A 122,022-nucleotide genomic window follows, 5' to 3' on the forward strand; every position below is an offset into this window, starting at 1 on the left:
AGTGATTAGACATGTATATAACTTACAAAGTGATCACCATGATAAGTGTAGTAACCATCTGACACCATACATAGTTTTACATTATTGACTATATTTCCTATGCTGCCCCGTGACTTACTTTATAACTGCTTTTGTCCATTTTTAAACTGGGTTATTTATTTATTTATTTTTTTAATGAGTGTAAGAGTTCTTTATATAGTCTAGATAGACGTCCCTTGTCAGATATGTTACTTTAAAAACTTTTCTCCCATTCTGAGGGTTGTCTTTTCACTTTCTTAATGATGTTCTTTAAATCATAAAAGTTTTACATTTTGATGAAGTCTTATTTATCTATATTTCTTTTGTTGCTTGCGCTTTTGATGTCATATCTAAGAAACCATTACCTAATCCAAGGTCATGAAGAATTAAACCTATATTTTCTTCTAAGAGTTTAATAGTTTTAGCTCTTACATTTAGAACTTTAATTTCTTTTGAGTTAAATTTTGCATATGGTGTGACATGGGGGTCCAAATTAATTTTTTGTATGTGGCTAGCTGGTTGTCTATCATTTGTTGAAAAAACTATTCTTTTATCATTGAATTTTCTTGGCACTCTGAAAATTGATTGACTGTAATGTGAGAGTTTATTTCTAGGCTCTCAAGTCTGTTCCATTGGTCTGTAATTCCTTTTGCCATTACCACGCTGTATTGATTCCTATAGCTTTATAGTAAGTTTTGAAATCTGGAAGTATGAAATCTCTAACTTTATTCTTTTTCAAGATTGTTTTGTCTATTCTGAGTTCTTTGCATTGCTATATGAATTCTGAGATCAATTTGTCAATTTCTGCAAAAAAGCCCGCTGAGATTTTCATAGAGATTGCATTGAATCTGTAGATCAATTTGGGAAGCATTGACCATCGTAACAATATTAACTTTAACCTGTGAACATGGGCTGTCTTTCTATTTATTTAGGTATTCTCTAATTTCTTGTAACAATATTTTATAATTTTTCTGCCACGTTGCTGAACTCATTAGTTCTCATAGTTCTTTGGTGGATTCCTTAGGGTTTTTTATGTATAAGATCATGTCATCTGCAAGTAGAGAGAATTTTACTTCTTTCCTTCCAATCTAGATACCTCTATTTTCATTTTTATTATCTACTCTGAAAAGAATTTCAGTGTATGTCAGAAAATAAGTTTCTTTATTTTCCTTTAACCACTTAATTATAGAAATGTAATGTCTGTAACAACCTATTTTTTACTACTGATCGGAAATACTTCTTTATCACATGCTAAAAACTTTTATACTTGGGGATGTTAGTGGGCTCTGTTTTATTCCTCTTACTATGTTTATTCCAATACTACACTGAGTTAAGATTGTAGCTTTATAAATCATTCTGCTTCCTTGGAGTATGAGTTCCCCCAACAAGTATAAATGAAATCCACACCAGACAAGATAAGGTAGTTAGCAGAGTGCCTGGCACATAGGTGGCATTCTCTAGAGGGAAATACCACATCCTGTGGTTATCCTTTGTGTCCCACCACCTAGAGTAATTTGGGATTATGGATAGTTAATAATTATTTTTACTGTGTATTGAGCACCCAACACACACAAGAAAGGATTAATTATTTTTCTAAACCAAGCATCCAAAGATAACCAGGGTAAACAAAGTACTAAGAAGATTATGTAACTAAATCTGTACTGATGGACAATCGTGATGTTCCATTTTTTTCCCGTTATAAACAACGTCTGAAGAATCAATACTATAGCCTTAGTTCCAGCAAAGAATAAATGTTTAATAAACACTCGCTATGGAATTTCTAAAACATAAAACGTTTTACAAGATTATATTTTAGTACTTTATAAATTATCTCCGTGGGTAAATATTAGAATTGGAATTATTGAGCCAAAATATCAAATATTTTTTCTTTTTAAACAATATATAAAGCTGTCCTTCGGAAAATTTTTACCAATACACTCAACAAGAGCAGAGAAGAGTGCATGTGTTCCCCAATCCTTCAATCAATCTGATACACAGTTTCATGTAATCAAATGTATCACTGTTTCCCTTAAGTGTTCATCTCTTTGTTATATTTTTAAAAAGCGTTCCACACAAAAAGCTTACGTGGAAACAGAGGCTACTTATTCAGAGTTTGTTATAACAAGAGAGTCGGCCACCATCACTTGTATGGGCAGAGACTTAAAGGCAGGCAGGGGAATGGGAAAGCTTAACAGTGGAAAAAAGGAAGACTTCAGGTATGCTTTAACTGAGGTTGTTAGCATGGGGAACCTGGAGGCAGGCTAACTAGAAGCAAAGCATTTTATATGATTGGGTTGGCTGCAGTCATTGATCAAGTCCTCAAGTTTGAAGCAGAGGCTGTATCTTGGCTTCCTGGGCCGCTTGTTGCAGAGGTTGTGGGTCACAGTTGTATTGTCACATATGGTCTAGTCACTGTGGTATATTCAGTCTCTCGCTTAAAAAAAAATCATTCTTTTATTCTGCTTCAAATATAATTTCATTTAAATATTTAATTCATTATAAAATTTATGTTTCTGCATGTCAAAGAAGAGGGGATATTACATTTCGAGAATATTTTTTTTTCTAAATGCAACATTCTTTCCTTCGTACAGTATTAAAGTTCACATTCATATCATTTCATTGGGTAGGTCTACGTTCTTTCAATGGAATTTAAGAGCAACGTTGTCAAGACTCCTCCCCCGGACCGCCCAACCCATTGAAGAAAAAAAGTCTCGGTGGTTTTTATTAAAATCCTTTCTTTGACCCACTTCTCAAGAAGACGTGAAGGACAAAAGGACCCAGAGAGGTGGAGGGGGGACCTGCCGGAGAAAGGCGGCGTGTGGCAGGCAGACGCCGGCTAGTGGGCGGGGCGGGGCGCTGGTGACGTCGCTCACGTGACCGCCGGGGCGCAGATGTGGGCACCAGTCCGGGTACCCGCCCTCCTTCGCTGCTGTCGGACCCTGCGCGGTGTCGGATCCCCTAATTGTTGCTCCAGGTCCTTTCAGGTCAGTGCGAGGGGCTTTGTCGCTGCCCGTGGAACACTGGGATGGGCGAGGAGGAACGGGCGCGGGAAGGAAAAGGGCTGGGAATGCGGTCGGGTCGAGGGAAGCCGGCCCGAGTGTATATAGAGATGGCGGTGGGAAAATGGCTAAGGGGGAGCGAGCGGCCGATGGGCGGAAGGTAGGGAAGGCGGACACCCCAAAGTACCCATGCCCCTCTTTCTCCGCACCTCCTCCTCGCTGCCCTCCGTCCATTTTGGAGCCGGAGATGGAGAGCTGGGGGGCGCCCCATTAGTGAAACAGTGGAGATAAACCCCCCTGCCACTCCGTGCATAGAGAAAAAAGTTGACCTCGAGGGTGGAGAGGCGAGTTGCCTCCGGGAGGGAAGGACGCAGAGATCCAATATTAGTGTGGAAAACATCCTGATCTGGCGCGCCCGAGGCGTGAAAAGAAATGGCGTCTGGGGTTTGGGGGGGGGCGGGGGCCGGAGGAGGCGGGGGAGGGAAACGTTGGGTGAGGAGGGCCGGGATTCAGGAAAGGGACCAGAGTCCCTGTGCATCCACCTAATGCCCAGCTCCTGTCTCCTGTCTGCAGGTCTGTGTGTCTGTTGTTCTCAGCTCTCGGCTAGGCTAGAAAAGGAGGAGGAACCTGTCCAGAATTCCAGCAGGTCAGTGAGGGAGGGGTGCACGGGACAGAGGGACCCAGAGCGGTGGCGAGTGTTGGGGGCATGGCCCAGGTAGAATATGGGGCCCCACTACCCACCTCCTAACACATTATATGCACTCCCGCCACACCGTGCAAATATAGAGAAAATGGCAGGACCCGCCAGAGAAATGGTTGGCTCACGTGTGTGGGAGGAATGGTGGGGGAAAGGGTGGCAGAAGGAGGGCTGGGGCAGTCAGGGGAACCCTGACAAGGGGCGAGATGCCAGTACTGTCCCGACCTACATTCCACCCCCAAGCCCTCAGTCTCCCTGTCTCTTCTCTGTCTCCTCTTCCTTCCCACCCCACCCCACCCCACCCCACCCCCAGGACAGGAAAAAGAGGGGACATCTCAACATGGAAAAACTCTGCAACGAAAATGAAGGAATGCCTGAGAACCAAGGAAAGATGGAAAACCAAGAACAGCCACAGGATGTGGGAAAGCCAGAAATAGCTTGTACTCTGGAAGACAAGGAAAAGTTAGAAAATGAGGGAAAGATAGAAAAGAAGGAAAAGACAGAAGATGAGGAAATCCTTAAAGATAAGGAAAAGCCAGAGAAGGAGGGAAAGCCAAAAGAAGAGGGAAAGCTAGTCAATGAGGGAAAGCCAGAGAGCGAGGGAAAACCAAAAGAAGAAGGAAAACAGGAGAATGAGGGAAAGCCAAAAGACGGAAAACCAGTGAGTGAGGGAAAGCCAAAAGAAGAAGGAAAACCAGCCAGTGAACCAAGGGCTGCAGGGAAGCGCCCAGCTGGGGATGATGTACCCAGGAAAGCCAAAAGAAAAACCAACAAGGGGCTGGCTCAGTGCCTCAAGGAATATAAGGAGGCCATACATGATATGCATTTGAGCAATGAGGAGATGATAAGAGAATTTGATGAGATGGCTAGGGTAGAGGATGAGGTGAAGAAAACCAGACAGAAATTGGGGGGGTTTATGTGGATGCAAAAAAGTTTACAGGACCCCTTCCATCCGAGGGGCCCAAGGGAACTCAGGGGTGGCTGCAGGGCCCCACAAAGGGGCTTTGAAGACATTCCTTTTGTGTAGTGCCCGGCCAGGCATTTGCCAGGCCCTGGGCTTTAACTTTATTGCTAATACTTTGCTTTAAGTGTCACTCTCGTTATTCAACTGCAGCCCTCTGTGTTTCAGTAGCAGATTATTATCCATTGCATGGAAAAATGTTTATGGTGCATTGTAAAATTAAAAAGAAAACAGTTTGCAGAACCATATATATGGCATCGGTCCATTTTTGTAAAACTGCAAAGATATTTACATAGTGATCTGTGTACAGAAGAAACTGAAAGCTGTGTCTACTAAAAGCTTAACAGTAGTTATCTGTGGGTGATTTTTTTGTTCAGATTACTTTTATCATAAAAATAATGAAAGAAAAAAACAGTTCAGTGAGTTTATGAAGTCCATGGGAACGCTAAAATTCCCATTGTCAGGACGTGAAATGAGAAGTAAAACTACTTGTGGAGGAAACAACCTGGCAATTGTCACATACATTTTTGCAAGGGACAGTCTTGTTATCTGTGAATTGGATAAAACTTGCCTTTTGGACTGGAGAAAGTCAGATGAGACACTGTTGGGCTGGCTCCTTCCTCTCCCCTGCACCAGCAGAACTCAGGACCCCTGACTTTTTCCTGTTTTTTGATGTTTGGGAGAGGGCTGAGAGAGCTCCCACTTGTGTCCAGGAAAAAGTCCATACAGCTGAGAGGTAGGTGCTCCTCTCTCCTGAATAATGCCATGTCTCTTGGACACTGTGCCCCTTCTCATGGATCCTGTACCCTTGTAAGACCCCCATTGCTGCTGGGCTGGAGACCATGACGGGCTAAAGCAACAGTGTCTCAACAGAAGGGTGGAGAATTCTCTACCAACGATAGAGTTACCCTAACTCAGGTGGGTAATACCCAATTATCACTTGGGCCTTGATATTTTATAAAGTTCTTGCAGAACATTCCAAGTTTTTTGTTGGTTTGTGTTTTTGCATACAGTCATCTCCACTGAGTTTAGATACTGGAGATTGAGCCAGGAGAAAGATCTGAGTGACAAGATGCTGTAATAGTCTCACCTGTTAATCTCTTATCTGCTGATTCTTTTTTCTTAGAAGGGGTTGTCTCCCGGGAAATTCTTGTTAAGCCTTGCTTTACCATTTTAACAGATCCATCTACCTATGTGATTTCCCCCTGGCTCTTCATTAGCCTTTTATTTGCTTATATTGTTTTTTAAATAAACTTAAACAGTTGTAGATTTACAGAATTATTGCAAAGATGGTACAGAGTTTCTGTGTACCCCATACCCAGTATCCCCTATCGTTAACATCTTAGGTTACTGTGGTGCATTTGTCACAATGAACCAATATTGATGCATTGTTATCTACCAACGGACATACTTTATTCAGATGTCCTCAGTTTTTCCCTAATGTCGTCCTTTTTTTGTTCCAGGATCCCATCTAGGTTACCACCTTACATTTAGTCATCATGTCTCCTTAGGCTCCTCCTGATGGTGACAGTTTCTCAGACTTTTCCTGTTTTTGATGCCCTTGAACCCTTGAGAAGTACTGGTCAGGTATTTTGCAAAATATCCCACAATTTCAGTTTGCTTAATTTTTTTTCTTGTGGTTACACAGGTGTTAAGTGCTTTTGGGAAGTGGACCACAGGTAAAGTGCCATTCTCATATAAAGGGTATATACTATCAATATTACTCATCACTGTTGATGTTAGCATTGGTCACCTGGCTGAGACAGTGTTGGTCAGGATTCTCCGTGGTTAAGTTACTCTTATTGCTCCCTTTCTGTACTGTACTTTTTGCAAGACACCGTGCACAGTCCACACTTAAGGAGTGGTGTATTCCACCTCTCTGAGGGTGGAGTAGCTACAAAATTTATTTGGAATTCTGCACAGGATATTTGATTTCTCCCCCTTTTATTAATGTATTCAATTTATTTATATCAGCATGGACTCAATATTTTATACTTTATAATCTAATACTATTTTATATGTTTTCATTGCTCAAGTTGTTCCAACTTTGGCCATTGGGAGCTCTTTCTGTTGGCTTTTACATCTATTTGACATACCCCCATTGCGCATGCGCGTGTGTGCGTGCATGCGCGTTTTAACATTTTCTGGCACTAAAAGATGTTCTAGTCTTACCTTGCATATTTCCTGCTCAAGTTCTAGAATCAGCCATTTCTCCAAGGGGCCCTGGTACCTTTGGTTGGAGAATGGTACTAAAAACTAGGATCTGAGTGTTAGGTGTACTCATTATTATGGAGATATCATTGCTTCTAGGCCCTCTCAGTTGACAGAGCAAGGAGATATATTGGCATATAATAACCTGTGTGTATATATGTATCTAATTGAGCTGTATCTAATTGGCTGTTAAAGCCATGCATTGAGTTTCTAATTTCAGCTGTTATTTTTTTAGTTTCAGAATTTCCATTTTTTTCTCACCTTTTCTGGTTTCTAGTTCCCTGTTGAAATTTTCAAGATTGGATTTTATTTATCTGACTACACTAAGCACTGTGGTTTAATAGTCTGTATCTGATAATTCAAATCATTCAAAGCTAATGGATTTATTTGTGTTGTCTCTATTTTGTCTCTATTGCTTCTTTTTTCTTCGTATTTCTGGTTATCTTTGTGTGTCAGCATTATACCTGAACAGTTATTTATTGAAATAATTTGAGGAATAGGAACATTACTCCAGAGAAGATTATGTTTGCCTGTAAGGATGCTTCCTGTCTGGAACCACCATAATCTCTGCTCAAATTTTCAAGTTTTCTAGCCCACCTAGATGTTGCAAAGCCAGGCTAAAAGACTTTGCGAGGGCTAGTTTATTTCCGGTTAACAATTATCCTTAAAACATTTGAGATTCCTCACATCATATGAGTGATGGTTTGTTAGGAAACCCCTCTCCTTATAATGACCCTTGAGTGTTGATTTTTGCTACTCTAGCGCCTTGAGTCTGTTCTAGGTTAAACTCAGTTTAGCACTGGTTTATTCCTTAACCTTTATTCCTTAAGCACAGATGCCCTCAAGACAAATACAGTTAACCATAAGAGTTAACTGAAAGAAAACATGGGTAAATTCCTCTTTGACTTCATTTGGGAAAAGTGTTTTTAACTATGGATCAAAATATAGATGCAATAAAGGAAAATTATGATAAACTTGACTATTTTTAAAAAACTAACAAACTGGAAATAAATATTTGCAACATATATAACATATAAAGGCCTAATATAGTTAATGTATTAACAAAAAAAAAAACACTGGAAAAATGAGGGGGAGAAGGACTAACAACCCAATAGAAAAATGTGGAAAAAACATGGACAATTCACAATGATACTAAAATTGTCATTAAACAGAGAAATGCAAGATAAAACTTCACTGAGGTACTACTCACCTATCATATTAGTGAAAATTAAGTATGTCACATAATGTTGGCAAGGGTGCCGGGGAAACATGCACTCTATTGATAGGAAAGCAAAAAAAGGCCAGGATCAGGGGAGGGGGAAAACCTAGAGATGTAGATTTGGGAATCATATGTGCTTAGAGAGAAGTGAACGGAGATTGCCCATGTGGACTGAGAAGAGATGAAGCCCAGGAATGCCATACTTAAGGTGGCAGCACAGCTTCCTGGCAGGCGCCACCAGAGTTGGTCTTGAAAGCGAGCTGTGGGGCTCCGTTGCTAAGAGCTCTTGGTGAAATTGGGTTCCCCCCCCCCCGCCCCGTGATCAGCTGTCACACCTGGTGAGACTGGGCATATCACAGGGATGCTGAGCGAGGACCTGAGATACGCCAGGTAAATAAAGCACTTGTAGTCTGGAAGCCTCCCATTTCTGCCCTCTGGATTGACTCCCCCCCATGCCCCCCCCCCGTCACACTGTCCGCAGCTGCCAGGCCCCTTGGGGTGGGGAGTGAGGGGGTAGGAGGGGTTGCCTGAGATCGGGTGACGTGGAGCTCACATGACCAGCCTGGCGCCGGCCCTGCGGTCCAGTCCTGGTGCTGCCAGGTCATTTGCTCCCGTGGCTGGTGTGAAATCAGCTCCCCTGAGCTTCCTGGGCAGCGGGCAACGGGTGAATGGGCTTCTGTGAACTTGAGGTGCTGGCCTGCCCAGGGCCGCAGGTCAGTGTGCAGGTGGGTGCTGCCCACGGCCCGGGTGGGGTAGCAGTAGACGCGGGCAGGATCCACGAGCAGCAGCGGGGCAGAGGGCGGAGGAGAGGAGAAGGGGCACGCGACTCAGGCCTGGGCAGGTGGGGAAAGAGGATCCCGCTGCCTCCTTGATGCCCCGACTCTGAGCCCTCCATCCATTTTCGATCCTGAAATGGGGGGAGGTGGCGCCCCAGCTGTGCGACAGTGAAACAGGCATGTTCTGGAAATAACTTTCCTTTTCACACGCTGCGCCTGTGAAGAAATACTGACTTTTGCAAAAAGGGCTTGGGGGTGGGGCAAATTGCCTGCAGGGGAGGGAGACACAGAGGCCCAAACAGTTTGGAAATCATCCTGGTCTGGTACCTGAGGCCTGAAAACAGATATGGCGACTGTGGTGACGGGGGAGGTAGGGGAGTGAAATGTTGGATGTGGGGCATGTGGATTCAGGAAAGGGTCCTCAGTCCCCTGGGTGTGCAGCCAATGCCCGTCTCCTGTCTCTGCAGGTCTGCGTGTCTGTTCCCAGCATTTACAAGACTAGAAAAGGAGAATGAACCTGTCCAGAATCCCTGCAGGTCAGTGAAAGCGGGGTGAGACTTTAGACAGGGACTGGGGGTGAAGTGTGCAGTGGACAGCTTGGGCAGTGCCCGTCCCACCTCCACATATAGTGTATACCCCACTACCCTGAAGGATGGTGCAGAGGGTGGTAGGGCCTGCTAGGGAAAAGGTTGGCTCACGTGTGTAGAAGGAATGGTGAGGGAAAGGGTGGCAGAAGGCCAGGTCAGGGAACTCTGACAGTGAGCGAGATGCTAGTACTACCCAGACCCGCGTTCCATATCCCAGCCTTCAGTATTCCTTGTCTCTTTGTCTTTTCTCCACCCCACCCCACCCCACCCCACTCCCCAGGACGGGGAAAGGATGGGGACATCTCAACATGGAAAAACTGTTCAATGAAAATGAAGGAAAGCTGGAAAATGAGGGAAAGCCAGAAGATGAAGTAGATACAGAAGATGAAGGAAAGTCAGCTGAGGAAGAAGAAAAGCCAAAAGTGAAGAGGAAGCCAGAACACAAGGGAAAGCTCCAGGATGAGGGACAAATGATGAAAGGACACAAGAAAAGCAGGGCGAGTCTGAAGATGAGGGAAAAGCACGCGGTGGGGGAAAGCCAGAACCCCAGGCAAAGCCAGAGAGCAAGCCGCGGGCTGCTGAAAAGTGCCAAGCTGAAGATTATGTGCCCCAGAAAGCAAAGCAAAAAACAGACAGGGGGACAGATGATTTCCCCAAGGACTATCAGGAGGACTTACAGGAAAGGCATTGGGGTAGTGAGGAGATGATGAGAGAGTGTGGAAATGTGTCGAGGGCTCAGGAAGAGCTAAGGAAAAAACAGAAAATAGGTGGTTTTCATTGGATGCAGAGAGGTACAGGATCCATTTGCCCCAAAGGGCCAATAGGGTATCAGGGGAGTAAAGGGCAGAGGTAGGGCCAAAGGGGCTTACATGATATCCCCTATCTTTAATGCCCTTGGACATCAATTCTAATGTCTCTAATGAGAATATTGTGGACCCTGCTTTCCCTGTTAGGCGTTTGCCAGGCCATGTGCTTTAACCTTAAGTTGATAACTTTGCTTTAGATGTCTCCTTACCAGCAGCCTTTGATCCAACTACAGTGGTCTCTGTTTCAGTAGGGGATTTTCACCCACGTGCATGGAAGAGATGTTCATGGTACTTTGTAATACAATGAAACAGTTTTCAGGACTGCATATACAGTATCAGCCCATTTATGCAAAAATATTAATGTGTGCATAACACATTTATGTGTAGAAAAAACTCTGAAAGTATGTACAGTAAAAAAGTAGAAGTGATGGTTTTTCCTGCATGGTAACCAAAAGTAGATCTTGCCTGTAATCAAAAATGAGTCCAATCACCTGATGTGAGGTACCCCCATGCCATTCCTTTGCAGGCATGCCCATCCCCAGGTCATCCCTTAATTGTAACTATGGCAGTGGGCACCAATGTCCCTTCTGGGTCCTGTGCCATTCTGTGGATCCATGTGTGATTCTTTTTCAACTTTGCTCACTAATCTCCACTTTTTCCTAAAGGATATAGATTGTTATAATAAAAAAGAAATCCAGAAATCAGTACATGGTAAACGACTGAAATGTTCTGCGAGCTTACGATGGCAATGAAGACACTTAAAATTCTTGTCAGAATGTAAAATGGTAAGTAAAACACGTTACCTCCTGGGCTCATAGCTAGAGGAATCAACCTGGTGGTTTTAACCACAGATCCAATGCTGTTTCAGTCTTGTCATCTGTGAAATGGGAATAAAACTTGGCTCACAGACTGCTGAGTGGATCAGGTGAGGTATTGAGTATGTGAGCTGTGTCGGGCTGGCTCCTGTGCAATAGTAGGGTCCTGGACCTTATCAGACACTCAGGGGAGGGCTGTGCTCAGAAATGAGTCCAAACAGCTGAGAAGAGGGTGCCACCTTTCTCTGGATACTACTATATCTGCTGGACACTGTATCCTCTACTGACAGCCGTTGATATGATGGAGAGAGTCCTTCCTCTTGGTGACACAGCCCCTCTGATCCCCTCTATTCCCCAAAGGGCTAAAGCCCCTGTTTGACTCCTATAGGAATGTGGATAAAGTCCATCTCTGAACTTCAGAGTTTGTACCTACCCAGATGGTAATGCCCCAGAGCTGCTTGAGCCCCACTGTATTACATAGTTTTTAACAAAGCAGTCATTAACATTTTTAGTTCATTTTATATTTGTTTATAGTTTCTTTTCTCTTCATAAGACTCATATTTTGGGTCCACTGGGGGCTGTCTTGAGACTAATCTATGGACCAGACAATGGATGGTGATTTGAACTGAACACCATACCACAGTACCCCAGGGAAGCCATATCTAAATTTACATGCTTTTCTTAGTGTGAGTTTACTCTCTAAAAAGTCTCCTGGCTGGCTTGCTAAACAAAATCAAGGGATTTGCCCACACCTAATTACAGAGAGATAAACAACTGAGTTTCAAGCTGAAAATATCCCTTTCTATTCCAAACCAATTATAACAGAGAAGTGTTCTTAAAAATATTACAAACTCTCAATGTAAGGCATTTTTTATTTAACTAACCAGTATGTTCCATTCTCTAAACAAAAGCTTTTTCTTATTCATCCTGATATCCCTTTACACTGTACTTGATACATATACTTAATCTCTTACACCATTTATAGATTAGAAGTTTCAATCGTGTTAATATGACAATTCTCTCCAAAACTGACATAAATTCAATGCTGTCCCAATAGAAATCCCGGCACACTAGGATTCTAAAGGTTATATGGAAAAAGCAAAGGACCCAGGATAACCAAAATATTTTGAAAATGAAGAACAAGGTGCCTGATTTCAAGACTATAAAGCTATAGTAATCAAGACTGTATAGTATTGGTATATAGAACAATGGAATAAAACAGTCTAGAAACAGGTCCACATGTACATATTCAAGTCATTTTTTTTTAAAAGGTCACAAAGTAATTCAATGGAGAAAGATAGACTTTTCACCAAATGATGCTGGAACAATTGGATGTTGTCTTGGTCAGTTTGGGCTTCTATAACAAAAATACCACAGACTGGGTGGCTTAAGCAACAAACCTTTATTTCTCACAGTTATGGAATCTGGGAAATCCAAGATCAAGGTGCTGGAAGATTTAGTGTCTGGTGAGGACCCAATTCCTGGTTATAAACAGATATCTTCACATGGCAGAAGGGGAAAGGGAGCTCTCTGGAGTCTCTTATAATGGAACTAATCTCATTCATTCATTGAATAGCAAGCCACATTACTTTCTAAATAGCCCATACCTATTCAGACAGTGAGTGTACCCACTGGGGGCATCCATTGTAGAGGAAACTCTCAATAATTGGGAGAAAAAAATTACAATCTCTGTAGATACCAGCTTTTCCTCCAAGTAACCCCAGTGTTTGCTCAATGAGTCCATGTACAAAGTGGCCATGGAAGGAGGAATAGAGGTATGCAAGAGCCCAACGATATTGTCTTCTCTTACCAACCTGATCTGACTACTGTCACAGCTGAGTATGGAACCTGCCAACATCAGAGGCCAATGTTGGGTCCCTAACATGACACCATTTCCAGGGGGTACCAGCCATTCGCTTGGAGAAGGTTGATTACAGTGGACCTCTTCCACTACAGAGAGATAGTGCTTCGTCTTTAAATGGAAATAATTAAACTTTTTTTAACTTGGAGTTTTAATTATGTGCATAAATAGCAACATGAAAATGAGGAGTTCTAAGGCTTGAACATTATCTTTAGGTGAAAGAATTTCAGATTAGTCCCCTTGTAGTATGGCATCACCCAAGATAACAAAGAGGCCTTTAGTATAGTTTTTCCTGAAGAAGAAAGCCAGTTTATTACATTTAGTACTGACTTCTTTGCTATTTTTCTATAGAAATACTGGTTTACTGTAAGAAGTTTGCAATGTTTACCTATAACTGATTAAAACAGGCAGAGCATGGAGTATTCTACTTATTTCTCAGTGAATTCTTCACATTTCCTGGCTTTTGAAAGTTCTTCCACAAATCTTCTATGACTATGTATCCTCATAAACCCCAATCGTATAATTTCTCCGCACTGACCTGGAGAAATATGATGGCTTATTGTGGATAATAAAGAGAGGCAGCTAATCCCATAAAGCCAGGTGGACACACCAACTTCTTTATTTTTGAACCTCTAGCCAAAAGGAGTCAAACAATTCCAACAAAATCAATCATACCAAGTCTTGGAAAAAATCCAGGAGGTGCATTTTGGAGATATTCATAGCTGTCCAGCCCCCACTGAACCAAACTTTGCATCCTGGGTTCAGTTTGGGAGTATATTTCCTGATACCAACTTGTATATAGCTTGTAATAATGTTGGAGATGTGAAATGCTTTCTTCATGTTGGGTTCTTGGCTCCTCCACATGTTTAGACCCTCGAGAATGGAGTAGAGTGAAAGCTGATCAACCCTCATGGAAGTTTTGTGAGGTTCTTTCTTTTTCTGTGATGCATAGACTTTGAAGGTGAGCAGACTCAGGCTGGTCGGCCCCATGAACCTCTGAATTACCTTGAACATGTCACTGGCAGTGGCGGCTCTGGTGAGATCCCATAACCACACTTTTTAAGAGAGCAGTTTTATTGAGCTATAATTTGGATACCAAGAAATTTGGCCCTTGAAAGGAGTCCCCAATCCCTGGGCCACGGACCAGTTAGGAACTGGGCCACACATGTGATCGGCCAGCAAGCGAGTGAAGTTTCATATGTATTTTCAGCTGCTCCCTAGCACTAGCATCACTGCTTCAGCTCCATCTCAGATCATCAGGCATTAGATTCTCATAGGAGTACCAGTCCCTGTTGCCAAAAAGGTTGGGGACCACTGCTTTAAACTGTACAATTCAATTGTACTTAGCATATTCGCAGAGTTGTGCAACCATCGCCACTATCTAATTTTCGAATATCCTCATCATCCCAAAAGAAACCTTGTACGTTAGCAAACGCTATATATTCCCCTCCACCACTATCCTCCCCATACCCAGTTACTGGCAACCACTAATTTACCTTCCATTTCTATGGCTTTAGCTATTGTAGATATTGCATATAAATGGAATCATATAATATGTAATCTTCTGTGATTAGCTTCTTTCACTCAACAATGTTTTCAAGGTTCATCCATGTTGCAGCATGGATTAGTGCTCCATTCCTTTTTACTGCCTAATATTATTCCATTAAATGGTATACTACATTTATTTATCCATTCGTCAGTTGATAAACATTTGGGTTTTTATTTTTGGCTATTATGAATAATGCTGGTATGAATGTCTATGTAAAAGTTACTGTTAGAACATGTTTCAATGATTTGGAGTATATATACCTATGAGTAGAAATGCTGTGCCATGGTGCTAACTCTCTGTTTAACATTTTGAGGAACTGCCAAATGTTTTTAAAAGTGGCTGCAGCATTTTACGTCTCTGCCAACAATGTATGAGGCTCGAATTTCTTCATATTCTCACCAAGACTTGTTCTTGCCTGTCTTTTTAAAAATCTATCCTAGTGAATGTGAAGTGCTATCTCACTGAGGTGTGATCTGCATTTCCATAATGAGTAATGATATTGAATATCTTTTCATGGGTATAGAGACCATTCGTATATCTTCTTTAGAGAAATGTCTATTCAAAACATTTGCCCATTTTAGAATTAGGTTATCTTTTTACTGTTGACTCGTAAGAGACCATGATATATTCTGAGTATATGTCCCTTATTGGATATATGATTTGCAAATATTTTCTCCCATTCTGTGGGTTGTTTTTTAACTTCCTGGATGGTATCCTTTGAAGCACAGTTTTTAATTTTGATTAAGTTCAATTCATCTGTTTTTTCATTGACTATGTTTTTGGTGTCATCTCTAAGAAACCATTTCCTAACTTATGGTAACAAATATTTACTACTATTTTTATTTCTAAGAGTTTTATAGGATTAGCTCTTACACTTAGAACCGATTCATTTTGAGTTTTTATATCATGTGAAGTAAGGGTTCAAATTAATTCTTTTGAATGTAGACATCCAGTCGACCCAGCACCATTTCTTGAAAAACTATTCTTTGGTCAAAAATGCATTAACCATAAATGTGAAGGTTTAGTTTTAGACCCTCAATTATGTTTTATTGATCTATATGTCTATCCTTATGCAAGTATCACACTGTCTTGATTACTGTAGCTTTGTAATAAATTTGGAAATAGAGAACTGTGAGGCCTCCAACTTTCTACTTCTTTTTCAAGATTATTTTGGCTATTCTGGGTACTTTGTATGTATGTCCATAAGGATTTTGGGATCGGCTTGTCAAGTTCTGAAAAGATATTAGCTGAAATTTTGATAGGCATTGCAATGAATCTTCAGGTCAGTTTGGGAGGTATTACCAAATTAACAATATCAAGTCTTCCAATTCATGAACACAGGATATCTTTACATTTATTTAGGTCTTCTTTAATTTCTTTAAACAATGTTCATTATTTTTCAGTGTACAATTTTTGCACTTCTTTAGTTAAATTTATTCTCAAGTATTTTATTCTTTTTGATGTTCTGTAGTAAGTGGAATTGTTTGTTTTCTTAATTTTCATTTTCAGATAGTTCATTGCCAGTGTATAGAAATGCAACTCATTTTATATATTAATATTGCATTCTGTAACCTTTCTGAATACATTTATTAGTTCTAAAAGCTTTTTTTTTTTGGTGTGGATACCTTAGGAATATTAAATAAAAGCTCATGTCGTCTATAAACGAAGATAGAATTACTTCTTCCTTCCAATCTGGATGCTTTTTATTTCATTTTTTCCCTAATTGCCCTAGCTAGACCTCCAGTACAATATTGAATAAAAGCATGGGGATCAGACATTCTTGTCTTGTTCCTGATCTTAAGGGAAAAGCATTAAATCTTTAACTATGAATTTTAATGTAAACTATAGTTACATTTGGGTATATCCTTGCCAGGCTGAAGAAGTTCTTATTTTGTCAAGTGGTTTTTCTGTGTCTAGTGAGATGATCATGTGTTTTTTTTTTTTTCTTTAAAATTTGGTAGAATAAACCAGTAAAGCTGTCTGGGCCTGGGCTTTTCTTTGTGAGGTTTCTTGATTACTAATTCAATCTCTTTACTTGATATAGGTCTATTCTGACTTTCTAATTCTTTATGAATCGGTTTAAGTACGGTATATCTTTTTAGAAAATGTCCACCTCTTCTAGGTTATCTAATTTTTTAACATGTAGTTGTTCATAGTATTCCCTTATAATCCTCTTTCAGTCCCTCCTTCCCTCCCCTACCCTATTTGAGGGGAAGGGAGAGGGGCTGGAGATTGAATTAATTACCAGTGGCCAAAGATTTAATCAATCATGCATGTAATGAAGCTTCCATACAATATCAATATAAAAAATCAATTTTTTACACTAGAAATTATGGTCTGAAAATTAACTTCAGAAAATGATACCATATGCATGACATCAAAAAGAAAAACATTTTTAGGAATATATTTAACAAAAGAAATGCTAGACTTATAAATTGAAAACACAAAATGTTGTTGAAAAATTTTAAAGAAGATCTAAATAAATGGAAATCCCATGTTCATGGATTGAAGGAAAATATTATTCAGATGACAATATTCCCCAATTGATCTACAGATCAGTGCACTACCTATCAAAAGCCTACCTGGCTTCTACATAGAAAATGACAACATGGTTCCAAATTCAAGGGATCCAGAATAGACAAAACAATCTCTGAAAGAATAATATTGTATATTTTGTACTTCCCAATTTCAAAACTTACTATAAAGTGACAGTAATCAAGACAGTGTGGTACTGCCATAAAGAAAGATATATAGATCAATGGAAAAGAATTGAAGAGTCCAGAAGTAAATCCTCACATTTAGGGTTAATGGATTTTTGACAAATGTGCCAAGTCAATTCAAAGGGGAAATAATAGTTTGAAAAATAATAGTGATGGGACAATTGGATATCCACGTGCCAAAGATTGAATTTACACCACTATATCATACTGTGCAACAAAATTAACCCAACATGGGTCATAAGTGTTAATGTAAGAGCTAAAATTATAGAATTCTTAAAAGAAAACATCGGAGTAAATCTTCATGGCTTTGTGTTTCACAATGTTTTCTCATATACGACAACAAAAGCATATGTGACAAAGGGTAAGATATGTTAGACACCATCAAAATGAAAACTTTTCGTACTTCAAATGATACCATTAAAAAGTGAAAAGGCAACCCACAGAATGGAAGAAAATACTTGTAAATCATATATTTGATAAGGAACTAATTTCCAGAATATATAAGGAACTTGGAAATTCAACAATAAAAAACTACCCAGTTAAAAAACAAGTGACCAGCATCCATCTATGATAAAAATTCAGCAAAGTGGGCATAGAGGAAACATACCTCAATATAATAAAGGCCATATATGACAAACCTACAGCTAATATCATACTCAATGGGGAAAGGCTAAAAGCATGTTTCCTTAAGATCAGGAACAAGACAAGGATGCTCACTTTCACCATTCCTCTTCGACACTGTATTGGAAGTTTTAGCTACAGCAATAAGACAAGAAAGAGAAATGAAAGGCATCCGAATTGGAAAGGAATAAGTAACACTCTTGTTATTTGCCGATGATATGATACTACATATAGAGAACCCTAAAGATTCCACCAAAAAACTGTTAGAGCTGATCAATGAATTCAGTAAAGTAGCAGGTTATAAAATAAATATTCAGAAGTCAGTGGCATTTTTATATACCAAAAAAGAACTTTCAGAAAGAGAAATTAAGAAAATCCCATTTATAATTGCATTGAAAACTATAAAATAACTGGGAATCAAATTAACCAAGAAGGTAAAAGACCTGTTTTCAGAAAATTATTGTCATTGAAAAAAGAAATTGAAGAAGATACAAATAAATGGAAGCATATACCATGCTCATGAGTAGGAAGAATCAACATCTACCATCTACCCAAAGCAATCTATAGATTCAATGCAATCCCTATCAAAATGCCAATGGCATTTTTTCAGGGAGCTAGAAAAAATAATCCTAAAATTTATATGGAACTATAAAAGACCCCAAAGAGCCACGGCAGTCTTGAGAAAGAACAAAGTTGGAAGTATCACACTGCCTGTTATCAAACTATACTACAAGGCTACAGTAATCAAAACAGCATGGTACTGGCATAAAAACAGATACATCGATCAATGGAACAGAATAGAGAGCCCAGAAATAAATCCATGCCTATACACTCATGAAATATGTGACAAGGGAGGTAAGAATATACAATGGGGTAAAGACAGTCTCTTCAATAAATGGTGTTGGGAAAAGTGGACAGATACATGCAAAAAAAAAAAAAGAAGAAGAAGCTGGACCACCTTTTTACACTGTATACAAGAATAGATTCAAAATGGATTAAAGGCTTAAATGTAAGACCTGAAACCATAAAACTTCTAGAAGAAAACAGGCAGTAAACTCTGATATTATTAACAGGAATTTCTTTTCAGATATATCTCCTCAGGCAAAGGAAACAAAAGAAAAAATAAACAAATGGGACTACATCAAACTAAAAAGTTTTTGTACAGCAAAGGAAGCCATCAACAAAACAAAAAGACAACCGACTGATGGGGGAAGATATTTGCTAATGATACCTGATAAGGGGTTAATATCTAAAATATATAAAGAACTTATACAACTCATCAACAAAAAAACAATCCAATTAAAAACTGAGTAGAAGACCTGAACAGACACTTCTCCAAAGAGGAAATATGGATGGGTAATAGACATATGAAAAGATGCTCAAGGTCGTTAACCATCAGGGAAATGCAAATTAAAGCCATAATGAGATACCACTTCACATCTGTCAGAATGGCTATCATCAATAAATCAAACAAGTTTTGGCAAGTATGAGGAGAAAAGGGAACCCTCATACATTGTTGGTGGGATTGTGAATTGGTCCAGTTGCTATGGAAAACAGTATAGAGGTTTCTCAAAAAATTAAAAATAGATAAACTTTTTGACCCAGCAATTGCACTTCTGGGTATTTATCCAAAGAAAACCAAAATAATAATTCTTAAAGATCTATGCACTCCAATATTCATGGCAGCACAATTTACCATAGCCAAGATTGGAAGCAACCTAAATGCCCATCAACAGATGATTGGATAAAGAAATTATGGTTCATATATACAATGGGATATTACTCAGCCATTAAAAAAGGAAATCCTACCATTTGCGACAACATGGATGGACCTAGAGGTTATTATGCTGAGTGAAATAAGTTAGAGAAAGATAAATACTATGTGATTTCACTTATATGTGGAATCTAAGGAACAAAAAAAACAAACTAATCAAAAACAGACTCACAAATATAGTGGACAATTTGGTGATGGACAGAGGGGAGTGGGGATTGGAGGGTTGGGAGAATGAGGTGAAGGGTTAAAGAAGTACAACTTAGTAGTTGATAGTTGTTCATGGGGATGGGGAGCATGGCATAGGGAATGCAGTTAGCATTAATACGATGGCTAGGTGGAAGGCCAGGGGAGGGAGGAAGGGAGCAACTGGGGGGATCGTTTTATGAACTATATAGATGTCTAACCAATGTACTGTATACTTGAAACTAAATAAATAAATTTAAAAAATAACAACAACAACAAAACAGGTGAATGACTTCAACATTCATTTCTCCAAAGACAAAGAGAAAACCAAGACACACATAAAAAGAAGCTCAACATCATTAGTCATTAGGGAAATGCAAATCAGAACCAAAAAGTGATAACATTTCACATACAATATGATGGCTAAAATGAAGAGGATGGAAAATAACAAATTTAGGCTAGGATGATGAAACTGGAGCCCACCAACTTTGCTAATGGGAATGTAAAATGCTGCACCTCGTTTGGAAAATAGATTGGCAGTACTTCAAAATGTTAAACATAGATTTTTCATATGCCCCAGCAATTCCATTCCTTGGCATGTACCCAAGAGAAATGAAAAAATATGGCCACACAAAACTTAAACACCGATGTTCATAGCAGCATTGTTTATAATAAGCAATGGGAAAAGTGGAAAAAAAAAAACCCAAATGTCCATCAATTGATGAATAAACAATATGTAGTATATATCATACAATAAAATATATTTGGCAATAAAAAGGAAGTGTTGCGAGATTCTCGAACAGAGAGACGGGACACCGAGGCTATAACCAGGAAGCAGTGTTTATTGATGCCGGAACCGGCTCAGCGGATTCTTATCCAAAGGCTGAGCCCCGATTGTAACATGGTGGGCAGTTTTATACCATCTTGTACTTCCGCATTCTTACACAGCTATAGATATTCCACATAAGGAAAGAGAACACTGATTGGCTACCAAACTATAAGGAAACTGACTTAATCGTTTCAGCGGGGTTTTCAGACTGCCACGTCAAGCCAGAGAGACCTGGGAAGGGGGCTGTAGTCAGGAACTAACTCATTTGAGCAGAAAATGGTCAGGCAGGGTCAGAAGAAGTACTCAAACATGCTACAACATGGATGAAACTTTAAAACAACATGCTAAGTGAAAGAAGTCAGTCACAAAAGATCTCACATTTTATTATTCAATTTATAAGAAAATGCCATATCAGCAAATGTATAAAGACAAAAAATAGATTAGTGGTTGCTTGGGGCTGACAGCAGGGTAGGGATAGGAAGTTATTGGTAATTGATATCAGGTTTCTTTTTTGGATAATGAAAATATTCTAAAATTAGACTGAGTAATGATTGTACAAAAACATTGATTTGTACTCTTTACATGGGTAAATTATATGGCATATAAATTATATCTCAATAACACTGTTAAAGAGAAAAATTATACAATAAAAGTAATAACAATGTATTATGGGATTATAAAACATGAAGAAGTAAAATGTAAAACAACAATTAAAATGAGAAGAGGAATCCATAGTTATAAAGTTCTTCCATTATACATGGAGTCATATTACTTGAAGGTATACTGTGATGATATAAAATAAATACTGTAAACTCTAGAGCCATGGCTCAGATATTTTACCTGGGGAGAGAAGCAGGCTATAAAACAGAGAGCTCTCAATCTCTTCCCAAAGGAAATGATTTAATATATACGGAGTGTGGAGAAGATCGAGCTGCTCTTGAAAACAGTGGAGGTTATGGTGTATGGTATAATAAAACATATATTTGGTCTTTGTCTCCAGTTCCTAGCACAGAGCTCCCACAACCTTGAAGTTTCCTAAATTGCAGGAGTGTCTTTTGTTATTCATAATGAGCCTCTTTTGACCATATCTGAGTTTATGCTAATGAGGTGACTCAGGGTGGGGTTCCCTAGCTTCAGAAAGATCAAACGAATGATTAGACAGTTGGAATTTTTCAGTCTCACCCCTCCCACCTCCGGGGAGGGAAGAAGGGATGAAGATGTGAGTTTAATCACCAATGACCAATGATTTAATCAAGCATGGCTATGTGATAAAACCCTGCACCACTCTCTCTCTTCCCAATACCTTGCCTCATGCTTCTCTTCCATTTAGCTGTTTCCTGAGTTGTATCCTTTAAAATAAACCGGTACTGGTCCCTCTCACTCTCTGCCTCTGATAAGAGACCACACTCTGTCTGTGGAGCATTATCCCTTTTCTAAGAGACTTTACTTTTGACCCTAAAAAAAAAAAAATAAACCAGCACTAGTAATTAAAGTACTTTCTTAAGTCCTGTGACTTAGTCTAGTAAATTATCAAAATTTACTAGGGGTGTCATGGAACCCCCAAATTTGCAGTTGGCTGGGCAAAAGCGTGAGTAGCCTGGGCATCCTATTTGTGGCTGGTGTCTGAAATCAGGACATTCTTGTAAGACTCAGCCCTTAACCTATGGGGTCTGCATTAATTCTGATGAGTTAGTATCAGAACTGAATTGAATTGTAGGATATCCAGTTGGTGTTGAAAAACACAATACCTTTGGTGTTAGAAGTGGTGTCAGCTAACACCACACATGGTGAAAAGCAATTGAGAGGACAATGGTAGATTCATTGGAGATATAGACTAAACCCTAGTTCTGCTCATTTACCCAAGAAAACCTGGGAGAGAGAGAGCTAGGAGGAAACCTGGAAGCAGAACTAATCTCAGTCCCTTGAACAAATTATGCCTCAGGGAATTATTGAAAACAATAACGCAATCAACAGACAATTAGTGGCATTTAAAAGCTCTGTGTGGTCAGGGAAATAGACAGTCAAAAAGAGCCCTGGCAAAACCACTGTCTTCCAAGGGTGGCTGTGGGCACATTTAAAGTTGTGCCCACTGAGGAGCAAAATAAGAGGTTTCATACTATGTGTGGGCACAGATATTATTGGTTTAGAGATTAGCTAGATTACCTAAAATGATCTAAATTATCTAAAATAATCCATCTAGTCACTAAAAAATAAACATGAAAATAACAATAACAAGCCCCAGATGGGGAGAGGGAGCCAGTACCCAGAGTTGCTGCAATACATTATCTAAAATGTCCAGTTTCCGATTTTAAACAAAAGGCAGGCAACAGAAACTACCTGTGAGAGTGACCAGATGTCAGATTTAACAAAGACTTCAAAGTAGCCACTATAAATGTGATCACAGAACTAAAGGAAACCATGATTAAAGAAGTAAAGGTAGCTATGATGACAATGTGAAATCAAATACAGAATATCAATAAAGAGAAATTATTTTTAAAAAATAATAAGTGGAAATTCAGGAGTTGAGAAGTACAGTAACTGAAATAAAAAATTCAACAGTAGATTTGAACTAGAAGACTGAGTAAACTTTTGAAGATAGACTGATAAAGATTAAGCAATCTAAAAAACAGAGAGAAAAAAGGCTGAGGAAAAATGTACCGAGCCTCAGAGAACTGTGGAACACTATTAAGTGCTACAATGGCCAAGGAAATGACTCCCAATGGTGACTTGAATCCAAAGGAACCAAGTGAAGAAATACAGAAATATGTAAGAAGGTTATTATAACAAATGCTATGGACATATACCCACTTCCCTTTCTTCTGAGTTTTTAAAATATATTAAGTTACATAAAGTAATAATTATAACAGTGTATTGTTGGGTTTGTAAGATATATAGGTGTAATATATACATATATAACAAGAAAATCACAAAAAAGGGGAGAAGAGAATAAAGTTATATAGGAGTAATATTTCTGTATCTCACTAGAATTAAGTTAGTATAAGTTAGTATAAATCTGAAGCTGATTCTGATAAGTTAATATGTATTTAGTAAGCACTAGCACAAACACTAAGGATATAACTAAAAAATATAACAAAAAATCATTAATGAAATTAAAATGCATCATTAGAAAATATTCACTTAATGCAAGAGGAGCAGGAGAGCAAAGAAGATATGAGACATAGAAAACAGAAAGTAAAATGGCAGATGTAAATCCAACTATAACAGTAATAACATAAAGTGTGAATGAATTAAACTATACAAAGGCAGAGTTTTCAGACTGGATATAAAAAAAACAAAAATCTAATGATATGCTACCTACAGGAGACACATTTTAAATTCGAAGATACAAACAGATTGAAAGTAAAATGATAAAAAAGATATATCATAGAAACAACAACCACAGTAAAGCTGGAGTGGCTATAGTAATAGAAGAAAAATTAGACTTTAAAACAAAAATGTTAGTAGAGCTTATGAGAGACGTTTTATAAAAGAATTGATCCATCAGGAAGATAACAGTTATAAACATGTATGTACCTAATAAGAGGGCATCAAAACGAAGAAAAAAAAAGACAAAAATAAAGTGAGAAATAGACAATTCAACAATAATAGTTAAAGATGTTCAACTTTTAACAATGGATAGAAAAACTAGGTGGAAGATCAACAAGAAATGGAAGACTTGAACAATACTATAAACCAATAGACCTAATAGACATAGAATATTCTATAGAATATTCCACCCAACAAGATATACATTATTTTCAAGTGCACATGTAACGTACTCCAGAAGAGACTATATGCTAGGCAATAAAACAAACCACAATAAATTTGAAAGATTATAAATAATACTAAATAGGTTTTCTATAAACATGGACTGAAAGTAGAGAATAAAAACAAAAAGAAATTTGGAGAAATCACAAATATGTGGAAATTAGACAACACACTCCTAAATGACCAATGGATTAAAGAAGAAATCAAAAGGGAAATTAGAAAATATATTGAGATGAATGAAAATGAAGACACAACATATTGAAACTTATGGGATGAAGCTAAAGAAATGCTTAGAGGGACATTTATTGCTGTAAATGCTTATGTTAAAAAAGAAGGATCTCAAATCAATAACCTAAACTTCTACCATAAAACCCTGAAAAAATAGACCAACCTAAACTTAAAGCAAACAGAAGGAAGAGAGTAATAAAGACTAGAGAGTAACTAATGAAACAGAATTTTAAAAAAGAGAGAATCCAGCAAAAAAAAAAAAAAAAAAAAAAAAAAATTATACACCATGACCAAGTGGGATTTATTCCAGAAATGTGAGATTAGTTTAACATCCAAAAATCAATCGATGTAAAACACCATATCAATGGAATAAAAAACAAAAACCATGTGACAATCTCAAAAGGTGAAGCAAAGGCATTTTAAAAAATACAATACTTTTTCATGATAAAAACACACAACAAACTAGAAACAGAAAAGAACTTCCTCAACTTGACAAAGGTCATCTATGAAAAATGCACAGCTAACAACTTAATGGCGAAAGATTGGATGTTTTCCCCTTAAGATCAGGAACAAAACAAGGATGTCTGATCTTTCCGCTAGAGGTTCTAGCCATGGAAGTTAGGCAAGAAAAATAAATAAAAGGCATTTAGACTGGAAAAGGTAGAAGTAAAACTATCTCTATTCACAGGTGACATGAAATCCTAAGGAATCCACTAAGAAAACTATTAGAACAAAATTTCAATATACCAAAATTGATTGTATTTCCATATACTTGCAATGAACAATCCAAAAATGAAATTAAGAAAGCAATTTCATTTACAATAGCACCAAAGAGAATAAAATACTTAAGGGTAAATTTAACAAAAGAAGTATGAGAACTGTACATTAAAAACTAAAAAAAAAAAAAAAAAATCCTTTAAAAAAGATCTAAAAATGGAAAAGTAACTAATGTTTATGGAATGGTAGATTAATATTGTTAAAATGACAATAATCCCCAAACTGATTACAGATTAATGCAATCCTTATCAGAATCCCTGTGAGTGTTTATAGCAGTGTTATTTATAATAGCCGAAAGGTAAAAACAATCCAAATGTCCATCAAGTGATGAATGGGTAAAAAAATGTGGAATGGAGTATTATTTGGCTATAAAAAAATTTTAAAAAGTACTAATACATGATACAACATTGATAGACCTTGAAAACATCTTACAAAGTGAAAGAAGCCAGTCACAAAAAACATATATTACATGATTCCATTTATACAAAAGTTCTAGAAAAGGCAAATCCATAGACATAGGAAGTAGATTAGTGGTTGCCTAGGGTTGGGGAAGATGTAGGGATGAGAGGCCTTTAGAGTAAGGCCTTTCTTTTTTAAAATAAAAACATTATTACAGCAGTTAGTGTCAACTAGTAATACCAATAAGGGTAATCAAAATAATATGATTAAATAGTTAAGAACTATACTCCAAATAAAGGATACCTAAAAAACACAAATCATATTGCCTTCTCAATGATTTCTCACTTTATTAGTCATTTCTAGTTGGAGACATTTTGGAGCAGAGTAACATTATCTCCTTTTGGCCTGGTCCAACCCAGTTGTTTTCTTGACTTCATTTTAGAATGAATCTCTTCTGCATCATCTAATATGAGGTTCATATGCTCATCAAAACCAATGATACAGCCCTCTATCTGCATGTTCACTTGCTCATAAAGCCACACTTGAATCTGAGATCTATTTTGAAAGAATTTAAAGAAGATGAAGTTGATGGGCTATACCATCGCCTTCTGCACTTTTTGGCTCTGGCTATGGTATACCATGGTGGAAGATGACAAAGACCACACTAATCTATGCCTGGGCTTTCTTTTGGAGGTGATGAAAATGTTCTAATATTGACTGTGTTTGCATATGTCTGTGAATTTACTAAAAACCACTGAATTATATACTTTCAATGGGTAAATTGTATGGTATGTGAATGATATTACAATAAAGCTGTTAAAAATGAAAAAAAAAAAAAAAAGAAAGAAAAAGGGCCATCTTTACAGATCTTCCAAACATTAAAGTATAGGAAAATTACAAACACCTTTATGCCAATAAACTCAATAACATAGATAAAACTGTCAAATTCCTTGAAAGACACAAATTATCAAACTCATTCAAAAAATAAATAGAAAACTTGAACAGAAGAATGGTATTTAACCACTAGGTCTCCAGAAGAAAATAAAGACCCTGATTCATAAACATATCTAATTTCTGTGGTATAAACCATGGCCATCAATGTGACATCAATGTGACATCAATGAATGAAGATTTGTTAAGAGATGGTAATAATCAGCTCTTATTAGCTGGCATAAGCCAGTTCCAGCATGCATGCCACTGCCTATACCTATGAAAGAAAATTAATTTGTTATTAAAAACCTTTCAAGAAAACTTTAGGCCCAGACGTCTTCACTAGTGAATTCCATCAAACATTTAAGGATAAATAACACCAATTTTAACCAAACCCTTTCAAAAAGTAGAGGAAGCCCTCCCTGAAACTAAAACAAAAACATTACAAGAAAACTAAGACCAATATACCTCATGAACATAAATGTAAAAATCCTTTTTAAATATTTGGGAAATTGAATCCAGCTATACATCATTACCAAGTGAGGTTTATCCCAGGAATGCAGGTTGTTAAGTATTCAAAAGTCAATATAATTCAACAAATTAACATAATAAAGGAGAATAATTATGACCATCTCAATAGATACAGAAAGGGAATTTGATTAAAGATAATAAGTATTTATGATAAAAATCTCTCAGGAAACTATAAATAAAAAGGAAATTCATAGCTTGAAATAAGGCATCTATGAAAAAACTATAGCTGACATCATACTTAATAATGAAAGACTGAATGGTTTCCTCCTATAATAGGAAACCATACAAGGATGTCTGCTCTCATCAGTGCTAAGTCAACAGTGTACTGGAAATCTGAGTTAGTGCAATAAGGCAAGGAAAAGAGGACTGTAGATGGGAAAAGAATTTGTATAGCTGTTTTTATTCGCAGGAATATCATAGAATGCCCTAAGAATCTATAAAAACATAGTGGACAATTTGGTGATGGACAGAAGGGAGGGGAGGTTTTAGGGGCTGAGACAATGGGGTGAAAGGTTAAAGAAATACAAATTAGTAGTTGATAGGTGGTCACAGGGATGGGAAGCACGACATAGGGAATGCAGCTAGCATTAATGTAAAGGCTAGGTGGAAAACCAGAGGAGAGAAGGAGCAATTAGGGGGATTGTTTTATAAACTATACAAATGTCTAAAATTTTTTTTAATTAAAAAAAGTTATTAGATCTAATAAGTGAATTTAGTATGGTCTCAGGATAAAAAGTAATTATACAAAAAATCAAATATACATCTTATATACTAGAAATAATTAGAAAATAAAAAAATTAAATACCATTTTCAATGGCATCAAAAGCATGAAATAATTTGGGATAAATTTTATGCAATACATGAAGACTATGATATATTGCTGAGAGTAATTATAGAAGACCTAAAAAAATGACAAAGTATACCATGTTCGCATATCAGAAGACACAATCTCATCACAGTGACAATTCTCCCCAGATTGATCTGGATATTTAGTATAATTCTAAGTATGATCCCAGCTGACTTTTTTGTGTGAAAATCAACAAGTTTATTCTAAAGCTTGTTAGAAAATGTACAGGATCTGTAGCAGTTAAGACAAATTTGAAAAAGAACAATATCAGAAGACTGACAATACCTGACTTTGAGCCTTCTATAAAGTTGCACTAATCAAGACAGCATGGTGGAGACCAGCCAAGATGGCATTGAAGCTAGGTGCTGTGCATGCTTCCTCTCATGACCACACTAAAATTACAGTGAAACTACAGAGCAACCATAAGTGGGAGTCGCCTGAGGTCTGGCTGAACAGAAGTCCTACAACTGGGGACATACGTAAGACAACGGTGGTAGGAGGGGCGGAGACATGAAACAGCCAGTCCCACAACAGTGTGCGGTGGTGGAGAATCAGGAGGGTTATCTTGGCTGCAGAACCCCCTCCCCCTGTGAGGAGAGGGGTCCTGGCTCCACACTGGGCTCCTCAGCCCAGGGGTCCAGTGCCAGGAGGAGAAGTCCCCACAACCTCTGGCTCTGAAAACTAGTGGAAACTGTGGCTGAGTGAGATGGAGGCCTGGGGGAAGCGGAGACCTTCCTCTTAAAGGGCCTGTGCCCAGGCTTGCTTGCTGATGGACTCCTTCACTCTAAGCTCCTCAAGGGGCACCAGGGATATATGGGGAGACACTGAGTTGTCGGGCTTTAGGGTGAGGGCTGGAGGGGCAGCTTTCTCCTGGACAGATGTGCTGCCAGTATTCATTGTTCCTTGGTTGAGCCCTCCCCTCTCCCAGTGTTCTGACATAGGTGGCTGCCATACCTGAGTCTCCATCAACCTGGATAACACAGGTCATTTCACCCAGGTGATTCCCTGAGACTCCATCTCTTCCAACTTGTGGAGCCACCCAAGCTGCCTCCAGTGGTTCATTCTATACAAATGACCTGTCTCGGCTCCTGCGCACTTTCCTAAAATCTCTCAAAGGTTCACAAAACCTAAAGCAGCAGCATCTGGCCTCGGCATACCCTGTACCTCTTGCTGAGCAGCACCAAGCCCCATACTAGTGGCAGGGTTTCTGGCTTGGCCTCTCGAGGCACCTCTAAGCCCAACAGAGGTGGCAGCCATCAGCAGATTGCTTAGTGACTCTTACCAGGTGGCCCCGGAAAGTGCAAAGGCTGTGGCTGAACTTGGCCTGTAGCTGGGCCCCTCCCAGGAGGCCCTTGGGCAGGCACACCCAGTGGCCTGCTTCTATTGGCCACAGAGCTGGAGTACCACCCAAGGCTGCATCTGAGGAGGACACACCTGAAGGGCTGACTCGGCAGGCACCAAAGCCCTGCTAAACTGAATCCTGTTCCATAGGGTCAGCCCCTCAGAGGCCAATCCCCACAGAAGATCAGCCCAAGGGCCAATCTCTCCCATCGAAATGCAAACAGCAACCAAGGCTCAATTACATAAGGAAGGCACACATAACTCACACAAGGAATACCCCTGAGCACCTTGCTCATATAACCAGGGAAGACTGTGCCACTGGGCCCCACAGGACACCTACTATATAAAGCCACTCTACTAAGACCAGGAGACTTAGAAGCCCTACGTAATACATAGAAACAAACACAGGGAGGCAGCCAAAATGGGGAGACAAACATGTCCCACATGAAAGAACGAAACAAAGCTCCAGAAAAAGAACTCAACAATCTACCAGACGAAGAGTTCAAAGCACTGGTTAAAAGAATGCTCAGGGAACTTAGGAGACAAGTAGATCAACTCAGTGATAACTTCAACAATGAGATTGAAAACATGAAAATGGAGATGGAAAATATAAAAGTGAACCAGTCAGAAATGAAGAATATGTCTAAGATGAAGAATACATTAGAAGGAATCAACAGATTGGATGAACTGGAGGATCGAATCATCAGTTTAGAGGATGGGGTAGTGGAGGAAACCAAATCAGAACAGCAACAAGAAAAAAAGAATCCAAAAAACAGAGGATAGTTTAAGGGGCCTCTGTGACAATATGAGGTATAACAGCATTCGCTCATAGGGGTGCCAGAAGGGGAAGAGAGAAAGAGCAAGGAATTGAAAACTTATTTTGAGAAATAACGGAAAACTTCCCTAACCTCATGAAAGAAACAGACATACAAGCCCAGGAAGTGCGGAGTCCCAAATAAGATGAACCCAAAGAGGCCCACACCAAGACACATCATAATTAAAATGCCAAAGGTTAAATACAAAGAGAGAATCTTAAGAGCAGCAAGAAAAATGCAGTTAGTTACCTACAAGGGACCTCCCCTAACACTGTCAGCCAATTTTCAACAGAAACTTTGCAGGCTAGAAGAGCCTGCCACCAAATTTTCAAAGTGATGAAAAGTCAAGACCCACAACCAAGATTACTTTACCCAGCAAAGCTATCATTTAGAATTGAAGGACAGATAAAGAGCTCCCAGACACGAAAGAGCTAAAGGAGTTCATCACCACCAACCAGTATTACAGGAAATGTTGGAGGGACTTCTTAAAAAAGAAGAAAAAATATATATCAAAAATAAGAATAAAGAATGTCAATAACTACATAGCTATCAATGCGTACTTCGAATGAAAAAGAATTAAATACTCCAATCAAAAGATAGGCCCTTACATATGCTGCCTATAAAAGATTCACTTCAGATTAAAAGACATACACACACTAAAAAAAAAAGGGATAGAAAAAGATATTTCATGATTGACCTAGAGGGTATTGTGCTGAGTGGAATAAGTCAGTTAGAGAAGGTCAAATGCCATGATTTTACTTACATGAGGAATCTAAAGAACAAAATTTAAAAAAATACTCATAGACACAGAGAACATTTTGAGGATTACCACATGGGAATGGGGTTGTGGGAGTAGGTGAAAAAGAGGGAAGGGATTAAGAGTTACAAAATGGTAGTTACAAAACAGTCATGGAGATATAAAGGATAGCATAAAGATATAGTCAATAATATTGTAATGACTATATATGGTGTCAGATGGGTACTAGATTTATTGGGGTGATCACTTTGTGAGATATATAGATGTCTAATCACTATATTGTACACCTGAAACTAATATAATATTGTATGCCAACTATAATTGAAAAATAAAAAATATTGTTAAAAGAGACATCACGGTATTCGCAAAAGGACAGGACAGGAGAAATGTAATTCTTATGTCTGCCATTCCTGTTGTCCCACTTGCCTATTGCATTCCCTATGCCCCATAAGCACAAAATCCCAGTGGACTCAAACTCAAAGCAAGTAAGTAGTAAGCATGTTACCTCTATGAGTGTTGATAACCGAGAGGGGCCACCTTTTGGTTCCATTTAGAACTTACTTCCAATACAGAATCACATTTTAAGAAACACAAATGACTAAGAAACACAATCATATCCTTTCTTACATGTGTTACTGCCTTGTATTTGCCAACCACTTATGTCAAAAATGATGACAAGAAGGAAAGATAGAACAACTCACAGTTTCTTTTCCTTTCAGTCTTGTAGAATGGTCATATGTTGCACGTATCAAGAAGTGAAATAAAAACAGCTGAGTTAGTTTTGTGCAGTGTTTCCACTGTTCTGGTAAGAAGTAAATACATACGCTTGTATGAGCAACAAAATAAGAATTGTGCAATTTTAGTGATTCTACATGAGTAAAATGTTCTTGTATTTGCATTTAAAATGAATTGTACAATATAAACTAATTCATGTTAATAACCTAAAATTTTAATTTTCCTTTACTAGAACATTAAATAATAAATAAAAATCACAAGGCCAACATCAATGTTCATAAATCATATTGATAGCATGTAGCCTTGATACAATGTGATGAAATGGTACTTTATCTCTGTGATCTTTCTCCACAAAAGTCATAACTCCAGTCTAACCAAGAGAAAAAGACAAGCAAAATCTCAACAGAAGGGCATTCTACAAATACCTAACTAATATATTTGGAATTACAAAGGTAATCAAAATCAGAGAAAGTCTGAGACACTGTCACAGCCAAGGGGAGCCGAAGGAGACATGATAACTAAAAGTAACAAAATATTCTGGATAAGATCCAGGAAAAGAAAAAAAAAGGCATTAGGTAAAAAAGGATACTTGAATAAAGTACAATGTATCAATATTGGTTCATTAATTGCAATACATGTACCATACTATCTTAAGATGGTACTGGGTGTGGAGTAAACAGGAATTCTCTATAGTATCTTTTCAGTTTCTCTGTATCTCTAAAACCGTTCTAAAAAATTAAGTCTATTAAAGAAACATGAAAAGTCAAAAGAGAAACCACAAGAGAAAGAAAAGCTTTATACCTGTGTTTTAGTACCTTTAATGGTACTTTTTTCTTGTTTTTTAAAAGTATTCCAAAATAAAGGGTTTATTAATTTTTTCTTGGTTTTTAAACAAGGGGCCTTACGTTGTCATTTTATACTAGGCCCTGCAAATTATATAGCCTTCCTTGCCTCTGTCCTAAGCCCTGTCATCCAGACCTCAGACTGAGGTTGTTCCGGGCCCCTTGGGAGTCTCTAAAAGGCCAAGAGTAAGGCTGTGAGTGTGCAGGAGATCCACAGGGAAGGCCAGTATATATTGAGTTCTGTCCTCTGAGCTCATCTGAATTCTGGGAAAGGCAGCTGCAGCCACAGCCTGCAGAAGTCCTCACACAGGCCAAATGGTATTCGTAAGAGAAGCCACTGCATGGAGTCACAGCATCCTAGAGCTGGAAGTGACCTCATTCATTGTTCGACCACGGCCCCTTCCTCCACTTTTTAAGGAGAAGAAGGAGTACACAGAGGCATGGAGAGGGGTAGAAGGCTCTCAGGCCTCCAGAAGCCTCCAGCGAGTGACAGCCCAAGTTGTACCCAGCTCAGTGCCTCATGCTACCTCCCTTCGGCCCAGATTAGACCTGCCTTCTCTGTCCCCGAGTGTTTCCCAGCAGCCTGAATTGTTACCCCACCTTTCCTCAGAGCCCCTTCTTTGTTTCTCTGGGCATGTAGATAGTGGGGGTCGGGAGGGGGAGGGATGTGTGTGTCTAGGTAGGTGGGATGAGGCCAGAAGCAGAAAAGAGAAGGCTGTAGTCATTGCATTTCCCACTTGACCATTTTTCCTGGGGCTGGGGTAGGGGAAGAAAGCCTGAGAGTCACAGTTGCAAGTCTTGAGACCAAAGAACAGCCATGGGTGTCATTAGAAAAGAACGCAGAGAAGGTGGCAGCAGCAAGGAGAACTTCTGGCTTGGAGAAGGCAGAATTCCTCAACTCCAGGCAGATGGGCCTTGCAAAGTGAAACCAGACCTCCATGGAGTCTTTACTATACATGGGCTCAGAGGGATAGGGCCTCTGGTCCTGCCACAGATGTGCAACCTCACCAGGGAACAGGAATCCCTGAACTGGAAACCCACGCTGGGCTTCCTCAGATGCCTCAGAGAAAGGCCACGCCTCTGGAGACTACTGTTATGGCAGCAGCTGCCAGTGGCTGACTGCCTTCTCCCTTGTGGACATGGCTGCCCTGCCTGCTTTCAGCTCCTGTTACATGAAAAGGCCTGTGCTTCCCACCGTGGTTGCACATAAACATGTCTAGAGCCCACTGCCCAGGAGCAGTTTTACAAAGTAGTTAAAGGTTCAATCTCTCGTGTCACACTGTCAGAGTTTAAATCCCATCTCAGCTGTTTATTATCATTTGTGTTTCCATGGGAACTATGTATAACCTCCCAGAACCTCAGTTATCTCACTTGTAAAATGGAGTTACTTAGACTTAAACCCTCACTAGCAACAGTGAGTCCAACAACATGTCCTCACAGGACCCTAAATGAGCAGTATCAAATCAAATTTATCAGAAGGGTTATTTCACAGCCCCCATCCTGACCACACACAAACAAGTGGCCGAGCACATTCCTTTGTAACAAATAGTTGTCACCATGGCAGAATCGCCTTCACCTTATTCCTTCTTGAAGAGCCTTTTCTCTCAAGAGAACACCAGATCAGCTACTGTCAGGCAAAGAGAAATCCAATTTATGAAGACACTGTCTTCTTTCCTCCTTTCCTGGTTCTAATTCTTCATAAGTCCCTTGCCTGCCTGCCACCCACATTTACTAAGTTCTCATCAAGGGTTAATTTATACTAGTTTGGGAGCTTTCAGGGGGCAACTGTGTCTTCTATCAGTAGCACTAGAAAATAATCCCACCCTAAGAAGTCACACTGAGAGAGGAAAGGAAGAGAACTGGCCTGGCAGGGTACACTCCTGGCTGCCACACTCACCAGGGAAAAGGAATTTTTCAATTGGGGTCAGAGCTCTTTGCTGAGATCTCCCCTAGATCTTTCCTGAGTTTGCTGAAATTATCAGCCTATTTAGTACTCACTGTGTGATTTAAATTAATATTTTGTAGCTAATGTACTAAATGACAGAATCTGGATTCAAAGAACGAGTGAATCTAAGATGACATTGAACCCAGAAAAATAGAAGCTTCTGTACTTGAGTTAAAACTAAAATGATTTACAGAAGCGCTTTAACAGGGATGCATGAAACAGATCTGAGGGTCTCAGCTGACTGCAACTTAAAGTGGATTCAACTGTGTGATATGGCACCCATAAAACCTATGATCTTAGGATGCATCTATAGATATATAGTGGCTATTCTAGAATGAAGGGTGTGATAAGATCACTTCATTCTACACTAGACAGAAAATTCACTATTTTTAGAGACATTTACAAATTCAAGAGCATGTAGGATGGTGAATGACTTTGAAAAAATATATTATGTCAGAAAGAGGTAAACTAACTGGGAGGTTCTTGGTAAGAACATAATTGTTTAAGGATTAAATAAGATAACATATTTAAAGTGTTTACTGCAATGCCTGGCATAAATGCTCAATTAATGTTAAAAATAAAAGAATGATAATTAGTAGTGTTATTAGCACATCGTACTATTACTACTATTATAGTTAATACTTACGGAGTGCTTACTATATACTAGGCATTATTCCAGATTCTTTACATACACTGATTCATTTATTCCTCTTACCAATCCTATGATATAGGTACTATTATGCCTCCAGTTTTGTAGATAAGGAAGCTGAACCACAGAAAGGTTGTCCAGTGTGTCTCACAGGTGGGAAGGGTAAAGAACCAGAACATTAACTTCACCAGTGTCAGGCTATCAAGGGTAAAAGCCACTTTTGTTCCTTCATACATGTTTTGTACCACTCCAGAGAACAGAACCAGGACCAATGTGTATAAACAATTGGGAGGAAGATTTCAACTCAACAACAACGAACCACTCTGAATGATTAGAACTGTCTGAAATTTCAGTGGGGTATCTTTTAAGGTAGTGAGTTCTCCATCACAGGATGTAAGGGGGAAAAAAGGATAGAAATGAAGAAATCAATGAAATGGGCCTACTCTTGAAAGAAACCATACAAATGATGAACCCATCCCTTGGTGAAAAGACTAAGGAAGGTATAGTGAAACTTGGTTTAAAAGACACACATTACTGAAAAACTGAAAAGTAACAACGGTTATGGAAAAGATATAAAGGTAAACTAATATCGGTCTTGCAGCTATCTCAGCACAAAGTAAATTAGATGTTGGATGAAGAGTGACAAAATGGGAAATTTCACATATGAATTTCTGTTTGGGAAACTTAGTAGGCAGCCCAGGTTTGCAAAAAGCAATCCCAGCATCCTCACAGATCTGATGGCCACCAATCCTGAAAGTGGAAAATACAGACAGGAGAAGAGGTATCTTCTGCTCTCTAGAAGGGCATCTGATTGAAAAAAGTAGCATCCAGGCTGATGTGAGTAGGTGAAATGCAGGCATGAGGAAGATCATAAAACACCATTAGATCCAAAATTACAGATACAGACTTGTAATGATAATTGAATATGTCAGCATGATTTTAATCCTGCTATATTCAGTGTGTGGTCGACAGAATTATTGCATAGTTTAATACGAATGCCCTCTGTGCTGAATCATTCTTTTGGGGGTCCAGCAGCCCCACGACCCAAATAGACCCAAATATTTGCTAATTTAATGAATATAAACTTTGTCAACCAGCAACAACAAGAGGTGGCTGGTTAAGGATATGACTTCCAGCAAAATATCTTATTTCTATTATGAAAAATGACAGTATATATACATACACACATATATAATAGTACGCATATTTACATACATACATACATACATACATACAATAATATCATGCACTCCATCAAAAAATGTTCCCATTTCCTTTTTCAGACTATTTGTGCTTGGACAAATGTGTATCTTGATTTATGAAATTCAAAGCAGTCTTTTTATATTTACAAACTTAATTCTTTTTAGAGTTCTAGAACTGAATGATTATCAATTTAGACTGGAGTTTTTATTTGTGATATAGGTCCAGAGGCTCACCAAAAATAAAATCCTGAAGTCATGGAAAACTGAAAGCTCATCTCCCACGAAAGTGACGAGATGAAAACCAAGTTGAGTTTCCAAGATATGGAAACTCCATAACCAAGATATGGATTACAACTGGGAGAGGTGGCATATGATGTTGCTTCATTAAGGAGAAATAGTCAAATTTGAATGCAGGATCTGGACTGTAGGGGAAATAATAATGGGCCTCCGTGGCTGATGAGAGAAGAATGAGGGTGAGAGGTGGTTGTCAGGGGAAGCAGCAGAGGAAAAGGCAATAACCCCAAAGTCTGGACGCTGACCGACTCTGTCACCAGGAAAAGGCAAATATTAACAAAGAGAGGTGACTGGAGATGCCTGATGCGTTGGAGTTCAAGAAATACTGATAGGTTGCTGCAGCGCGGCTGCGGGTCAAAGTGGTAACTGGGGATCCGAGCTTGGCGGTGACGCGCGGCTCTCACGTGACCAGGAGCCTGTGTTTGCCCAAGTCCCTCTCGTCCTAGTCCTTTTTGCCTGTCCAGACACCGTCTGCCTATTGCCCTCTGGACGAGGGGAAAAGCTGAAGGAAGTAAGTTCCCTCCGCCTTCTGAAATCGGTGTGTCGGTGCTGCCCAATAACTCCTGGGATCGGGATGGCAGAGAGTGTAGGCCCTTCTCTATGACAGTAAAGGCCTTTCCCTATGCCAGCCCGGCGCCCGCACGTCAGTCCAGAAAATGGTGGTCTTGGCGGGGGGATGAGTGGGCAAACCCCAAAAGGGAGCCACCGATACTTAGAAATAGTTTCTCAGTAATCAATCTTTCGCTTCCACTTCCCACCTGAAAAGAAATGACGAGCGCTGCGGGGTGGGGGTGGGGGCACGGAGGACGAAGCTCGAGATGCGGGAAGACATGGGGGGTGGGAACAAGAAAGGGAGGGCGCGGGGGCGGCGGCCGGTGCCCAGAAAAGGGGAGTGAGTCAGCCAGCCCCTCCTCCTACCCACTCCCCGCCCCCTACCCTCTCTGGCGTCCGTCTGCAGGTCTGCAGGTCACAGCCGAGCACCTCGAGGACGGAACACCTAGGAGCACAAGGCCAGGAGAGGTCCGGGAAAGGGTGGGCAGGGGATGCGGTACGAGGGAGGACGACAGTGGGAACGGAGTCGGCGGCGCCACCGCCCCGCCTCTGCTGCTGCGGCGGGAGAGGCCCGAGGCAAGGCCTGCTGGGAAAATGGTGGGCTTTCGGGAAGGAGGGGGCGACCGCGGCGGGGGCAGGAGACGCGGCGGCGTCCCCGGGACCACAGCCTCTCCGCCAGCGTAGGTGGGAGTACCTGGGCCCCAAAGCAGGAAAAGGCAAGTATGGGAACCCAAGGCCGTGGTTTCGGTCTGGCCACTAATTATCCTGACTTGACTTTGCCTTTCTTGTCTCCTCTGAATAACTGCTTATGAAGACCATTCCCAGCATGGAAAAATCCTGCCAAGCAAATGAAGAACAGCCACAAAGCGCGCCCAAGACCGACGAGGAGCAGCCTCCGCCGGAGCAGTCGTCCGAAGAGCCGAGTCTGGAGGAGCCGTCATCCGAGGAGCCGAGTCCGGAGGAGCCGTCATCCGAGGAGCCGAGTCCGGAGGAGCCGTCTTCCGAGGAGCAGTCCTCGGAGGAGGAGTTCTTTCCCGAGGAACTCCTTCCCGAGCTCCTTCCCGAGATGCTGGTGTCCGAAGAGCGCCCCCCTCAGGAGCACCTTTCTAGGAAGGACCTGTTCGAGGCGCGCCCTCCCATGGAGCAGCCTCCTTGCGGAGTGGGAAAACATAAGCTAGAAGAAGGAAGCTTTAAGGAAAGGCTGGCTCGCTCTCGCCCGCAATTTAGAGGGGACATCCACGGCAGAAATTTGAGCAACGAGGAGATGATAAAGGTAGCAGAGGAGATGGAAGAGATGAAAAGAGTACGAAACAAATTGATGATCATGCATTGGAAGGCAAGACGGAACCGTCCTTATCCTATTTAATGTGTCCGGCCTTCAGTGCTGCTTTGCCAGATTTAAGTATTGCCACCTGAACTTGGTTTGCATTTTCTCGTATCCCTCTCGCCATCTTCTTTTGACTTTTTGCCTGGCTTTATTTAAGGTGTTTCACTTGTAACTGGCGTAAATTGGGCTTCCATCTCCCCTCCCCCCATCCGCAAGTCTCCCTCTGTCAATTAGGAGTCTCACCCATTTGCATGAAAAGATGGACGTTATATATTGTGATGTGAAAAAGGCAATTTTTGAAAAGTATTTGTAGTATCCCGTTTTTGTAAAAAATGTATATTTATATATTAATAAGCAAAGAAAAACAGTATATACTTCAAAGGCTTAAAAGTGGTTATCTGTGCAGTAAGAATAGTGATTTTTTTTGTTTTTCATTTTTGCTTTGTTGGGACTTCTCATTTTTTTCAAGACGAACACATTTTACTTGAGTTCCAAAAAACCCCGATATAATGGGGAAAATGTAAAGCAGTTTAAAAGCTATCAGCTTATAAAGATGATGTGGCACTTAATAAATACTTGACAGAACTTAAAAAAAGTAAAGCCAGTGTTTCTTCTGAATCTCTTAGGCAGAAATATAAAGCAAGTACTTATATTTGCTTAAGGGTCATTCTTTACCCCTTTAAATAGGAATAATACTTGACTTACAGGGCTGCTGTGGAACCACATGAGGTAAAGATAGGGAGCTGTGTGTTTTTCCCCCACCTACAACATGCGGGAACCCTGTAGAGTTCTTTCAAGAATCTAGAGGCTGGTACCCAAAAGAGGAGAGCTCATTAGCGCTCACAAACAATTCCTGTGAGATTCCTGGTGAGTGTCACTGTCTCTTCCTGTCCTGCTGTTCTCTTCCCTTGGATACTGCCATGTCTGCTGGGCACAGCTGCTCCTCCTCCTGAGTCCTCCTTCCATGGCTCCCATCAACAAATAAAGTGCCAGAGACCTCTAGGTGCAAAGCCTCACTGAAGGCTTCAGATATCCTGCTGGGCCAAGCTGAGCTGTGTCTCCTACAGGTACTAGGCGAATGCCCCTTCTCCAGCTTTAATATTACACTTATCCAGGTGGATACCATCTCAGTTCTGCTTAAACATCAATGTTTTAAAGCAGAGGTCCCCAAACTCCCCCCCCCCCCGCACCCCCGTACCCCTGTGTCATGGACTGGTACCAGTCCCGTGGACTGTTAGTAACATGGCCTCACAGCAGCAGGTGAGCGGAGAGTGAGTGAGTGAGGCTCCATCTGTATATGCAGCCGCTTCCCAGCACTGGCATCACCGCCTCAGCTCCACCTCAGATCATCAGGCATTAGACTCTCACAGAAGCACCCATCCCTGGTACCAAAAAAGTTGGGGACCATTATCTTAAAGGATTCTCAGCAAAGTAGCCCTTCCCTCCCCCTGCCCCCCGAAAGCCTCCCTTTTCTTCATTGGACTCAAATATGAGTTCACTGGGACCTGGGCTAGGAGGCAAATTTGTGAGCCAGACACAATGCTGTGCACTTGACATTGGAACCTCTATCCCAAATAACTTTCAAAGATAACTATGGTTTTAATAGCCTAACATTTGCCTTAGGGTGAATTCTTTCAGAGTGACTTCTGGCAGGCTTGCCTTATCAATTCCGCTGACCTGCTCAATTTGTCTACACTAAAGAGGAAAAGAAAGTAAGACTTACTGATGTAGGTGGGGTAGAAGGACAATTCCCTTCTACCCCACCCACATCAATAAGAAATATGCAAAAGTACTTTGTAAGTCATTAAAGTACTATACATGTACATGCATATACATATATATGGGTGTATGTATCAGATACCATTTCTTTGTTAAGCTGCCCTTATAAAACCTAATTTCATTCTACTGATCCTGTTGATTCTAGAAACAGATAGTGGTTAATAAATTTTTTAAAGTATGCCCTAGTCATAAACCCTGGATTTCTGTTTGATTAAGCTTCGGTGTGTTCACTTCTCTAAAAAGTATGATTTGCAGTTCCAAAAGGATCACAGATGTGGGGGATTGTTTCCCAAATTTAACATTAAAATTACATATTTTATATATGAGTATTTCTCATAAAAAAATGTAGAGACCTGAGCCCTACCCCAGACTCACTAAATCTGCTTTTCTGTAAATTAGCACATAAGTCGGAGAGCTACTGCTATATACAATATACTCCTGGTTTTAGTAAGAGTAAACTATGAAATAGAAGAAAATATAAGATTGTATCAGAATTAAAAAGAAGAAAGTCTTGTCCAAGCATATTTTTAAAGTAAGAAACTAAAAACAAACTCATCAATTTTATTAGATAAAATTTAGATTTCTTGTAGCAAACAAGACCACAAACAAAAAGCTAAAAGATAACAAAATAGCAAGATGTATTTCCCATGGCATTATATAATGCCTTGCATTGCTTACAATATGAATAAAATGCATCAGAAATAAATTCAGAGTTCTTTGGTAATTAACCCACTAAATGGTAAGCCAGCCCAATGCCCTTGACTTTGTTTTTTATTTTTTCACTCTGTGATGTCACTTGGGAATCTTCATGTCTCCAGACCAGTCCTCAAGATTATGGCAGCCTGATGGTTGCTGGTGGGGCTGGATTCCAGCTGGAGCCAGATCAGGGTCACTGATCTCACTGTGGCAGTTTTACAAGACAAAATGACTCCAGGCCCCTGGCGCTCAGAGGGCTGATGTTCAGGCAGGATGTGGAAGGGCTCGCCCCAATCATTTCCCTCTCCAGGGTGGTCTGACTTCGGTTTCTCTGCTCCAGCCTGCAGCAGGCTGATGGTCAGGCTGTCCTGGAAATACTTATCTGAAGGATGATGACTGTCCCCGTCGCAGGTCAGAGCACTTTGCCTTTCCCTCCTCCCTTTCTCTTTTGAGAAACTTTTTGTACGGGAGGAGATAAAGCCCCAAGGATTCCTAACTGGAAACATTGGTTAGGATCGTCTTTGAGCAAGCAGATGGGCCTGGGCCTGACCTGGGTCTGACTTGGTAACTTGAGGCTGAAGCCCTTCTCCCACAGTCCAGTGAAGTAGCCCTGCCCCCCTCAATGAGGTTAGACCTCACCCATCCCTCTCCTACCCAGCTTGCTCAGACTTCCAGAAGGGCCTCGGATGTGCCCCCGCCTGTTCTGGTGGTTCTGTGGTGACTTTAGCTCTGTGTGTGCCAGGTGCAGTGCTTGTGATGTCTGCGTCAGCCCAGGCCCAGAGGCACAGGAGACCCCGGGTACAGGGAGCTTGCAAAGGCATTTGGTCCTATAATTCAGGAGAAAAGGGAAGGTGTCGCCACTTATGTGAACACCCCTCTGCACTGCAAGTCCAGCCCATGACTTGGGGTCCAGGGCCATCAGGCTGTGAATTGGTGTGAAGGTGCTTTTGAAGGCATTGATGGTGGAGGGTCAGCAGCATCCAGAGCCTGGTTCTCTGGGCCCCTCCCCAACTCTGTGCCCGGGTAGAAGGCTGGTATCTCCGTCACATGTCCGAAAGGTGACTTGCCTGGCTAACTCCAGAGCAGAAAGCATTGAGGATACAGGACCCTGGGGAGAGAGCCCCCTGCTAACCAGGATGCCCTTGCTCTGAGGAGACAGTGCATGAGAGTGGGTGTCCCTGTGGTGAGGAAGCAGAGAGGGATCAGGTTCAGGGTTCTTGCAAAATACCCAGAGACTCTTCCCTCTCTCATTTAGAAATATTAATCTAAACTCAATTATTTTCTTATAAATGAAGAATAAGATTATACAGATAAATAAGAGACTGATCCTGTGTTCAAACTCAGATTTGTCTGAATCAAATTCTGCCTTCTCCAAACTCTACCATACTGCCCACAATTTAGACTGTAACTTTCCAAGGCTCAGGGAATAATTGAGTTAGATTTGTTAAATATTGTATTCTTGCTGTGCATTTGGGTGAGTTTTCACTTTATTACCTTTCTCCAAGTGAAAATTTACAGCAGGCAGTTAGATATGAGTGTCCAGAGTTTGGAAAAGAAATTCACATGGAAATATGGATTGTGGCTATTGATACCTGGCTTATACTAAGCACCCTATGAATATTTATTGAATTAAATGAATGAATGAAGAATCCAATTGTATATTCTTATATCCTTTTCTATTAATATGTATTTTTCAAACAGAAGTGGGATTCTGCTGAGTGCACTGATTTATAACTTGTGTGTAAAAGGGAACTTTTTCTTTAACCCTCTACCAAGAGAATACCTGTTTTGAAGAGTATTTAGAAAATAGAGGTAACCGCACCATCTAGTGACCAGAGTGAGAACTGCGAGTTGAACGCAGCTAACAAAGAAGAGAGGGAGGGAAACTATTGGTGAATAAGGGGAGAAGACTTGATACTGGGGAGGAAATGCCTCAACCTTTATTCACCGTGGACTGACACAGTATCAGCCTCCTCTTGGGGGGTGAAGTGGCACAAGAAGCAATATATAGTTAGATGGTTTTTCCCTGTCTCAAGTCAAGAAAAGAGTGTATGTGCATGTGTATGTGTTTCAACTGAATGGTCTTAATACTATTTTCACGTTTTCTCTGATTGTGGAAATTATATGTTTACACTAAAAAGAATATTCAAATATAGAAAAATATAAAAGAAGATATAAATTCCTTATAGTTCCTCTACCCAGAGAAAATAATTGTTAATATTAACATGCATTTATTTATACTGTGTGTATATATATATATCTCCTTTTATATACTGTTTACTTTTTTATATAGCATACATGTGTATTACTTTATATATTATACATTAAAATACCTTTATGTATTCATATATGTATATTCATAGTAATATCTTATATAGCATATATTTTATTTATTTTTATATGCACATGACATTCATCCATATGGGTATTTCATCAACCATACCCCTTAATGAGAAAGACAATCTAACCTTAGTCAAGCTGGCTTAAATTGAATGAATTTATTATAAGGAGTTTAAACATAGCTTTAATGTCAATAGTGTACTTACATTAAACTAAAACTTAATTTTCTTTTTCTCTGTCAAAAGGACAAAGTTTTCTTGGACTATTGGTCTGCTCTTGATCAGAGATTGTGAAAGGTTTTTGTTTACTTTTTAAATAATATGTAAGGATTATTTATAGATACAGAAAGGAAGGATTTTGTGTTTTACCAAAACACTTTAACCTACAAGGCAATAAATCTGCTACTCAGTGAACCACTTTGCCAAGGCTTAATGTCTAGGCTCTAGGCCTTGACATTCTTTCTGTGATAGCACTGGGAATGCCTCTCTTCTGTGTTTGCTCTTCAGGGAAGATGCTTTCAATGCACGTCAACTTTAGGGGCCTTTTTTGTAGACAAGGCTGGCCATGATGTACTTCACTGGGAGAATATTTCCAACTATGCTCAGTTTAGCAGAAGAAAAGTCCTAGGATATTTAAAGAGTACGTGGAAAGTAATTGAGGAACATATAACATAAGGGGAGGCATGAGGAAGGATAGGAGAAGAAACCAAAGGTATTCAAAGTGAAGGAGATCTTTTATGTACCATGGCAAGTGATGAAATCAGATGTAGACTACAAACCAACCAATAGGTCCACAGTGCTCTGAAAGAATCTCTTTTTCACCAGCCTGAGCTAAACTCTCTGGTTCTGTCCAAAAGCAATGGTGGTGTGAAGCCTTTGCTATCATAGGGCTGGCTACTTAATGGCTCTCAGCACATGTGGTCTATTTTCATGTTCCTATCCACCCTCAATCCCAAGGAGCAATTCCTTTATGAGATGTATATTCCTTTATATTACTTACTCCTATTCCTGTAGAGAAATTAGTCATTCTAGGAGAATGACACAGCAAGAACACAGAGTGGGTAAGTATAAAGCATGTTTGGGTCACACTGATTAGGGGTGTCTTTTAGCTGGAACAGAGAAAAAAATGGTTGACAAAGCTTAGAATATATGACTCAGACTAGATCCTAAAGAGCCCTTAATGTCAGGATAGGAAATCTAAGAATATTCAGTGGATTGTGGGGTTGCCATCCCGAGACTTTGAGCAGGAGGATGGCAAGATGAAATCAGGAAATAAAATAGATTAATTTGGTCATTTACTTGTTCTTTGAGACTTTCTAATAACTCCAGTTCCCACTGGACATTATCATCTCTGAATTCCTATTGACCTGCTAATAATCTCTACCTCAAAAACTGGCGAGGGGTGGCTCCATAGTGTAGTGGTTAGCATGTCTGCTTTACATGCAGAAGGTCCTGGGTTCGTTCGCACCCCAGGTGGAGCCACAGACCATACCCCATGTATGCCAGGCCCGGGGTGCAGGCCAAAAGTGCATGGGAGGAGACGCCCCACCTTCAGAGATCCAGTTCTTAAGGGGAGATGGCAACATTCGTAGGTCAGGGGTGGAAGTGTGGGAATTAAAGAGGGGAGAAAAAAACCAACTGGTGAGGGGGCATGTGAGATAGCCCACTGGCCTATACATAGCAACTATCCCCATGTGAGGCACATAACAGGCACAGTAATGATGAAGTTCCCAGAGGTCTCTAGAGGACAAGTACTGTTTCCTTGCGGTTGGCCTTTGTGTCTCCCCCAACCTATCCACCCTCAACCTGACATACCCTGGTAGATATATAAGAAAACATGACTGCCTTTCATTGTATGCCCAAGATGTGAGGCTCTATTATCCCCCAACTTAGGTCAATGATAAAAATCTTAGCAACAAAAACGATGTTGGTCAATTCAGCTTGTAACTTCTGTTAGAACTGTAAGCAATAACTAGTCCATGATCATGTATAGGTGAGGTTTGGGGGCTCATGAGCAGAATAAAGTTGTGTAGGTAGAGTAAAAAACTCTGAATGAGTACAGGAATGCAGATGTGAATTCACCTTGAAGCTAATGAAGCTTAAGTTTCATGGCCTCTTCATTTGTATGGGCACCATCTAAGGCCTCTAGGAAGGCTTATGATAGGTAAAATTCTAAGGTGCTCCCCAATGATCTTCACACTTGTATAATTCCCTCCTCTTGACTGTAGATGGAACCTGTGAATATGATGATATCATTCCCATGATTATGTTTCATTATATGGCAAAAGGAATTTTGCAGATGCACTCAAGCTCCCAAATCATTGAGTTGATAGAAAGGGCAATCACTAAGTGGGCCTGACGTCACTGGATGAGCCCTTAAAGAGACCTTAAGTCAGAGAGATTTGAAGCATGAAAAGGTTCAATGTAAGGGAGATTTTCCACTTTCGGCTTTGAAGATAGAGGGACCATGTGGCAAGGAATGTGGGTGATTTCTGAGCTGAGAGTGACCACCAGCTGATGGACAGGAGAATAGGATCTTAGTCCTACAACCACAAGGAACTGAATTCTGCTGCAACCAGTGTAAACTTGGAAAAGGACTTTAAGCTCCAGATGAGAGTACAGCCTGGCTGACATCTTGGTTTCAGCCTTATGAGATCCTGAGCAGAGAACCCAGTCAGTCATAGCATGTCTGGACATCTGACTTACTGAACTGTGAGCCAAATAAGAGGTTGTTATTTTAAGTAGCTAAGTTTGGCATTTTGTTACACGGCAATATAAAACTAATGCAGAGGCCATATTATGTCATATTTTTGTAAAGTTAGCAAAAACAAAAATATTGACCACAATTTAAGAGTACTGTCTTTTTCCACTCCGACTTCTTCTCTTGTTGGTGAGATGTATGTTGGTTGGCATGTTTGGGATCCAGCTAAGGGGAAGTTGATTTGGAATTACATTTAGTTTGGGTTTAATTGGATAAATTATTCATGGTTTCTTAATCTCTTGCATGTTAATTACTAGTAAGATTTCACAGGGTAGTGAGTAGCTCTAAAATTCAAACCAGCCCTGTCTGACTCTAATGCTAATAAGCCTGTTATACTCTGTTGCCTTTTATATGCTTAGTGAACCATGCATAAATCTTATGGCTCAAATTAAAAGCATGGTAGTTTAACACCAGCCACTTACCAGCATTTGATCCTATTTCCCCACTTCATTACCTGATTCCAAGGTACTTTTTTAGTCTTGTTTCCCATTGCTGCCCTCTCAGTACAATATGATTTATCAGAAACAGACTCCCAGTCTTTGCTACACCAGCTATGCCGGTAGTTTTGCCAAATTGCATCTACACAGGTTCATATTTATTTCTTGGTGATTTCGCAGGAGGTACTGACATTGATAAAGATGCCAAAAAATTCAAAACCAGTACTACAATGAAGACTGTGGGGGAGGAAAAATAATGTTCCCTTTACCTTTCTAGGTTCTTGGCTGAGATTCCACCCCCACCCCATAATAAAAGACAGATTAACGAGAAAAGCAAACAGAAGTTTAATAACATGTATACCTCCTGTATACAGGGGAGAGACTCAAGAAACTGAATTAACTTCCCCCAATGGCCCGAGCTACCACTTTAAATACCATCTCTAGCTAGAGACAAAAGATGTGGGGGTGGGGAAGGCCAGTTATGGGAGGTTACCAGGAAAAACATAGTAACAGAAGGTAAGGCTGTTATGTAGATTTCAGTCCTAGCCTTCTCTGTTGATAAGAGTTCCTAAAGATTTAGTCATCCTCTTCCAGGTACAGAGAAGGGGAGGGACACCCTTACAAATGGAGATTTCCTTTATGAATGTAAATCACTTTTACAAAAGGCTAACTTCTACTCAGTTTTCAGAGCTTTTCCTATTTCTGCTTTTTTTTTTTTTTAAATAATCAGCCTAAAATAATTCTTATACTTAAGAGGCATACTCTGGGATGACAAATTCTGCTCCCTTTCAGGACACTGACATCAAACTGGTTTGTGAGTGTTATTATTAAGAACATTTATGATAAAAATCTGCAAAAGGAAACTTAAATCTCAAGCCCATGTAAGAAAGAAACTAGACAGAGATCGACAGTAGTTTACTCAAATTTAACAATACTAAAAATTTATCCATCACCAATAATAAGTTGTAAAGCTGAAACATTTATCAATAATAAATTGATTAACCATGCAAATGAAAGACTGAATTATCTTTACATTTTTCTCAAAGATATTAAAAACAAGTCATATGAAGAAATCAGAGTTTGTAGCCATAAATTAGAGAAAAAGTCAGAGGTGTGCCAGGCAATTAATTAACAAAAATGTTATTTGTATGGAAATTGGAATGTTTTGTATAGGTCTATTGTTTAAATTTTGTAATTTGTTGTGAATTTTCTCATTATAAATAAATATTAACTTTGGTGCCTAATTGCCTGCATTGCCCATATCTTTTTAAATATCATTTTTCTTAAAGAGGGTCCTCCAAATTTTAAGTTTCAGGCCCCACAACCTAGGTCTGTCCCTGAGGTTAAGAAGCAGTGGGAAATTTTGGCTGCAATTGGCAAGAGTTAGTAGGGATGTGGATGTGGCAGGAGACTGGGAAGTTGACAAGTTGTGGAGATTTAATTAACAATAATTTGGAAGACGAGAACATTGTGACCAGCTTTGAGTATCTGAAATTCCAACATTTCCTAGGTACTATGAAATTATATGACCTCTGAAGCTTACTTCAGGAAAGCTCCCCATTCCCTAACAGGCACGCACGCCCCTCACAAGCGGTGCCTCCAGCTGCTCTGTACATTTCAAACTTAAAAAAAAGTGGTTGCCTAAAGGATCTCTATTTGTATGATCACTGAGCAGGAAAAACAGGTGGCTGGGTTATTTACCCACACACACTGGAATCTACCTCCTGCTTCCCAAATGACAATGGATAGCTCTCTTTTTTATTCTCTAATGACAAACAGCACGTATACTGATATTTATAACAGTAATGATAATAATAACCATAAGGAATAGAACTGACAAATATTAAAAAGAACTAGTGAAAATCTCTCACTCTCACTGAGCCTCATTTCCTGAACTCTACTTCAGGGCCCTGAGAAGACTGCAAAGAAAATGCTAGACCTTCAGGTCTTGGGAGCGGGATGATGGTGAGGCTAGGGAGGAGAGAAAAAATGGAGACATGGTGGATCAACTCCAAGTGGCCGGTCCTTGCTGAGAAAGGCAAATAGAAATTCCAGGGAGATGATACACTTCTCGTATTTCTGACAAAGACTGAAAAGATGAACGGTGTCACGTGGGGCGGGGGCCAGGAAGGGACCACCCGGCTCCTGAAGCGCTGCTGGAAGGGTTGAAGACTCAAGTTCACTTGTTAACATGGACCTCACTGGACAAAGGGCTGACGTGAATTAAAGTCACCGTATAGCCCGAGACCTTTCCCGCCTGAGCGTCGTCATCTCATTACCTTGAAGGCAGACAAGCGCGCCTCGGAGGATAAGGGCTACCGCTTGTCCCGGATCTGAGGAGTTTGAAAGAGCAGAGGATACCCCAAGGCGAAGGCCAACACCAAAGCAAGCCGAGGGCTGCATTGCCTAAGTCCCTTTCCTGGCCCATTTTGCGGCCAAAAAAAAAAAAAATGGTGGGCTTTCGGGGGAGGGAGGAGAGGGGACAGCAGTTAGGTTTGGGCACTCCCAATTGCATGGACGGCAGGTTGGCCTCTGGCCCAGGGAAACAGGAAGAGGCAGAAGATGCCTGGCTTCCCTGCAAAAGAACGTGAAGGTGTGAGGCACCTGCAAAGCGCTGGAAAAGAAAAGGAGGTGGGGGGAAGGGCAGTCAGCGGATTCCGCGGCCACGCCCTCTATCCATTTTGACTCAGAAAATGGCGGCAAAAGGAAACTCTCGGGAGGTGGGCGGGTAACCCGTGAGGGCGCCAGCTTCCTATAGCGGAGGATGTGGGCGTGTCCACGAGAGAAAAATGGAGGAAAGGAGGTAAGCACGGCGGGTCCCTGCAAATCTGTGAGGGACTGGCTGGTGCCCGCCCCCACCCCTGGGGCGGGCAGACATGGAAGCGAATTCTTTCCGGGACTCCATTCCCCACACTCTCGGCCTGCTGTGTTTGTTTGATTCTTCACACTCTCCCTGTCATGATGGGTTCATTCCCTCACACTCTTTCTGTTGTGTGTGTGCATTCCTTACGCTCTCGCTCTGCCATGTTTGCATTCGCCACACTCCCTGTTGTGTGTGTTCCCCACACTTCGGCCCTGCCGTGTGTGTTTGTACTTTCCCCATACTTTTACCCTGCCCTGTGCGTATTCCCCAGTCTCGTCCTGCTGTGTGTGTGTGCATGTCCTACACTCCGTCTGCTGTGTGGGCACATTGCCTGCATTCTTGCCCCGCCGTGTGTGTGCGTGTGTGTGTGTATGTGTAGGGGCATGCATGTAGCTCTCAAATGAGTACTGTGAATTCTTTTTTCCATTCTTCTCCTGTAGGGAAAAGATGGTCTTTTTCTACAAGAAGATTCCTGATATTATGACACACCATCAGGTTAGGCTAACCTTATGCTGATGTAACAACCTCCAAACCTCAGTGGTTTAACACAGCACAGGCTGATTCCAACGTGTATTGAGAAGGTCAGCGGTAGGGGCTCTGCTTCCCATAGTCTGTTAGGGATGCCGGCTGACAGAGGCCCCACAACCTGGAGTATCACTGGTGACTGGCAAGGGGAGAGTGTCCTGAAATCTCTCACCCACTCTTCTAATGTAACATTAGCCTAGAAATAGCGTAAGTCACTGCTGTGTACAGCTGATTGGTCCAAACAAGTCATGTGGCCTCACCTAACAGCAAGGGTTGGTGGTGGCCGTGGGACTGGGAAGTGTAGTTTTCTGTGTGCCCAGAGGGAGTGTAAACAATAAAGTGAGAAAAAGAAACCATATGAAAATATTCATAAGAATTTGAGGAAGAAATGCCTTTCTAAAGCAGTAAAAAAAAATTTAAAAATTATAAACAAAAAGTGATAAGTGTAATACAAGAAAATTTGTTTCTATAAAGCAAAGCAAGAATGGATGTGCTCTTGACTTTTTGTTTTCTCTGTGATATCGTTTTGGGGGATCTTCATGTCTCCAGACCAGTCCTCAAGATTATGGCAGCCTGATGGTTGCTGGTGGGGCTGGATTCCAGCTGGAGCCAGATCAGGGTCACTGATCTCACTGTGGCAGTTTTACAAGACAAAATGACTCCAGGCCCCTGGCGCTCAGAGGGCTGATGTTCAGGCAGGATGTGGAAGGGCTCGCCCCAATCATTTCCCTCTCCAGGGTGGTCTGACTTCGGTTTCTCTGCTCCAGCCTGCAGCAGGCTGATGGTCAGGCTGTCCTGGAAATACTTATCTGAAGGATGATGACTGTCCCCGTCGCAGGTCAGAGCACTTTGCCTTTCCCTCCTCCCTTTCTCTTTTGAGAAACTTTTTGTACGGGAGGAGATAAAGCCCCAAGGATTCCTAACTGGAAACATTGGTTAGGATCGTCTTTGAGCAAGCAGATGGGCCTGGGCCTGACCTGGGTCTGACTTGGTAACTTGAGGCTGAAGCCCTTCTCCCACAGTCCAGTGAAGTAGCCCTGCCCCCCTCAATGAGGTTAGACCTCACCCATCCCTCTCCTACCCAGCTTGCTCAGACTTCCAGAAGGGCCTCGGATGTGCCCCCGCCTGTTCTGGTGGTTCTGTGGTGACTTTAGCTCTGTGTGTGCCAGGTGCAGTGCTTGTGATGTCTGCGTCAGCCCAGGCCCAGAGGCACAGGAGACCCCGGGTACAGGGAGCTTGCAAAGGCATTTGGTCCTATAATTCAGGAGAAAAGGGAAGGTGTCGCCACTTATGTGAACACCCCTCTGCACTGCAAGTCCAGCCCATGACTTGGGGTCCAGGGCCATCAGGCTGTGAATTGGTGTGAAGGTGCTTTTGAAGGCATTGATGGTGGAGGGTCAGCAGCATCCAGAGCCTGGTTCTCTGGGCCCCTCCCCAACTCTGTGCCCGGGTAGAAGGCTGGTATCTCCGTCACATGTCCGAAAGGTGACTTGCCTGGCTAACTCCGGAGCAGAAAGCATTGAGGGTACAGGACCCTGGGGAGAGAGCCCCCTGCTAACCAGGATGCCCTTGCTCTGAGGAGACAGTGCATGAGAGTGGGTGTCCCTGTGGTGAGGAAGCAGAGAGGGATCAGGTGCAGGGTCCTTTGAAAACACTCAGGGACCCAGTCTGTAGAAGATATGTGGATGAAAAAAATCGCTAGGTCTGTGGTGGCTGTGGAGTCACACAGCTCAGATATTTCCTCAGAAGAGCCTTTGGATCTCTTTGACATTTCTGCTAAGGCCACACTTTCCCCAGCCTGCTCCCACACCATAATTAAGCATGGTTGGTCTGCTAGAGCCAGACCATTTCTGCTTGTTGGAGGACTCCTTTAATCTTTGCTTGTACGGTGCCCCCTATGGCCTGGCGCAGACTTTCTCATTGCACTGCAGGGTTTTCCTAATCTTCCTTCTTCTGTCTTTTCACAGAGGTGAAGGCTCTCCCTATCTCCTGTTCCCTTTGTTTTTTGTAGGTGTTTCCCCAGTCTCGCATGTCTAATTTTGTCTTGGCATCTGCTTCTAGGAGGGCCTGAAGTGATATGTAGGGTCAGGGTGCATTCACAGATGAGGCCTCATTTATTTCTCAGTAGCTGTACTATTTTTCTTTAAAGGATGGTATAGTCTAGTAATGAAGAGCTTAACTGGTTTCAAGTTTCAGGTCTACCACTTTTAGCTGTGTGTCCTTGGCTTTTGTTATTCTCTAAAATGGGTATAATTACATTACTTCTTAGAGTTGTTGTGAGATTTATATGAATTATTATACAGATGACTTAGTGTCTCATGTATTAAATAATATCAGCCATTTTACCATCTTTGATAAAGTCAGAAGAGGGGAAGGATCTTACCAGGTCTGTAGCTATTGATGAGTTTGGCGGTAGACCCCCCCAGTGTAAAGTTCTAGAGCTTTTAAATACATCTGCTTTATTGATTTTTAACCTAGAAGCTAAAATTAAGGTTCAGGAAACGCATGAATCAGTTACATAGCATGACAGTTGTGTCCCCTAACTTCAACTCCAGAGAGTGGTATATTACTCCTTTTCCTACACTGTATCCATCAGATAACTTATTTTGGAATACAGAAATGGCACTGAAGGTCATCCCTTGGTTTGCCCTTCTTGTCTTTACAAACGCTCTTTATGGTAGTGTGTCGAAGACATATTTTTCAAAGACGGGAAGAGGGAGAGTGGGAAGGGAACTGACATTTGCTTGAGTTCCCACTAAAAGCCAGATGCAGCGTCTGTTATTTTAGGTCGGTTCTCTCTTTAATTCCTTCCCATAACAATCCTGTGAGGTAGGTAGCTATATTTCCCTAAAACAAAGAAGAAACAACTCAGGGGTTAAGTGTATTTCTGAGGCCCTAAATCTAGTAGTTGCAGAGCCTGTTTTCTAACCTAGGTTTGTCACACTCCAAAGCTCATACTCAACCTTTGTTTTTTTTTTTAACTTTAGATGATGACCTTCCAGTACTGGGAAATTGGGTGTTTTAAATTTGCATGACAGGATGTTAAATTGGAAGTTTCTTCTTATGCACCAAGATATAGTAAATATGAAATTCTAAAGCCAGGTTTTTATTGGAAATAACCAAGCAATTTATAAAGAGGATTTAAAAAGTTCGAGAGAGGAGATATAGAGAAGGAATTTTTGTGAGGATTTCTTTGAAGTAGGCTCCTAAGGGGGAAGAGTTGGGGTACTTTCCCCTTCACCCCAAGGCTTCAGCTGGAGCCCTTGAAGCTTGGTATGTATCTTCTGGAGTTTGGAGGCACAGTGAAATGGAATCTGACTCCAGCAGGAGAAATCTTCTGGGCTAGAGAACGCGGCTGTGGTGATGGTGGGAGCAAAGGAGCGGTGACTGAATTGAAATGTCTGCATATGCCGTTTGCTGGGGGCCAAAGATATATGGGTGTTTCTCATGTACTGAGAGTGGGCCATGCAGGAGAGCAAGCTGCTTGGTATCGAGGGGCCTGCTGAAAAGAACTGTTTGGGAGTGCTATGGATTCCACCAGAGAAACGGGAAAACCCTGAGCTAAAGAGGAAACAAATGATAGAATGTTTTGATATGGGGAGCCCCAGATGAGAAAGAGCTTGAAACATAAGATAGACCCAGAGAGCACGAAGCTGACTTAACTGTATGACCAGTCAAGAACTTCTGCTTATTCCCCACACTTCAATCCCAGACAGGCCTGAAGTCAAAATGAGCAAGCTGGAGAGCATGGGGAAAGAGAAGAAATCCAGCACATCCCTTCCCCCAAAAGTGGGAGGTCCACCTTAAGTTGGTGCTGGCTGATGGAGAAGAGAAGGTTAACTCTAAATCAAGTTCGGAGAGTCCTTTATTTGGAACTAGGGGTGCTAATCACTGAATTGAGGTTTAATTTGTGGTTTAAAGTGACTGTAGGGTCCTTCAGAGTGAGTAGCAAAGCCATGGGGCCTGGGAAGAACTTTAAAGGTACAGTATTAGACAAAAGCAAAGTTGCATTTCAATGGTATCTCAGCAGTTCTTGTTAGTATGTAGAATACATCTGCTTGGTATGGTGTCCGTGATGTGCCTTGCCCCTGTGGGTGAACACTGCTAATGTTTTTGCATTTTTTTTTTTACAGCAGAAAAGCTTTATTAGAAGGGAAAGTACACTTCCAGACATGGAAGTGGGCCTGAGCAAGAGAAGAGTGGCTCAAAAGGCCTGTATTAATTTTGCTATACTAACTTTATTTGCCTATACATTAAATATAAAACATATACTATGTTTTTCCATTTTTTAAATTTTGAACTCTTCTGAATAATTTTAGAGCATCTCTGAAAAGAATCATGAAACTGGATTGTGCTTTGAAAAAAATCCCATCTAAGGTTTTTCTTTTAATATGAGTTTAATCCATGTACATTTATTATGACTATTGAGATGTCGCAGATGTATTTCTACCTTCCTTTGTGTTTTCTGTTTACAATATTTTTTTCTTTGCATCCTTCCCCTCCTCTCCTTTCCTGCCTTCTGTTAGACCAATGGCGTTTTCTTTGGAATTTTAGAATTTATATATTGTTTTTAATCTTTTAGTGCTTATTCTATGAATTTTCTAAATATTTTATCTAAATTTACATTTTCAAGACAAAATCGTGACTATTTCCAACTTCTAGCCTCTCATACAGACTTTTACATTTTGGAAATTTTTTTCAAAAAAATTGTGTACACAACTGATAATTGACATTTCTATAAGGAAGCAAATGTTAACCATGATTACTATTGTAGTTCACAATTCATAATGCACTCTTAAATTTATTATCTCATTCAGTTCTACAGAAAGCTCAGCTAAGCGTTACCTTCATAATGAATTAATGAATTAAGGAAAAAAGAAGAGAGAAAAGAGCGCTGTAATTCCTAATAGTATTTTTAAAGACCTTGAGTCTGAGGACCTCAGGCTGAGAACCACAGGTCTTAGTAATATATTTTTCACCCTTTCCTTTTTGAATGGAGAATTATCATTTTTGAACATTTATTTTGTGCCAGAAACTTGTCTAAGGCAAGACAAGTCTTATATTTAATGGCTACCTTCTTTACTTTTTAGGTGTTTTATGGGTGTCAATGGGGTTATTTCATAACATGCTTCTATACCAATCCACATATATTCTCCTGAATGGAAAACAGGCTTTTTTATGTTGCTAATTACATTGATGAAAATAATAAATAACAATTATAATAGCTATTTATTATGGACCCATCATGTTAGCTAGGTGCTGAATCTCATAGAGTCAGTATCCAGTATTTCAAAACCACCCTTTAGTTTTAGAAGGAAAGCCATTTAGGCATCTAGATAGCTAGATGAAACTACATTATCTGTGTTGTTTATAGAAAACCTTGCTAAATCAAGAGATTCGAGTAATAGTATGGGTACACTTACTATGATTGCTCTTTTTACCAATAGGATGGCCTGGTTTAGGTCCTAATAAAGCACTTTAGGCCTCTCCTGAATATTCCTAAGCTGTTTTTATTTAAAATGAAACAATTAACAAGAAATCAAATAAAGAGAAAGCAATTATGAACTGGAAATTATTGAAATATCAGTCATTGAGATGCTAACATGTGTACTATGTTCTTATCTTTTTCTCCCATTTCCTGCAGAGACCCAGGAGAGGGAAGTTTGTGGCAGAGCTGGAAGTAGAAGCTGCTAGAAGCCAGTGTTTTGTTTTGTTTTGTTTTGTTTTTTAATTGTGAAAAGGATTATATTCCTTGACAAAATCAAGCCAGATGTCTCTGGATGGGAATGGAGGACATTTTGAGGACATTAAGAGAACAGAGGTCAGAGTTTGTGGGTCCGTCCAGTAATGGAAACATGAGTATTTCTCCATTATCAGGATCTAGGGGAAACTCTGATGGGCTCAAGGAAGCTGGGCACCTAGTTTTGCCAAAGATTCCCCTACCCAGAGCGTTGGATGAAAGCAGCAGGGACAAGGAAGTTGAAGATGCCGTGCCAGTTCAGTAAACGAGCATCTCATCCCTAACCAGTGTGGACAGACATTTGATGACAGTGGGGAACTCCTCAGGCTTTGGTGCTAGATAACACCATAGGATGCTTGTATAGCTAATGGAGATGGGAATCGCCAGGAGTAACTGAAGTGGCTGTCCCACCAACACCCTACGGTTAGTTCTCAGGGTCATATTTATGTTCATTTAAAGGTAGTTTTAAAATGGGACATCTCTACTATGCTCAGGCATGTGAGCTAAGATCCATCTGTTTGCTAGGCCTCCTATTCAAAGTTTCAATAACAAAGGAAACAGACCTTTGTAGTGTTTAATGAGTGTCACAAGCTGTTTCACAATTGTCCTCTTAAGAACTCATCTAGCAGCAGGCCCTAAGTCCCAAAGAGGACACAATTCTTAAATGGCAAGGTAGGAACTATAGTTATTCATTTGTCTCTGATCCACTCTTCCTCCTTGCTGAGTGTATGTAGACTACATTAAAGGTCTTCCTTGCCCTTTGGCTTCCAGTTTGGCCAAAGGGAAATACCCAGCAGGAGATAAAAAGTAGGGAAGAGTAAGGTCAGGTATTTATCTCTGCATCCCCCCACCCCTGTCCTGGATTCTCCATTCTCTTCAAGGTCTCTGAGCTGACTGCATCCTGAAGATCACAACTGTCTACCATTCCAGTAACCCCTCCCCCTCCTACTCGTCCCCCCTACTCCCTCCTCCCATTTCCTCCCCTCCTACTCTTTGCCTAGAGATAACAACACCATGTTAGAGGCTGAATTGTGTCACCTCCAAACTCTCATGTTCAAATCTTAACTCCAGTACCTCAGAACCTGACTGTATTTGGAGAGTCTTCACCGAGGTAATTAAGTTCAAATGAGGTCATTAGGGTGGGCCCTAATCCAATATGACTGGGTTCTTATAAGATTAGGACAAAGGCACAGAGGAAAAGACCATGTGAAGTTACAGGAAGGTGGTGGCCATCGACAAGCCAAGGGAAAGAGGCCTCAGAAGAAACCATCCCTGCTGACACTTGTATCTCAGATTCCTAGCCTCCAGAACCTATGAGAAAATAAATGTTTAAGCCACCCACCCTGTAGTACTTTAATGTGATTGCCTTAGCAGATTAATACACACCATGACCCTACTCCCCTGCTGACAACTTGGGGAAAAAAAATCATTAAACCCCTCAAATCATCTATTTTGAGTTCCATTTAGTTGCTGCTGGGACCCTGACTGGTTCAGTAGGATTATATAGGATTCTTCCATATTTGTTCTTACTGTATTTTCTAAAATTTTTGCAGTAACCATGTAATATTTCTTTTGCTAAAGAAGTAAAAAATTGTGGGAGGGGTGGGGGAATGGAGAAAACAGATGAAGGGGATTAAGTACAAAATGCCAGTTATAAAATAAGTCACAAGGATATAAATGTACAGCATAGGGAATATAGTCATTAATACTGTAATAACTGTACAGTGACAGATGGTCACTAAACATTGTGGTGATCACTTCGTAAAATACGTTTAATCACTGTGTTGTACACCTGAAACTAATATTGTATGTCGACTATAATTGAAAAATAAAAAATATAAAATTCTGTTATGAAAAAAACTTGGTTTGACTGGGAAACTTCCATAGAAGACAGATTCATAAGCACAGGCATCCAACACTATCCTATCCCTCTTCTCCAAAGATCCCCTACTTTAGGATTCCCGATGCTATGTCCAAGGGATTATAAAAACAGGGAACATAACATTAATACTGGAACTAGGGGAAACTGCTGTCCTTGGCCCCAAATCGACAAGTATTTCTGAGTGAAGTAATACTGAAGGGTGCACTCAGGCTTCCTCTGGCGGTAAAGAGCAAAGCGTTAAGTGTTAAGGGACTTCTACAGTGACCACTAACTATGCTCTCCCAGCTCAACCTATAGGGACAAGGAGCATTGGGAAACAAAACCCTCTTCCAAGCAGCACTGGAAAGTGACCCCACCTTGAGAAGCCACACTGAAAGAAAGGGCAGAGGAGGGGAATTGGCCTGACCAGATGCTCCTGGCTGCCACACCCAAAAGAAAAAGGAATCCTTTGAGTAAGAGTCAGAGCTCTCCTTTGATACCACCTAGATCTTTCCTGAGCCTGCTGACTTGTAAGCCTCAGTAACATTAAAGACACACTGCAAATTACTTGCTTTGAAATTTAGAAACAAATTTTATTTAAGATCTGAAATACAATTCCTAAAATAGCAACTTCTCCAGAAAACCGTGGCTACACAATAATGCATTGCCTCTATCATGTTAGAACGTGCATTAGACTCAAATACAAAAACCATGAAACAAACCACCATCCTTCAACAATTTGAGCAAAGGTAGAATGCCTAAGGAACAACAGAGATGGACTTGCAGAGGATGGGCTGTTTTACTTCAAGCACGATAAACAAGAGCACAAATGCATGGGTTTTCGGGTATATACATTAAGTTGAACCTTTGGCACTAGGAATCAGGGCATTTTGTCACGTAGCATTAACACATAATTAGAAAATTGTGTAGTGTCAAAGGGATAGAACCACCAGCATTCAAGCAATGTTGTCAACTAGGCAATTAAATGTTCTACTGAATGTTTCTTCTTTGTCTAATTACTGCATACACTGGTAGCAACTTTGAAATGAGAAAAGGAGCTTGCGCTCCTTTTATTTTCTGCTTAAAACAAAACAGAAAACAAACTGAAACATAAGCCCTGTTATACATTAACAATTTTAAAGAACATCAATTATACAAGAAAAAGACTAAGAACAAAAAGTGTTTATAGATATCAGACATAACAGTGAGTGGTCAGTAGACCCTCACAGGGCTTTGCGGTGGTACTCAGCGGAAGCCACTTTGTAATCACTGGCAGTAAACAGAGATGCAGCATTCTTTGCCAGATATTTCAGGAAATCATGCAAGTAGCCCAACAATAATGCAAGGCTCTTCTCATCAAGGGGCGTATATGCCAACATTGCTCCGATTCTTACGAATAATCTCAGTAGGTGTGGCGCTCCATAAACCTGGGACATCGGTGCATCTGGGTGAGCCAAGAGAATTTCGGCATACTGGGGCCTCTCAAATTTGTAGAGCAGCTGAGTGCCCAACATCACGTTGAAGTATTCTTTTATTCCTGCCACGACTTCATTCACTGCATATTCCTTATTATCGACATTTCCTTGCGATTTCTTGCAATTTGCATACTCTTCCAGAACAGCATCAACATTTTTCTTAGCAGGGAGTTGAAACAGCTGCTTCTGCCTGGTAACTAAATCCCAGTCCTCAACAAGCCATGGTTTTAACTCTTCGGGAATCTTCACTTTAACTTCCATTCTATTCTTAAAAGCCTCCTCGCTTTCAACAGTGGGGTCAGCCCGGGCCCTTTTCTTCCGAGGTGGCTGAGGGGCTTCACTGGTACTGCCACCATCTCCGTTTCCAGGAGCTTTCTGTTTGTTCTTCCTTGTCTTCCTCACGGATCCTGAAGGGGGGTTCTCTGTGGAGCGACCCCCCCATCGGCCTGGAAGGGCCGGATCCAGATTCTTCTGCTGTGGACCAGAGGTCTTCTTTCCTGAGGAGGCTCCTCTCATCTTACTTCTCTGCATATTGCTTCTAGTTGGTTTTTTGAAATTGTCTTCTTCTGCAGATTGTTGTCCACGAGTTTGAGAACCCTGCTTTCTGGAACTCATTCAACCCTGTTTTTATTTCAACCACTGTAATACATAAAGTATTTACTTGGTTGTTTTCTATGGTGACCTTTAACACACCACACTTCATAAAGGCTCATCAAAGCACAAAACATGCTATTCTCTTGGAATCTGGATTTCAAATCCCATTTCAAGCCCATTTCTAAGTCACCTACTATCTCCCCCCCCCTTTGACCCTCACTACCACCCACTACTCTCACCCCACCCAATCACTCATCAGACCTGCCCATAAATTAGTTTTTTGATAACACTCAAAAGACAGGAATATAATTTTGGAGAAAGAAGGAATTAAATGGGGAAGAAATGACAAAAGGCAGTGGAATTAAAATTCAAGACTTCTGAACAGGAAAAATGGCAAATTGAAAGAATTAAGAAAGATTAATTTAGGTGATGGGAAGCAAAATGAGTTGATGACAAACTCAATGGAAACTGAATATAGACCTGGTAAATGAAGGAAAGGGAGGAGTTAAAAGTGGCTCTGCAAGTTTAAGCCTCGGTAATTACTGAATTAATAAGGGCACTGGTTTTTGATGGTTAGTTTGGAATCGGCAATGAAATCATAGGAAATAGGCATTTCACACATTCATCATACACTAATGTGTATCTGCTTCGGAACAGGTACTATGCTAGGCGCTAGGGAGTCAAACATCTAAAGTGACAATTATAAAACGGTAACGTTAGTGGGGGATTGTAAACTGGTACAGCCACTATGGAAAACAGTATGCAGATTCTTCAAAAAATTAAAAATAGAACTACCATATGACCCGGCAATTTCACTTCTGAGTATTTATCGGAAGAAATTGAAAACGCTAATTTGAAAAGACATAGGCACCCTTATTTTCACTGCACCCTTACTTACAATAACCAAGATATGGAAGCAACCTAGGCGTCCATAGAAAGAAGAATGGATAAAGAGGATGTGGTATGTATATACAATGGAATAGTTGCTAATCATAAAAAAAATTGAAAATTTTACCATTTGTGACAACACAGATGAATCTGGAGGTTATTATGCTAAAAAGTCAGAGAAAGACAAATACCATTTTATTCCACTTATATGTGGAATCTAGAAAACAAAATAAAATAAAACAAAAACAAACTCATAGATACAGAGAACGGATGGCTGCCAGATGGGAGGGGGTGGGGGGATGAGTGAAAAAGATGAGGTGGATTAAGAAGTACAAACTGCCAGTTATAAAATTTGTCACAGGGATGTAAAATGCAGCATAGGGAATACAGTCGATAATAATGTAATAACTGTATGGTGCCAGATGGGTACTAGACTTATTGTGGTGATCACACTGTAAGGTATATAAATGTCTAATTTCTACAATTAAAAATAAATTAAAAATAAAGCAAGGTTTGTACAACAGTTATAGGCACAGAATACTTTGAGAGCAAACAAGAAATGATACATGACACCACTTTCAGCAATAGTTTGTTGGAGGTGATAAACTGGTGAGGGAGAAGCTATTGATAACTTCAGGGTCTGAGAATGGGTGATTAGGTCATTAGTATTATCACCAAATGAGACTGCATCAAGAGGAGGAGGAGATGGATTAGAGAGGAAAGAAGTTCAGTACTGGATCTATTAAGTGTGAGGTGTGCAGTTGAACATGTGACTTTAAAGCTCAGGTGAGAGCTCAGAGCCAAAAATGGAGATCTGAGAGTAATCATACAGCTGGAAGAGGAAACTAAGAGTCGATGAAATCATTCATGGAGAATAGAGGAAGAAAAACTGAATCAAGTATGGGATTCTTGGAAAACCTAGGAAAGAAGGGGTGAGCAGAGAGACCACAAATAAATGAAAATGGTCAGAGCAGCCATAGGGGAATTAGAAGAATGTTATTTTGGAAGCCAAAGAAGTTGAGAGTTTCAAGGAAAGAAAGGAATAATCTACAGTGTAAAATACAGCAGAGAAAGCTGGTAAAATAAGATGAAAAAATCATTGTTCTGATTCTTACGGTGTGACAGATACAACCATGCCTTTGACTTACACAATCCTCTTCTTTCTTGCTCTTCCAAGAACTCCTAGTGTTTTCCCAGATGGAATCCTACAGAACTTCTAGGATGGTCTGGATGGCTGAGGTGGGAGACACAACCTAGAAAGGAAAAGTAGGTATCTGCAATGAAGATGAACTTTTGTGAAATATAAGGAAAAAAAAAAAAAAACTAATTTATAGACATGCAACTTATAATTGTGGCATCAGAGAAAAAATGAGTTCTGCTGTCAGACATACTTCTACTTCAATTAGGCTATGCCATTTATGAGTTGTGAAGCCTTGGGCAAGATATGTGAGCTCTAACCTTTCCCTCATCTATGGAATGTGGTAAATTACCCGTTGCCCTCCTTTACAGGTTCTTAAGATATGTGGTTGAACAGCTAGCATAGTGCCTTGCAGGTATACCTGCACATGTGAACATGCACGCAAAGATGTTCATTTCAGTGGTGTTTTTAATACTGAAGAAATGGGAACACCTAAATATTCTTCAATAGGGAAATGGTAATATAAATTATTATGTATGTACACTATGAAGGCACATTTACATGAATTTGGCAGAGATTCACGTACTGACATATAAAGATCGATCATGTACTAGGTAAACAGGCAGGTTACATAATATGTACAATAGGATCTCAAAGAGATAGCACAGGGAGAGAAATAAGCATCAGTCTCAGCTCTTATGAACAGTATGATCCAATTTGTTTTAAACCACAATGTGTATAAATGTACAGGAAAGTTATCTAGATGGATAAATATCAGACTGTTAAAATCAGAGTAACCGCTGGGAAAGAACCAGGAATAGCAGACCACCCTTAAAGCAGGTTTTTCCAGTAACTACAACTTTCACCCACAGAATATACCCTCCCTATCTGTTAAAATGTGGGCAGGAGTCAGGGAAGTCCTGACAGGGGAATAAGAGGTAAGCAATGCTAAAAAACTACAGCCCTGAATGAGGGAAACCAGTTATTAGGAAAAGAGGCCTGGGTGCTAGCACTTTCACTAAGCAAATAATACCCTCTACTTGAAAGGACAAAAAGCTCTGAGCAGAAATTAAAGAGTAACAGTGGCCCTCAGTGAGCATTAAAACCTGTGAATACAGACACTGAACCTGTGAGAATCTGAAGCCTTCTGAGAGGGATATACAGACATATCCTGTGAAAGATAAGTAGCCAGTGTGTCAGGACAGTATATTGAAAGCTATCACACTTACAAAATGTTTCTTAAACCACCTTGGGGATAATACAGTACAGTTTCCACAAAACAAGGGGATAGTTAATATTCAAACTAAAGAAAGCAAGATGGTCTAGTGTCAACCAGACTTATAGAAAATGCATAGTAGAGCCAGGCTGGACAGCAAGTCCTTGGGAAGCCACATTGGTCATCAGCAATTCCTTTAGTGAGAAGGAACCTGAGAATGATAGCGGAGCCTACTGTACGTCTTTGGCATCAACTGTGTGTACATGCATAAAATTACAAAAAGGAATTTTACCTGGCTCTCATTAAACGGGGTTTATCATTCTCGATAAATATTTCTATCATCTATACAAAGCCCCAAGCTGAATGAAATATGACATTGAACAGGAAAATACCTGCACCATTAGTCGAGGTTTGTACCAAGTGAATACAGCCAGGAAAGCAGCCTTTCTAAAGAATTGTCTCAGTAGCTGGGTATCCTACACATCAAGCAGCTATTACCTGGGAGTCAAAAACCAGATATCAAAAGGGAATACCCACCCTTTTCATGCCTGGTTCCTACATGAAAATATACGTTTTTGGATAGCTTTACTCAGGTCACTGCACTCCACAGCTCCCTTTCCAGCTTACATTGCTCCATGGACAGGTGACAGATGTGCTGTGCCCCTTCATTAAAATGGCTGGCACTATATAGTGCTTTATTTTGAGCTGTTTTAAACTGAATCTCTCAGTTTCTACTCTTTCAGGCTTTACTAACATTGTTTACTGGCTTAGCATAACCTACTTTTGGCTCCAATCATGCTTCCTCTCTTTGTCTCCCTCATCTACATACCACGAAAGCCCCATTTCCTCTTTAAATCTCTACTAACTACTCTAGTCCTTGTTTCTCTCCCTTATCCAATACCACACGAAGCTGTTAGTACTCCAGAGCTTAGTATTTAAATATTTCATGTGCCAGTTTTACTTATGGAGTAATATCATTAATTTCTATTTGCCATAGGTATTGTGTCATACATATCTTGCACTTTTTGCAGCAACACATATCCCCAGTGGGTGTACAACAGTGAATCAAAATGAGGTGATTCAAGTAATGGAGGAAATGGAGGTACAATTTAGGGACAAGTCATCAAATTTTTCCACTTGTTCCCTACAGGTCAGTTCTAGGGTATGCCAGATGCTGCAAAAACACATTTGTATGTTTGCCTTAGTTTCCTAATTTCTGTACAATTTAAAGAGGTGAGCTCATACTGGATATAAAACCAGACCTTCCCTATTAAAATTTGCTATTACAAGTTATTTCCCCATCTGAGTCAAGCTCTAACATGCATACATCATGATAGCTGTATATTCCATCAAATGGGCATATCTTCAATTTACTAAACCAACACCATTTATCCTATAGGTAAAACATTTTTGCCTTCATTTTATATTACTCAGATTTCCAGATGCAGATTTAGTTGAGTCGAGGCATAATTATGCTGCCAAATTACTTTCCCACAAAGTTGTACCAATGTCCTCCCTTGAAATGTGTGTAAAAATGTCTATCCCACCTCATACTCTGGTCAGCACTGGCTATTTGGCTATCCTTTTAAATCTGTGAATTTGGTAAATGGGTTCAGTTTTTGCTCGCATTTCATATTAGTTCCTAAGTGATTTCAACATTTATAGCTCTTCATACATCAAGAATTGTCATTTTGGGGGCAAATACTTCCCATTTTCTTTTAGTGTCTGATGTTAAGATTTTTAACTTTTATATGAAATGTCTTTCACTGTTCAGTTTAAAAATTAAGACTTTTTATGGCTTTAATTCCTTAACCCACGTAGAACTTTTTATAAGTTATGAACTGAAAATCCGTATTTTCCCCCAATTTTTATGGCACCATTTATCGATCTTTCCTTTACGTACCTATATAAATACCAAAACGTGAAGATGCAGGCATTCTCCCCTTAACACCTCAAACCCAGAATGAGTGTGTATGCTTTCAAATCTTTTCATAATACACCTCTGAAACTAAATGTGCATTATACATATGTGAATATTTATCATGCATTTCCCTGGTCTTGACAAAGGTGAGATATATATTACTCTGTACCTTTTCCCACTTTATCAGAGGCCTCCTGTGCACACATACCAAGCTCATGCTTTAAATATCCACATCATTCTATAATCTGCATGCACCATTTTACCAGTCCCATATTAGTGAATATCCAGGTTGTTTCCAATACTTCCATGATTACAGAAACTCTGTACTAGACATCAGTGTACAGATATACTAGAGTATTAGTATTTCAGAAGGATAGATTCTCAGAAGGTACAACTCTTCAAAGGACATGCTAATTTATAACTTTGACGATAAAGGCAAATTTAAGTTCTAAAGAACCACTTTAATTTGTATTCCCAGCAAAAACAAAAGTTCATTCACCCACACTGATTAAACTTGAAAAAAATTTTTGGCCAATCTAATATGTAATATTTTATTTGAATTTGTGATGTTGAGCACTTTTTACACATTCATTTGTATCTTTTTTTTACGTGAATAGTTTTGTCCTCTTTTCTACTAGGTTGTTTGCTTCTTTTATTGATTCCTAATAGTACTAACTTTTTTTTGTTATGTTGGAAATATTTCTTCCAAACTGTCATTAATGTGTCAACCTTTTCCTTTGTGAACTTTGGCATTTATGTCATGCCTAGGAAAAATGCTCCCAAACAATTGTCTAAAAATAATTTCTTGGTATTTTTAGTGTCTCCCAAATATGTAACTAATTTTTCCTAATATTAATGAAAGAATCCATCCTTTATCCAATTATTTGGTATATAGGTGTTTTAAGGAACCCTTTTCCCAATTATTTTTTATTATTTTTAAAGGCATCACTTTCTAGGTCATTTGTTCTGGCACAGTGATTGTTTGTTCTCACACCAGTATCACGTTGGTTTAATTATCAGAGTTTAAAGTGATAAATGTTGCATTAGAGAAGCACTTGTAAATGGGTTCCAAGGATGTTTGATGCAGTATTATGAAGTAACAAAACACTAGAGTCAACCTCTAGTGCTATCGATAGTGACCTGGCAAAACAGAATGTGGTTTATCCATAATATGGAGTATAATGCTAATTAAAGAAATGTCACTGTGAAATAGAACTCTACAAATGGACAAGTTGCAGAAGAGTACAGAGTGTGATACCACATTTATGTAAAAGAAAACACAAAACATTGTTTTATCCATCCATATACATTTTAAAACAGATATATAATTTAGATCTAGAAGGAAATAGAATTGATGATAATGGTTAACTCTGAGAAGAGTAAGATAATTGGGGTGGTGAGAAAAAGAAAACAGCCTACTCTGTAATATTTAAATTGTTTTACGAGACTGTATTCACATATTGTGACTAAAAATTTATATTAAACTACACATTTAAAATCTACAAACATTTTCTGATCTATGCTTATCTGTGGATCTCACATATAGCTGGACTTTTCAGTTAATTATCATAGTGTACAATATACTTTGCAGGCATACCATTCAGGTTGGCTTTTCTTCTAAAGTCCCACCCAACCTCAAAGGCCCAGGTCAAGGTCCTTTTTCTCCTTGACGCTTTCTCCATTTCAGGCTACCCTGGCTCTTGCCTTCTCGGCACTCCTATTGGCTTAACAGTCTACCTCCTTCCCTTTAGCCCTTAATCATTCTCCAAATGGCCTCCTGTAAAGGGGTCCTGTGCCTACCAATCTATTGAATCTTTTCCACCAGGTAGTGCCTTCCTCTGCAACTTAGCTTTCAGAAGGGGAAAAAAATAAGAAGGTAAATATAGTGACTCCATGGGAAAATGAAAATGTAGAGAGACTGAAAACGTTCCTTTATCTCATGCAAGTGATGGGCCATTCAAGAATGCAACTCCAAATGCTAACATTTTTGTGTATAGGTATGTCACAAATAAGTGTGAACATCTACAGTTTGTTGGAATAAACCTTTAAGTGCACCTATAACGTGTCAGTCACATTTCTATCAATTCTTTCTTCTAGATTTTGGAACACTTCGTTTTTTTGTAACGTATTTTTTTGACTCTGAGACAAAGGAGAGATAACACAAAAGCTGTTAGAGTGAATATGGTTATGATTTGCTAGTTAAAATTACAGTTCCTGGAAATTCCCTTATAAATATGTTCAATATAGTTGATATCTTTCTAGAGTTTTAAGGTAAGTCAGAAGTCATAATTTCAGAAGTCAGTTCTAGTGGTAACTGCTGTTTCTGGAAAATCAGGAAATGAACCAACAGTATTAATTTTTTTCTCACAATTCCAAAGAGGTATCCACTGCTTCTAGAAGTGTTTACATGTAAAACAGGATGTGCCAGAAGGACTAATAGAGCTATAATTATCATTAAAGCAAACACACGTGCCAAGCGGGGTCCCAATACTTTATATGTAATCCTCTCAACAATCCTATATAGTAGAAACTATTATCTTTTACTTTTGAGGAAATGTGGGGACAAAGTAAGTATTTTGCCTAGGATCACAGAGTTAAATGGCAGAGCCAGGATTTAATTTCAGAAAGTCAGTATTTGTTCTTAACCTCTAAATTATGCTGTATGTGGGATGCCACGAAGTATGAACAATATGTGGGTACGAAACTATCAGGGATCAACTGTAGTATCTTTTATCAAGATTACACAGCCCTCTGTGTTTAGGCACTTTATATACTGGAAGCACCAACGGACTCAGCTCCATCCTTCCCTTCTTAGAATTTAGATTACTTTCCCAGATAAACACTTATTATTCTTTAAAATATTCCTGGACAGTTAAGGTTATGTGAAATTATCTTGTTTGAGTACTGAAGCCGGGAGAAGGGAGGCACTTACCCAAGATTCTGTAATCAGGATCAGATCTTCTGATCCTTACTATACAGCAAACTTAGCTTTTCTGATAATGGCCTAGAAGGTCAAACAAGGGAACAGGAAAGGGCATAAAATAAAAAAGATATGAGATGCTGGTTTTCTTCCTCATCAATCAATGCATTTTATCACACACAAAGGACACCAAGGCTGATAAATAATGTACAAGTGTTTCTTTTTCCTTCTTGTGGTTACATTTTCAAATTTACTTTATTGTACATTTACCCTGATTTCTGATGAAGTAATTTGTTTTTGCTTTTTACTTTTTATTAAGGAAAATTTCAAATGGATAAAAACGTAGAGGGAATATGATAAACTCATACGAATCTATCACCCAGCTTTAACAATTACCAACTGAAGGCCATCTTGTTTCATCCATAACCCCACCCACTGCTCCCCCCAACTCCGTTTTAAAGCTCACCAAATAGATGACTTTCTGTATTTTATTATGGAAAATTTCAAACAGACACCGAAGGAGACAGAATAATAAAAGGAACTCTAAATGCCCATCACCCAGCTTAAACGATTATTAATTTAGAACCAATTTTGTTTTGTAAATACCCCTCTGCACCTCCCCCTACTGAGATTTTAAAACTAATCCTAGTCATCAACGTATTTTGAAGTCAATCCCAGATATTTTATTTAATCCGTATTTTTGTATATCTGTAAGATAGACAATTTGAAAACATAACCACAATACCACTATGACGACTAAAAATATAATCACTTCTTTAAAAATGCATCAAATATAAAATGTCTTCAAATTTTCCCGACACGTCTTAGGTGTTTTTTTTTGTTGTTGTTGGTTTTTTTTTTTTTTTTTTTACAGTTGGTTTGTCTTAACCGGGATCCAAACAAGGCCTACTCATCGCATGTGGTTCATCTCCAGCTCGCTCTCGTTCTCCATCTTCCCCCTGCCCCCCGCTTTAAACTTTTCAACATGGAAAATTCCAATCCCCGCTATTTTGAGTTAATTCTCAAACAGCGTATCATTTCATCAGTACAGATTGCTACGTCTCTCTCATATCTAATTTCTTCTAGAGGATAAGTTGATGGGCAGGAAAAGCACTACAATGAATTTACATAATTTGTTTTTTATCATTGTGTTACACGGGTTTTTCTCTCCTCAATACTCTCTCGGAGCCAGGATTCCTATTAAGTGCCTTATACGGACAAATATACGGTACACGCCTCGGAGGTACACGTCTGAGGTAGGTACTATTATTATCACCCTTTTACAAACATGGAAACCGAGACACAGAAAGGAGCCAGCCCGAGCTGGGCGTTGGCGAATAGGAATCCGAATCCAGTTCTGCCCGATTGTGAAGCCATTAGTTAATCCTGTTTATATACGCGACGAGAAAAGAAAATCATCAACCCTTTCTCCCCACCCCCACCCCGAAACCTGAAACGAGAATCCAGTTCTTTCCAGCAGCCGACGTGTGCTCACTGCCGTCCCTCCAACCGCCATAGTAAAGCCAGGTTTCTCCGGCAACTGATATCCATAGGCAGACACGTCACGCTGGAGGCGGGCTTATGCCCCTCAGCCAATCACAGTCGTCTTGTCTAAGTTTTAGAATGTTCCATGACCAAATGATTGGACGAGGCCCATCACGTCAGCAATGACACTTCGCCGCAGTAAAGGGGGGTGCTAGCAACCTGCTTCTTCATGGTTAAGGCTTGAAGTAAGCCAATCACCTCCCTCCTTTAGTGCAGTCTCTGGCCAATGACGTTCGCCCTTTTAGGTTCTTAGCCCGCCTCCAGGAGAGCGACAGTCGTTGGGTCATAAGTCTATAGGGCAGGGTGTTCACGTGGCCTATTTTTACGACCCAGAGTTCCCTGACCAGAGGTTCTTTTTTTTTTTTTTTCTGCGGGAGGCATTATGGGTTCCCCCCCTCACGACACACTGGAAAAGGAAGTGTCTACGTGGCCTGCGGAAACAGGATGGGCGGAAATGATCTAAGATTCCCGCGAGTGGGGAAGCGCGAGGTCAGATCTGGGGCCACACCCCCGAGCCACTTGCGCAACTCGAGAAAAAAAAAAGCAGAGTGGGGATTTTGACGTATGCGAATGGGGATGCTGGGTGCTGCGGGCGCATGGTGGGGGTGCTAGTGTGGATGTGCGCGGGCGAGCTCGTATGGCCTTGGGGTTTGGGTGTGTGCGCGCGCCAGCCCTCGTGGCGCTGGAGGCGGTGGGTGTGCGCAGGCGTGTATCCCTAGCGTTGGGGTCGGTGCGTGTCCCGGAGCGAGGACGTGCGTGCGTGCGTGCGCGTGCGTGTATTCGCGTGTGCGCGCTCTATACGGAGCATTCTCTCGTTTTATGTTTGAAAATTGTTCTAATGAAAAGAAAAATAATTAAGCCAAGACAACCACAGGAATACAAGGCCCTTGCTAGAAATATTTCGGTCTCCCCTATCAATTTAATTTTAGACCCTAAAAATAAACTTCCCACGTTCTCCATACCACATTCCTGTCGTAAACTATAGCCTTCCGACGGTTAAGAGCCAAACCCTCGCATTACCATACTAGCAATTACAAGGAGCAGCTTCTTTCCTGTCCTCTAGTATCTTTCTCCTCCTTATTCCCTGTTCCCTCCCTCACCCCTCCAAAGTTACGTGCAATTCTCCTGGCACAAACAAAATTTTCTGCTGAGAATATGTACGATAGCCTTCCTCTTCACTACGGACTCCGAATTCTTGTGATGGCTGAGGCTCTCTTACCCTTTTTGTCCTGATCTCCAAGCACAGTGTCCTGATCTTCAGGCAGGTACGCACTCAGTTAATTTTCCAGAAAGTTCTCTGAGGTTTATACCTCTTTGAGTCTGCCACCAGGTGCCGCCAAATCCCAGCAAAGGATTGGCTGTTTGGTCCCTGGAATGATGGGATTTTTGTTCCCCGCCCTTCCTGATTTGCTGAACTCTCCAATCTATTGGGATCACGCATATCTTTCATTGCTAGGGAAAATCAAATTAACTTCTATAAACAGCTCTAACAGGCAGGGGACTATGGCCCTAGATCTAAATGTTTTTTTTCTCATTTCCTCCTTAAAAAAAAAAAATCTCTCCATCCCCCGCCTTCCTTGCTTTTTTGGGGGGGGGGTGGGGTGGGGGGAGGTGTCAGAATTGATGAATGACCCCAGGCACCAATGCTGATTAAGATCCTAACCCTTTCTGTGCACCTTTTCAAATGCTCAGAAAAAAGGCGGAAAATACAGATGGCTGTTTAGTCAGTAAAGACCATAAGAACTTGGACCCTGGTACTGGAAACTGATCTTTTTCTTTCAAAATTTTTATTAGATATGTACATTTGCACCCTATTTTCTGTAGTGGTACTACTAAAGCTTTATTATGTCTTTGGAATCAGAGACCTAATTTTTAATCCCGTTGTACCGTCTACTAGTTCTGAGACCCTGGACAAACAATTTATGTTCTCTGATCTTTAGTTTTTTTGCATACTTTCTATATTTTAGATGCTGTTTCATATCCTTCATGTGGATATTTTTTTCTTCCTCACAAAATCTTTATCAGATGAGTACGAATACATCAAAATCAAACAACAAAAGTTAAACCCCTTTCAGTTATCAATCATATACGCCTGTGCTGTACACACACACAACACACACACACCAACAAACCCACCCATCCACCAGGAAGGAGGTGGGATTTAGAGCAGTGTTTCTCAAAGTGTGTTTCCCAGATACCTCAGTAGCATCGTCATCACCTTTTGGTAAGTTGTCCGATTCAGATTCTCAGGCCCCACCTCAAACCTTATGAATCAGAAATTCTGGGGGTAGGGTTTGGCTATTCGTGTTATAACAAACTTCTGATTCCAATGCACGCTGAAGTTAGAACCAATGCAATGCTTATTTTTGTATGCTCCGCTAGAGGGTGCTACAGAATGTAAAGCAAAATAAAAAAAATGACAGGTTTTGAGACACCCTGCATATTATCAGTCCCGTTACACAGATTAAAAACTAATGTGTAGAAGTGTCAAATTATTTTCTCAGTGCATACAAGTACGGGAGGGAACCAGGCTATGAATTTTACCAGCTTCTTGAGCCCTTGACAGTACTCTTGTTCAGCCATAATAACTTATCTTTCTGGGCCTCAAAATACATTACAGATACCTTCTTCCCTACTTTAGCTAATGTTGACTAACGTCAAGAAGAGAGCAGGAAAGCAAACTAAATAAATGAAATATTTTGATGATTTAATAACCTCCCTCATCTCTGTTCCATAATATATCACATAAAACCTTCTAAGTCTTTTTTTTTCCTTGCTTTTATATTTCCCCAATGCTCTCTCTACCCTGAAGTTGTCTTTTTTAGTTTATGTCTGAACTTTTTCTGTGTGTGTGGGAAATCGGGGTGGTGAGGAAACACAGTTATTGAAAGTCTGTTAGGGGCCACACTCTATATGGCTGTATATCCATTAATTCCAACAATAAGCTTGTAAATTAGGTGACAATTATCATTATTTTATAGATGATGAAAGTGAGTCCTAGAGTCTATAATTATTTTTCTTTGGTCATATAACTTGTAAGTAGTGGAGCCTCAGTAATTCCTGGTATATCTGACATTCCTGGTATACCTGCTCAACTTTCTATTGCTTGGTTGTGAATCTGGTTTAGTCGTTTACTATTTATGTGACTTTCAACAAATTCTTAAGCTTTCCTGAGCCCTAGTTTCACCTTATATTAAATGAGAATAATTATTCCTGCCTCATAATCTTAGAGCTGCAGTATCCAGTATGGTAGCCACTAGACATGTCAGTACTTAAATTTGAATTAATTAAAATTAATTAAAATGAAAAACTCAGTTCCTCAGTCACACTAATCACATTTCAAAGGCTCAGTAGTTACTTATGGCTAGTATCAGTGCTGGCAGGGCCTAGGGCAGGCTTCCCCAAGATAGCTCACAATATCGATTATTTTGAATTAAAGCACTCAGAGCAGGAGTTGCTCTCTGACTCTCCTCTGTCTCTGTCAAAGCAGGAAATAAATCTCTATGTGATAGGTGCCATCCCTTCTCCCGAGGGCTAAAAGATAGCCTTATCACAAAAATTATAAAATCCAGAGTCAAAAAAGCCTGTATAAACAAACCTTGTAAAGCCTTTACTAATTTACTACCTAAGCCTGAACCTTGCTTAGATTCCTTTCTAATGGACACTAACTTTCTTTATCCTGTCAATTGCTCACAAATTGATTGTTTCTTTGTCTAAAAAAATATAAAAATTACCTAATTTGATCATTTCTTTTAAAATTAACTTTATTGGGCTGACATTGGTTAATAAAATTATATAGGTTTCAAGTGTACAATTCTATAAAACATCATCCATATATTGCATTGTGTGTTCACTACCCAGAGTTAAGTATCCTTCCATCACCGTATATTTGACCCCCTTTTGAGTCCCTTTTATCATCTGAGCATCATATTATGATTCTCCCATGGGCACATATTAATTTTTTTCTCCTATTAATCTTGCCTTGTGTCAATTTTATTATTTTATTATTGGTCCAGCTGTAAGAAGTAAAGAAGGGTGGAAGTAGGAAATTTCCCTTCTCCCTGATGGTACCATATTAGATAACAATAGATACAGAATATTTTCACCATCACAGAAAGTTCTATGGGACAGTGCTGGTTTAGAATATATAAGGTATGTAAAAGGGTCTAGCATAGTGCATATACATGGCATGTGCCCAAGAAAAGTGATTTCCTGCTCTTTCCTTTCAGCTTTCGAACTAGGCTTGTTCTCTCATTTTATTGATGGGGTCAGGAGAGGGGAGTAACTTACTCAATGTACTGTAACAGGGGATGCGTCTGGCATTGGGATCCACATCTCCTGACTCTCCCGTTTTCTGTCTAGTAGACTCATCCTTATGCTCTACTCTGAGTCAAGTCTTAAGGCTGAGGGTGTGAATAATGTGAATTAACTTTGGAATCAGGGTAGTAGCAAAAAGAGACATAAGAACTGAATGCCTTCTATGTGCCAGGCAGCATTGTGCTCAGCTCTTTACATATGTTACCTTAGTGAAGCCCAGAGAAGTTAAATACTCCAAGTTGCTAGCTAGTAAATCTCAGAATAAAGATTCTGACTTCTCTCTAACTCCAAAGCCCATTTCCCCCCATTATGCCATGCCAACCTCTCAAATGTGAATACTCACCTGTCTCTTCCACTTACTTGTAGGATAAAGCTTCAGCAGATTCCTGACTTTTAGTGAGTCCTCAGCAAATCGGAGTTACTCTTCTTCCTTTGGAATTTACAGCTGAGCCACTGTCTTCACAATCTGTTTCAACTGGAAGGGAAAGGTAGCTTAAATCAATGTTTTGGCTTCAAGGCCCATGGCCAGACAGAGAATATTTGTGGCCCCAGCCTTCACAGAACACTCAGAGGCTCCAAGATCTCTATGTTAATTTTCAAGGCCACCATTTGCTCATAAGTGCCTTTGTGCTGATTAGAAACATGTGCTACCTGAGGGGCAGACAACTTGCAATGAAGTGTCCACTCCAGTGGAACAATGAGAAAAACATTCTTCTTTCTCAGGGACATTGGATCTTCACCAGGGCAGTTGAAGAACAAATTTTAGCCTCTATTTGTCTCTTTTTAGTTGGATAACCTTGTACAGGGTACAAAACGCCCTGCCCAACAGTATCTTCTGGTCTTGCTTATCTTGCCTTGTGGCTAAGAGAACCTCCCTAGGTCTGGAAAGTAGTGGTCAGTCTGTTCTGGATGGTGGAGAGGGACATCAGTGTCCTCCCATAGATTCTGGGTAGTAGATAAAATTGCTCCATCCTAGGGTCAATTTGATATATTTTTCATTTGGTTCTGACTAGCTTATAGGATGATTTTTAAAAGAATGTTTGGTTAATTTAAGTTAAAAAAACCCTAACATTTCAAGCCTAAGCAAAATGGTATTTCTTTAATAACGGTGTTTTTCTATCTATTTATACTTGCCTCATTCCATAAGGGATTTCCTAAAACCAGTTCAGCAAATTAGTCTAGTTTGCTAGCCCATGACAGACAGGACAAACAGTGGAAACAGTCATAAGAAAGTTTAATATCCTTTTAGGGATATCTATTCTCTTCTAGTGGTTTTCTCCTCCTGTAATCAACCCCCTCTCCCCCTGCTCCAACTGACCCACCCATTTGGCAGAAATAGGTACTTCAGATGACTGAGAACCTGAATCTAATCAATGTAGTCCTTGGGTGACCTTGGGATGCCAGACTTGCACATAATCCCTTGGTCTGCCCTTCCTTAGTCAATAATTCAGCATGTAATTTACTGAAATTTGTGGTTTTGTGAACCACAGACTTCACTTGGAATTATTATGTCAAATCATCCATGTTATACATCAACCAACAGAGAGGACTGATTTCCACCAGTCTACACTGACTCCTACAATCTCAGCATTGCCACAAGAGAATGCCTTGAGTCAGTTTTCCAGAGATAACTTTGTTCATGCTTATAACCTGCACCCACAGTCCCCATTTTGCTAGTAATGATGAAAGTTACATCTTTCATATTTTTCAGCTGTTATGTTATTAAGGAAGATAAACCAGTAGTATTTAAAGTGCTGCATCTTTGGTCTAAATTGTTGAAACTTAATGATGGGTCCATGGGGTGTTCATTATACTATTCTTTCTACTTTTGTGTATTTTTTTGAAAGTTTCCACAATAAAACATTTAAAAAAGTCATTAATCACTCCTGGGGAGGAGTACATACATGGGTTTCCCTTTAGAAGAGTGCTTATTAACCAAGGGATTAGGCGGAATGCACACCCTTTAGTAGGGATGTACCATGTAAAAATCGGGGGAGGGGGGTGTTTTAGATTGAAAAAGGTTCTGTGCCAGAAGTTCTGATAAGGTATCCCAGAAGGGGAATGTCCTCCAGCCTGCAGTCCCCATCCACCAGACCCCTGAAGAAGCCTTGCTGAAATGAGCCATTGTTAGTGAAAGAGGCATTTGGGATTAAGGGGAGGTTGAAACCTATGGAAACAGGCCTCAACAAATTGATGAAAACTGTGTTAGCCAGCAGGCAGAGTAACATAGGCAAAGGAACTCTTGGGGCAAGAGGCAGCCCGGAGTGTAACAGGGTGTCATTCTCACCCCAGGTGAGTGCTGAAGAGGGCAAAGTTGCTAAGGAAGGAGGAGACCTGGGAGGAGAATGTGGCAAAGAAGTCCTCACTTGGGATCTCAAAGGGCAGTCTTTGGAGGATCCAGGCCCTATCCAATTTTCAGGGTTTAAAAGAGTGGGAAAGTCTTTAGAAGGCAAAGATTACACACAATGTGTCCAAGGACCTGGGACCAGTCTGCTTGGAAAGGCAGGGTCCCTAAAGTACACATCAAAAACTCTGGTTTGGTTCTTTTGTATTGTGTTTTTTACTGTGATACTGGGCAAATGAGGGTGTTGGTATGCTGCTGGGAGTGAGAAGATATGGTTGGAGAGCTGGGCATTGTTTAGGGTGTGGGGACCTAGGAGGACATGCTCTTGCAAGACCCTGAGTTGAGGTAACATGATTAGAAACTGGGGATAGAGAAGAGAGCCAGGGCAGGTCCTAAAAGGTACAAAGCCTAGATTCACCCAGCTGCTCCCAGGCAAGATTTGTGGGTGGTATGTCAGTGAGACCCAGGCGAGTGCAGCCAGTTTTCAATAGAGCTGGTCTGTGAAACTTGGCTGAGAGGACAGAGGAAGATTGATGTTTGCTCCAGAGTGGGGCTGTCAGCTGTGCTCACCGTCTCACCATGGTCCCAGCTGTGAACAAAAGTCCTGGCCCTTCATGGTACTGCAGAGCAGTCCAGGCTGGTGTAAGTCTCTGAGGACAGCTAGACCATTTTCTCATCCTGGCTGACAACCAGAAGACAGAAGAAACAATAGAAGGTGGTGGTGGTGGGAGGGGGGCAGAATTGTAAGGGAGTAAGAAGCAGTGACCAGTGGGAAGGAGCTATCAGCTTCAAATCTTAGGTCTTTGGATGCAAGTTGTAGAAACTTTTAGGGAAAGCAGACCTTTTCAGCTTCACAGATAATAGTGAATTACTAAAGGAGGTCTGCAGGGACCGTAATGCCTCATTCATTCATTTATTCATTCATTCATTCAATGAGTACCTTACTGACCAAAACCCTGGGTAATGCCAAAGTAATTGAAGATAGTTCATAAATTCAAGGAGCTTACATGGGATTTGGGGATATGTGCCAAGTTAAGTACTAAAGTGTATCTTTAAATGCTAAGTGACAAACATGGAATAGAAATCTAGAAACAAGAGAAACCTTAGGTGAAAATGGTAGTGGCTTAAAAAGCGGAAAGTAATACATGCTAGGGAAACATAAAGCAAGGATACTTAACCTGGTCCTGGAGATCAAGGAAGGCCTCCCTCAGGAAATGACGTTTTAAGTGAGACTTAAAGGCTCGGTTAGCCATGGTGAAAAGTTTGAGGATTTGAGGTGTTGAAGTGTTTCCAGTACAGAAACTTTGTGTTTTAGCCAAAGCAGTCCTCATTTTTCTGGGTGTGATCAGAGAAGGTGGGATTTTAGAAGGCCTTAGAAAGATAGACATGATTTGGCTAGAAGGAAAAGGCACCTGGTATTCCAGGTTGTCACCAAAGCGTTAGGAAAAATGAGGACTGCTTTGGCTAAAACACAAAGTTTCTGTACTGGAAACACTCTTCAACACCTCAAATCCTCAAACTTTTCACCATGGCTAACCCAGCCTTTAAGTCTCACTTAAAACGTCATTTCCTGAGGGAGGCCTTCCTTGATCTCCAGGACCAGGTTAAGTATCCTTGCTTTATGTTTCCCTAGCATGTATTACTTTCCGCTTTTTAAGCCACTACCATTTTCACCTAATGACCTACTCTTATCTCCCTGTAATTCGTTCTCTACACTGCGCTCAGAATGGTCTTTGCAAAATGTAAACCTGTTACAGCACTTCCCTCTTTAAAACTCTCCTATCCCTAACAACTTCATTCTTTTTTTGCCTCTCTTTATGTCCATCTTGCTTCCTTTCCTCTTGCTCTTCCTTCAGGTCATATCTTAATTGTCTCTGTTTCAGGGAAACCTTCCATGATACCCCATCCTCCAACTTCTACTACTCCTCTTATATATTTCCATAACATGTCCACATTTTCTTCATTTTACTATTCTCCAATAACTTAGTCCAAATTTGTCTTCCCCACCAGAATATAAGCCCTCTGAGGGCAGCGGCTATGTTTCTTCTTCACTGTGTTGCCCTTGTATTTAGTTACAGTGCCCAGCATATTTTGATAGGTACTCCACAAAAATCTGTGAATAAATGCAAAGGAGATGAAGCAATATTGGTAGGTGAAAGCCAACCTGAAGAGATTGTTCTTATATCTATGGACAAAGGGAAACCTTTAAAAGTTTTTAATTTTGGAATGAAAAAATCATTAGACTATATGGACTTTTGAAGAAACAAAACCAACTCAAACAAAACCCAGAGAACTCCAACCTCAGCTTAGCCCAAACCCTAGCCTCCCAATTATCTTGTGGACTCATGTTCTCTCCTTGCCCGTTCCCCCACCACTACCGCTTTCAAAAGCACAAGAAAACATACTCATTGGTCTTTGTAACCAGACACATTTGGCAGCAGGGCCAAATGCAGTTACTTCCACACGTGCAATTGTTCATTTGGCTGGCATTTATTGCCCACTTCCATTGTTTCAAACACTGTGCTGTTAGCTACAGATGAAAAACACCCTTTCCCCTGTTTTAATGAAGTTCGCAATTGAAGGAACCCCTACTACTGATCACTCACTTGATGGCTTCACATTTCTGGTGAAAAGTTTTACCTTACCTGGACTCAGGAAGACTTTTCAGGATACTAAGAGCCCGCAAAGGACCTACATCTCAGGGGTAGATCCTCTGTAAAACTGGGACTCAACAAGACTCAGAGAATAGATGCTTATGCCAATTTACACTAAACATTTACGCTTTTCTAAATAGCAGATTGGAGAATGTCTGGAAGGGCATTCAGGCAGTTGCCATTTCTTAACCTTATGAGGCTGGGCTTAATAAGGCAAACAGGCCTCCAAGGTACACCCCTTGAGTGAAGCAAAGTAGGGGAACTCAAGGAATGACAGGAAAATGAATTAAATTTCCCAGTAAAAATTGAGGAGCTGTTCTGCTCCCTGAGGCGTGCTGAAACAAATATGTGGTTCCAAGCAACCTTTCAAAGATAATCAGAAAGCACCCACCCTCACCCTAGGGTAGACATTAATGCTGAGAGATTTTTTTTCATCTAAGATTCAAATCCCAGGTGGCTAGGAAGGTAGCAAATAAGGATGTCAGAGAGGCAGTGCACCCCTCTCTCTTCTCCAAGGAAGGATAAAGGGAAGAAATAAGTATTGTTTTGTAGCTGCAGCCCTTGATTGAGGGATAACATCAAACATGGTATCTATGACGCTTTGAAGATATATTCATTAGTTTTGACTTTCTCGCTCTCCCTGAATCCTTTACCTTGAACATGAATCCACCATCAGGCTATCAGGGAGAGAGATTACATAAGTAGCACATAGACATGAATAAGATTAATTTCCATGATTTATTGCTGTACTATGTTAGGCAACTTTGGGTGAAGAGAGTTCATATACCTGGAGCTTGAAATCCTAAGAGATAGAACAGGAAGGGTTAACCTTAAAATCAATGGCATATATTTCATAGAAGAGTAACAATGTATTAATGAGAAACCACAGTGTGTCCTCCCTTAAAGGAACATCCTGAAACTTAAGCCAATTAAATGGCGATAACAGATTATATTTCTATTAGGGAAAGGCTAGAAGAAGTATAAGTCTAAGGGATTCACAAATAAATTCACAAAGGAACTCTGGAGAAGGATACTCTGAATTTGTAGAATTTGGAGCTTGGCATGACCACTTAACACCTGTAATATCATAACAGTTGCCAAGATTTGTGCTATTCTCTTTCTATGGGGACTGTGAACATCTAATATGGATATCAGCCAACAGATAAATATGGCAGAGGCTGGGGACCGAATGGTCATTACAGGGATAGTTTCCTCAGCTACGGACTATCTCTGGCCTTGAGTCTGCCATAGTGTACTAGTTGGTGCAGTCTCAGAAGTGAGCCTCTGGAGCTCATAAATTGAGACACTTTGGTTCTTCACTTTCTATTTCATTCTTTCCCTTCACAGCTTCAAATAAGTGGAAAAAACAAGGGAGATACACCTAGCACCTGGGCTTTTGCCCAATTAGGTTCTTAGTGTCCCCATATTGTCTGATGAGCAGACCAGACTAAATGATCTGGGAAGGCCTTTCCAGCTCTGTTGAGCCAGGTTCCAAAATTCTAAGACATTGTGATCCATTGACTCAGTTGCCTTATGGGGAATCCCATGAAAGATTAGTTTTCTAAAAGAGCCAATTGCTTGTTTTTCTGTGTGGGAGTAGTGGAAAATATAGTCAAGATAGCAAAGGCACTGCTGTGACCAAAGATTCAAGCATTCTTGCCCTTGTGATGGTCAGGGACTTCTTTATAACAGTAATTCTCACTGCCTAAAGTAGTTAGGGATTAGTGCTAAATTAAGACCTGATAAGACTGAGATCAGTCAGCAAAGGCATTGTTAGTAAGTATAAGGGGAGGGACACTAATAAGGATTTAGGACTTAGATCGATAATTTGAAAAAGAGCTTAGAATCAGATACTCAATTGTTAGATTCTTTTGTCATGTTGGCCTATTCTCAGAAAACAAGTCATAACACTCCTTGACCTAATAAATAGATTACCTCTGAAAGTTATAGATGATGCGGTCCCCCCCCACCCCAAATTTAAAAGCAGCAGTAAACTCTCTTTGCCCTGCGCCGCAAACTCCTACCCCAACTGGACTTTTATGGTGAAGTAAATGTATCAGTTGAAATTAGAGCTACTCTGACTGAAATATATATAGAGAGTGAGCGTGTGAAAGGGGTAGCTGCCTGTTCTATGACTCCTTGAAGCTGACTTTGAAAATTCCTTACCCAGTAGATAAAGCATTGAACTGAGAAATAGAAAACCTGGATTTTGTTTTTGGCACTGTTACTACCTCGTTGTCAGGCTTGGGTAAGTCACTTGGCCTCTCTGAGCCTCATTGCCTCATTTCCTGCATGGATACATGGTTATTTTACCTCAAAGGTTTACTTTAAGGATGACATGCCAAGTAAATGCTTTGAAAAGGAAAATAATACAAAGATACTTGTTATCTTCATATTATAGTCCCTCATAACACAACTCTTGCAAAATAAGTATAGATAAGGAGAACTAATGCAGCAACTGAGTGGTTAAATTTTTTTGAAGAAATACAGTACTCACTGCTTAAAAAAATTATCTAGCAAACACTAATTCATTTCATGCTATGAGGGTGATATGGGGAATTCAAAGATAAATACATTAAATCCTTGACCTCAAACTCATTTATGTGTGAGGGAAAGAGACAAGAGAACACTATAATCTCACAAATACAAATACAGAGATACATACATGGCATTATTGGAGAACCCAAATCTGTTTGGATGTTAGGGTGACAGGAATTTGAGAAGGCTTCATAGAAAATATATCTGGTTAGAGTCTTGACAGATGAGCAGGATGGAAGAGGTCAGAGTATGACATTTAAAAGCTAAGGAACAACATGTGCAAAAGCACAGAGCATTAGACAGGATGAGTTATTGGGTTCAGGGATTTGTGGGTGGACCAGCATGGCCAAATGCAGGGTGCATTTAGGGGAGTGAGGGGAATGATGACAGAAGAGACTGGAGGCACTGACAGGGGCCAGAGCAGAAAAATCTCTCAGAGGCCAATTTAAAGAATGTGGACTTTTTCTTGAAGACAATAGGGAGCTATTTAAGGATTCAAAGCAAGGAAATGTCATAAACAAATTTATGTTTTGAAAAGGTCAAATTGACCATAGTGTAGAGGTTAGGAAATGATGATGGAATCAAAAGCTGAACAAAGATAATGTCAAGGAGGATAAAAGAAGGATAGATTTCAGAAATATTTGAAAGATAGACTCAACAAGACTTGGTGATTGATTTGATCTGAGAGCTATGGATAAAGGAGTTGTCAAGGATGACTCCCAGTTTTCTGGCTTAGGTGACTGAGTAGATAGAAGTGCCACTCATCAAGATTGGTGGTGTTGGCGGAGGGGGTGGAGGAAGAGGTTTGAAGGAGGTTGTGAGTTGTTTGGCTCTAGACATGTTGAGTTTGAGGTACTTGTGGGATAGCCAGGTGGTAATGTTCAACAGAGAAATGGAAAATAAGACTAAAGCTGTGAGTAATCTGGACTGAAAGTAGGCATTTGAGAAGTAGCAGCATACAAGTTATCAAATCCATGGAAATAGTTAAGAACAGCCAAACAGTAGGTGTGCAACAAGGAGAGGCGAAAGCCAAAGATAAAATCCTGGAGAATAAGAACACCAAGATGTGATGGCCAGTGGGGTGAGAGAAGAAACTGAAGAATGAAAACCAAGGGAGAAGAGAATTTCAAGGAAGGTGTGATAGATTTGACAAATGATACAGGAAGCCATGAAAGATTAGGACAAAAAAATGTTGACTTAACAGCAATTAAGAAGGCAGTGTGAGGAACATGGGAAAAGCATTTTTGAGAGGGAGTTAGGGAGAAAGCAGAGAATAAATTACAGTGTGTTAAGGAGTAAATGGTAGTCACAAGGATATAAAAGCACGTAATAAGAATATCTCTTATAAGAAACCTGGTGGTGAATGGAAGGGGGTGCAACAAATCAATAGCTAGAGAGGAAGGTGGTTTTTATTTTTAGTTTTCATTTTGAATGAGAGAGGTTTTCTCTCTCCCTAACACCAACCCTCCTTCCCAATTGTCATCCTCCTCCTCCTCCTTTTTCTTCTTCTCTCTGTCTCCCTCCTCTCTCCCCCTCTTTCTCTGAAAAAGCTGAAGCTTAGAGAGATTAAGCAATTTGTCATAGTTACATAGTTTGTAAGCATGTTATATGGCAGCAGGAAGAACCCAGAGACAGTGGAGAGACTGAAAATATGAAAGAAAGATGATTTTAACTTGACCCCATTTGTGCTTTTGTGAGTGTGGACTCAGCAAAATGAGACAACAATCTGATGTTCAAACCAGGCCCAGGTGCTAGAAATTTGCAGATGTAAAAGAGAGACTACAATGATATGGTCTGGTCATATAATAGCTAATCTTCATGAGTACTTACTATGAGCCAAACACTGAAGCACCATGCCTACATTCTCTTATTAAATTCCCACCACAACATTATGAGGCAGGTACTGTTATCACCTTTATTTAACAAATGTGAAAATCGAATCACAGAAAGATTTGATGATTTGTTCAAGATCACACCACATAGTTATCATGTGCTAGATCTTTCAGAGCCTTCAAATGACCCTTTAGAAGAGGAAACTGAGGCTGAGGGAGATGAAGTCATTTATCCAAGAACCCATATCCAGTGAATAATGGACTTATGATGCGAACCCGGGCTCTGTCTGGTACCAAAGCCACACTCTTAATCACTATACTGTCGTGAATGAAAGTTATTCAAATAGAAAATACGTGCACATTTTTCTAGATCCAGCTATGTAAGGCAAAATGTCCCTAAGACTTAAGCGATAGTAAGAATTGCCCTTGTTCCAGGGAGTTGATAGTGAAAGCATGTACTTCCTTGGTAATGCACCGCCCAGTATAATGCGGCCAGGACATTTGTAAAAAACCTCATGATGAAAGTAGAGACTGAGAAAAACAGAGCTACTCAGCAATAGCTGCGTTCTCATGTGACTTTTTCAGATTACTTCATAACAGCAGCCATACTGCATTCTTCCATGGAGAGAAAACTCTGTGAGTGAGAAAGCCTCTGGCTCAGATGTCCTTCCTCTTCCTGGCCTGAGATTTGCTAACATGCTGTTCTGATGCCACTACTCCAAGTTTGTAAACTTGTAAATGTTATCTTAGATGTGAAGTATAATGGAGCAAGGAATGTTAGGTTGGGAAGAACAGCCTAACTGCCATCCCTTCAGAGATGACTGGCTCTCTAGTAGGAACAGCATGCGGAGCAGGAAGAGGCAGGTGGTTTTATTGCCAAAAAACTCTTGACTGTACTTGCTTGACACTGCCAAAGTTTTCTTTGGTGATTGATTTTTGAAATATAACTTGATACTTGTCTTCATATTTGGAATAGGATTAATGTTTAATCGAATAATTATCATTCTTTATTTGACAATATAATTTATTGGGTTTTGATGTCTTTTTAACTTTGGTTCTGTTATACCCAAGGGCCAGCCTGTGTGTGCGAGCAAGCGTGTGCAGGTGAGTGCATGCATGTGTGTGAGTGTGTGTGTATATGTGCATTCTATCTGATTCTATAAGTTCCTTTCCAGGTCTGTTTTTCTGTAATCAATGGGCGAATGGAAAGAAGTTGAATAGAAATGTGGTCTATAATAAACCATGTGAGAAGTCATGCTCTTATTTCACATATACATATGCTATATATCCAGAGCTGTGTGGACTAAAAAGTTTTATAAGATGCAATCCCTGCCCTCAAAGGGCTGATTCTACATTCCTTCCATTCAGCAAGTGATCACACTACCTGGATTCCTAATCACTTGGTGGTTCCCATGCTTGGATGATTTGTTTTTCATTAGCAGAGCAGCCTGGGAAGATCTTTAATCTCAACATATTTTTAATTTTAATTTAATTTAAGAATTTTAATTTAAGATTTTGACAGCCAGAAATGGTAAGATGATAATAATTATTACAACATTGATAATAGTAAATGGAAAATGAAGTGAAGCAAGTGAGGACACATGTAGAGATTCCCAGGAGGTGATATGTTCTGGACAAAGTTGGGATATTTGTATAGCTCAGTAAAAAGGAAAAAGAACTTCAAGAGTCAACTTAACATTTTAACTAGAAGAGTGTAAGTTCTTTTATGATAGGTTGGGAAAAGGCTTATAGGAGAAAGTAAAAATAATAAACTGTATTCTCTACCTTGCTTCTACACAGAAAGCTCTTTTTGATTTGACTGTGGGTTCTGAGAGAACAAGAGGTCCTGCTAGTGGATTGAGGGGCAAGAGGAAGACAAATCACTGGTTTCTTAAATAGGAGAGCAAACTGAAGCCTCAACAACTGAGTAAATAAATCCCTTTCTCTGGAAAAACGTATGTATAAAATATTTAACTGGCATTAAATATTAGCAATGAATTAATGAAAACACCCAAAACAGTTTATGTGGGAAGTTTTTTTCCTTCATAAAATATGCTATTTTAAAACTTAAAATCACTTCATATGTGATCCAAGTAGAAAGTAGTATGGGTCTCTGGAAGGGTGGAGTACTATAAAAATGAAGGTAAATGGAAGTGACCTCCAAGTGAGTCTCTTTTATCACTTCCTGCCAACTCACTATGGTGAGAAGAGTCCAAGTTCAAGAATTTCATGATTGAATGGATTTATAGGTGTCAGATGTTTCCAGTGGGACCCAGCATCCTTCCCTTCCCCAATACATGTGTGGAAAGGGTGAGGAAAATGAAAGCCATTTGTACCTGATTGTGATATCATGTGTCGCCCTTCTCCGCTTGGGGGCTCAGATGGAGAGGGACAGTACCATCCACCTGGCATTGCCTCTGAGTAGCTTTGTGAACTCCTTGGGGCTATTATGTTGGTTGGTACTTTGGCTTCTTTGGCTCACAGCACCAGCTGATGCCCTGAGCTGAATCCCGGTTGGGCAGGCTCTACTGCTCAGTGCAGTAGCTGTCTCCAGAGCATTGTTCATGAGACTTCCAACAGGGCAGATTTGTGCAGTTGGCCCATCTGGATGAGATCTCTAACAAGTAGAGCTCTGTGTGATAAGCTCATCCCCATAGTCCACCCCACCCTCTGCTACCCCCGCCTCGAGCTGCAGCAGCCTGACACCCCAGCCCTGCCATAGAGAGTATCAAAGAGATACTCTCTGCTTCTTTCAAAAGGGTGTTGCTTGTGGTCTCTCATTGATTGGCATTACCTAGGCAGAAATGGGAAAACAGGGACTCTCTGCCCTCTCAATTCAATTTCCTCCCCTAAGCAGTCCTTTAGTTTTGAATCTTCTTGGTACCAGTCATAATAACATCAATAAGATTAATTTCTGGTCCAGCTACCCTGGTCAGCATAGAATGTTCTCCTAAAAGTCTAGAGACAGACAAGAGGAGTATCTCATTGAACAGGAAAGAACAGACAAGATCAATAGGAAAAGGTGGGGAAAGAAAGCCGAGCTCTTGGCTTCATTTGTTTTGGTCTCTGGATTTATTGCCTTTCAATTTGGAACACCATTTTGAAGAAAAGAGAAAGAGAAGGAAGGATGAAGAGAGGGAGCAAAGGGGAGAGAATTCAGAGAGAGAGAGAGAGAGAGAGAGAGAGAGACAGAGACAGAGAGACAGAGAGATATGGAGAGAGACATTGGACTCACATAATTATTTATTCTTAGTCCAGGAAAAAGGTCAAGATCTTTAATCATTTGATCACCTCTGTCTTCCAGCTATTAGTCCTATACTTTAATCTTCCTTTTTTCAGTTTCTCACAATTGGATCATTTCAAAGGACTCAGTATAGCAGGCCCATGCTTCTGCATGTCCCAGTAGTATGTCAGGTCTGAAATAGACTCTTCCACAACCCTCTCTATTCTGACATTTCTGGTAGCTTCAATTGACTGCTACCCCTCCTCACTGTTGAAGGAGAAGGGAAGCTAGAGAAGGGTTAAGAAATAATTCCAACTTATGATTGTCTGAGTTCTAATTACTACCCTGAAGATTGGCCAAGTCAATATTTATCCAGGATAGGAATCCTCTATATGCATAGTTACTCCCAGGTTGCATGGCACTATTATTTTCTCACTAAAAAGAAGTGAAAAAACAAGTTGGAAATGAGGTGTCCTGGTAAATAAAGAAACTTTGGAGAAAAAGAAGTTAAAAAGGAAACCCCAGCCAACAAAAGACTTTGTGAGGATAGTTTCTGTATTCTACTCCTGAGTCTTATTACCATAGATTTCATTTTTCTTGAAAATTTTCTAGCATAATTGAGTAAGTTTCTCAAAGAATAAGATTTTTTTTTTCTTTTTACACTCCCCAGCAGCCAAACATGCCCTGTCACTATGCTAGTTAGTTAGAGAATAAAACAAATATTTCTGAGACAAGGAAGTTCAGGTGGATCTGGAAGGGTGGTATTTCTGAGTACAAAATTCCTGATCCTATTCTGACAGTGTCGAGCATCTTAGGAGACTTGAAAACATCTCTGTTGGGTCATATAGCAATACCTTACCTCAGTGCAGCCTGTTACTGTCTAAATCTTGCTGAGAGGTAGAGAACTTGTCCCCTCGTTTTCCTTTCATAGTGAGGGAAACCTAACTGGGTCACACAGGGCAGCATCTGTGGGTGGAAAGACTCCTTATTTGAGCCTGTGGTAGGAGGGACAGAGGGCACAGTAAAGGCCAGGCTCTGAGTGAGAGGTGGCAAGGCAAAGAGTGGTGCAGATTAAGATGACAAATGCCAAAACCTAGTAGCAGTGGTTTGAATATTCTCCACTGGAGAAATGGAAAACAGAGAGGCTTCAGCAAGGGAAGAAGGTCATCCTGGCCCCAGGGACATGGCCAAAACTTGCTCTCTTGAGAAATGAGATAGCATGGAGAAATTCTGGATTAGGGTAGACAAACCATCTTTCTAAGTACAGCCACCATTGGCATTATGCAATGTAAACCCACAGAGTTTTGGGATTGGCTGATGAAGTTCTGATTGAGAGATCAGGAAGGAACTGTCCAAGCTCCTGATGGAATCTAATGGAGGGGGAAAGCCCACCCAGGAGGAAGCAGGAAGCCAACAGCTGGATTCTCTAGACTACACACTATTCACAGTGCCTAGTGTATATCTTCTGACTGTAGCACTTTATAGACAACCCAGTAGAAGATGTTGAAGATGAGGAAAGTGAAAGGAAAGACAGCCCGAGAGATGGTGTCAATCCTCTTGGCTCGGTCCACATAGAGTTTCCGCATGGTTTCTCCCTCCCTTAGAAGAGGGGCTGGAAGCTGGGTGCTATAAATTCCAGAACTTTCCTTCGGACCTCCATCCCTTGCCTGCAGGCAGTGACCCAGGCCATAGCCACGGAAATAAAAGCGGCTTTCTTGGATGATATCTTCTTCCTGGAATTACATGGAAGAAAAAGCAAAACTTGAGGTCATACGTCTATGGCAGAGTGATAGAGACCAGGTCACACACGAAAATCCCATAGGTGAGGTTATGCAGATTAGGTGTCTGGGTACACAGGCCCATTGCATGCTTTTTTATAGCCACAAAACTACCCATGAGATACATGTATGCTAAGCAGTTATACATGGTACACATGGTATATGTTGCGATTCCACTTGCAGATAAGCCCCTAGCTGCCTTTTAAAAATGCATAACATCATTTAGAGCCATCTAAAACCCAGTGAAGTGTTGACTCATTGAGGGAGGAATGTCTCAATGTCGTTATCTCTGACTGATAATAAACAGAATAAACAGAACAATGAGAGCTTTAGAAAGCACAGCTGAAAATTTTAGACTTGGTGAACTTGACTTTAATGATTTTCAAGAACTGCAGAATTAATTCTCCTTGTATACAGTATCCTTTTAAAAATGGTTTATCTCAGCTCAAAGCTGAAAATTCCAAAAGTTTTAAATAACCTAGTGAGTTATCCAAATGAGGACAAAGTTGATTACTCTATTGCAGATACATATATTTCTTTGCAAACCAGCAGATTTTGACATAAGGATCAGTACATTTAGGGTAACATTTGTTACCCAATACACATTTCCTTCATCTATAGTACATGAATTGTGATGAACACATTAACACTGAAGAAGTAAATTTTATATAAGCACTAAGCAATGTAGCAGACTATACAAAGTTCATTTATCCAATAGTCAGCTGACAACTTTAAGTAGCTATAATAAAGCTGTGAGCCAAGAAATAATGACAGAAAGCTAGAGATAGAGATGGAGATGGAGATGGAGATGGTGATGAAAATAGAGAGAGAGAGAGAGAGAGAGAGAGAGAACCAAAGTCCCTGAGTGATCAATAGAGGGGGCTTTATGCATATAAGAAAGCTTTGGGCCCCCACTCAGAGCCTATTTAGTCTTAGTTTATATACAACCCAAACATGCCTAATTTTGTCTACTTCTAAAGGACACACTGCCATCAGTGATAGTTCATAGCTTGGAAATTAAACAGAAGACAGGTAAGTATACATCAGAACCTAGAAATACTTTATTCAAAGGTGATTACAATTTTTAAAAGTATTAATGTTTATAGAAATAAAAGCTTCAGCTATCTAAGAAGCCACCCGAAGTGAAATGCCCTCTTGTGGGATGGTGCCAGCTACCTTCTCGGTTTGCCCAGGACTGAGGGCTTCCTGCGATTGAGAACTTTCAGTGCTAAAACAGAATAAGTGTATGCATATCAAATGGGTATGACATGGATATACATAAACTGTGGATAAAGTAGATTATACACATGTCGTGCAGTTAGGAGGACATCATAGATTCCTTATAACGGGACCTCTGCAGCTGTAGTAACACATTGAAAAGTGGCTTCATAGATGAGATGTTCATCTGGTGGGTCCCAGTGATCCTTCATATTACATCACTAGAAGGGCTAGCCTGTCACTGGGCATCAGGGGCAGGCAAGCTCAGGCCAGAGATTCACCAACAGATCCCATCTCTTTCTCTGCTTCCTGTGGGCTCATAGTAAAACTTGGGAAAGTCTTGTTCACTGCTGTGTCTCCAGTGCCTAATACAGTCTCTGCCATCTAGTATGTGCCCAGTAGATAGCAGTTGAATGAATGAATGGTCTGATAAGTCACATGCTTCAGATTATAGGACAGGGAATGGCTTTGTTCGCATGAAGCCAGCACCCTCTCAAGGTCTCAAACCGAAGAGTCTACTCAGAAGAGAATGTACTCAGTTACAAAGAGCTTGGCAGAAAAAAACAATTACTCCTTGCCCCATACCTGCACAATGTCCTGATGCCCTTCAGCATCTAGAAAGAGTGGCATATTTGGCATAGGAAAGAATCTCTTTTAAGTCTGCCCACCAGAGAGCTTTGCTATCTAATCCTTGATTTTGCCAGTCTCTGTGGAGAGAGCTGTATGTGTGTAGGTCAGAGGCAATTCACTACTGTGGCTGTGCTTTGACCCAGAGTTATAATGGGGCAAGCCTTAGCTCTCTGCTCTAAGTTATTTATATAACCTCAGTCACCAAAGGCCTTTGCTCACCTCACCTGTATTCCTGAATTTATTTCCACAGTATTCCTGCCTGAGAGGTTGTGCGGGACCCATTTTAGAGATGAAGAACCAGAGGCAAACAAAATATCTCCCAAGTAATTGAAAAATGGGGATGTGGAAGGTTAAATAAGATGATTTTATTTTTTGCTTTCTAGTTCAGGGTCCCTCAGATCCCCTGTTCTCCACTGCTCATTCTGATCCCCTCCGTGCTGCCCCCCTCCCCCACCAGCTAGAGGATATAAATACGGAATAATCTGTTTGCAAAAAGCTCTAAAAGAAAAAGTTGAATCCTACTGCTGTTTCTGTTTCTATAGATCTAATTATTTTCCCTTTTCTCCAATCACAGTAAGTCTAAAGAGAATTATTTGGAAATACTTCCCAGGCTGAAATTTTTTCTCACACAGGAGAGAAAATATGGCTGATAGAGTAAGCCATTCTTGGCTTTTTAAATAATGTATTGTACCACTTGTAGTTGGGAGAACGAAGATGAGTGGCCTGAAATCCAAGGGTAGGGGTACTGGATTTGGGTATTATCTATTTAGGCCCAATTCTGAAGTGTGTGTGTGTGTGTGTGTGTGTGTGTGTGTGTGTGTGTGTGTGTTAGGGAGGGACAATAGGGACTTAAACACCACATTGTGGTTTCCATGGCTATCGAAATAGAACATTTTTGTTGCAGTTATCTCTAAGAGTGGAGGGCTGGGGAGGTAGAGAGGGACGATATTCCAAAACCAAGCTGGGGAGGAAATGCACAGTGTGGGAGGTGAGGTGTTGAGATGGGAAAGAGTGATAGATATTGAGTGATAGGTATTGAAGTGAAGAGATTGGAGGGGCTGCTGGGAGAGGGAGAGGACTTGGCAGTATTCTTAAATTTCTCCTATTTCTCAAAGTATTTGATTGATAAAATGGCTCCTCTCAGACTAAAGACTGTTGATTCTCTAGCAGGAACAGTAAGGCCAAGACAGAGGTTCTAGAAATGGATTAACTCTACATAAGCTTTTCCAGCGTGCTTAGTGACCTCCAGGATCCCCACCCCACTACCACTCTACTGGGAGGGCAATGGCTTTAGGAAACTTGAAAAGGGACATAGACTAGTGGCACAGGTTTTGATTTTCAGGTTTTATTTACATTAATAATAAGCCCAGCCCACTTTCAGGCAGGATCCAGGAGTCTAAGCAGAGCCCAGGCCGCTGTTATAACTTTGTCATAATTGAGCACTGGTTAGGATCAACTCCATTATGAGATCAGGATCAATCTATATATAATCAGGAAGGGATAGGTTGTGGGCAGTTGGGGTCTGAGAAGTGCAAGGGAGATGGCGGGACGAGTATTAACCTGAAGTAGCTCTATAGTAACTGCAGCAGTCTTCTGTTGTTGGGACACCCACACAGGCAATTTAGCTGGCAAAAGGACTCTGGAACTGGTTGGCAGCCTGCTCTTCCAAGATAGGCATTGAGAAGGCATAAAGATCAAAACTCCTATAAAAATTAGATTTTGGTAACTACAGGCAGGTTTGACATAGCTAAAGGTGAGGTAAGGGCAATTAGCTTAGAAAAGGGTACATCCTTATGCCTTTCTGTTAAGTCTGTGTATTTTTTCTAACCCTTGGCGATAAAAGCTTACAGGTTCTTTGAAGAATGAGTCCCACTCAAGGAGATGCAGTTATGGATCATTCCACTAGAGGGTGTGCTTCCCAGGGCCCAACTAAAGGATTAAAGCTGGGCAAGAATTGATATATTTCTATGGTGTCAGATGGAGACTAGATTTATTGGGGTGATCACTTCGTAAGTCTAATATGAATGTCTAATCACTATGTTGTACACCTGAAACTAACATAATATTGTATGCCAACTGTAATTGAAAAATAAAATTATTAAAATATTTTCTATGGATTGATATTGAACTCAGAATCCATGTTTGATTGTTTTTACCTGTTTGCTAATGATATTAGCCATAATAATAGTTATACTTGTTTTTTGTTTTTTTTCTTTATAGTCCAACCGTTTATGATTACTTAAACATGTATAAGATAACTGTTAATATTATTCTTATGGCTTATGTAAATGTTATACTAGATGCCAAATACATAAAAATGAGACAGTTGCATTATGATAGTCCAGAGGATAGAAATGATCCAGAGTTTTTTTCTCAATGAAGGCCCTAAGATCTGACTGCCTTCCATTTATCTGCCCTTCCATTTTTGGGAAAAATTCGACCTCCACTCAGGTTCCATGATTATGGCATTGCCCTATCCCCAATGGTTAACAAGACAATGACAATACTGAGACTTCTTAGGAATGAGCCTTCCTAGTGCTGTAAGACCACACTATCTGAACAGAAAGTTGGTCATCAATGCATCCTTTGGATTGATTTATGACCAAAAGGGAGAACTGTGAATGAAAAAAAAAGGGGTACTATGGAAAGTAACCTCACAGGTTGATCTGACCATAAGTTCCTAACTGGGTAGGTCATGGTAGGTAGTCATGCCCCAGACATATTACTTTAGTAAAAGTCTTATCTTTGCCTTAAGTAAGCCCTGTCCATTGTTTCTGTGCATCTAGGTTCATACACCTTTAAAATAAGCCATAACCATCCTCAAGAGAGCACATAACCTTGTTAACTAGATTTAATCCAATCCTTACCTTGCTTTCCCCCACCTCTATGTAATCTTTCTTGTGTTCCCTCCTTAATTTCAAGCGCACAAAAGAAACGGCGTAACTGTTATTCTGAGATCTTGCTTCCTGGCATATGTCATAGGATGGTTCAAATAAACTCTTAAAATTCATAAATTTCTAGAAACTGCTAAATGAAACTAGGAGCCCTGCCCTCAGCAGAAAGGGACCTTAGAAAGGGGTGTGAAATCTCAGAGGTAGTTTGTGAGATATTTTTAGTGAGGACATATGGTAGGGGTACCCCAGGAGCATCTGAGGTGGGATGTGGGGTGTTAGGAGGAGAGAAGAGCCTTAGTGCTTAGAGTGGCCCTGAATGGGAGCTCATATCATTATTTTCTCCCCCTCCTCCTGCCTCAGAGGTCATATGCTTTTGCTTCTTTGGCATTAGGACCTCCAGATTAAGCAGAAAACAAGGAGTCAGAGCTTAAGACAGACCAGAACTCTGTGTCTGATGATTAAGCGACTAGTATGTAGCTCAGCAAAGGCTTTTGGTTTTGCTCATAATTGGGCACAAGCTTCTGTGAGAGCGGCCCAGGCACCTCTGTTGCCATGACAACATACCTAGCACCTATTGTCTGGGCAATGGGGTAAACTGCCTGTGTTGTCATGACAACCAGATCACTATCCAATTTCCCCAGGTGATCACTCTACTGTAGAAGAAATGGGGTTAACAAAAAAGAGTGAGAGAGAGAGCAACAACTCATACCCAACAATTCTGATGTGTCCAATGAAGATCAAGGTGAAGAAATTCAACAGCCAGAAGAGGCAAACGGCAGTTTTTCAATTCCAGCTTAGCTATGGGGACCCTTTTATAATGCTCCCCTAGAAAAGCACCAATGTATGACCCTTGAATTCTTAACCACCAATCAGTAAATGGCAACTTGGGGTACCTTTCTCCTGGGTAGGAGCGACCATTACTAATTCTGAAAGCAATTTCATATTGACTAACTTGATAAGGTTCTAATAGTGGCTAACATTTTTTTTTTCAGTGCTTATTATGTGCCAGGCACTGTTCTCATGCTCATAATCATTCTACTTTACTGCTCTACAGGGACTGATATCCTTTTGTACAGATAAAGAAATGGAATCAAAGGGGTTAAAGTACTTAGCTTATCTGCGACCAGCCTGGGGCTAGAATCAAGTGTTCCTGGTTGCCTATCTAGATCTTGCAGCCTTAAGTTGGGTCTTGATTTGTGGGAGAGTAGTAGAAAGGAAGGAGTCCTGGGGAGAAAGGAAGTGGGCCCCTTCCTAGTTATACAAACCATGTGTTGGCGCCTCTGTCTTCTTCGAAGTCTCATGTATTCCTTATGCTGACGGGAGACAAAATTGACAGCAGCATACTCAAGAAGGGCAGCGAACACGAAGAGCAGACACACAGCCATCCAGATGTCGATTGCCTTCACGTAAGACACCTGCAACATCCACAAACAGAGTAGTCAATCTTCTTGGAGTCCTTGGTCCATGACCTATCCGGTGGATTGCCAGCCCATATCAACTGCTTATTTTTCTTCAGTTTTATCCTGAAGATGCTTTCCATAACGTCCCATTGTCTGAGGGCCCATGTCAAAGAGATTGGGCTGTGCATCATCTTTCACCTCTCTGCACTCTCCACCCTCCACTTGCATCTGCTTTTCCTCCCTACACTTCTTTGCCTTTCTTTCTTCTTTTTGTACTTCTGATTATGATTCTGCTTCTTATTATTCTTTTTGTTCTTATCTTCTGGTTCTTTTCTTTCAATGACAGCAATGAACATGAATGCTGCATTTGTTGGTTCTCTGTTATCTCCTAGGGTCCTTACAGTCACGGTGCTAATTGGGCAGGTTCGTTATTCCCATGTGAGATATGTAAGGACACTTATAGCCTAGAGAGGAAAAGTCTTAGCCATGATTACCCAGTGCAAAGGTGTAATCTTGGGGTGTGGGGTTCTGGGCTTTCAATTCACTGGCACTGCCATTTACTTAGGCTGCAGTCTCAATTTCAAACTGGGAGTTCCTTCCTTTCCCTCCTCCACCCCTATTCTTCCCTTGACACTTTGTTTTGTTTCTGCTGTTCTTTGTGAGAGGCCCTGCTGAGGAGTGGAGCTCAGTGGTGAGGTGGGGCCTCATTTCTCACACTGGAGAGCAGAACAGGGCAAGGATCCTGAGGGAGTGCTGCCTCCTCCCACCCCCGGCTCTGGAAACTTCTCTGATTTCAAGGCACCATTGGCATCACCCATCCAGTCCTTAGTGCTCTCCTCTCACTACCTGCCTTGGCAGCCCTTAAGTGTTTTTCTCTTTCATTTCTTTTGTGCAGATTGAACACTCACCTCTTCTGGAACAGGGTTGTGGCTGGGTGGGGCCAAAAGAGGGTTCAGAACTCAGGTTTATGATGTCCTCTCACCTGCTCAACTAGATTGACTCCCTACATAGTTGGAGCTGCTGAGATCACCCTAGGGGGCTTCCCAGCAGGAGCAAAATTGATGACAGACAACCTCTTTCACCAACCAGCCTCTACAATGTTTGACAGTGAAGGTACTGTAGATTCCAGGTAGGGAGCAGGTCTCACTGGATAAACCTTACACTTCCATGGTTTTTAAGCTGAGATGACCCCCTCAAGGGCATTTTGCAATATTTGGAGACATTTTTTGCACAATTTGCGGGGGGGAGTGGTGGCTACTGACATCTGGTGGGTAAAGGCCAGGGACAATGCTAAATATCCTACAATGCACAGGAACCCCCCCGCCCACACACACACACACCAGCACACACAAACAACAAGAAATTATCTTGCCTAAAATGGCAACAGTGCTAAGGTTGAGAAATCCTGCTCTATTTCTTTTAGGACAACTCCACTGAGGTGAGTGGTGGTGGTGGTGGTTTGCTAGGCAACCCTGATTAAGCATCCTTTGGTGTTTCCACTTTGCTATCTACTACAAAGAGGGCATCCTATTTCATTCACCATCTCCCAGTCCCATTGTGCCCCCAGGGATGTCGAGTAACTGCTATAAAGATTGACAATGGGGTAATGACAAGGGAGGTTCATAAAGGGCTTTGGACCATCGAAAGAAAAGGACACTTTAAGCAGCAGGAAGAAACTGTTGTTAATGATGAGTGTATCAATAATACTTCTTAAATATCTCCAGAATACATCCATTAACTGTCCTAGCTCATCTGAAGGACTGCAACAGTTTCCTAAATGGCCTTTCTGCATCTATGCTTGCCACCTCCAATGTGTTCTCCAAACAGAAGCCAGAGTTTTGTTTTGAAAATATAAATTTGATCGTATCACTTCCTTGCTACCAACCCTTCTTTGGCTTTCTATTACCCTTATACTTCCCTTAGCATGACACCTTAGTAGCACCTGCCTACTGCTTCAGCCTTGTCTCACCCCTTGCAGTCTATGACTCTGCCATAGTGAACTATTTCAATGGTCTCCCAAGGAGACAATCTCTCTCTATCTCTCCCTTTTACCTCAATAATTTTTACTTAAATATTCACTTCAGGTGCCATATCCTTGGGGAAGCCTTCCCTAATCATCCTAGTCTGGGTTGGTTGTCTCTGCTATATGTGCCCAGGTTATCTACACTTTCTTAGCATTCATCAAAGACAACTGAGCTCTTTGATGTCAGGGACTATTTCTATCGTGTCCACTGTTCAATCCCCAGTGCCTAGTTGAGTGCCTGGAAGTTGTAATAGTAAAATAGTAAATATTTTTTGGCTGGATAAATGGGTGGATGGATGAATGAATGGGTGGATAGATGGTTTAGCAATGTATTTGTTTCTGCTGGCTTCTGTTTGCTCTTTTTTCCCTCCTCACTACTACCTATTCCAAGAACTATGGACCATTTAGATAACAGGATCTCGAGAGAATTGGGTAGTTCCTCTGACTGCTGTGACTTTAGGTGTAATCTGTAAGACTGGTAGAAACTTCCATTTAGCCTTTCCATTCTGCATTGAGCCACCTGCAGTTGTATAGATCAAGAGCCTGCCAAAGAGACAGTGATCAGTGCCTTTGGGAGTCTCATTATGGCAAAGGAGTGATTTCCTGGGAGCATAAAGAACAGCCATCCTACCTGAGTTCTCTTACACAGTGAGCCTTTGTTTTTCTCATCCTGGACACTAGAGTTGTAGTGGGGGTGGGATTAGGGTAGTTTTCAGAAGATCCTGAACTGGCCCCACCTCTTCCCTTGGGGGTCCCACCACATCTAATGTTACACAAATCCAAGAGTGAGCAGAAGCTCCTTGACTTATTCAGTCCCTTGCTCTGTGGGGCTGGTCAATAAAACTATTTAGTTTGGGGTGCATGCCTACATATTTTGCTTACTGGCCAATGAGGCCATGAAAAGGTCATCAAAATCTGATGAGAAGGCACCAAATGCTGCAAAACAAAACAAAATCCTCCAATGAAGTCTATTTTTTCCAAATGAGGAAACTAAGTGATTCCTGGGAGCAAACTGATTGTGCTTACTCACAGGAGGGGGCTAGAAAAGGAAGTGCTCTTGGCAAAAATAAGGCATAAATTGCAATACCTCCCTGAGTTAGAGAAAAATCTCCTTTTGTGGCAGTGGCAATAAATTAAAAAAAGGGTTCCTAAGTCTGAACTACTTTTCTGCCTCTGGTCTTTATACTACCACAACACAGCCATCACAGCCCCTTCTCGATACCCCTGTTCCTTTAGGAAACACATTTATAGGGAAAGATATCTGACAATTACCCCTCGGACACTTGATCCTAATTTGAAATTTGTCACCATTTATCTATAGAGGCATTAGACTACCTCGAAGTTTTCCTGGCATCTCAAAAATAATTGGGATCACCACCAGCTGCTTTAGCCCTAGATCTCCTACTCAGTTCTTTCTACTTTGATACCTAATAATTATAACAATAGCTAGTATTTACTGAGTGATTATTATATGCCAAACACTGTTCTGTGTTAATACATTGTTTTATTTATTTCTTGCAATAACCCTATGGAAAGTTAATACTCTTATTCCCATGTTACAGGAGAGGAGATTGAGAGGTTAAGAAATTTACTTAAAGTCACCATTCATAAATGATGAGGCTGAGATTTAACTCAAAATCTGCCTGAGTCTAATCCCCTTCTCTTAACCACTATTCACCCTCATATAGCAAATTGGATATATGATAATTTGGATGTTCAGATTACTCCCTTTTTAACTTCTCAGTAAACGTCTTCTTAGGAATAAGCTCTGGGAGAATAGAGATCACAGGGCCTGGTTCCCATCAAATCAGAGCAAGAAGGAATATGTTCACTATAAGATCAACAAGAAACTGTGTTGCATTTGCTTCCCATGATTTCTCCCAAGTACAGTGCCTGATACATAGTACATAGCATATTTATTTATGAAATTAGTGAATAGACTTGCTCCTTGATTTTCTCAGAGCCTTGCTGGCTATAAAGCTTTTGAGGTGAACTGTAAATTCCTTACATGAAGAGACAAGGCAGGGAAAACCTGGCCCAGTCCCACCAGCACAAATCTCTCTGCATAATCAAAACATCACCAGACTCCAGAAGATCAGAGTCCCCTGACTTTAATTGCTATTTGCTACCTTTTGCTACCTTAACATTTTCTCATCCCAAAAGAACAGACATTGTCTCTAGAACTCTTTGTAATAGTATCTAATTTCTGACATAGTAAGAGACAGGTGTAGGTTTAACATCGTTGTATTTCTTTGTTTCTTGTGGGCCATGACCTTGAGGTCATTCTGTCTCTCTGGGCTGTATTGTCTTCAACTGTACCAGGAGGGAAGGAGACTTTCTACTCACTAAGAGTCTTTTGATCTTGGACATGCTAGTATTTCCTGGTGAAAGTCAAAGTAAGTCAGACACTATCTCTACCAATAGCATCTGCAACCCAAGCTTCCACACTGTTAGCAATATGTTGTGGGAGAAGAGAATGCAGGCCACTTGTTCTTGCTCAATGGCTCTTCTCTACCTTATATCCAAAGAAAATAGTGAACAGGAAGGAACAGGGGATAGATGAGAAGTGGGGAGCTCTATGGCAAGCAAATTCTCCAGCATGTCTCTTCACCTTAGGCAAAGAGGCCCGGGAGCCAGAGCTCTGAGTGGTCATAGTGAGCACAGTGGTGATGCCTAGGCCCACCCGGGCAGGGGCAGCATCCATGTTGATCCAGAAGGAAACCCAGGACAGGATGACGATGAGTAGGCTGGGGATGTACATCTGAATCAGATAGTAGCCCATCTGCCGTTCCAGGTGAAACTTTACCTCGATGCAGGTAAATTTCCCTGCAAGGAGAGAGGTGACGTATGAGGTCCCAGGTCCCCAGCCTGCAGCTGAGCCCGAGAAGCAGGGCTAAGGCAGTCTTATTTCTGAGGGCCAGCCTCTGGGTACCTCGGCGGGGCCAATAAACGAACCTTTCAAAATGGCCCCAGGGAATGCCAAATGTATGTTTTGAGGAAGCTCTCAGAGACACCATCAAGGACTTGACCTCCTGTTCACAGCACTTTAGTTTCCAGTAGAAAGCCTTCCACATGACAGCACAGCAAGAAGATTAAAAGCAGGAGGGCTCCAGAGTCAGATTGCCTGGGTTTGAATCCTTCCATTGACTAGCTATGTAACCCCAGGCAAAACACCTAAGCTTTTTTTTTAATTAAAAAAAAAATTATTTTTAACATTTAAAATTTTTTTCCCTCCTTCCCCCTCCCCTCTGCACTGTGCACCGTCCCCCCTCCCCCGTAACCACTAGTTCATTGTCCATGTCTATGAAAACACCTAAGCTTTTTGAGCTTCAGTTTCCTTACCTGTAAAACAGAGTAATAAATATCAACTCCATCACTGTATTATTGTGGGAATTAAATGACATAATGTATTTGAGGTGTCGGGCACATAGATAGCTGGTACTGTGATCATTATTAACAAAGCAATAAGCTTAGACTCTGCTCAAATCTCAGCAGCCTTGCTTGAGCTTGCTGGTACCCCAGAAGCTCTCTAGAAACAATGATTCACTGAAATAAACACTTCCTGTGTCTTAACCAAGTGAGAGCAGCCAGATAGCAAACACCTGGAAACAATGTCCAACAGAGACCAGCTCTGGACACCGGCCAGCGGATTCCCATAGAGCATCAGGCAGCAGCATTCTAGTCCACTAACAAAAAGTGCATTGGTTCCAGGCACATGTACCAATGCTCTGCCTCCTCTGCCACCCATTTTTACTTTAGTGTGTGATGCTTCCCATACTCCGAAGCTAAAAAAGCCCTGGTTCGGAGCTCCTCCCAGAAGTAGAAGCTCTGGCCTAGGCCTGCTGTTATCAAGCCTGTCTGATTCCTCAAGGCTAGTGATTTCATCAATGACTGATTATGGCTTTGACATGCCAGGGTGTGATACTGTGATCTACTGTTCCCTGAGTCCACCCCACCTCACCTCACCTCAGGCTTCTTGCCATGACATGCCTTTGATAAGTATTCATATTTTCCTTCTTTCCTTCCTTCCTTTCTTTTCTTTTTCATTTTTTGGTAACAGCAATTTTGTTTTCATGATAAAATTCATACTTGTTTAGTAGAGAAAAAAGTGAGAAGTAGACAAGGAATAATAATATTCACAGGCTGACATTTACCAAACCTCTACAAAGTGCCTTGTCTTTATATAGTTTAATCACATTTAAATCCCATAACAATTCTTTAAGGCAGTTAAAATTATTATTTTCCACTTTACAGATAGGGGTACTGAGGCTGGAAGAGATCAAATTAGGTTTCTCAAGGGTACCCAACTAGTAAATGGTGGAGCCAGAATTCAAGCTCAGCTCTGACACCAAAATTCTTTCTCTTATCCAATGTATCACACTACTTTAGAAACATTTTGTACTATTTCAGTTTAGGACTTTTAACTATGCATTTTGATTTGTTTCTTTTACCACAATATAATCATCTGTATACACAACTTCGAATAAAAAACTTTTCCACTTGTTTTTTTTCCCATGTCGATACAAACAACTTGCAAGCATTCTTTTAAAAGTCTGAGTAATACCTCACCAAGCAGATGCACTGTGTAAGTTACTTAACCTCTCTGTCCTATTGGTGGATAGGGCAATTCCAAGTTTTTGTTAGTACAAACAGTGACCAGGAACCTTCTTGGGGTCTAAAGTCGATATTATATTTTAGAATATTTCCTTATAATAAATGTCAAGGAATAGAAATACTAGATCAACAGGGAGGGAAAATATTTTAGCTTCTAGATTAAAGTGTCTCAAACGGTGCCCCCTGGACCACCTGCATCAGAATTCTCAGGATGGTTGTTCAAACACAGATCAGAATCTCGGAGAGGTAGAGCCGAGGGATCAACATTTTAACAGGCTCCTCAGGGGGATATAACGCACATCAAAGTTTAAAAACCTCTGACCTATATATGAATTGCCAAGTGTTTTTTTTCCCCAATAAGGGTTATACCAATTTCTAGTCCCACCAGCATTTTCTAAATTCAATAGCCTGTTCCTCTCCCCACTTCTCGCATTCTCACAGACACAAACAAAGAAATTCATAGGGTGACACCCAAAGCATGTCAGCATACCATAGGAGGTACCCACAATTTCCCCTCTTCAGCCTGTAGCCTCTATCTCAGACTCATAGCTCTTTGCAGCCAAATTGCCAGGGATAGGATGGGGCAGCATGGGGGATGAGGAAGCAGCAGGGGGTGGATGCTCAGGCAGCCCCTCTGTACTTCCTGGCCTATGTTTCACACCTGGGAACACAAGCCAGTTCGAGAGAATTGGGTGGTTGTGGCAATAGTAGAAGATGTGGGCAAGAAGCTGGCCAGTGCCAAAGGCCTATTCCCTCCTGGTTCAGTGTAGCCACTGACTACTCCCAGATGTAGAGTCCCTACCTTCCCCGCAAAGCCAGATCCAATACAGGTGGAACACTCCTGCCACTCACTGGCACAGGCCCATTTGTTCTGCAGCATGTGACAGGGATAAGAACATGAGCTTTGATTTAACTTTTTAGAAACTCACTTTTCTTTTTCTGAAAAGTGAGGCTGATAACCCTTACCATAATGAGATAAGACATGTAAGGCACTTAGCACAACATCTGGCACAGATTGGACCTTCCATAGAGGCTGGCTGTCTTGCCACCTTCCCCTCAGCCATTTGGAGACCCTCCTGTGAGTCCAAGCCAGTAAAGATCCTGTTTTTTTACCTGTGTTGTAGTGCTTGGTACAATAGCCTAGATCCTTCTCATCTCGCAAGATAAACTGGGGCAAAGTTAGCCCCTCAGCCACCTGGACAGCAGGAGCATCTTCTAGCCACTCAAACATGAGGTCATTCATGGTGTAGCCAACTGAAATAACAGAGATGGCAGAAAGCTGCAGAGTGTAGGTGTTGGGTGGGGGTAGGGAGATGGTTAGAAGTGGCAGGAAAGACTAGATGAGGAGTAAGGCTCGGGTTTTAGGAGCTTCATGCTCATCTTAGAAAGGGAAACCTTTCTGAAGAGGGTACTTGGCCTACTGTCTCATGGGCCCATACTAAGTGGGTAAATTGGAAAGATTCTAGACTATTCCCTTACCTAGTTCTCAAGCTTTAGAAAGGCCCGAAGAGATATTCTGGCAGACTTAGAAAGTAGGTCAAAAAGGTTGGAAAAATGTCAAGGAACCCAGCTGGGAACCTCCTGCCACATCTCAAACCCAGAGGAGTAAGCATGTGTACTAACCACATATCTCAAGCCAAGGCAGCTTCAGAGCCAGGGCTTCTGCTACCTCACCCCAGGGAGGAGAGAGCTATTTATACCCTGCCAGTCATGCATGGGACAATATGCACACCATAGACTTTTAGCCAGGGCCCTGAACTGGGGCAAATTGAGAGCTAACATCAGAACATGCTAAGTTGTTCACAGAGAGCTAGCAATTTGTGAAGGTTCCTGCCATATATATGACCATATTCATACATGTCAGGTAGAAATGGGAGCAGAAAGAGCAGGACTCACAGGTGTCCAGAACAAGGCCTTGGCCCTGGGTAGCTGTGTGACTTTGGGCAAGTTACTTCCCCTTCTGCAAAATGCTACACCTACTTTTTAGAGTTGTGAGAGGATAATGGGAACCTGGACGTGAAAATGGTTTATGAAGTCTAAAGAGCTGACCACATAGGATACATTCTAGCCATCAAAGTTATTATATGCTGGAAATAGCCTGATGAGCCTTCTTCTCTGAGGACTGAGTGAATGTCTCCTGCTCTCGCAGTCTCACCTCACTCAGAAGATGGCAAAGGAGTGAATACAGGTGACGGTTTAGTCTTGTTGTCTTTTAGCTTCTCTATACTTGGGGCAGCTTCTACAGACTGGCACCTCTGCCATAGATTAGCCCTTTGCTGGCCTTGCTACTCTGGGCACTGTCCCATGCCTAGAACTGCCTATCTCTCTACAAAAGTTATCTGTATTCGTGAGGAATCAGGGTTCAGAGAATACCCCATCCCTGCCAACTCTGACATGATTATAGGCATCTTGGATGTCTTAACTGAGGAGGGAGTTGAGGTAGAATTATTTCAGGCACTGTGAGAGGAGCATATCTTTGGTCAGATGAAGTATCTCTCAAATTGAAAGCTACCATCAGGGCCTATAAGCAGCACAAGCACATTTGTATGTAAGGCTAGGGCCCTGTAGAACAGCCAGGACAGCAAATAGTATGGGGAGGGAAAAATACATGGCTCTTAGTCTCATCTGTGTCAATAACTGACATATTCTTGGCAAAGTTTTTCCTCACTCTGGGATGCCCTCTACCTGTCTCAAATATCATGAGATGGGTTAATAGCTAGGATCCCAGGCCTTGCTCCATGACTCTCTAAGAATACTTACAGCTCTCCAGCTGCATCGTGCAGGTCTGGATGTCCATGGGGAAGTTCTTGAGGTCCATTGGGCAGGACAAAATGAGTGTCAGCCTGGCAGGGACAATAAAAAAGATGTGACATCAGCTTGTTGGGGCCCAGCACAACACAGAGGACCCTCCTCCAACCCCTCGACTTCCATCTTGCTTCTTCCCCTTAACCTAAACTCTCTTGGCCGCCCACCAGGTGCACCTGATGCTGTAGAGCACATTCCCATTCTTGAAGATGCGCAGTAACTTATTGTCCGTGGTCACCTCATGGAAGTTGGCCCCTTTCTCATTGGCAAAGAACAGGTCTGGTTTCCAGATAGAGTCCAGCATGGAAGGATCGAGGTCCAGTGAGTCATCAGGATATTCTCGGTAGGCCAGGCGTGGGTCATTCCACTGCTGCCGCAAGAAGACATTAACCCGGTAGTCCTGGGAGGGTGTAGAGATGAGCCCATCAGAGACAGTGCTATTTCAGGGGCCCAACAAGCCTACATGGGCAGGAGGGCCATGAGGAGGAAATGCTGGGATCACATCTCAGGGGCAATGGGCATTTTCCACTGGAGAAGGAACTTGACGGGTTAATATGGCACAGATGGGAAAGGAAAAAGACATTTATTAAATACTATGTGCCAGACACTACCAAGTGCTTTCTTTATGTGCATCATCTCATTTAAATCTCACATTCACCCTGTGATGAGGGTGCTGTTATGACCCCCACTTTACAGATGAAGGAACTGAGACAAAGAGAAATTTAAATAACCTGCCTAAGATCACATAGCTATTTGACGGGAGAGTCAAAATTTGAACACAGGTTTTTTGATTCTAAAGTCTGTGCTCTGTACCAAGCTATCCTTAGGCCAGACTGTCTGCTGCTTAAGCTAGTCTGCCTTTACGCTGAAACCCTGGGCTGGGGAAAACTTTCCTCCCAGTGACCCACTTCACACATACTGTGGCTTTAACCACGACCAGGAAACTAGAAGAGGACAGCAGAGGGAGAAAAGATTTTCTCTTTGGAAGGCTTCTCCCATTCACCCTAGAATGGATGTGGGAAACAGGAAGACCTTACCATGGTAGTCTCGGTGACGGAACCAAAACTGTTGATGAAGATGTTGCAGGTCACATTCACAGGTGGGCCTAAGGGTAGCAAAGAACAGCTATATTGGCAGGGCATTCCAGGAGGCTGGGAGCAGGTTCCAGGACACCTTCTCTGAGCTTGAGGCCAGAACACTGCTGGGAGAGGGCAGTGCCAGCTACACAGGTCTATGGGCAATGGGGAGGGGAGGCTTCTTCTGAGCTGTAAGAACTAGCCCTATACTTCCAACCTCTTATTTTTGGGGCAGACAATAGGAGCTGGCTCAGCAGTGTGTCTCCAAAAAGGAGTGGGGAGGGAAGAGTTTTGTAAGATAAATTCTTCTTACCTTTAAAATTGGGCCGAATCCTGGCATCATATCCAGATGTCCGCCCCATAAGCTTGTCCAGGAAATCAGAGGGAGACATGGGCTGGGACCCCTTGGTCCCAGATTTGACTTCCTCTTTTGCCAAGGCCACCCTGGACAGGAGAGATAAAAAGCCTGAGGCCAGTTATATTCTGCCTGTATCATAGACCCTTTCTTTTCCTGTCCCCAACCACCTCTGGCTGGTCTCCCCATCAAGCAAGAGGATGGGAGAAGATGGGTCTTTGGGTGCCCATTTGCAAAATGAGGAGAACAGAAACAGTCATAAGCCAACATGGCAGCTCAACAGTTAGTTTTAAAATATGGCTTTCACATATATTAGATTTTTTTTTACCTTCACCATTCTCAGTGTGATGGGAGTGAAGACTATTATTTTCATTTTACAGATGAGAAAACTGAGGCTTCCAAAGGAGGAGTAACATGTGGGATTGTGCATTGGTATAGCCACTATGGAAAACAGTATGAAGGTTCCATAAAAAATTAAAAGTAAAACTACCACATAATCCATCAATTCTACTTCTGGGTTTCTAGCTGAAGAAAACAAAAACACTAATTTGAAAAGATATATTCACCCGTATGTTCACTGCAGCATTATTTATAATAGCTAAGGTATGGAAACAATCTAGGTGTTCATCAATAGGTGAATGAATAAAGAAGAAATTGCACATATATACAATGAAATATTATTATTCAGCAAAAAAAGAACGAAATCTTGCCATTTGCAACAACATGGATGGACCTAGAGGGTATTATGCTAAGTCAAATAAGTCAGAGAAAGACAAATATCACATGATTTCATTTAAATGTGGAATCTAAAAGAAACAACCAAACCAAAAGAGGGCTGACTTGCCCAATGTCTCGGAGCTGGTGAGTGACAGGATTAGGACTCAGACCCAAGGCTGAGGACTTATCCAGTGTTCTCTTTCTGAAGATGCCTTGAATGAACTCAAAGAAGGGTGATGACTCACTAGAAATAATGTGGCCATGGCAGTTTTGCCCATCTGGCCTAGCCAAGAATGGGAAGTGCTCAAGGATAATTGCATCCCTGAGAGTTGTTTTCAATTGCTTGGTCTTCATGCTGAGCTGCTCAGGAGCTAGGGCCCAGCTTCTGGAGAGGGAGGCTTGGCTTCTGGCCTTTGCTCCAGCAGGAAGCTATGTTTTGAGCTGGACCACAGTTCAGGGTTATGGCAGCTGCAGGCAGGTAAACTCATCTTGGCAACAAAATAGTGGGGAAGCAGGCTCTATGAGCATGGACAAGTCTCCCAGTAGGCTGGCCATGCTGATAAGTTCAGTTTCCCTCCTCCAACAGCTTGATTTTAAGGAAAGAGCCAGTGTGCTTTGGCCTAACCTAGAGGCCAGCTCCATTTTTCCCCTGACAAGTTTTCCTCTAAGAGCAGCAAAGCTTCTTCCACATGCCTGCTTGTTTGTTTACCAGTCAACAGCTAGAGGAGGGACCAGGAGCTCAGCAAAACCTTGAGTGCAAGGGTGAGGCTCAATCTGAGCTCAGGTTGGATTCCTGGCTGGACCCCATGCCTCCTGCTTTTCCTGCAATCACCACTGCTTTAGAGGTTAAAGCTAGTTCCTGTGGGGCTGGCAGCAAGGTGACTTGAATCTTTCTGGATTCAAGTCTCCTTTGAGCGAGCAAGCTCCTCTTTCACAGTAAATATCTGCACCCGTCAGTAAAAGAATAATAAAAATAGCCAAAGCATCATGCTAAGTGCTTTATTCACCTTATATAGTTTAGTTCTCATATCAGTCCACATCAATCCTCTCAGTAAGTTCCATTACTATCCCGATTATATAGATGAAGAGAGAATCAGCAAGGTGAAGCAACATGTTCATGATCATAGAGCTAGTAAATTGTAAAGTCAATATTCGAACCCAGAGCTATTGACTTCAAAACTAAGTTCATCTACCACAATACCATGATGCAAGCGGGCCATGGCGGGCTGCCAAGGAAAGGAACCAGAGTGGGAAAAGGTCAAGGAAGCCACACCCTGACGTCCTAAAGTCCTGCCTCCTTGAATTCCCTGAGTAGGAGGAAGTCTTTATCCTGGACACAGAAGCCACCTTGGCTCCAAGCAGAAGCTGCTAGAGCAGGTGGCCTAAGGAGATCGAAACTCCAAGAAGGCTAGTGGTGGGAATGAGGCAAGCAGAAGTCCATGGCTTCATCACAGGGTATCCACACTGACCAGGTGCTGCTGGCCGTCAACCACCTGCCTGCTGGCAGGCCACATGGCCCTGCATGCAGAGCAGCCAGACCCTTACCACTTTCCTCAGTCCTACTCTCAGGTCACTTCTTCTGGTAGCCCCAGCGCCATCCCCAGGACCCTGGCACAGGCTGTGGGCTCAGCTATCTTGGGCCCCAACCTCTGTTGCAGCCCTTCTATTCTGGGGTTACCTTGTCTGTGGACCTGAAACCAGAGTCACTGTGTATAGCCACTACTTCCTCCCTTTCATTCCTGGAAAGTCCTAAATGCTGGCAGACTTGAGAGGTTCCAGAGCTGAAAATCTTGCTCATGCAAAGCCCTGGGGTGGAGCCGGGAGAGAATTCTGATTCTGCTCCTGGGTACTTGAATGACATAGGACAGGTCACTTCCCCTCTCTAGGCTTTAATTTCCATATATGTATAATAATGGACTTTGACTCAAGACTTCCTAAGGGCCTGTCTTGCTTTAATTGCTCAAGTGGGAATGCTGCTGCTGGAGCTTGGGCCTGGAGGCAGCTGAGCTGCCATTCTACTTTGGGCTCCTTTTCACTCTTCAGAAGTTTCCGGCGTCACATACATTGCATCCCTGCCTGTCAGCCAATGTGTTTGGAAGCAGTGAGGCAGGAGGCTCCTCAGAGGCAAATCGTCTCCTGGTGTTCTCGAATTAAGAGGAAGAGCATACTGTGGTTGCCTTTGCCCCTCCTCCACTTTGAGAGGTACTCTTCTTATGACCAGTTCAGCCCAAACCACAGCCATCTTTCTTCCTTAGATCATCCTGTCCACCTAGACTGCCTTCTGGTCTAGTGAGAAAGTGGGAATGAGTTAGGGGACATTTATAGGGAGCATTTCTTGCCCATGAGGCCAGGAAATAACTGCCATTTAGTGCTCCTCCAGGGACAGCCAACAGCCATGTGTACACAGGCAAGGCGACTGCAGAAGGCCAAGGTATGGGCAGCCCAGATTCATTTTTATGTGGTTTTAGGCAAACACCCTGCTACTTGAAGCCTCTTGGGTGGGTAGCTGGCAGATGTTGGTGTCATTTTTAGGGATCTCAGCAGTGTGTGGCCAAGCTGGTAGGGAGATAGGGTTGGATGGCTGGCAGATGGCCTTCATTCTAGGGCTCAGGTACCTAGCCCCTCTCCAGGCCCAGAAATCTCTCATCCATGCAGAAGCCTTCCCACCGGCTCCAGAGCCCTGAAATACTTCATGAAAGGCTCCTGGGTCCTGACTGGGGAGAGGTGTGTCTGCCCCTGGAGCTCTCCAGACTGTGGGCTTTTTGCAAACTTAGAGGAAACTGTTCCAGACACCTCTGCTGTGCCACCCCATCCCCCGCCAGAGTTTGCATGCACCTCCTTCTCACCCCCACTTAGCTCACCTGAGGAGGATCTGCCCTGGCAGGGTCCAGAGGAGAAGGAAGGAGAGGATTGCAGGAAGGCGAGTTGTCATTTCGTAGGGACCCTGGAGCCCTTTCTCAGCCTGGCTGCCAAGGTGAGAGGGGATATCCTGCAGGGACCGTTGAAAGTACAGAGCCTTCCTCCAACTTGGTCAGCTCACAGGGAGCCCGCGGGGCTGGGTTAGGAGTTGTGAGCGCTCTCTTTCTTCTCTGCTCTCTTCTCCTCTGCCCTGCTATTATCAGTCAGGGGCTAGAACTCTTCCCCCTGGAAATGATCCTGACACAAATAACCCTACTGGCTCCTGCTCTGGCTCGCCTGGGCTCCGGAGGGCCTCAGCTTGCCAGCCAGAGCTGGAAGAGATTCTCTTTGGGCAGCAATCACTCTCCAAACCCTGGAGAGTCTTGGAGGGGAGGGGGAAGGGAGACTGGTAGGAAGACGTTTCCCTCCCTCCCGCCTCCCCCCAGATACACCCTCTGAAAGCAGCAATTTAAAGGCACAGTCACCAGCAGCTGGAATGGGGTTTGGAGTGCATCCTGTGCTGGAGAAGGGCTGGGACTGCCGCTGCCACCTGGAGAGGGCCTGAGGTGTTCTGTCCAGCTTATAATTCTCCAGCTGGAGTGCATGCAGGATGCTCTGCTCTCTGCTTCCCCGGCAGCTTCCCTTTTAACCCAGAGCCAAGCCAGGGCTGAACTGTAAAGTTCTAATGATTTTTATAAGTGGTAAAAATACCTGAGAGGAGGCACTGGGTATTCTCAAGCTGATAATTTCAGGTCTGAGAGGAGGTGAGGTAGAGGAGGCCAAAGGCAAGGGTAGATTTTCTTCAACCCTCTGGATGGAGGCATAGGGGATGGAGGATATAGAGGAACCTCGGATTCCTCCTCATATGTGGTCTGCTTGCCTGTCAGTCTCTTTGTCTGCCTGTCTGCCTCAGCTCCTTCATCCTTGCAGATGTGCGTCGTTTTTCCTTTCTGCTTCCCTCCCTCAGGTTGTCTCTGGTAAGCCTGGCTGGCCCTTTGTAGCTCTCGAATCCTTTCTCCAAAACCCTTTCTCCAGCCTCCTCGGCTATGGGTAAGCAATAGGTGTTACTGTCAGGGCAGGCCTGGCACACAGCAGGCTTTGCAAGCTTCGGAGGAGTCAAGGGGGCCAAGAGCAATGACCTAGAGGCCAGCAGCCCTGGACAGAGGAGAAAGGCAGGGAGAGTGGCCATCTCCTCTCTTGCCTCTGCCCATTTGCTTACAGCATCCCCTGACGGACCCTTCCTCAAACTTGCCCATGCAGCATCAAAACTGTTCTGGGACTTCCCCAAGAAGCCCTCCCTTTTCCCCTCTTTTGCTCTATTCTCTGCCTCCCTCTCTCCCTGAAGCTTTCCTTCACCTATCTTCTCTCCATCTCCATTTCCCTCCCCGTTTCTCCTCTGTGTCTCATCTTCTATGTCTGTCTCCTTCTCTTCTTTCGCCCTCACTTTCTCTCCATTCCTATTTTTTTCTCAACCTCTCATCATCTCCATGATCTCACTCTCTCCTCCTAAATCATGACAGTGAGAAGCCAACGGTTTTCATTTCTTCTTCAGTGGAAACTCACACATCCCCTCTGCTGAGTTCTGAGTGTGTGCTGGGGGGACATGTCCATGGCACTTTATAGAGGTCAATCCCAGAGCTGCTCACAGCCTCCCAGCCTCACCAGAGAGGGATTTGTGGGGATTGCAAGCCCCTCAGCTGGGGCCCATTGGGTACATAGAGTGATTAATGAGACAAGGCAGTGATGGGTGGAACTCGTGCTGCATCTCTCTTGTGTCTGTGTAATTATTAAAGAAGAGGAATTTTTAAACCACAAATGAAAGGGAAAGAAGATAATTTTAAAGAATACATGCTGAAATGTTGATGGGGGACCTGGGCTTTTGGAATCAGAGCTGGAAGCATTACAAGCCTCAAATAATGTTTATATGGCCAATAAATACAAAGCACTAATTTTCCTAAAAACATCGTTAGCAGTCTTTTTCTCTCCTCTCCCTCTTTCCTTGCTTTCTGTTAGCATCACAATCTTTATTCCAAAGGCAGGAACCAAGCCTTACTAAATTTCCCAGGGCAGGACTCCAGGCTAAGGAACTAAGGGCAGGTGGGGATGGGTGGTTTGGGAGACACTTGTCTTCTCTTTTCAACTCACTCTTTTTTACAAACCTAATCACGTCACTTCTGCTGCCTCAACTGTTCCCTACTGCACTTAGGCTGAGGTTCAAGGTGCTTCATGATTTAGTCACTCTTCTTGTCCCACTGATGCATCTAGACTCGCCTGTCTCTCCAGCTTTTGCATACTTTCACATATTGTTCCCTCTACCAAAGCACTCTTCCCTCTACTCTTACTCATCCTTCTAGAATAAGTTTTGTCACTTTCTCATGGAGGACTTTTTGAACTGCCCTTACCTCTTCTCAGGTCTGGGTTAGGAGACCTCCAATGTGTTCCCAAATGACCCTGGCCTTCTCCTGTCCCAGCACCCCTCACATTCCATTACAGTGCGTACTTACTTGCCTCTCTCTCTCACTATTCTACGAGGCTATACCATGAGCTTCCTGTATTATTCACCAAATCCCCGGGGCCCAGCCCAGAGCATGGCATATTATAGGCAATTAGTATACATATGTTAAAAGATGCATCCAGAGATGCTTTTAACTGTGCCTCTGCATCTTTGTAAAACAAGAATGAGAAATTTGACACACAGAAAGCCAGCATGAGGTAATGGTAATAAGGAGAAAGGAGGAAGCGATTTTCCTTTCCTTGTCCTTTAGGCCTGTAGCATCACACTCAGTCATCTGGAATTCTTGGCTAATGGAAGACATAGGCCCCTGAGGATGGGTACATTGTTTTGGTGTCACCTTCTGTGTGCCCAGTGGGATCCTTGAATGCCGAGAGCAGAGCAGGATCAGCTTGCTGGGAAGAAAGATCCCTTCTTATGAGAGGCTGTCTCATTGACCAAATGTCTGGCTTTTCTAGGCTGCTGGAAGTGGACTCTTTAGGAGAAGAAAGGAGGAAAGAGAAGCAAAGAATTGGATAGGTTGCTCCTAGGAGTTGATAAGCAGCAGGAGAGATGCCTATTCGAGAGTTCCCTGTACCAACAAGAAGCTTTACTCTCTCACGATGACCTCAGTATTTTCTGGTCTGAGAAAGGTACAAAGTTGTGTCCAGTCTTTTTTCTTTTTATTATCAATTTATGGTGTATATGAATCTTCATGCACCAAAACGTATTACACCCATTTCCCGTTTTGCAATTAATTGGCTGTCATATTGGTCCAAGGACTGGCATTGTTGAGGTTATGTAGAACTACCACAAGCAAAATGTTTTTTTCCAGGATGAAAGATACTATTTCATCCTGAAAAAAAACAAACAAACAAACTATGGAGCTGCTAAAAATGGATTAAGCACATTTTCATAAATGTTTCATTCCAGGAAAAAGTGTGTCACAATTCAGCCCTATGTAAGGCAAGTTGCAATTGCACCCTCTTGACAAGCAAGTTTCCTGAAACCTCAGTCTGAGGAGCAGTGTCTGTGTTGGGATGGTATTATCTGGTGAATTCAGTGACTTCTAGGGCTTAATTTTGGTGGCCAAGTTGAAGAATCATTTGGCAAACCTTCCTAGACCCCCCCCCCCGCCATTTTGCCTATCCCACTTATTGAAGTAGAAAGCAGTCTGAGGAGTACCTCGAAGAGCAAGTTTTGCCCCCAATCTGAGGAAATTCCCAGAGCATTAGCTACTTTTCAGAAGCATTGGGGTAAGAAGTTGTGTGCATGCGTACGTGTGTGTGTGTGTGTGTGTGTGTGTGTGTGTGTGTGTGTGTGTGTGAAATAAAAGACAGATGCCTTTTTAAAAAATCTGCTGAAGAGGACCACGGAATTTTAGTTGAATCTCAAAAGAGCAAGGCTGCACCTTTTTGCTATGTGTGTTTTTCTTTTCAGGGTCATTTTCAACTTCCAAGGATGTGACAGTTTACTCGAAAGTGAAGGCTCAATCTCTGGTGCTGAGAGAGTGCTGCTGGCAGAGGCAGGAAGCCCTTTCACCCTTCAGACTCATAGTGTGCATGCATAGTGTGTACAGGTTGTAGTGGCGGTAGGAGTTTCGCAGTCCTTGATTTAGCTTGAGGAAGGAAGAAGAAAAAAAAATGATAGATGTGTTAGACATGTTCGGTGCTCTCTTAAGACATGGATTTTGCAGACAAAGCCTGGGGTATCTAAACTTGCGGGGGAAGCCCATGGAGAAGTTAATTGAACTCCTCCCCAGTCCTCAAAGAGAAACCAGGTATCAGCACCACGATAGCACTAGCGAGCACTGATCCTGTCTCTGTTGCTGGGCTGTTTAGTGTCCAGAGGACAACAGAAATATTTAGCTCCAGCCAGGGAAGGTATATTGACTAGCACCCAGGTATACACCATTTCTCCCCTGCTGGACCCTCAGAATCATTACTCATCCCATCAGTCACTTTAGAGTAATTCACTAGGTGTACAGGAGAGTTATTAAGGTTTCCACAGATCTTCCATTGACTATCCTTATCTCTTGGCTCTCATAACTCTGAAACAACCTTTTTCAGAGATAATAGGGCCTTATCATTCCTCTCCTCAAAAGTAAATTGTTTTTCACTTCTGATCATGCTCATGAATATCTTATTTCACTTATTTGTGGATTGTGATCATCTATGCCGTATAAGTGTGAAGACTTTATATAACATAAAAGCAACAGAATTTGGAAAGGTGAATAAATATTTACTGTGTGGAATGGATAACTTTCCCACTAATTAATACATGAACTCGACAAATATTTATTGAGTGCAAATCATACACCAAATATTCTAGGTGCTAGAGATATAACAGTGAACAAAACAGATGAAGTTCATCCTTCATGTAGCTTACATTCTAGTGGGATAGTAAAGTACAGTTGAACCTTGAACAATGTGGGGGTGAGGGGCACTGAAATCCTACAGTCAAAAATCTGCATATAATTTTTGTCTCCCCTCAAACTTAACTACTAATAGCTTATTTTTGACCTGAAGCCTTACCAATAACATGAACAGTCATACACATACCATGTTATCATAACATACACATATGTTGTATTTTATATGTGTTATATACTGTATTCTTACAATAAAGCAAACTATAGAAAAGAAAATGTTATTAAGAAAAACCTAAGAAAAAGAAAATACATTTATAGTACTGTACACATTTATTGAAAAAAATACATGTATAAGTGGACCCGCACAGTTCAAATCCTTGTTGTTTAAGGATCAATTGTAATTCTTTCTCCAAGAAGATTCTGCATGAGTCATCAACAGTGGTACAGGGCTTCAGTACCTCTCAGAATATTTGAATTGGGCATTTATTACATGGCTTAGAAAAGAGAGACACTACTTTTTAGCAGGCAGAAATGATTTTCATTTCCACCAATCCCAGAATCTGTCTGCTAGTCGCATCACACAGGTCATCACTTGCTAGACACCCTTCCAAGAAGCTTATCCTCCAACAATCCAACCCTAAACAGAATACACATGTTCAAGTCCCATGATATCTCTGGTAATGCATGCATATTTGTCTGTGACTGCTAATAAGCACCTTCCTCACTAGGAGAGTTAGGAGGATTAACAGCACTCAGCACTCATGCTGTGGTGCTTCTCTAAGTGGTCTCCAATTTTTTAGAATTCTCTCTCTCTCCCCTTCTCCCTTCCTTTCTCCCTCCCTCCCTCTCTTCTGTCTTTGCCTTTCCTTCTGTCTTTTTTTTTTCTGTTTATCATGAATAAATTCAATGTTGCAATAGGACATTGGACACTAAAGTAAAAAAAAGTTAGTTGGTGACTACATAGAAAGCTGAATTTGCATTAATGATACCAATCATATAGTTATAGTTAAATAATCAGCAAATTTTATATGACAAGAATTAGAAATTTAACATTAGAGATACACTAGTTTAATCTTGCACTACTGTAGTGTTCACCATCTGGGTAAACACATGCGAGCGCATACAGACAAACACACACATACAGAGCTCTCCCTGATAATCTGAAGATAATGCCCCTGCTGCCAGCAATATGTGAGTGTGGCTGTGGAGTGTGATGAAGTTGGGGTGTGATGAGTAGTCCTTTTCATCCTGAGTGCAAGTGGATCTTGTTCTTTGATTTGTGGTTGTGGCTTCTACATTTACTGCATTAATGAAGCCCTTTTAGCCACAGTCACTTATGTAAAAAATCGGAATCCTTAGGTAAGTTGCCACATTGAATCACTTCTTTTTGTACAGAGTGGGTTAATTCATTTTGTAAAGTTATGCTGCATATGGCCCAAAGCAACAGATTCTAATCAATGACAGGTGCTCCCAAAAAGAGTCACCAGAGATGCTAATCAGACAATAAGCTACTCTAAACCTTAGCAGATCATACACACCAGCTTTTGCTGCCACCCACTCCTGCAACTGTTAGCAACATTATTGTTTGACATTGAGAATGTTGCTCTGAGAACTCTGACTTCTCTTTGTTGCCCATTCATTGTCAGTTTCTTTCTGTAACCTTCACATTGCCTTTCTACCATGCATTATATCCCATGTGTTCTATAATCCCCTCACTTTCCACAGCAGTGTGCCCACTGCTGAGTCAAAGGAAGGTGCTGTTTCACAATTGCAGCCCTAGTACAACCAGCCTCAATTATGGTCCAGTTTTAGGGGAGACAAATAGGATGCTGAGGTCTTGAAGTTTCATGCAAGCAGTGGCACAGAGCCAGGGAAGTCTGCTCAGTTGTATCACCTTCAGCAAAAGCACTTGAGGGAACAAATTATCTTCCATGTATAGAACCAGGCCTATGAAATAGTTCAATGGAGGAGAAGAGGACCATTTAGAAGGTTCAGTGAGTAAGTATGAACAGTTTTTCACACCTCAGGGAAGTGCCCAGGAGGAAATTGGAATCATGGGCAGGGGAGCTCAGCTCATCCTGAGCTGCTAGAGAATGACAATTTGAAGTGGCTCTTTTTTGATGGCTCAGATTCTGGCAAAATGTTTGCTGAGATTCCATTCAAGATCAAGTAGCAACCAACAGCAGTCAGAAGATTCCTAGAGAAAACTAAACTAAGGAGATATGCCTCAGACCAGAGATCAAATCCCGGAGAAGCTGTTAATTAGCGTTAATTAGTGCCTGAGGAGTCTTAGCTCATGTTAATTACATCGATTGAATCCTGGGGTAGAACTGAGTCCACCAGAGGCTAATAACACCAAAGGGCCCTTCTCATTTCCTTATTCTGAGGATTCTCTTGTCCCCATGGAAGCTGGAAAGGAGTTCTGGTTATTGTGGAGGAGAAGTTTCAGCATTCAATGCTTCCAACGGTCAGATTTAGAGATTCTTTGTTCAGTTGGTGGGATTCATAACTATTATTTGATACATTTCAGTATCTTTATTTTAACTCCAGTTTCAATCAGATCTGATATTATTGATCTTTTCTAGATCCATTTTGCAGATGGGAAAATGAAAACCTACAACACTGTTTATCTCTGTCTTTTCTGCCTCGCATCCTGTACCTCAACTCTCATTCTGCCTTCACTTTCCCAAATATAACTATATTATGTTTACAAGTTGGTGAAAATCAAGCCAACTAATAAGACTGAAACAGAGATGGAACTAGGCTTCTTTTTGTAGGTAGTGTCCAGGAAATGTTTAGATGCCTGTATCATGTACAATTCCATATTCAGATTCTGTCCTTTCCACTGCTCTGCACCTACTCAGGTCTCTACGCACTTGTTTTCCTAGGACTCAAAGTCCACTCTGGAGGCTTTTTCAGGAAGAAATAACACAGTTATCCAGCCTGAATTCCACAGAGTTTTGCCATGAAATAGGCCTTTCCCCACAAAGTTCAAACAAGTTGGCCATGAAGTCAGGAGACAAAGCCAGGTAGTCTGTCCCTGCAACTAGCGGCTCTAGTCAACTGAGAACAAACTGGATCCTTAAAACATTAAGGGATGGTGAACAGTCAGTCCACATTCAATACTTTTTTTCCAAATCAAACTTTGCTATTATTAGTGGTAAGGTTGTCTCCATCCTAGTGAGCGAATTCTTCCAACCACCAGACAAATCATAGATGAAATGAGCACAGTAGATATTTTTTCCTGAAGAGCATGAGTCTTCTCTGCTCTGTGTCACTGTTTCCTGCCCTCTTCAAACCTACTCTGTACCTGAGCTGAGTAGAAGGAAAATGTAGTTGATTCACAAGTTCCCTTTAATGTCTGTACAGAAGCTTAGCCCAGCTTACCAAGAGCAGAGATGGCAGTGACCTTAACTGCCCTCATAGGTGGTTTGGAAGGGCCTTGTGGTTTCCATTTGGTGCCTGAAATATGTTGATTTGGTGAGGAATGAGGCAGGGGAGACTAAAATTCAATAGAAGAGACTTAAATGGGAAAAATGATGGAAAATGGCTAGAAACCCCTTCAAAATCTCATGTACAACCACCAAGTCATAAAATGTTAGAAATGGCTAGGAAACTATGGCTCAAACCTACTTCCCTCTTTTTGAAAGCCAAAGAAAGAACCAAAGGGGTGAAATGACAGGCTGCTGAAGGTGATCCAGTTATTTGATACAGAGGTTGATGTTGATCTCAGACACTTTGGCTCCTCAGCCAGCTGTTCCCCATCACTAGCTACTTTCCACCAAAAGCTCAAACCAGTCTTCTCCTATTTTCATCATTATCTGCTTTGGTCTCTGTGACATTTCTCCTAGCCTCCCCCACCCCTAGGCATGCATGTGCACACCTACACGCTGCACTGCACCTGGTAGCCAGGAGCTCTTCCCAGCAGAGTGCAGGCAGAGGCGATCTGGCTTTCTAGAATTGCTACTTTGCAATAAAAGTTCCCAGAAGGGCTAAGGGAGTCCCTTTATATTAAACAACAAGTCAGCTAAATTATGCACACATAAGCTGGTTCCTCCACTGTTTATTCAATAACTCATTCTCCTAAAAACAAACAAACAAACAAACAAACAATTCCACAAAGAAACAGAGGAGAGAAATGAGAGAAGAGGTGAAGACAGGAGAGAGCAAAAGAGAGAAACAACAATGAGTGGATTTCCTCAGAATTTCTTGTCACCTTCCTGTCCTTACTCAAATCATTTCTGTAATCCCTGTTCAGTGAGGCCAACTTCCCTCAAAACCCTGGGCACACATTGTTCTGCTATAATAATGATGATAAATATAATGTTGCCTCGGCAGTGTCTTTCTTTATTCAGACGCCTCATCAGCATAGAATATTGGTGTCAGAACCAAATGCTGTATTCTACAGAGGGCTGGGTCTCCTTTGACCACAAGAAGTAAGCCATTTGGAAAGAGGAAGCCGTGTGCTCGAAGAGGCAAGTAGGTACATGTCGTGGGCAGCCTTGGGTATCCTTGCTTTGAGAGAACCCCCTCCTAAGAGGTAGTGGGCCCATCTTGTCTTTGAGAGAATTCAGCACCACCCTCCTTTATTTCAGGTGGAGCTTTCCCATGTAGAAATGATTTTGCCTCTACAAAGGTGACCCCGCTTGTGTAAGGCACCATGTCAGGTGCTTCTAGAGTCATGGTTTTCATCAGCTCACAAGTATTATTATCCCCAGAAACAGTCTCATAGATGGCAAATGGGGAGCCAGACCTCATAAACGGGTTTCCAGCACCGAACAGTCTTTCTATAACAACACAGAGGCCTATGGATAGGCTGAGTGGAGCCTGGCTCATGGGAAATGCTTGCTAAATGTGTGTTGGTTGAAAGAAAGAATGAGTGAATACATGAATTGAGTGTCTGAAGAGAGATGTAGCTCACAGCGAGTGTTCCTCAACTCTAGTGCTCCTTTTTCTGCTACAATGTTCCCATGGACCTAAGCAGAAAGACATGTGTTGGTTGTCCAAGACCTTTTTATTTATTGACCATATCCCTTTCAAATAATGCTGGTTAAAAGGCTTGCTTAGACCCCATTCCCATTTAGTGAATAGGACAGGATCTTCCTCCCCAAACCTCTTCTGAAAGAAGTCATGAAAGGGGCAGGCTTTGGTGCCAGACAATTTGGCTTCAAATCTTTGCTCTACCACTTAGTAGTCGTGTGAACTTTTACAAGTGGCTTAACCAGTCTAAGCATCTGTTTCCCAATCTGTTAAGTGAGATAATAAATAAGACCTGTGCCATCAGGGTTGTCATAAAGATTAAATGTGATAATAAACATAAAGTTTTAGCATAGGGACATCCACATAATAGCACCCAACAAACTATCATTATCATTATTCTCGGAACTGGAGCACCTTATTTCCCTTTATCTGCTCTGTGGGCCGAAGGGATTTTAATGCACTGTGTTCCTCAGCTGGGAGTACCAAAACAGAGGATGTAGGCTTTGGAGGGAGTACCACATAACGCTCACACAGAGTAAAGACCAACACTGACTAGACTGATAGAATTGCAGCTAAAGAAACATCCAAAATGAAGGCTTAACTCAGGGAGAAGAGATGGTTAAAAATATTGCTCCAGGGAAGTGGGGCAGAAGTTGTAGGAATAGACAAGATAAGCGGAGGAGATAGACAGAAGGGAAAGGAAGAATGGGGAGACAAGGAGAGAAAAGGTTTGGGAGAAACAAAAAGGTTTGGGAGGGGCTGGAGAGCTGAGGAGAAGCTAAACTGCTACTGGAACATTAAGCACAAATGAGGGGAAATAAAATTAACATCTTTATTGAAAAGAAAAACAAAGAAGTAAGAAATATCCTTCTTTGGGGAAATCTTATGTAGAAAGGAGCAGGTGCTGGGGGCCTTTGGAGTCTGGTTGCCATGGTAATGCTATATGTCTTCTTTTCCATTACCCTGTGAATCTGGCTGCTGTTACTTTCTGCTCTAGTTTCTAAGTGAAGAGCTTAGCCCTCGGTGAAGCTTTGGCGTTTCCATCTCCAGCACTTTGGTTACACTGTGGGACCTGTTGTTTTATTGTCAGCATTCCTTGTTATATGATACCTGTCCAGAAAAGAAAAAGGAGAGAGGAGGCATACTGAGAAGCTGGAGAGAGTACTCTGGGCAACTCTTTCCAGATAGAGCAGGTAAGGACCACTTTATCCAGAGGGATATGAGGCAGGAAGGACTTTTAGTCACGCCTCCCTTTTCAAGGTGAATCTAGGTGGGCACTTCTTTAAGAAACTAAGATGACCAATCATCCTGGTTTGCCAACACTGAGGAATTTCCTGGGACATGGAACTTTTATTATACAATAAAGAGAGTCCCAGACTAACTAGGACAGTTGGTAAACCTAAGAAAAACCCCACTCAGAAAGTCCAAGATGAAGGGAACCCACACTCTTCAGAGCGTGACATTAAAATATCACATTCAGGAGCCATAGAAGGCTCTTGAGAAATATTGCTATTTAACACAGGCTCATAAACATGGACCATAATTTCATAGCTTGGTTTTACCACCAAGTCGTCTTTTCCATGCTATAGTACATAAAGAGATTCTCCAAGTTCCATTAATAAATACCTTTTGACCCAGCAATTGTACTTCTGAGTATTTATCCAAAGAAAACCAAAACAATAATTCGTATAGATCTATGCACCCCAATATTCATGGCAGTACAATTGACAATAGCCAAGTTATGGAAGCAACCTAAATGCCCATCAACAGATGATTGGGTAAAGAAGTTATGGTTCATATACACAATGGAACATTACTCAGCCATTAAAAAAAATGAAATCCTACCATTTGCAACACTTGGATGGACCTAGAGGTTATTACGCTGAGTGAAATAAGTCAGACAGAGAAAGATAAATACCATATGATTTCACTTATACGTGGAATCTGAGGAACAAAACGAACAAACTAATCAAAAAGGGCTCACAGATATAGAGGACAATCTGGTGACGGCCAGAGGGGAGGGAGGTTGGGAGGGCTGGGAGAATGGGGTGAAGGGTTAAAGAAGTACAAATTACTAGTTAACAGATGGTCACGGGGATCGGGAGCACGGCATAGGGAATGTAGTTAGCATTAATGTAATGGTTACGTGGAGAGCCAGTAGAGAGAAAGAGCAATTAGGGGACTGTTTTATAAACTATGTAAATGTCTAACCAATGTACTGTATACTTGAAACTAATAATAAAATTAAATTTAAAAAAAGAAGAGTTGGTACATATATACAATGGAATATTACTCAGCCATAAAAATAATAAATAAATAGCAATGAAATCTTGCCATCTGTGACAGCATGGATGGACCTACAGGCTATTATACTTAGTGGAGTAAGTCAGACAGAGAAAGGCAAATGCCATATGATTTCACTTATGTGTAGAATCTAAAGAACACAATAAACAAACCAAACAGAAACAAACTCGTAGATACAGGGAACATTTTTTGATAGTTGCCAGATGGGAGGGGGCTTGAAAGGTGAGTGAAAAAGGAGAAAGGATTAAGAAGTACAAATTGGTTGTTACGAAATAGTCATGGGGATGTAAATATAGCATAAGGAATGTAGTCAATAATATTGTAATAACTATGTATGGTGTCATTTGGATACTGGATTTATCGGGGTGATCACTTCATAAGTTATATAAATATCTGAACACCATGTGATACACATGAAACTAATATATTGTATGCCAACTGTAATTGAAAAATTTAAAAAATAGATATTTAAATAAAAGAATGATAGGTTATTTCTTCTAACTGCCACCCCATGTTTGAGTACTTTCACCAAATGCCTGCCAAATGGTCACAGAATCAATGCTAGACTATGCAGGTGACGGGAAACTTACCATTTTTCAATGCAAGTGATTATATCTTTGCAAAAATGGCACACACTTCTTTATATGGAGTCAAATCCCGACTTCTTATGACTTCCACTGATTGGTCCTAGGGCCGTTCAGAACACGTTTCACATGATACAGACCTTCCAATATTTGAAGATAACTCTATCTCTCATGGATATTATTTTCACGACTTGAAATACCTCCTGGTTCCTCAGTGAAATATGACATGTTCAAGCACCTTATTTTCATAGTAATAAATAAATATGTATCCAGTGTTTACCCTGCACCAGGCATTAATCGAAGTGTGGAGATAAAGTGGGTAAATGGGGAACAGAAGAAGCAGAAGTTGAGGCAGAACTAAAAGCACAACGAGCTATTTCATCCCTACTAAGGAATGTGATGTATTTTGAAAGTAATAGGCAATAAAAGAAGGGGTTTCAGCAAAGGGGTGGAAGCTCAAGTCTGTGTTATAGAATGCTTACTCCAGTGATGTGGAGTATGGGGTTGTGGTGAGAGGGGGGGTGAGCAGTGTAGAGGCATGTGACCAGTGACTATCACAATTATGCCAAAGCATTTAGACTTTATCCTGCCAATGCTCTCCAAGAATGGTCCATAAGCAGCAGACCACTGATAGCAGAACCAACTGGGGACCTTATTAAAAATGTAAAATCTTGAGCCTCACCCCAGCTTGCTTAATCCAAATCACTGGGGGG

The 122,022-nt window shown here is 41.2% G+C and overlaps 4 protein-coding genes, 2 long non-coding RNA genes and 3 pseudogenes across 13 annotated transcripts; 5 read left to right on the forward strand and 4 right to left on the reverse strand.

Moving 5' to 3' along the window:
* The first annotated feature begins 2,852 nt into the window (after nt 1-2,852).
* Nucleotides 2,853-4,923, forward strand: TCEAL4 (transcription elongation factor A like 4). Its single transcript, XM_011385077.2, has 3 exons — nt 2,853-3,002; nt 3,591-3,663; nt 4,028-4,923. The coding sequence occupies exon 3, from the start codon at nt 4,055-4,057 to the stop codon at nt 4,739-4,741; it is 687 nt and encodes a 228-aa protein (XP_011383379.1). The 5' UTR covers nt 2,853-3,002; nt 3,591-3,663; nt 4,028-4,054; the 3' UTR covers nt 4,742-4,923.
* A 200-nt stretch (nt 4,924-5,123) lies between these two features.
* On the forward strand, nt 5,124-10,978 carry LOC105309006 (annotated as a pseudogene).
* Nucleotides 10,979-12,055: 1,077 nt separating this feature from the next.
* On the reverse strand, nt 12,056-15,205 carry LOC111733833 (annotated as a pseudogene).
* Nucleotides 15,206-26,157: 10,952 nt separating this feature from the next.
* Nucleotides 26,158-26,439, reverse strand: LOC105309008 (annotated as a pseudogene).
* A 10,371-nt stretch (nt 26,440-36,810) lies between these two features.
* TCEAL1 (transcription elongation factor A like 1) lies at nt 36,811-39,165 on the forward strand. 4 transcript variants are annotated; one of them, XM_011385081.2, is made up of 3 exons: nt 36,813-37,197; nt 37,645-37,696; nt 38,053-39,165. In XM_011385081.2, exon 3 carries the CDS (start codon nt 38,065-38,067, stop codon nt 38,602-38,604), a length of 540 nt encoding a protein of 179 aa, XP_011383383.1. In that variant the 5' UTR covers nt 36,813-37,197; nt 37,645-37,696; nt 38,053-38,064; the 3' UTR covers nt 38,605-39,165. The 4 variants fall into 4 exon arrangements, with proteins under 4 accessions (XP_023381720.1, XP_011383383.1, XP_011383382.1 ...); XM_011385080.2 differs by having other exon boundaries at nt 37,043-37,197; nt 37,645-37,706; XM_023525952.1 differs by lacking the exon at nt 37,645-37,696 and having other exon boundaries at nt 36,811-37,197.
* A 10,087-nt stretch (nt 39,166-49,252) lies between these two features.
* Nucleotides 49,253-58,384, forward strand: LOC111733832. Its single transcript, XR_002778196.1, has 2 exons — nt 49,253-49,380; nt 55,610-58,384. It is a non-coding gene; the product is annotated as an uncharacterized LOC111733832 (long non-coding RNA).
* On the reverse strand, nt 58,139-70,600 carry MORF4L2 (mortality factor 4 like 2). Of its 5 annotated transcripts, none has more exons than XM_011385082.2 (4): nt 70,483-70,600; nt 67,731-67,802; nt 61,672-61,776; nt 58,139-59,680 (listed from the first exon to the last, which is right to left on the reverse strand). In XM_011385082.2, exon 4 carries the CDS (start codon nt 59,654-59,656, stop codon nt 58,790-58,792), a length of 867 nt encoding a protein of 288 aa, XP_011383384.1. In that variant the 5' UTR covers nt 59,657-59,680; nt 61,672-61,776; nt 67,731-67,802; nt 70,483-70,600; the 3' UTR covers nt 58,139-58,789. The 5 variants fall into 5 exon arrangements, with proteins under 5 accessions (XP_011383384.1, XP_023381717.1, XP_011383385.1 ...); XM_023525949.1 differs by having other exon boundaries at nt 61,672-61,797; nt 70,483-70,599; XM_011385083.2 differs by lacking the exon at nt 70,483-70,600 and adding an exon at nt 69,169-69,307.
* LOC111733831 lies at nt 69,336-111,788 on the forward strand. Its single transcript, XR_002778195.1, has 4 exons — nt 69,336-69,825; nt 84,749-84,903; nt 94,987-95,220; nt 111,550-111,788. It is a non-coding gene; the product is annotated as an uncharacterized LOC111733831 (long non-coding RNA).
* Nucleotides 87,482-108,613, reverse strand: GLRA4 (glycine receptor alpha 4). The gene is made up of 9 exons (XM_011385084.2): nt 108,543-108,613; nt 104,923-105,053; nt 104,571-104,638; nt 103,710-103,933; nt 103,489-103,571; nt 101,842-101,982; nt 98,726-98,940; nt 93,957-94,106; nt 87,482-87,904 (listed from the first exon to the last, which is right to left on the reverse strand). The coding sequence occupies exons 1-9, from the start codon at nt 108,611-108,613 to the stop codon at nt 87,623-87,625; spliced, it is 1,365 nt and encodes a 454-aa protein (XP_011383386.1). The 3' UTR covers nt 87,482-87,622.
* Nucleotides 111,789-122,022: the final 10,234 nt, after the last annotated feature.

This window comes from Pteropus vampyrus, unplaced genomic scaffold, assembly GCF_000151845.1.
Source record: "Pteropus vampyrus isolate Shadow unplaced genomic scaffold, Pvam_2.0 Scaffold653, whole genome shotgun sequence".
NCBI lineage: Eukaryota > Metazoa > Chordata > Mammalia > Chiroptera > Pteropodidae > Pteropus > Pteropus vampyrus.

Bases quoted from the DNA above. Each gene is read 5' to 3' on its own strand.
- TCEAL4 (XM_011385077.2), top strand. From the start codon at position 4,055: ATGGAAAAACTCTGCAACGAAAATGAAGGAATGCCTGAGAACCAAGGA.
- TCEAL1 (XM_011385079.2), top strand. From the start codon at position 37,730: ATGCGGTACGAGGGAGGACGACAGTGGGAACGGAGTCGGCGGCGCCAC. The intron at 37,955-38,052 runs GCAAGTATGGGA...CTGCTTATGAAG, and splicing joins GGGCCCCAAAGCAGGAAAAG to ACCATTCCCAGCATGGAAAA.
- MORF4L2 (XM_011385082.2), bottom strand. From the start codon at position 59,656: ATGAGTTCCAGAAAGCAGGGTTCTCAAACTCGTGGACAACAATCTGCA.
- GLRA4 (XM_011385084.2), bottom strand. From the start codon at position 108,613: ATGACAACTCGCCTTCCTGCAATCCTCTCCTTCCTTCTCCTCTGGACC. The intron at 101,983-103,488 runs GTAAGTATTCTT...CTGTTATTTCAG, and splicing joins CACGATGCAGCTGGAGAGCT to TTGGCTACACCATGAATGAC. The intron at 87,905-93,956 runs GTTTGTATAACT...ATGTAATTCCAG, and splicing joins GACAGAGGCGCCAACACATG to GAAGAAGATATCATCCAAGA.